The 128,865-nt window shown below is 32.4% G+C and overlaps 5 protein-coding genes and 1 long non-coding RNA gene across 36 annotated transcripts; 1 reads left to right on the top strand and 5 right to left on the bottom strand.

Annotated features, from left to right (window-relative positions):
- Positions 1-3,260: 3,260 nt before the first annotated feature.
- On the bottom strand, positions 3,261-17,933 carry LOC148597668 (uncharacterized). 8 transcript variants are annotated; one of them, XM_088561283.1, is made up of 12 exons: positions 17,825-17,933; positions 16,518-16,584; positions 16,211-16,270; positions 15,117-15,230; positions 14,206-14,397; positions 13,554-13,663; positions 12,784-12,880; positions 10,262-10,393; positions 9,403-9,587; positions 8,145-8,259; positions 6,355-6,432; positions 5,452-5,533 (listed from the first exon to the last, which is right to left on the bottom strand). In XM_088561283.1, exons 1-9 carry the CDS (start codon positions 17,915-17,917, stop codon positions 9,514-9,516), a joined length of 939 nt encoding a protein of 312 aa, XP_088417409.1. In that variant the 5' UTR covers positions 17,918-17,933; the 3' UTR covers positions 5,452-5,533; positions 6,355-6,432; positions 8,145-8,259; positions 9,403-9,513. The 8 variants fall into 8 exon arrangements, with proteins under 8 accessions (XP_088417415.1, XP_088417417.1, XP_088417409.1 ...); XM_088561286.1 differs by having other exon boundaries at positions 10,262-10,384; XM_088561287.1 differs by having other exon boundaries at positions 14,245-14,397.
- Positions 17,934-22,025: 4,092 nt separating this feature from the next.
- On the top strand, positions 22,026-28,847 carry LOC148597667 (uncharacterized). Its single transcript, XM_088562055.1, has 6 exons — positions 22,026-22,220; positions 24,692-24,742; positions 25,418-25,555; positions 26,577-26,755; positions 27,478-27,669; positions 28,316-28,847. The coding sequence occupies exons 1-6, from the start codon at positions 22,026-22,028 to the stop codon at positions 28,347-28,349; spliced, it is 789 nt and encodes a 262-aa protein (XP_088418181.1). The 3' UTR covers positions 28,350-28,847.
- Positions 28,848-34,868: 6,021 nt separating this feature from the next.
- Positions 34,869-46,209, bottom strand: LOC148597666 (uncharacterized). Of its 4 annotated transcripts, none has more exons than XM_088560126.1 (11): positions 46,085-46,209; positions 45,602-45,684; positions 44,800-44,994; positions 41,951-42,057; positions 41,313-41,397; positions 39,672-39,803; positions 39,006-39,185; positions 38,162-38,278; positions 37,007-37,075; positions 36,538-36,619; positions 34,869-35,681 (listed from the first exon to the last, which is right to left on the bottom strand). In XM_088560126.1, the coding sequence occupies exons 2-11, from the start codon at positions 45,654-45,656 to the stop codon at positions 35,051-35,053; spliced, it is 1,653 nt and encodes a 550-aa protein (XP_088416252.1). In that variant the 5' UTR covers positions 45,657-45,684; positions 46,085-46,209; the 3' UTR covers positions 34,869-35,050. The 4 variants fall into 4 exon arrangements, with proteins under 4 accessions (XP_088416252.1, XP_088416254.1, XP_088416253.1 ...); XM_088560128.1 differs by having other exon boundaries at positions 44,800-44,941; positions 46,085-46,145; XM_088560127.1 differs by lacking the exon at positions 45,602-45,684 and having other exon boundaries at positions 46,085-46,182.
- Positions 46,210-49,152: 2,943 nt separating this feature from the next.
- On the bottom strand, positions 49,153-67,403 carry LOC148597665 (uncharacterized). Of its 18 annotated transcripts, none has more exons than XM_088560112.1 (12): positions 67,301-67,382; positions 64,653-64,708; positions 63,198-63,286; positions 61,744-61,935; positions 60,660-60,772; positions 59,683-59,767; positions 57,234-57,362; positions 54,791-55,003; positions 52,347-52,460; positions 51,887-51,964; positions 51,045-51,126; positions 49,153-49,844 (listed from the first exon to the last, which is right to left on the bottom strand). In XM_088560112.1, exons 3-12 carry the CDS (start codon positions 63,274-63,276, stop codon positions 49,199-49,201), a joined length of 1,731 nt encoding a protein of 576 aa, XP_088416238.1. In that variant the 5' UTR covers positions 63,277-63,286; positions 64,653-64,708; positions 67,301-67,382; the 3' UTR covers positions 49,153-49,198. The 18 variants fall into 18 exon arrangements, with proteins under 18 accessions (XP_088416238.1, XP_088416240.1, XP_088416236.1 ...); XM_088560114.1 differs by having other exon boundaries at positions 61,744-61,932; XM_088560110.1 differs by having other exon boundaries at positions 64,637-64,708; positions 67,301-67,375.
- A 9,057-nt stretch (positions 67,404-76,460) lies between these two features.
- Positions 76,461-79,558, bottom strand: LOC148597664 (uncharacterized). The gene is made up of 3 exons (XR_015918508.1): positions 79,504-79,558; positions 77,900-77,981; positions 76,461-77,191 (listed from the first exon to the last, which is right to left on the bottom strand). It is a non-coding gene; the product is annotated as an uncharacterized LOC148597664 (long non-coding RNA).
- Positions 79,559-90,245: 10,687 nt separating this feature from the next.
- On the bottom strand, positions 90,246-108,100 carry LOC148597663 (uncharacterized). 4 transcript variants are annotated; one of them, XM_088560033.1, is made up of 11 exons: positions 107,991-108,100; positions 101,114-101,194; positions 98,565-98,756; positions 97,535-97,644; positions 96,912-96,996; positions 95,862-95,990; positions 94,843-95,019; positions 93,413-93,517; positions 92,628-92,702; positions 92,273-92,342; positions 90,246-91,923 (listed from the first exon to the last, which is right to left on the bottom strand). In XM_088560033.1, exons 1-11 carry the CDS (start codon positions 108,019-108,021, stop codon positions 91,278-91,280), a joined length of 1,701 nt encoding a protein of 566 aa, XP_088416159.1. In that variant the 5' UTR covers positions 108,022-108,100; the 3' UTR covers positions 90,246-91,277. The 4 variants fall into 4 exon arrangements, with proteins under 4 accessions (XP_088416159.1, XP_088416158.1, XP_088416160.1 ...); XM_088560032.1 differs by lacking the exon at positions 107,991-108,100 and adding an exon at positions 101,621-103,059; XM_088560034.1 differs by lacking the exon at positions 101,114-101,194 and having other exon boundaries at positions 107,991-108,065.
- Between the last annotated feature and the right edge of the window lie 20,765 nt (positions 108,101-128,865).

Genomic DNA, 128,865 nt, shown 5'->3' with positions numbered 1-128,865 from the left:
AATAAATACTTGCTTTTATGTGAACATTTTTAATGTCTTTTCATTGATTTGACACTTCATATGAATGTTATGAAACAGAAGATCACTGGTGTTGAACAAAATATTTATATACTTTAGATCATTAAATGTTGAAATTTGAAGCACTAGACTCATCGAGACTGTTAAATTCGAAAATCTAATTATCGAGAATGTAGTTTTACACAAAATGCGGCGCATGAATTGTGTTTCACTAAAACTAATGACCCTTTATCATCCTTCACAACATCCAAAGGGATGCACTCTTTGTGAATGACTACTTATTTTGATGACGATACATATAGCATTGTTAACTAATCACCTGCGATGAAGTTTCAATAAAGCAAAAACAAAGACAACGAAATATCAAAATGAAGTCTACATTAGTTAATACTAATATGTATAAAAACAGATATCATTTAAAAGGCGTCTCTATAGAACACATCGATGAAATAATGGTAAATTGAAAACTGAACGATGGGAACTCGGAAGTAAACCAAACGTGTAGGTATTTTAAGGTCTTTCTACAACCAATAAAATTTCAATAATAAACGGCCTGTTGTGTGTGAGTAGTAACCTGAGGATATATTTGTAAATTATTTGCATACGCACTAGACAAGCGTGAATTTTTGGATTACCAAGAATTGTTACAGCAGCGAATACTAGTAATTACGACTTCATATTTTATGACATGTATTGTATTTCTTGCATATAAGACGGCTTGTGGAGCAATTTCGTGGAGCTTGTTAAACATATGCAAGTGTTTGTTTCTTTCGAGTTAAAAAAGATTGCTCGCTTTGCATGCTGAAATTAGGAATTTATATCCGTCGAATATTGTAAATACATTTTAAATATATATAACACCGCTTTCAAATTCTGGTATAAAGTGGTAGGTGTGTCCGTTCTCCTGTACTTAATTGTACTTTTAATACTTTACTTATGTGTTTAGGCTTTGCCTACGATGGAAGGAGTTGACAACTTTGTTAAATGGATTAGGTATCTAGAAACAAAAATATTCGAGACTACACTGAACACTGGCACAAACTTTCCTGGATTATTTTGATATATCATTTTATGACTGAAATCATGTAAACGCTGTCTCTTTAAGGCAAAAATAGCATTGATTAATTAACTTCTGTCGTCATGAGCAATAGATTTGTTCAGAACTTGAGGTGAAGAATTAGTAATAAAGATACCGTTTGATTTTTTAAAGTATTTTTTTTTTTCAAAAATGTCTTTTCTAATATATTACGAAGAGCAAGGGTCAAAGGTAATAAAATACTTAAAGCTGCATTAGGTGTCAAATTTGCATTTTGTTCTGTTGAAATATACCATAACTTTGAATTATTTTTAATTTTTACTTTTCCTGTATAATTTCATTTGATATCCACACATAAAATGCATTAAATACATGAAATAGGTGGCTATATATTTATTGTCTTGCAAGACAAAAAATTGACATAGATAAATTCGTATGCATGTGACTTCTGGTGACCTTAATCCGCGCATGTGCTGTAATGGTCGTTTCTTAAATAACAAACTGATTTCAAAGCGAAAGTGGTTATTCAAAGGCAAGGAAGACCGAAGGACTCAAGCTATATAACGCAAGGATCCTTTTGAAATTTACGTATTGTGATATAACGTGGCTCAAATATCGTCAATATGCATTTGAAAACTAATCAAGGAATAGATTAAATGAAATGGAAACAAAACACGTGCTTACCTGAGTATCCGTTATTGTTATTTTTTTTTTTACCAAGGTTAAAGTATTTTTACCCACGTGTATGTCCTGTCGGCAATCTTCGGTAGTAGTGGCGAAAAATAATTAGATCAGAGCCATCGATCTTCTCTGATTAAAAAAACGTTATTTTCACAATATTCTGTAGGTATTATCGACATTGATTGCTTCAATTGCAATACTACAAACTTATTTCATTGAATCAACAAAATTCAGTCGAATCAAAACTGAACATATTTGACATAGATGTCACAGCGTTACGAGTTCGAGTCCTGCAGAGGGAACGACCAAAAATTTTCATCGCATTTGACAGTTCTAACATCGTTGGGAATTTTTCAGACCTTTCTATACGTTTAAATTATCTTCCCTGTATCAATTTAATCCGATGGAACAGTGTAGCGAATAGAGTCGTCACATTCTGAGACGTTTGTATAATATTGATTTGTTGTGACATGCATTATTAATTTGATCCTCTATCTTGCATAATAACATCTAAATGAGCATTCCCGTACTACCATACATCGTGTACTTAGTTACAGCCCTAGATTAATCCTACGAGGAGGAATGACCCAGCCAGCGAAAGCTATATTTTTTTATAGCCTAGCTGGCCGACAGATCTAGGGTGCAGGACTTTGTGCAGGCGGTGTTGCCATAGATGTCACAGCGGTACGAGTTCGAATCCCGCGGAGGGAACGACCAAAAATTTGCCTTGCAAATTTGACAGTTCTAACATCGTTGGGAATTTTTCAGACCTATATATATATATATAATTGATATTTATTTACTATCTCATAATTTTCTTTTTCTCTTTCTTTCTTCGGACGTGACATTTTCTAGAAAAGCAGAAGACGCTTCCCTACCGGTATACCTGGCCCATGCTACCAGTTTTTTAGTGACGTCGGCGTTGCTCATTTACCTCTGTCACATTATACGTGGCATGTTGTTTACTTTATGTTCTTTGTTGTGTGTGCATGATTTCCATGTGGGTCTTTATCCTTGGAATATATTCTTTGGAATATATCCGTTTAAACAAGGGACTTTTTGAACTGACTTTAAGGTATACATGTATTTAATTTTGTAATGTTTTTCCACAGTAGCCAGATTTGAAAGGCTGAAGGTTATGATCGCGCCAAAGTACTTTAAGTCCGCCGAATTTGTTTTTGCGCCTGACCCAAATCATGAATTTCTGGTTCCTGTATGTCTTGTTTCGTTTTCATCTTTAGTTTATTTAGTATGTTATTTGATAACATAGAGGCAACTCTTTCGCTGTACCTGTGTATAATGATGTTTTAGGGCCAGTCGCAGCCTGCCCTGTGATATGGTTAATTAAATACCAATGGGTGGCCTTTTGCTGACATTTTTTTTATATCCCGGTGTGGATCTTGGTTCCCTTGACTACTCACACACAGATGTGTGGTACGGAAATAGTTGTCAGAAGTTAAGCTTAAAATTTATACAAACATGCCACCTTACTTCATCCGCTTTGATAGTTTAATAAACACATGGAAACAGATATCTATATATTTTGAAATAAAACTTTGGAAATACATTTTGTAGAATAAAAAGTCGACCGTTTACTTTTGGAATTTCCTCAGAAAGATTTCAAATAGCACACGTTTCATTTCATTTAAAATTTTTAACGAAATATCCTAGAATAAGACCAAAAGTAAATATATGGATAGGTCAGAGTGGTCATTTCTACAATTGAATGTCATTGTTTTGGATCAAAATGATCATAATCATCGGTTGTACCACTTTTTAATTCTATCCGTGTCATCTGATAGTCGAATACTGAGTCAAATGTACAATTTGACGGTAGATGGTCATACTTGTCATCGTATTCGTAAACAATCTTACCGGAAACGTCATATGTAGGATCACTTCCAGTGTTAGTTGGTAGATGGTCATAGTTTGAATTTGAACACAAAGAAGAGTCTATTTTTCTCTCGACCGAACTTAGATGGGCATACGTTCCAACATTGTTTTTGTTTGGTAGATCTGTATGAGCGTATGTAGAGTTAAAAGGTTCTTCTGTATGTTTCAAGGCACTCTTAAGATGATCGTAGTCTGAATTATAAGCATATTCACTTTCTGGTTCGACTGGTTGAGCAAAACTATAGTTGTCACTTGTGTATGGAATTGGTTGGTCAGGACAGAAATTTGTTGATGACGTTCCCTTTTCATGGTTTTCTTTTCTGTTTGGAAGAGTAATCAAGGGAACTAAGATTATAGCGGTAATCAAAAGAATGTAATCCAGGGACAAAGAACATAAAGTAACTAAAATCATACATACAAAGTAACAAAAGCAAATGAGCAACTCGGACTCCACTAAAAACTGGGAGCATGGACTAGGTAGAAGTATGTTGTTTGATCCCTGCGGTTTTATATCTCCATTCAATGGAGTCGCTTGTGGATTCTGTTGGTCGTATGTTTTATTCGAAAGAGCCAATACGTTCCTAGATAAGTGAACAGTATTGTGCACAAAAGAATCCTTGCGTAATTTTTCATCTTTTCGCCTAAAATAAGCATAAATCTCTTTACACATACATACTAAATAAGCAATATCCATGATAAGATATGGATTCATTCTCAGAAGCGTCGTATCTTTTATCGGTATTGTAACAATTACTAAATTGTATTTTGTTTTGAAATATTGCAAAGTTGAAAAACAACGATAACAGTACAGGCCTCTGATTGGCGGTGTATTGTTAACAGTTTTACAAATGTTCTTTGTTGTCTGACCATATATCCGTTTTTTTCACAGTGCTTTCCTTTCATTTTTCGTCTACATTCGACTTGACAATTAAAGCAAGTCGGTGAATGTTTCACGAAAAAAAACAGAGGACACTTACCATACCGGGGCACATGAACCATGCTCCCAGATTTTTGTGGAGTGTAGTGACAATTTTCTGTCCGTATTATTCAGACAGATCCTTTGTGAGCACGTTTGCAATATCTCACATGACCATATATACATGATGTAGAAATTTCATGCATTTCATGCAATTTTTCAAGAAATAAGCAACCATTTCACAGATTTCTCTGCCAAGAAATGGAGATTGTGGAAATACAATCTGACTAGAGACAGACTAACTAGCTATATACGACTACCAATTGTTGTTCATCATCTGCATTTAGGGTATTAGACATTTTTTGCATTGAAATTCACAATTATGCAAGAGGTAATGTTATCTATTTAGATGGAATTGTTCAGTTGTAAAGTATAATTATAAGGATATCCCCTTGACCAGTTTTGTAAAGATCAATATCTTTAAACCAGATTAAGCTGCTAACAAATCAACAAACTTTGACGAAACCATTTAACTGAGTCGTTAGTGGACAAAAATCGATAGAGGAGGGTCTCAAGATATCGAAAGGTGATATAGACGATGGTAAAAAGAAAGAACTGTACTACGTATCGCCTTAAATCGAAAAATATAACATAATCAATATATGTTTGAGCTTCTTGTCTCAATGATGTATTTTCTTTAAACTACAATATAAGAAATTCAAGAAAAAAGGTCTTGCTAAAGGAATTACACGTTGACTTTTAATGAGGTGGTGTTTTGTATGTATTGTTTATTTGATTACCTTCGTTGCTTGATAATACATTTTTTATCTAAAATTTTGTTTTGTGATTTTATCGCTGTAACACTTCTTTTAAAAAGATTCATTGAATTTTCTTTTGATAACTATACCTTCGTTTTCTGAAGATAAACAATGCAATGACCACCACAACAACAATAACTACAGCCAAAATTGTTCCTATAGCTGCTCCAACTGTTAAAAATATAAAAAAGCTAAGGTCTTGCATAATTATTTTAATTTATCAAATGGATAAAAAATCACTTAATATAATGTCTTACATGACAAAGATTACATCGGTGCTACCCGAAACTTAATTCAACAAAATGAACACAAGTTGGCAGAGGTCCAGCTACCCATACAGAAATGAAGTTTTACCACTAAATAGTTCTCCTTTTTGTGTTTACCTGTATCTCATCTGTTACACAGAACTTGAAATTGAGAACACATAAGAACTCAGAAGTATGATTTGTCTTACATGTCATGTTCAAAGCAACACAATACATTAACATCCAATTGATTTTTCAAATACATGTATATATTTTTACATATTTAAGCAGTCTTTCCTATTCTAAGCATGTTGTCTGCAGTAGTATTTTGCTTGTTTCTATGGGTATTGTGTTATTTGTTCATCTTATTATGCGTTTTCCTTCTATTCGCTTCTTTGCTTTGCTGTTTTTTTCACTTCTGTATTTCTTTTTTGGTATTTATCATTAATTCAGTTTTTTTGGTGAAGACTGAAATTATTTACAGATATATTTATCATATAAGAAGTTATATTTTTTCTTGCTTATTTCCATGATTTTGTCATAGATGTGCCTCTTTATTAAGTTATTTGATTGCATTGAAGTTAAATTTTGATATGATTAATTAAAAAATCAATATCTTCATACAAGGAATGCGCAATATAGCATTCATATTCAATGTGTAACTAAACATTTTTGGTCCAATTGTAATTAGCAGCACACTGAAGTATTATAATTTATGCTAAACATGACATAATGTCCTTAAATTACCTTTATTGGTTTTGGCAGAGGGCTGTTGACTTCTTCCCTTTATGACAATAGCTTGTTCAACCTTATCTTCGTTGTTTACTAGTAAATTAAATGTTTTGTTACTCATTTCAATGTTAATATAAAATTGTGATAATTGAATTTACATAACAAATAAACACATTTGATTTCTAACTCTATATATATAATGTAATACTGAAGATACAAAGATAATACTGAAGATACAAAGATAAAATATATATTTAAGTTGTTATATAGATGTATAATTTTGGTGAATAGTTACAGACAAAAGTGCTACACATGATAGTCATATGATGATTTACATATAATAGTCGTATCATTATCATATAACTCTCACATTATGTTTACCATCATATAAATAAAATACGATCATTTTCTTGCTGTAACATAAATAAAGAAAAAACAAAAAACAAAAAACAAAAAACAAACAAAAAAACAAACAAAACAAAAACAAACAAAAACAAAAACAAAAAAAACAAAAACGAAAACAAAAAGAACAAAATTAAACATAACTCATTCAAGTTTTTCAAAGAAATTGTGCTAGTGATACATGTTAGTCTAGCTGAATATTACGTCAATGACTACTTGACGTACACAAGCGACTGTAATAATAAATATAATATGCTTTCTTATAACATTAAACATTGGGTGTTTTTTTTTTCATTTTTATTTAAAATATGGGTTTCATACCCTACGTAAAAAAAAACTAGAAATACATGAGTAAATACATACACATTTTGTACATGCGTTTTTTATACCATGCTTTTTTCATGTACATGCGTAGTACGTATGTACTTTCACATGTGTTTAACATGAAGGTGCTAAACATGGGTCTTACTCTGATTTGAATTGTACAATACACATGTTAATGAAAATGTGACATGCACTATCATGAAAAGAGACAACAAACGTCATAATGAGATTCAAAATAACAATGATGCACACTTTTATTTGTTTTTAGCTCAAATTTAAACAAACTAATGAACGTTATAGGTAAATAATTCAAACAACTTTTGAAACTAGGTTTGTAGCTTTGGTTTTTCTATATTGGTATTAAGACGTTTGGAAATGTGTTCCGTCTGTTTTTTTTTTTTTTTTGTAAAACTATACCAGAAATTATTAAGCGTAACGAAGCAGGAGGTTTTTACCTTGACATAGCCATTTAATATCTTGACTTTTCTTTTGACTATTGCTTAGAGTTTATTAGTTTGGTAATAATAATTTTTCCTTTCGTTATTGATAATCAATCTATAGCCCGTTCTAGAAATATATTCAGGTAAGGCACCAACATTAAATGTGCATCTACCGTTTTCACTGATGACGAATTGGTATTTCTTTGTCAATATTCTGTCAATAAATCTTGAAAAAAGATAATGTTTCACATGCATCGGCAGTCTATTTATGATAATAGTATTAATTGATTATTATATTATTCAATATCAATTATTCAAATTTTCTAGGCTTTATAACAGGCCAACGCCTGTTTAAACTATGCCAGCTGTAGTTATTACATCAGAAAAGTGAAAGAAACAAGGTTGCAAATTTAGTTTTCAAAGCTGTAATATACATGGCCATTTGTTTTAACTTTAATTACACAACCATTATATGTAAAGTTTGATAATTATCCTTATTATTAAACATTTGGCCGACATTGTTTACCGTTAGATACATTTGTACTGAAATTTTCAGTTCAATTTCTAATATTGAGGTCAGTATTTCATAGAATAAAGAAAAATGTAACTGCCTCCAATGTTGTTAGTAAAATTTGATACCTTTTCTACACAAAAATTATAGTGTTTCTTCGTACATTCCTCCACATTGTGCATAGAAATTGTATCATTTCTATTTTATAAAAACACTTCAACAGTTTTCGTTCTTCTATATTATCTAAAATTAATTGTGCGTACATATATAGAATATTACAGAAAACAAGAAATGTGAAAGACTCAACCAAAAGTGCCAAATATGATACCACATAGCTTGCAACATATGATTATCATATGAAACGAGCATGATATAGTAATCACATGTGTCAGTTTACATTTGAATATCATATGAAACGAGCATGATATGGTAATCATATGTGTCAGTTTACACATGATTATCGCATGGTTATCATATGATTATCATGTGTTTTAAGCCAAAATTAACATATGAGAATCAACAATTGCATATTTTAAATTTTGTGTAAAAACTTGAACTACCATTCAAGAATTTAAAAAAAAATCTTAAATTTACTTTTCCGTAATATCATTTTAAAGCATGTGTTACTGTAAAACGATCCAAACTATACTAAACTTTAAAAACGTTAATGAGTCGACAAAAATGACTTAAATTCCTACTTAAGATAAATATAGAAACAGACTTTCAATGTGGGTCTGTCTAAAATCAGGCAAAGGGTGATTAACCATAACTCAAGATATTCAGTGAAAATGTTCAAACACATTGCCATGTGATAAAACAACTTTTCCAGAGTTTATCTCCTGATTTTTATTTTATTTTTGTCTCCTACAGATATTTCACTATTTTTCAAGGTTCAATGTTTTTTAACATTTTTTGTAAGAAAACTTAAATGCTTTATACAACTCTATAAACTGAATATATTTAACATTGCTGTATTACGGAACACAAGTGTATCAGTACTAAGCCGAAATAATATTTTTTTTGATGAAATTTGCATTGCAACAACACTTTTATAGACAATAACAATATTGAACATCTTGACTGATTTTTTTGCCTAGTTTGATGCTTTTATTGGACTTGATTTGTGTTCTCCTCTACCTTATAACTGTTATAAGTTCATGTTCTATGCAAATGCCAGTGCTTTTTTAGATAGAAAGTTAACGTAAATGGAGTGCAATGTTTCGCTCCTTATTTGCATTGAAATTTCAATTATGATGAACGTCATGACATATTTTGTTTAAAATCAAATCAATGTTTAAAGTGGCCATTTTATTTCCAAGACATTCATTCATCTCAACAATAGTTTCTACAATAGTTTACAGTATTAACCAGTTCAACTGTACTTACTATATTTTTTAAGATCAAAAGTGTGTAAGTCTTGTCTACCACTCGTCCAGTGTGGGTTATTAGGTTCCAATGGACAATCTTTCCAAGTTAACCATTTGATGAATGACCCCCTCATCTTGCATGGATTTTCAGCACCTTCTTGTGTTTTTGAACCCGTCTCTGCATATTCCAATAGATCGCCTTGTCTTTAAGGAATATGACAGTGTATCTTTAATTTACCGTATTTGCAAAGGATTTATTGATAGCTTGATGAATTGACTTATATCTGTTTCTATTTTAAACTTGCTGTACAATAAATACACTTTTTGGTTTTATTTTCAACTATTACATGTGTTTAGTGAGTACGGAGAGCCAAAATTATTTGGGAACTCCTGCACATCATGATATTATTCACGAGTAATCAAGGGAACCAAGAGTCTAGCAAAAATCAAAAGTATGTAAACCAGGGACAGACTGGACATGCATGGAAACAGACACACAGAAGAAAAACACAAAATAATATCTACAAAGTACCAAAAGTAAAAGTAAACTCGGACTCCACTAAATAATTCTGCATATGGTTAATTTCATGTAGCCTGGCGTCTTAGCGATGCAATGGCATTATGAAATTTGTGGAGACATAAACGGTTTTAGTAACTCACATCATGACTCCGCCACAAAAATTATTGAAATTGACATCATGTTCTTTAATGTCACAACAATTGAGTATTTATACGTAAGTTAATTGTTCTCTTCGATATTTAATAAAATCATAATATATATTGTGATAGTTCGTTTGAAGATTTTCATAGATGCAATTTTAACGTTAGGTTTGCCAGTCTAAATCATTGTTGTATTATTCATGGTTTATAGTACTTACTACATATTATCAGATAGTTAGCAGTGCACTTGTCGTATTTCCTAATAATCATTTTTGAATCACATTTAGTAGCTACAATACATCGGTTATTCTCAACTTCGTTTCCATATTTTTGAAAGTCGCCTGAAATGTCTGTAAAATATTATGCTTAAACTTTTGGATAGGTCAGCTACATGATTGATTTGTAATTTTATGTAGTGATTAAGTGATCCTGTAGATCCGTTAAGCAAGATCTGAAAGAATTAGTCATTGAAGTTAAATATTCTTTTAATGTAACATAGGCATATATTGCCTATATTAACGAGCACTTTCAACCCGACGATCTGAAATGTGATTTTGACCGCCCGGAACACCTCCAGTCATTATAGTTTTACTAGATTCATCAACGTTTGATATGACATGGCTAGCGGACGCCGCAAATATTGTATATATACGTAACTTGTGATGTACAAAAATGCACATTATTGACAGCAACTGAATGCATAAACTTTTCCCGGAATTTTTAAATAAGTCATGTTGATTTCTTTTAATTAGAAAACAAATTGAATGACTCAAGTGTATCGGAAAAGCGTCAATTACTTAACACTCATTGAAACATTATCTTCGACTAAATATTTGGATTTGTTTAGACTGAGAAAATTTTCTTAGTAAAAGGGAAAGACAGTCCCTTTTTGTACAAATAATAACCGTTTCGTGGTGATTGCTATCACCTCTTTAACTTCAAATGATAAACTTCTTCTATTCCTTGCACCGGTAAAAATATTTCACATGATTTTCAACTAAATTAACAAATAATTTCTGTGACACCTTTCACGAGAAAATCGGTTGAATCAAACTTTAACGCAAAATTCACGTGAATCGTTCACTTGAGCTTTGTTAACTGAATTTCACGTGGAAATCTTGTTAATTTCGTGTGAAGTTCACGTGAATTTCATGTGACTCTCGATTAACATGAATTTTGCATGAAAAATATTGCCTTCTGTAGACACAAGAAAAATGCCAAACAAAAAAATAAAAAAAAAAAAAAAATAATAAAAGAAAAAAAATAACGCAAGTTTTGTTTTGTTTGTTTTTTAATTTAGAAATAAGAAATCGTGGACATGATTAACAGAATGTAAGGTTTATTTTCTTTTTTCAATTATTATTTAGCTTAAAATAAATTTTCCCGACCGATCTTTTCATATTTCTGTATTTTACTAGAAAAAAGTGAAGCAATTATGAATTTAAATACGATATGCTTTTTACATATGTCTAATTAAGGAGTTAAATATAGGAGGATTCGCATCTCGTAAATTATCGCAATATATCGCATGGCGAGATATCAGTATACTCCCCGCCTATACAGTCAAAATTAGGTCATATAAAACATTGACATCACAAAAGCAGGGGAAGCTACAGCTATAAACATCCTTATAAACAACGTCAGACCATTTCTATTAATAAAAAAAATTATGATGATCGTTTGGGTTTTAAAGATGGAGTTGGAAGGTTGATTTAGGAGAGAATGCCTCTCTCGAGGGCGTTTACTCCGGCCGCCATTTTTTATATCAACAGTTGGTCAAATAAAAACGTTGATATCACACAAGAATGGGAGACTGTAGCTACAAATTCCTTATTTACACCCTCGGACCATTTCTGATCAATTTGAAATAAATTTAATGATGATAGATCGGGTTTAGAAGAAGGAGTTTAAATTTTGAATGAGAATGGTAACCGCCTTCGAAGGCAGGGCTACGCAGTCAGGAGTCAAAACGGAGGCTCGTATAAACGTTGATATAACAAATGCAGACACATCTACAACTATAAAACTCCATGTATACCATCATACTAAGTCGGATCAATTTTCAACAAATTCAATGACGATTGATCGGGTTTGGAAAAAAGGAGCTTGAATTTTTAATGAGGAGGAAATTACGCCTTCGATAGTGGGACCAGGTTGAAAATTTGATAAGAGATTAAGGTCTCGAATATCGAGGTATTGATAAAAACAAAACATTGAAATTCTGGAGGCAAAACTTGAGGTGGGACAATTCAAATCGTTTTTGGATCAGAACACCTACATTTAACGAGATGAAATGTTGAAGCGATGGAAATCGTCCGCTATTACTAGGGCACGCTCAGTACAACAAAATGCATCATGTGTAATATCGCCGTAAATCAAGAAAATTAATGAATGTTCTAACACTAGTTAGGTTAAATATATGTTGTTTTGATCAAAGGACGTGTATTTATTTCGAAAGTTTATTTTATCTATTTTACGTGAAAATTGGCAAAACAAATTTTAAAATGTGACATCAACTTTCTAAAATTTCAAGATTATTCATCATGATGTTTTTGCGTTACGATTGATTTCAGTTGCCAAGATAGTTGGTGTGCCTACTTGTCATTTAAACTAAAAACTACTGGATTTGACCATATAACTAGCCTGATCATTTTGAAAATTAATTTATTAATTTTCAATTTATAAATTATTTTTTAATTAATTCATTATTTTTGTCTTGCTTAAAGTTATTGTAACTTACGTTCCCAAATAGTAATACAACTTTCTTCATTGCATTTGCATCTTGTGTGCATGGTAACGTCATTTAAACAGATACAAAAATACTTATGATCCTGAAACTAATTATATAAATGGTAATGATAGTAGATTATCATCGTAGGCATATAAACAATAAAACATTACGACCCCGTATTGGAGAAAACTGCGCTCCCCATTATCAAGTATTCACCATGTTTTTATTGTGTCATAACTAATGAGTTGCATTTTATTTGCTGTTTAAAGATTTTAACAAAATGTCGTTATAATCGTTTTGTAATTGTTTCACTAAACTTCAGTCAACATAAACTGCTGTAGTATAAGCTTTGTGCTTCATTTAAGACATTGACATCATTCGTTTTAGATTTCGCATCAATAGGTACGAACAAAAGCGGTTCTATTTTCTTTTCCTATTTACTTTTTGGATTATGGTTTGTCTTACAATCATGAATCTACATGATTTATATTATATCATTTCTATCTGACAACAACCGGATTTTACTACTGGACGAAAATTGTAACTTGACAGTTTAGTCTCTTAGTCCAAATTGCTCATTTACTTTTGTTACTTTGTATGTATTATTTTGATAATTTTAAGTTCTTTGTTGTGTGTGTCTATTTGTCATGTCTAGTCTTTGCCCCTGGATTACATTCCGCAAGGACTTTGGTTCCCTTGATTACTTTTTGACTTATTATTATTACAATAATACACTATTTGCAGGTTTAAATAAAACAGGTGTTGAAAATAGTGGTTACTTTGACGCCAAAAAATCTACGATCTCTGCAAACAGCCTGGCATAAAAACCTGTCTTCCACTTTTGTATCGTAAGCTTTAGACTTTGGGTCTATTTTTATATTATAACATCCTGAAAAGATAATTTTTTAATAGTTTTCATTCAATTATATATTATGTTGATTTCCGCGTTAATGATCGTATTCCGTAGCATTTAATTGTGGTGACTAGCTTACTATTGTTTATTTTGACATTTAACTGAGACTACAAAATTTAACCGCGATAAATGAAAATATTTCTTATTAATTGTATGATAAAACATATATATTTATTTCTATATATTTAAATTATGAAATTGAAACTAGACAATGATGCAAACACAGTTTTGTTTTAATTGGAAATGTGTCTCCCTTTTTTTCATACAACGTTTTTATACATTGAGGAAAAAATCTAAAGTTTGTAATATAAGACTTCGTATTTGAAGCAGAGAAATGAAAGACTATGTTACTTTGTAAATGTGTTTTCTAGAATGTTGTATGTGTATCGTAAATGTGTGGGGATTCTGATGTCTCTGAACTTTCTTCATGGTCGTTTTGATATTTCACTTTGCTGATACTAATATAAATCGTTTACATTCACTGTTTATGTTCACACTAGTCAACGATCAAACCATACCTTTTATGTAAGCCCAATCAGTATATTCTTCATATTTACCCAACCATACATTGCTTGATACATTGTGGATCTTCATCCATTTCCTTATTTTAGTCTCATTACTCTCCATAATTTGTCCTCTTTCTTTGCAAACCTGCGTTGCATTGATCCAAGGAAGTTTTTGATCCAGTGGGGTTTGAGTCTGACTTTGTCCTTTAGAAATGTGTTACTTAGTATTAAAAGATGCATCTCCATAAAATGACAGATAATTCTGAATATCAAATTTTTAGAAGATTTTTGTTTTGCAAGGGAAAGGTACACTCTACACTCAGAAATTTTCAATGGGTGAATAGCTTGTTATTGTCTTTTTTGTCCAGATTCCTGGATTACATTCTTTTAAATTTCGCTATAATCTTGGTTCCCTTGATTACTCATTATTAGTTGCTACCATTCTGGATACATTCTGGATGCATTTGCTTGGTTCATAAGGATTTGTCACAGATCTGAAGGCATGCAATAAATTTGTGATTAACCTTTTTCTTATGTTTATTTCCTCGATTATTCGTTGCTATTTTCAACATAAATTTCAAACTTTGTGAACGTCGTCTTGAATTCAAAATTGTGACGCTTTTGCGGGAGAAAGTGTGAGAGTGAAATTTCCGAATTCATTTCACAGTGTGAATTGTTGAAATTTATTTCACTGGGAACATTCGATAAAACACTGTTATCTATATAATAAATACATTTAATGAGTTCTTACAATGCAAAAGAACTATGTACCCTAGATAAATGTATCTATCGTGCTATGACGTTACGATCAGTCAATGCAGTCTTTCTATGGCCATTATTACAGACCTTAAATATGTAGTCGGTCCATTATGGAAAAACACAATCATTAATACAATATACAAAAATGTATATATACAACTCACTATTTTCAGTAGTTGTTAATTCTTCTATTATCGTGGTAGTCGTTACAGCTATTTTATTATCAGTTGTTGTAAAGTGGGTCGGCAGTTTTGATGTTATATCGTGACTAAAAGTACCTATTACCAAAGTTATTTGAAAAGAACTTGAACAAAATATTAGTACAAGCAAAATCAAAAGGTTTATTGACAAATTCCATAAAAATAGATAAAACTTACTTGATCGTACTTCATTTTAACATTTTTGAAAATTTTTAGAAGGTTCTTGTAGTTTGTGTGATTCAACCCAAAGTGGTATCAAAGAAACAAGGATTCGATGGTAATCAGAATAAAATACACAATCCAAGGTTAACAATTAGAAAAGGAGACAAGGAGGACTAACTAAAAATAATCAACATATTGCGCACATAGAAACAAAAGTGAACACGTAACTGACAAGGTACACTGGTAGGATAAGCGTACTCTGCTTGTTAACTAAGAACCACCTGCCGAGTTTATCATAAGCTGTCACGTCCGGGGTAGACGAAAAAGAAAAGATAACTATGACTTTGCTAAAAGATTTCATGGTGCGAATGGATACACCATAACGATCAATGAGTTCATGATGGCAACTTGAATTTTTTGTAGTGATGATTATAAGCAAGAGTTTCATTGATAAGTCCTTTGTCATAGCTGTCGTGAATCCAAAAAAAAAAAGGAAAATAAACCTAGCACTGATTTATTTATGTCATTTTAAGTATGTTTTTTAAGTATATTTTAAATGTTTCACCATCCCCCTTTAAAATAATTTCCGAAAAAAAACCCCAGAGATCTAGTGATTTAGGCACTGACAAGCTTTCTAAGACACGGGTAAGATCGGTCTTTATTACCATCTATTTGGTAACTATCACAGTTTCACTGAACAATATGAGGTTTCTATCTAACTGTTACAAGATATATACCGACCTTGACATCCGCCGGATATTTTGTAGGTATTTTTTTATAATGTTAACTGTCTATCCTGCTTTTTTATATATTTGCTTGATTTGTTTTGAATATCGACTGCATCAAATTGTAATGTCGTATATATGTTAAAGAATATTAAAATTATTTTTACATACTTGTTGTAGGTCTGAATGTTGTTGTTTTACGGCTGGGCGTTTTTCCTTTATTTGCTATCGCTATCGAGTAAAATAAAATCACCAATGAACTTAAAACATGCATATTGTACATGGAATCATCATCGTGTATCCGTTAATAATAAACATTACGTTTCATATTAGTATTTATGCAAAGTAACTAAATATAACAACATTATTATACCAATATATGAGTGTACAAATTTGAAACCAGCAATCTGGTGTTTTTTTTACATGGCTTAATCCAAGAAGAATAAATTTAGAATAAAACGATAGCTGATAGACTCACACAATTCACTGATATTGAAAATGATCATGATAGTAATAGCAGATACTCCCAGCTTCGAAGAGATCATCTTTAAAAAATAGCATTTAATTTTTTACCATTAAAGGGAAAGGTAAAAATAATGCAACAAGTGAAAAAATAGATAAATCCAACAAAACTATGCTTTTGAGTATGTTCTTTTTTATTTTCGTATAATTTTTAAGATTCAACAAGTGCCGAAAATTCTTTTGAATAAAAACACGCTAAAGGACTAGACCGTTGTGTGTTTGTATTTTGTTTGTATTAACGTCAAATCTAAAACAAGAAGTGTAGATCACCTTGCTATTCTTGACAAGATTTTTATGTATGTATCTAATACACATTTAAAATCTTCACATTAAGAGTATATATAAAAAACAATCCGATATACAACAGTCTTTCTGGTTGACAATTGATATAAGATATTTTCTTTTTTTTAATTTTTATTCCTGGGCATTGAAAAACAATTAAAATGGAATGCACTGTCTTTTGAGTATCTTAGTTTGGTTTGTGACCGAAATAATATTTTGATTCTGAAATAATTTGAGTTGTCTTTGTAAGAATCATGCAAAATCTGAAAAATGTGATACACCCCAAAAAAGGCTACATATTTTTTATTTTTGTAATTAAGTTGTTTTATGTTTAATGTGTAATTATTCATTCAAATCTTCCTACTCTTAGGAGATAATTGACATTGAAAATACCTGTTGTATTTGAGTGCCATTTACAGAGTTATCTCCTTTAATTTTGAAATCTACAGTGCATTCTATATAATTTTTATCTCCTAAGAGCACGGTTTATATGACAAACCACATGTTTATTTCTGTTTACTATGACAGTTCAAACAAAATATCAAAAATAAAAATATGTAGGCTCTTTACCCATGAATCACATTTTGCATGATCCTTAACTGGAGTGCTACTTAAAACTTATGATGTTGCTGTCCGGTTTCATGACGTTATAGTATTATTTTGACATAGGTGTAAAAAAGATACATAGTTAATTAAATACAGACAGACAGGCTCACACACAGACACACTGACAGACAGGCTCACAGACAGACAGGCTCACAGACAGACACACAGACAGAACTTCATAAAGGTTACAATGAATTTTGCTAAAGGTATAAAAGTAAGCAGAACAAAACGTAAGCAGACAAGAAAATAAATAATTATTCACTTATTAGCACTAAGATGAATAAACCAACCAGAACATCAAAACAGAATGGAAATCAAACAATACGAATGAAACAATTTTACTGAATAACATATATACGTGAATTTCATGCTTACCGTTATTGTATAAAACAGAATATCGACAAAAAAGGTAAAACACGTGTATGTGAATTCCCTACACAAGACGATGGAAACAAGGAAGTAAACCATAGAATAGATATTTAATTGTCATTTACATATTATAAAACATCAATAGTATTGCATACTTCGGTTAATATAAATGTTCCTCGTAACTCGTTCATAAGTGTTATATAATATATTATTAACTGATGACTTAAAATACAATGTAAATTGCCCCTTTAATACAGCAGCAGGTTTTAGCAACCATAATGTATACAGGGCAATTGCCCTGTATTAATTTAATACAGGGCACATGCCCTGTATTAATTCTGGCCCTGTATAAAAGTTAAACTTGTCCGCCATTTTGTTTGAAACAGACTACTTGGTATATTAATATAGATCTATATAGAAAAGAACAGTTGGGGTGAATAAATGCATCAAGAGATCTGGAGTGTTACAGTCTTCACTAGGAAATATGTCATACTGAGCTGTATTTAAAGGTTTGTACAGATAACTCCTGTTATTTTAAGTCATCAGTTAATAAAGGGATAATAAAATGGTTATTTTCATATTAATCCTGTATTATGTCCTCGTACAGTCGTATTGGGTTTCGACCACTTGTATTGGCCCGAGGGTCCTGAAATCAAATTTTGAAAAAAAAAACATTTAAAAAGTTATTCGACCGAAAAATGATATGTTAAATGGTATTGAACTACAATTTTTGATTTGTTTTCTGGACATATGACAGTAAAGACTAGATCATCATTTTTTTTGTTGTGGACAAAAAATTAATTTTTTAACAACATAAGTACTACTGAAGGAAGCTTTGTTTGTTATTACTATTATTTTGCATATTTTATACGTATGTGATTTTAAACATCTCGAAAATAAAGCATGCGTTTCTGGGATTTATCGCAGGAGTTTATTATTTTAAACGGTACGCCTTAACATTTTTAAACCATTTCATTCCACTGATTTCTTCTTTATATTTCTGTCAATCAGTAAACTGTGGCAAATATTAGTGAAAGATACAATTTTTTTGACCGTTTCTGTTCATTTAAGGAAACACCAAAATATTATTTACATACTATTAATCGTTGACATTTCGTATACTGTTTCTTTTCTGATGTAACGAGTAGTCTGATTAACTTCATTTGTTGTAGTGCTGTCTGTGAACTCTGTTGGTATCAAACAGTATGGATTGTTATATCAAGATAAAATATCAACAAAAGCTACATCAATTTTCAAAGACCCCGATGTAGCAAAAACATTGTCTACTGTACATGACAAATATGTTGTTGTTCCAGCAGACAAAGCCCAAAACAACATTTTTTGTGTTTGCAAAACGTTTTACATCAAATGTTTATTATCCGATGTAGACGTAGAAAATAACAGTAGTGATAAGACCTATACTGCCACCACAGTCTTCAAAAAAGAGATTGTGGGAAACCATAAATCTGTGCTATTCTACCAAGGACGATGATTTTGATTTACTAGATTCCTAAACTCCACAATAATCCATACAAACAACGTTTCATAGCTGGATCGGCAAAATGTACCACCAAACCTCTTTCAAAACTTTCAACTAATATACTCACAACTGTCAAAGAGGGTCTACAGTCCAAACACAACACTTGTTACTCCCGAAGTGGTATTAATTCAATGTGGATCCTGAAAAATTCGAAAGATCTTTTGGAGACAATCAGTTCAAGACTATTATCAGAATATAATAGCATTAAAAGCTATGACTTTTCAACACTGTATACTGCTATTCCCTATACCAGTTAAAATACCGACTTTATACATCGTAGTTTTTCCAAAAAAGATGGTACACCTAGATACACATATACAGTTCATGGTAGAGATTCCTCATACTTTGTAAGAAACAAGTCCAAATAATCTTCCAAATATGCAGAGGAAAATGCTGGATTTTTTATCGACAACATATTTATCCAGTGTTTTGGACGTGTTTTTCAACAAACGGTCGGCATTCCAATGGGAACAAATTGTGCTCCTTTACTTGCTGACCTATTCCTTCACTCTTATGAGGCTGACGTTAGAGCTGATTTGATCCGAAAGAAAGAATATCGTTTGGCTAGATCCTTTAATCTCAGTTTCCGCTATATAGATGACGTATTATCATTAAACAATTCTAATTTCGGGGATTTGATACATCGCATCTACTTCAAGGAACTTGAGATAAAGGATACTACAGACAGTGTAAGGTCAGCTTCATGTCTTGACCTACACTTAGAAATCGATGGTAAAGGAAAACTTTTGACCGAACTTTACGAAAAACGTGATGACTTTTCATTCAGAATTGTCAACTTTTCTTTCATCTGTGACAACATCCCTTCAGCACCTGCATGTGGAGTGTTCATATCACAACTCATACGTTATTCCAGAGCTTGCCGAAACTACTCAGACTTTTTGTATTAGTGTTAGAATTCTAACAAATAGGCTTCTGGAACAGGGTTATGTTGCTACAAGATTGAAGTAATCACTACAGAAGTTTTATGATCGTAAGAAAGAATATTGTTTGACTAGATTCTTTAATCTCAGTTTCCGCTATATAGATGACGTATTATTATCTTTAACCAGTTCTAATTTCGGGGATTTGATACATCGCATCCACACAAAAATAATTGAGATAAAGAATACTACAGACACTGTGAGGTCATCCTCAGACTTTGAAATCGATGATAAAGGAAAACTTTTGACCAAACTTTACGACAAATTTGGTGACTTTTCATTCAGAATTGTCAACTTTCCTTTCATCACTACAGAAGTTTTATGGTCATCATCATGAACTCGTGGATTGTTATGGTGTATCCATCTGCACCATGAAAACTGATTTATTGAACGGGTCATAGTTTTCCTTTCCTCGTTTGTCTACCCCGGACTTTTTTTGAGTAACTGGGCAGGTGTTTCTAGAAAAGCAGAGGACGCTTATCCTACCGATGCATCTGGTCCATGCTCCCAGTATTTAGTGGAGTTCGAGTCTGATTTGCTTTTGTTACTTTGTATGTATGATTTTAGTTGCTTTATGTTCTTTGTTGTGTATGTCTGTTTTCCATGTCTGGTCTTTGTCCCCAAATTAAATTCTTTTGACTACCGCTATAACCGTGGTTCCCTTGATTACTCTTTGATGAATGAATTGTTTTATCTTGGTAAACTGCCTGGTTCCATAAGTGATCATTTTGGCTTTTCCTAGAATATATATTTTATTCACAATTTCACAAAATAATGTAAATGTTGAGGTAATTCAGTCATTAATGGTAGACGATTAAATGCTTCTGAATACAATTGCCCTAAACCAAAATATCATTTTCCAAATAAACTAATTTGTGTGAACAGATTTTTTGTAAAAGAAATACGCTATGTTTTAAATAACAAACAAAATCATTACTATATCAAACAAAACTCAAATATCAAATGATACGTAAGGTAAGAAAATACGTGGAGCTGAAGTGTTATTTATTGTCGGTAATGTATATCACCAATTAATATATTGCGAATTATTGTGTTTGCTTAAATGTTTTAAAGAAGTAAATAGAAATCACAAAGCAAGTCTCGGACAAGCTTCAACTTCTCATCACTTGAAACCGGCAGTTTGTTTATTAAACGATTAATATTAACGGTTGTCAAGTCTAAGGTAACGAAAAACTTAAAAAAAGCCCAAGTATATCTATACTGAAATAAAAAAAAATGTACCCAGTAACAAAGAAGTTGTATTCTGTGAAACAAACACGATCATCGTAGATTTTTTTAATTATGAGTTCCAAGTTTCAGATGATTTCTATCAAAGCTTCTAAATTTTAGCTGACCAGATATTAATAGATATTTAGTAAATATCTCCAAAACATTAAGACACGGGCGTAAAAGTAACAAAAAGTATCCAAAATTAGGGCACTATATTAGCGTGATAAGATTATTTTCGATACGATTGAATACTACATACCTCACATTGAAATGTCTCACTGAACAAAGGCTGATAACAAACTAAGGTTCATATAATTGTTGAATATAGGTACAGAGTCTTATTATGGGACTTAACCTTGGGTGTCTGTGAACTCTCAGTCGTGTAAGAGTCTTAATTTCTTTCCACTTATAAAAAAAACTGTTAATTACAAAACAATAAATGTTATGCTTCAGGTAATTCTGCATGTGGTGTTTCGGTAACAACCGTTTGCTAACAATGATTCATGGCAACCAATTCAACAATAATGGAGACAATAAAATTACATTTGTCAACAAAACAGTAAGGAGCTACGGCAACAAAATCACCACTAATGGAGAAAATGGTATTACGTTTGTCGTCAAAACAGTAAATATCCATGGCAACCAAATGAACAATAAGGGAAGCAATGGTATAACACTTGTCAACAAAACAGTTAGTATCCATGACAACCAAATTAACAATAATGGAAACAATTGAACTACATTTGTAAACAAGCAAGTATCTTTGGCAACAAAAACCAACAACAAAATTAAACAAAATAAAAAAAAAACAATGAAGAGAATTGTATTACAACAATGAAAATAACATTAAGTATCAAGGGCAACCAAATTGAAAATAAGGGAGACAATGGAATAAAATTTGATAGCAAACAGTAAGTAACTATGGCAACATAGTCAACAGTGATAGAGATAATGGTATAACATTTGTGAATAAGACAGTAGGTATCCATGGCAACAAATACAACAATAAAAGATACAATGGTATTACTTTTGTCAACAAAACAGTAATTATCCGTGGCAACAAAATTAACAATAATGGAGGCAATGGTATTACATTGGTCAACAAAATAGTAAGTTTCAATGACAAAAAAACGTAATAACGGAGACAAGGGTATTTCATTTTGTAAACGAAACACAAAGTGTCCATGGCAAGCTATCGCTTGGAGAAATATAAGACAACATAATTGTCCAGTCTGTGGTAAAACAATAATAAAATCGAGTCTCCATGGTTTATTTGTGAATTTCTCTCTTACAGGTGTTTTCTTATATTGCTGTTTAAGCTCAAATGAGGAAATCAATGTCTTCAAAAGATGATCGGCATGACATTTTAACACCTTAGCTAGGGCTTAAGAAAGGAATGATAAGGAGAAAGCAAGGGACTAATATAACTGTGGATCTATTGAATTGCCTCAGTAGAAGGCTTTACGGTCGAAGCGTTTTACAAACAGAATATTGAAGATATATAAAACAACAAAATAGAAAAATAAATTATTAAGTATGATCAGTTATTTTTAGAGGTTTTTCTACTGCAAGACGGTTCACAGTCACCCCATTGTACCTAAGGCTATGCACTTTGTGTGTATTGTTTGTCTAAATCGTCATCGATGATCTTAAGATCCATCTTTTGAGTTGTACATCACTGCAAAATCTGACTGGGACGCTTGATGAGCTCGTTGAAACAGCTTCGTCGTTAATTGATCAACACGCTCCATTACAAACTAAAAGTATCGTACTTCGACCATATACAGATGATATACGAGAGAACTAAGTACCGTTAAACAAGATAGACGAAAAACCGAACGGAAAATGCAAAAATCTCAGTTACCTGTTGACAAGCAAATATGTCGTCAAAAGTATAACATTGTTAGTAAGCTTGTTCTTAAGATAAATAAATAAATAAATTAAAAAAGAAAAAAAAAATATTTCAATAACAAAATCGCCGAAATAGGAAACGATTCAAAATAATTGTTTAAGCTTACAAATCATAGGCAAAATAAGAGAAAGAATCTTGCCTTCGATCGAAGATCACTATTTACGTGTGAACCTTTTAGGTAAATATTTCATTGGTAAAATTGATGAACCTTGCCTTTCGGATATAAGCACATAGATGAAATCTAATATGCTATAATTAAATCAGGACAAGGCTAAATCAATAGTGTTCGGCCCTAAACATCGGCTTAAAGATCTCAAGCATTGTCACTTGCAGTTTGACAGAAGTACCGTTTCTAACTCACCTGTCGTTAAAAATCTTTGCTTTCACCTTGACGAAGGGTTTAACATTGAAAAACACGTCAGAAAGCTAGTGAAATCGTGTTATGCTCAATTACGATCTATTGGAAGAATACGACCATACTTCTCAGAAAACGCGTGTAAAACTCTTGTTGCAACACTAGTAAAACCACGAATGGACTATGGTAACAGTCTTCTACATGGTATAAACAACAACGTTATGTCAAAATTACGAAAAATTCAAAATAGCGCAGCACGCCTTGTCAAACGGAAAAGAAAGTATGATCACATCACACCTGACAAGCCCCTGTTTATCTTCAAAATTTGATAACTTTACATATTCCATGGTACTGTCAAAACCTAGAGTACGGACAAAAACATATGAAGATAGACAGTTCAATAAAGCAGCATCGACACTATGAGATACTTTACCATCGAGTATCCGTCATGCTAAATCAATGGATATTTAAAAAAAACAATTCAAGACCTACTTTTTCAGACGTGCTTTAGCTATTATATGTAATTCTATAGCGGTTATTTTTTAGGTGTTAGTTTGTATATATATGACATTTTATATCTCATTCTATGATCGTATTTATTTTTCTTATTGGTAGCAAATAGTTAATTTTTTATTGCTTATTTTTTCAGAGTAAATGATTTTATCATACTAAGTTATTATTTTGTATCCCTTACTTTTGACTCATAAAGTTCATTGCCTTTTTAGTCAATTAGTTTTTTTCTATATGTTGTTAATTTATATTTTTTGTATGTTTGTAATTCATATTTTATAATTTTTGCTAGTGAAGCGCCTATAGTAGTGCTAAATTATATATAGCACTATATAAATAGTGTATAATAATGTATAATAATCTGTCTGTTTCTTTCATTCCATAGGATCTGTCCCATGAAGGGGAAGCTATGAACATAGACATAGGAGAAATGACAGTCAGATAACCATGTAGATGTGGCAGATGTTTTCCTCCACCGAGAAGAATGTGTATCTGGGCTACAGTCGAGTATAACAGCATTTTTTTTTATAACAATGGTACATATATAACTTCTTTTGCTTTTAAGCTCACCTGGTCGTTGTTGTCGTTAATAATTTTTCAAATTTCTTCTCCCCTGAAATTACTGAACTAATCAGAACCAAACTTTGTATGAGTGTTTCATATAGTATTCTGCATAAAACTAAAGTGGGGAATTTTTTATCTGTCAAAAATATGGCCGAAGTTACTAAAAATCGAACATAGGGGTCATACAGAGTTTAACGTATATATCTCCAAATTCTAAATGTTCTTTGTAACCTGTTAGGCCACGTTGTAGTTACTGCCCTTTTTATGTGTTTTTTTTTTTCTCAATTTGTAATATTAATACTTTAAAAAATCTTCTACTCTGAAAATACTTAACAAATCAAAAACAAACTTTGTATGAATGTTTCTGCATAGAAGTTAGTCTTACTATTATAAACATGTTATGTGTTCTTTTAATTGACAGTTATTAAAATGTTAATGTTTTATGGTGCTATTATACTTAAAACTTATATTGGTTTATTTCTCCACCTCAAATGATAACCACGAATATCTGAGCTGAAGTGTCAGTTTTGTTTGTTACTATTATTAGATTGCTATAGAGGGTAATGGTATCTATGACAACCGAGACCATGGTGTAATTAGCCAGGGAGAAATTGTCATCGAAAACAATGACGTTGTTGGTAACCAGAGAAGTGCAATACAGTTAGACAGAAATTCATTTGTTAAGGTTATTTATTTTGTATAAATAAAAAAATATCAATCATATAAATATTGTCTCAGCATATACCAAATACTTATCAAGTTCAAATTTCAAAATAAATTGTATACAAGAAGTATTCAAAACCAAAAATATTTAAATTGAAAGTTGAGTCTATATATAAGCATTGACGAGTTTTTCCAAAGTATGTCAAAGGATCTTCATTATTGTAGCTAGCAGGTGAATGCTTGGAAATTGTAAACTTCTATAAATGTATTAGCTTTTGGCTTGTATAATTTTTTTTATTATATAGATAGCACTGTTTTATCGAATGTTCTCAGTGTAATAAATTTCGATAATTCAAACTGAAATAAAGTCGGTAATTTCACTCTCATGCATTCTCCCGCCAAAATGTTACAACTTTGATATCAATCTGCCAATCATAGAATTCAAAATTCATATTGAAAATATTGATAAATTATGAAGAAAATCTATATAAAAAATAAGATAATCAATTGTTTATCATGAATAACCAAAAGATTATCTTTTGTTCTGCACACTCGTTTAATCTAGGCATTCTTCAACACTTGTGATCATATTTTGTTATTCACTCTTCCCAATTAATTATCCTACTAAGAATACATTGTGTTTTTCAATGCTAGAAGATTGCATGATCATAGATTACTATGCTACAAATTACTGAAGGTTCTTACCATAATAATAAAGTCATTTATAAAAATGAAGTGGCAAAAACAAGACCTATTGGAAATAACTTTAATTTGAAAAATTGGCACTATCTTTTTGATATTGATTAATGTGACCACAGGCACTATAGAAAAAATTGAAATTCACATAAGTGTTTTTGTTTATCCCCAAAACACTCAAAGCATAAGAAGAAATATTTTGAATTAAAATATATTATATTTTTTCTATGATGGCACTTATTTCCACAAAAAAATGTACAAGATTCCCTGTATAACATGCTAGTCTAATAGAATCCAATACTTTCATCAATAGAAAGAAAATAAGATGAATACACATTTTATTCCAGGTTTGTAAAAACAGAGTTCATTCCCAGAATGATAAAGCCATTGTCATAGCTACGGTATCTGAAGGTCAAATCCATGACAACATACTTTACAAAGGTCACAGTGACCCACTTCATTGTGGCCCTGACTGTAAATGTAATGTGAAAAACAACGATGTTGTAGAAGTGGAACAGAATAATCTGTAAGTACATGTCACGCATTAGGTAATATTTATACTAAAGCAATTGTTCTATTTAAGCAACCAAATGCATTGACAATGTATTTATTGATGAGATACAATCACTGACAGTAAATAACGCTTTGGCTCTGCCTACTTTCTTACTCTTGCATGATTCACCTATAGATGGTAGGGTCACTATCTTGGCCAGCTGCGAAGGCATGTAATACATACATCAAACTGAAATCAAATTTGATTTAAAAATAATAAGGATTGCACTATACTGTAAAAGTGTTGATTTCAGTGGTGTACTAATTTTTTGCTATTTTTGCATAGAATATAAAAGTGTGAAAAATAGTACTCGGGAAATTGTTTTTTTTAACAGTATATAAGTCTTATCATTCTTTGAATCCGAAAAAATTGATGCCCACGAATATGTTTACATGGAAGTATCCGTGAAAATTAGTAGGTTTACAGTATGGACTAGAAATAAAAATTATGTACGAAGTAGAAAAACTTGGTGAAGCCTCGGTTACTGAATAATTTTATTGTTTACTGTCAACTCTAATAGATTTTTTTTTCTAATATTTTTTATTGAAAGTCAGATCTGTGGTATTCATGACACAAGCTGTGCAAAGAATTGGTGGTTATTTCATCAAAAGTCATGAATTTGAAATTATTTTGTTGACCAGCCTGTTCATTTATTTCTCCATCAGTAATTCTTATATGGATGGATATATTTACAGTGGCAAAGAACTTAGCACAAGTAAGCATGGTAAAGATTTCAGTCTATTGAAAGATCCTCCTGCCCGCCCACATATTGAAGCTCCGCCCACAATAATTAGAGCACCTGCCAATCAAATCACTACTGTTACCAGGGTAACCATACCATCTGACAACCAGTGTGAGGATGGAAGCAAGCTTTGTGTCATCTTATAGTAAATATTTATTAATGTTTTTGCCAATGTTATTAATTAAATAACAGTCATTATGAAAATCAGGTGGTGATTCATGCATGAAAAAAGACCATGGAATTCACTTTTCATTTCTAATTCAGAAACAATTACAGACCACATATATGGTCTAAGTTATTCATTCTGTTGTTGGACTTTTGAGTAAAAAATTTATTTAAATTGTGTATGACATCTGCACTTTGCAAGAGTTATCGTTCTTGACTTTGGTTGGGTTCAGTGGGAGATGAATGTATGATTTTCTTCAAAATAAGGAAAAGACTATTGTAACATAAAAATATAGCATATGTGGATTGAACAAGCATCTTTGATGTTTTTTTTTCTACACCATGAATCACCTTTATCTTAATTTGTATGGATTGGTACATAAGGGATTTTGTCTCAGAATTATTACTTAATACTAACAAAAATGTTTGTACTTACATGTAATTTAAGACATATATTTACCATATTGTCTTTTTTTCAGAGCCTTTTTCTTCTATTGAATGAGATGACACTTTTTGTCATAAAAATTTAGTGATGTTTAAATTTAATACTGAAATAGATGTAATGAGTTGAGGATGTTATATCAAAATTTATGGGCAACTTTATCATTTTTCCATCGTTCTTACAGCCTGATATTTTCTCTGGCTACCGATGTGGTATAGTGCATGCAATACAGATAAATAGAAATTAACTGATTTCAGGAATCTGTATCAATTATAAAAACTGAGAAAAGCTAACTAGATGCTCTCGTGGATAACAAGATTTCTCCACTCTCTATAGTTAAATTTTAGATTTAACAGTCTCCTGTGGAGAAATCTTGTGATCTCCTTGAGACTGAAGCAGAATCTATATGTAAACTGTGATTGAGTGTAAACTGTTAATGGAATTAATGGAAGCTATAGTTATTTTAACTGTAATTACATTAAATGTAAACTATATTTTAATCTAAGTTGTATTTACTTTAATGAAAACTTAAACTACTTTAATGTAAATTGTTTTTAATTTAATGTAAACTGTAATTACTTAAATGGAATCTGTAACTATTTTTATGTAAATTACAATTATTTTAATGTAAACTAATTACATTAATGTAAAACTGTAATTACTTTAAAGTGAACTGTTATTATGCACTTGTTATTTATTACATCACTTTAATCATTGACATATTTGTTTTACTGTTGACTAACCACTTGTTAAAAGTAGCATGTGTTTTTTTGTTAATCAATTCTGCTGTTATTTGAGTTCACTTCATAGTGATGATTTATTTAGTGATGTAAAAGTTAATGTTTTTTTATGTTGTTTTACTGGATCTGTATTATTACTCTTTTATGTTTACATTTTTAAGTGTCAGTTGCAGTAAGAATCAGGCAGTGTGTGAAACATGGTATGAAAATAAACCACCACTTTGGACCATCGAAATCAATAAAGAAATGATTTTTTTTATATTTTTATATCATTTTGATAAATGTAGTGTATAATTTTATTAAAGTGCCCAGGTAATTAACATTTCAGGGGTAGATAACTGTTGAAAACCTCTAATTTCTAATATGGTAATAAAAAACATGTGACTTATGTGAGGTAGAGTGTTTCCTTTGCATCAGAATTAAGTGGTGCTTACTTGTGGGCTGTTGAATCTTTCTCAATGTGCCAGACAAAGCACGATCTATTCAATGAATATATGATGAAACACTATCATTACATATAGGATGTTACTTATACAAGTAATGTATTATAATGTTAATGCTTTATGGTGCTATTATACTTAAAACTTTCAGTGGTTTATTTCTCCACCTCAAATGATAACCACGAATATCTGAGCTGAAGTGTCAGTTTTGTTTGTTACTATTATTAGATTGCTATAGAGGGTAATGGTATCTATGACAACCGAGACCATGATATCTATGAAATTTGAAATATATCTTTTCATAGGGAGCAGAGATAATTGCAAGAGTAATCAAGGGAACCAAGGTTATAGCGGTAATCAAAAGAATGCAATCCAGGGACAAAGACCAGACATGGAAAACAGACATACACAGCAAAGAACATAAAGTAACTGATGGATACATCTTAACGATCCACGAGTTCATGATAACGACCATAAAACGTCTGTAGTGATGACTTCAATCTTGTAGCAACATAACCCTGTTCCAGAAGCCTATTTGTTAGAGTTCTAGCGCGGTACAAAACGTCTGCGTAGGGATGTTGCCACAGATGAAAGGAAAGTTGACAATTCTGAATGAAAAGTCATCACGTTTATCGTAAAGTTTGGTCACTGACAGTATATAACACTTTGTCTTCTTTCCTACATTTAATTGTAGTGTCACTATTGGAGACCACCTGTGGTTCACTCAGAATGTTATTTTTTTAGATTTTCTTTACTGTTTTCATTCAGAGTCAATTCTCTAGTATTCATGACACAAGCTGTGCAAGGAATTGTCGATTTTTATATCAAAAGTCCTTTTGTGGACCACTCTTGCCATTTATTTTCCATCAGTTATTCTTATATGGATCAATAGATATACTGTTGTTTGTATTTACAGTGGCACAAGTAAGCATGGTAAAGATTTCAGTCTACTGAAAGATCTCCCTGCCCGCCCACATATAGAAGCTCCACCCACAATAATTAGAGCACCTGCCAATCAGATCTCAACTGTTACCAGGGTAACCATACCATCTGACAAACAATGCGAGGATGGAAGCAAACTTAGTATCATCTTAAAGTAAATATTTATTTATGTTTTGGCCAATGTTATTATTAAGAATCAGTCTTTATAAAAATTAGGTGGTGAGTGATGCATGTAAAAAGCCCATAGAATTCACTTTTATTTCCAATTTAGAAACAGTAACATGCCCCATTTACAGTCTAGGATATTCATTCTGTTGTTGGACGTTTGAGATAAAAAAAAAATATTTAAGTTGTGTATGACATCAGCTCTTTGCAAAAGTTATCGTTCTTGATTCTGGGAGGTTTCAGTGGGAGATGAATGTATGATTTTCTTAAAAATACATAACTCACTACAGAAAAGACTTTTGTGAAATAAAAAAAAATAGCATATGTAGATTGAACAAGCATCTTTGGTTAGGTGTTTTTTTTCTGCTGCATAAAACACTTCTATCTTTAGCATTCTCTAAATTTTATATGGATTGGTAAACAAGGGATTTTGTCTCAGAATGATTACCTAATACTAACAAAATGTTTTTGTAATTACATGTAATCTCAGACGTATGTTTGTTTTTTTCTTTTTGTTTTTTTGTTTTTTTGTTTTGTTTTTTTTTTGGTAAAAAAATTGACCAAACTATTTTTTTTCCAGAGCTCTCTTTTTCAATTCAATATGTTTTCGTTAGATTCGTTTGGTCACTTGACCTTTGTCATCTGTCAAAGTGGAAATTCTAGCAGTTATCCGTCTATGACATCACCAATGTTGTTGGAAGAACAACGTAAGAAACTTCATACCGTAGCTTTGGACCATTCAGGTTTTATTGGAAATTATACAAAATCATATATGGCAACCAAAACATAATCGCAACAGCATATTTTTCATATCACAAATATCTAGCTGTCCAAGAAGTAGATAAAATGACCAAATCATAGAGAAATATTTACTATTTAATTAGAACCATATATAAGGCTATTGTATATCTATATTCCCCGCAAAATCTATGGTGCATCGTTTTCATTCTGTCTGTCCATCTTTCCCAAAATACCATCTTAAGATCCTGTGAAACTGCTGAATGAAAGTCGATGAAACTTTATCACAATATTATTAATGGCTTGATGTCATCGTGAACCTTCTATTTTGTTTTTTCACACTTAGAAATCGATGGTAAAGGAAAACTATTGAACAAACTTTACGACAAACGTGATAACTTTTCATTCAAAATTGTCAACTTTCCTTTCATCTGTGGCAACATCCCTTCAGCACCTGTGTATGGACTGTTCATATCACAACTCATACGTTATGCTAAACCACCTGTCTGTTCTTGCAAAAACTTTCCATTCAAATATGGTCCATCTGGTAACGTCGTTACGGGAAATTTTACCATCATCGAAACCGAATCTCTGCGTAATAATATCCTTTCTAAAGGTCCCAAGTACCGTGAACCACGCTCTATAAATTGGAATTATAACTTTAAAGTTCTTATGGATGCCGTCGAGGACTATGCCAGAAAATGGATAAAACGAGAACAAGAAGACATTGATTCTCTGTCAAAGTGGTTAAAGGCCGTGAGGTCTTTAATTTTGAAACGGATGAAAGTAGTTTTAAGTAGGTCAATGAGTGCCAAAGCTACATCAGTTTTCAAAGACCCCGATATAGCAAAAACATTGTCTACTATACATGACAATTTTGTTGTCGTAACAGCATACAAAGCCCAATAAAACATTGTTTTTTCTGCAAACCATTTTATATCAAATGTTTATTATCAGAGGTAGACGTAGAAAATAATAACAGTTATAAGACCTATACTACTACCACACTTTCCAAAGAAGATATTGTGGAAAATCATAAATCTGTGATATCCTCCTTTGGTCTCTACCAAGGACGATGATTGTGATTTACTGGATTCATAAACTCCACAAGAATCCATACAAACAACGTTTCATGGCTGGATCTGCAAAATGTACCACCAAACCTCTTTCAAAACTTTTAACTTCTATACTCACAACTGTCAAAGAGGTCTGCAGTCCTACCACAACACTTGTACTCCCGAAGTGCTATTAATTCAATGTGGATTCTGAAAAATTCGAAAGATCTTTTGGAGACAATCAGTTCAAGACTATTATCAGAATATAATAGCATTAAAAGCTATGATTTTTCAACACTGTATACCTCTATTCCACATACTCAATTAAAATCCCGACTTAAAAACATTATACATCGTTGTTTTTCCAAAAAAGATGGTACACCTAGATACAAATATATAGTTCTTGGTAGAGATTCCTCATACTTTGTAAGAAATAATTCCAAATCATCTTCCAAATACACAGAGGAAGATGTTTACAAAATGCTGGAATTTTTAATCGACAACATATTTGTCCAGTGTGGTGGACGTGTTTTTCAACAAACGGTCGGCATTCCAATGGGAACAAATTGTGCTCCTTTACTTGCTGACATATTTCTTCACTCTTATGAGGCTGACTTTATAGCTAATTTGATCCGAAAGAAAGAATATCGTTTGCCTAGATCCTTCAATCTCAGTTCCCGCTATATAGATGATGTATTATCTTTAAACAATCCTAATTTCGGGGATTTGATACATCGCATCTACCCAAAATAACTTGAGATAAAGGATACTACAGATACTGTTAAGTCAGCCTCATATCTTGATCTACACTTAGCAATCGATGGTAAAGGAAAACAATTGACCAAACTTTACGACAAACGTGATGACTTTTCATTCAGAATTGTCAACTTTCCTTTCATCTGTGGCAACATCCCTTCGGCTCCTGCGTATGGAGTGTTCATATCACAACTTTTACGCTATGCCAGAGCTTGCCGAAACTACGCAGACGTTTTGTATCGCGCTAGAAGTCTAACAAATAGACTTCTGGAACAGGGTTATGTTGCTACAAGACTGAAGTCATCACTACAGAAGTTTTATGGTCGTCATCATGAACTCGTGGATCGTTATGATGTATCCATCAGCACCATGAAAACTGATTTATTCAACGGATCATAGTTTGCCTTTCCTCGTTTGTCTACCCCGGACTTGACCTTTCCTCGTTTGTCTACCCCGGACTTGACTTTTTATGAGCAACTGGGCGGGTGTTTCTAGAAAAACAGGACGCTTACCCTACCGGTGCACCTGCTCCATGCTCCCAGTTTTTAGTGGAGTCCGAGTTGCTCATTTACTTTTGTTACTTTGTATGTATGATTTTAGTTACTTTATGCTCTTTGTTGTGTGTGTCTGTTTTCCAGGTCTGGTCTTTGTCCCTGGATTATATTCTTTTGATTGCCGCTATAACCTTGTTTCCCTTGATTACTCTTCACCACCTGGGTATGGAGTATTCATATCAAAACTCATACGTTATGTTGGAGCTTGACGAAACTATGCAGACTTTTTGTATCGCGCTAGAATTATAACAAATAGGCTTCTGGAACAGTATTTTGTTGCTACAAGATTGAAGTCATTACTACAGAAGTTTTATGGTGTCATCATGAACTCATGGATCATTATGGTGTATCTATCGGCACCATGAAAACTGATTTATTCAACGGGTCATAGTTTTCCTTTCCTCGTTTGTCTATCCCGACTTGACTTTTTATTAGCAACTCGGCGGGTGTTTCTAGAAAAGCAGAGGACGCTTACCATACCGGTGCACGTGGTCCATGTCCCAGTTGTTAGTGGTGTCCGACTTGCTCATTTGCTTTTGTTACTTTGTGTATATTATTTTAGGTACTTCATGTTCTTCGTTGTGTACGTCTGTTTTCCATTTCTGGTCTTTGTCCCTGGATTACATTCTTTTGATTACCGCTACAACCTTGGTTCTTTCACGAGAAAGACATTTGGGGATTTCCTGTAATTTTTCTTGGAAAGACGTGGGTTGAGCAGGGGTTATCATCAAGTTAACTTTACTTTAACTTTTAGTTGATTCCTGCAATTAGTCTATGCCAAATAACCTGGACACTCCGTTTCACATCAGTAACCTGTGGTAGAATTTATCCAGCCGTAAAAACAATGGGAAAATGATAAAAATGCCCATAAATCTAATAACATTCCTGAACAATTCTTCCATGGATTGGATAGACATAGTTTCATGTTTGTTTTAAAATTGCACAACTATTTTTTGCGATATTCCCTGGAGAATATTATGTCTGTAACTTTATCATTTTCCGTTTTCTCCCTGATACTTCCCATTTCTCGGTCTACTGTCATCATACTGAAAATATTATCCAATAACAACCTAACATTTCGTCCACTGATAAGAAAAAACAACCCTTTATTTTTATGTCTTGACTTCAAAACATTCCGTTGTATGTTAGTTATCTCCTTTGTATATTGAAAAATGTTTTCTTTAAAATGTCAGCTACTACCGTACCTGAGTTCACGTGTTATCCACTAACAAATATATGTTTAGGCTAAATTATGGACAACCATGATTCAAGTGTCAAATAACAATGAAAGGCTAAGTAACGAAAACAGACACAACAAAACCTCCAGGAATTAACAGGAAACACATAGAAAGTTATAACATAAAATATAATCTTGAAATTCTTTTTTCTCAAAATGTTGAACAAATTAATTATTAACCTTGAAGTGAAAACAAAAGAATGTTCGAGAAAACGAGTTCTAGAGTCCAGAAGGGGTTCGATTTATACAGGTAAAAAAAAATATTTTAAAAAGTGAATATTATTGTTTCCGATTAAAAATTATCATAATTTTCAGTTGTGTCACCAGATTGATTAAACCTTGTAGACTGATAATCGTTATTTGTATCATTTTTAATGCTTTTTGGAAGATGATCGTATTTATCGTTATCATCATGAATCATTCTTCTCATTCTACCGGAAACGTCATACGTTGGATCACTTCCGGTGTTTGTGGGCAGATGCTCATAGTTTGAATTTGAAACTTCTAATAAGTCTGCTTTCCTTTCGATTGAACTGAGATGATAATAAGTTTCAACTTTGTCATTATTTACTGCACTTGTATTAGCAGATGTCGAGTAGTCTGATTCATTAGTGTGTTTTAAGGCATTATTGAGATGATCATACTTTGAGTTATACGCATAGTTATTCTCAGGATCAGTTAATGGTTGTGCAAATCTGTAGTTGACAGTCTCGTTGGCGGTCTCTATAGGCTTAGCAAGACTATAGTTGGAAGGCATATTTGTTTGACCGCCATCAGTATATGAAGGAAAGATATTGTTTGTTCTGTTCTGTCCCATTTGTGAATGAGCTTGCAGATTTTCCCTTACTCGTGTAGTGTTGTTAGATTTACTGAATAGTTGAAAGATCTTATCTCTAAAACATCTGCGTTTGTTAAGTTTTGACCTACAATCAAATCATATGTTATAAAGTTCATTATAAAAAAAATCAAATAGATATTTTTTTTAACATATTCATTTCACAATTGGTCTTTAATATTTATTTCCTTTTTTAAGCTACTCAAATATATATATGACAACAGCAAAACTCTCAATTTAAGGCTCTAAAGAGCCTGAATCGCTCACCTAGTTCGACAGGCAACATTCTTTTTGTAAAATTAAGTGGCCATGTTTTTTTTTCTTGCTTAAAAATCCAATAGGCTAATACCCAATAAACAATTACACCAACTTTCATTTTTCATTGAATTCTCTCCAGTTTCTGAAGAGAAGATATTTGAAAGAAATTACATTTAAAAGAGCGGAAAGCTTCTACATGGCATAACAGATTACCACGAAAATTAAACCGCAGAAAGATTACGTCATGCTGAAAAATCAAAATTTGGCTTAACCAAATGGTTTTGGAGATGTGCACAAATTTCTGTCTGGCCCATATGTTATGTTTTCAGTAACAACGTCAATTTGTTTCAACGAATCAAAAATTACGTTAAGTTTAATTGAAATATGTTCAGAGGAGAAGATTTTTAAATAAAATGTTGACAACGACGATAAACGTCAAATGATGGCAAAGTCAATTGAGCTAATAATGTATAAACTTCTAGTTAGTGTATATGCTATTCCATAAATATAATGATACTTCTATGAAATAACTTGATGAAAATAAGTAATTTATTGCCTAATTGAATGGCATTTCTATACATCGAAAAAATAATTCTTAATTATCGGGGACAATGAATAAGAAGTTTTTGGACGTTATATGCTAAAAGAGAGATATGCCTATCGGATAATATATGTTTTCGACATACCTTCGTTTAATGAAGATCACAGAACCAATTATCATCCCTGATACAACCACCACAGCTATAACAGTGCCGATTACTACACTAGCTGTAAAATATTTTTCATCTTATAATTTTCTTTTTTTACGTAATATTTATAAATTTTAAAATCTTAAACAATGGTGCAATACATACTAGTGACTTAACGAATGCAATGGTTAGATATGATATAAATATATACAAAAAAAAGATTTGGGTTAAGCTCTCTGTCATTTTAAATAATAAAAAAAAACTAATCACAATATTGACGTGCTTATTATATTTTACAATTTGCTGGAATCATCTTTTGTGTGTAATCATGACTTTTAGAACATATTATATAAACGTAAATCCAGTTTTCTTCACGAAAAAGTGGTGTTTTAAAGCAGCTTAGTACCTCATCTACGAATAGTTTCATCTGTTAAAGCATATTTTATATATGACGGAAATGGAATACCTGTAAATGATTTTTCTTGTTGACTATCAAAGAAAGGAAGCCCACGTGTAATCAGATCATCACTGTTCTCTAGAAAATAAAAAGTGTTTTTATAGGGTTAATGAAAATATTCTGGTTTCAATATAGACCCATATCGTGTTCAAGAACAATTTCAAACACATTTTACAAAAACAAATAATAATGAAAAAATAATTAAATAAATAAAATAAATTACTTACACACTGGTATAATATTTTTTTTTCATTTTTACCATTCACGTGTAGGATTTGATAATTAAGGTTCATCTGAATACTTATACAGTATAACACCAAATTAAAGTATGTGCTTAATGTAAAATGTAAACAAGTGGTCAACAAGAGGTTTAAATCGAAGACAAATTGAAATTCGTTGAAAATACTTGGCACAATTATTGTATTATTGGAACATCACAAACTTTTAGGCCCATCACTTCATTCAAACATCTTTTAATTTTTTACATGAACTTGTCGAATATTTTGGAAGAAAAATGAGTTTAAATGCCCAAAATATACATTCTACATAGTTACGGTATAGTAAGCTGTTAGTAAGTTCTTTTCATATATGGATTGAGGATACATTTATAAGTGTCTTTTGGTATGCTGTGACTATTTTTATATCGTGTCTACTTAATAAGGATAAGGTGCTATTTTTATTATTGTGAAAAATTTTCCACAGAAAAAAAGTTTTAATGGCGCCATTTATTACAAATTGACAGAACAAATAACCAGAAGACTTAAGCAACCCTTGAAGTTCAGTAAGTGAAGTACTAATTCTTAACAGAGACACATTATACTATAATGATTTTGATATGGATACTTTTCGATGGGCAATGGTACATATTTTTTTTACAACTTAAATAATTTAATACCATTAAGATGTAAGACTACCCGATGATGCCATTTTTTTTTATGCTGAACTTTAAAACTCGAATCAAAACTTTTCAATTATCATTTCAATGTCGATTGGGGCTTGGCTTGGAAGTGAAACCGAGGGAACTAGTATTCGAGCGGTAATTGAAAAGAACATATTTAAGGATAACGAATAGACAGGGCAAATAGACAAATTAATTAACTGTTGACAGAATATCTCTCACATTTACTTCACTCGTTAATAATGCCATGATTCTAGTACATTTACTTGGTCTGCATAGAAATGTTCGCCGTTCTGTAGTACATTTTGTCGTTTTACGTTTATGTATGTCTCCTGTCCTGTCTATGATATAACATTTCAGTAATCTTCTCAGGTCAATTTCATCTGCATAAAAAATCAAGCCTCTTGAGAAAACCATGTAAAACGTTACATACGGACAACAGGCTAGAAACAAACAACACCACAGTACTAAATACAAAAAAAAATATACCAAGGATATATACTATAAAGTTCGATAAGCACGAACAAAACCCTAAGTAACCCTTACTGTAAACTATAAAGAAAACACACATTCAAAATATAAAGTCACAATGGCACCATGAAAGGTTCAATGAAATCAGTTGAGGGTTTCAGAGGAGTCGTAGATTTGAAAATTACCTCCTCCCCTGGTCGACAAATTGTTCGTACTGTGCATCAGTATACAGCAAAAATCATTCAGATAAAAAATAAGAGGTGAATAATAGCAATTGATGCAGAATATGTGACACAATTCAGCGGTTTTAGAGAAGTTGCGAGTAGGGACTGAGGACAGATAGATTAATAGCATAATCACTCACTTCTTCCCTCTTTGCGGAATAACAAAAACGATACGGAGCTTAAAGGAAAGATAACGTTTGTCACAACTTAACATACAAATGTATATGTTTTTCCTTTGTAGATTTGTCCCATAGTAATGCATATTGTAAACACACAATTTTTAAATGACTAAGATATTTTTTAGAGCGATTGACCTCCCGCCAGTTCTAATTTCTTACTGAATGTGGACAATGGCGTTATCTTTTCAGTTTTATGTATATATTTCCTAGTGTAGAGTGTCATTCATAAAACTCACCATATGCATGAAGAAAAACTTTTTGTACTTTCCGCTTTCCGCTAGTCCAATGTTCGGGAAATCCATCTGATAGACAATCATTATTGTTGAACCATTTAAGAAATGATCCATTAAAATGACATGCAAGAGCCCCTTCCTGTTGATTTTCTGCCTTATCATTTGGAATTTGTTGTCCATTATCTAAAAAATTAAAAAGGAAAAAAACTTAAAGAAATGAAGCAGATAAAGTAGTCAGTATGGTGCTTAAAAGTGTTGAGAGATTACTCCTTGAAACACCTTTACATAATAACGAAACTTTCCAAAATATACATGTGTAATTTTGAACTTAAAGACTGCAAACTTCATACATCTTAAGGCCCAAAAAAATCGACTTTTTCCAGAAACTGAAATTAATAACGAATTAAATTGATAATTGATAAATTTGATCTACATTGTTCAGTACTGTAACTCTGCGTTACCACACGACTACGGTGGTTGAGTACTGTAACTCTGCGTTACCACACGACTACGGTGGTTGAGTACTGTAAGTCTGCGTTAGCACACGACTGTTTGTTTAGAAAGTATGAAAGGTTCTTTAGCATAACACTCTCGAGTCATTTCTTTTTAATACGACTCAATCTAAACAATGAAATGCAAATGTTCCTTGTTTATCTAAATATACATTACCACATGTGTTACGATAGGTCTTGCTACACTGAGCATATTCTCTCACCAAAATACCCATATCACATTCTTTAGCGACAATGCATAGTTTGTCCTTTTGTCCATAATTCTTTGAATCAAAGTCTTGTAGTTTATCTGTTTAAAGTATCAATCGAGTACTCAAGGGAACAACAATTTGGGAAATAATCGAAAGAGTATACTCCAAGAATACCGACTAGACAAAAACAAAAACAAACAAAAAAAACAAACAAACAAACAAAAATAACACAAATTAATGACCTAAACTCCGCTAAAAACTAGGAGTATGGACCAGGTGATCCGCATTGGTACTTTTCATAATTTTTGGTAAAAAAAGGTAATCGAAAACGCTGGTAACAAAATCACGGCCGATTTAACAATGTAAACATTGTAATGCTGGGTTTAATTGTCATCCGATGTTTCATCAATTCACATTTTGCAGCGAAGCCGTTGTGTGATTTAAATGGGCAATTTATAAACATAATTTACGAAGAGCTGCTCATGAAAAGTCAAGTCCGGGATAGACGAAAGAGGAAAGGAAAACTAAGATACATTGAATAAATATGTTTTCATGGTGCAGATGGGCACACTGTAATGATAAACGAGTTCATGATGACGACCATAAAACGTCTTTTGTATGACTTCGGTCTTGAAGAAACATAATCCTGTTCCAGAAACCTAATTGTTAGAAGTCTAGCGCGGTACAAAAAGTCAACTTAGTTATGGCAAGCTCTGGCATAATGTATGTTTATGATATGTGGCTGACTTTACAGTATCTATAGTATTCTTTATTCAAGTTATTACGTCATTTATATAGCGGAGATCAAACAATCAGGATAAACGGTATTCTTTCTTTTGGATTAGATCAGCTATACAGTCAGCCTCATAAGTGCGAAGGAATAGGTCAACGAGGGGAAAAGCACAATTTGTTTTCATTGGAATGCCGACCGTTTGTTGCAAAACGCGTTCACAAAACTGGAAAAATATGATGTCGATTAAAAATGCAAACATTCTGAAAACAACATCTTCGGTGTACTTGAAAAAATGATTTGGAATCGTTTTTTTCCCTCAAAGTATAAAGAAGTACTATATATCTGTATCTTGGTGTACCGTCTTGTTTGGAGTAACAACGACGTATAATGTTTTGGGGTGGGGATTTAACTGTGTATGGGGAATAGAAATATAAAGAGTTGAAAACCACAGGTTTAAATGCAATTGTATTTTGATTATTATCAGGGGTTAAACAATCACTTATAATGCATTTACATATAACCTATATTTTAGGGTTATACATTTTTGACAAAAAAAATAACCATAAAATTATTATAATCATACTATTTTTACTGTAGAAAGAGCAAATACATAGACTAAGTAATACGACGAAAACGATGCATACTATTACAAGGTGTTTTCCAAGAAATGATCAACTTAGTCACAAAATAGTAAAGATGAAACTAAGTATTTAAAATAACAGCTATCTTTTCCCATAATGTTTTCAGAAATATATCAAAATATATTTATATACTGCAAAGAAAAAAATATCCCAAAATAACGTTCATAATAAGTGTATACACTTAGTGCTACTGGCGCATGTTATGTACGAAAAAACATTTATGCAACACTTACGTTCGAAAACAACCATACAATCAGAACGGTTGCAATTACATTTGGCAAATATGTTGACGTTTTTAAGGCAGACACAAATGTTGTTCTGAAATATAAAATTGTTTTACACAGAATCAAGACAACAACGAGGTTACATAAACATAATGTTCCTATAATGTAAGTCTTAAATAGTTGTAATGTGATAAGATTTTTGTGTCTTGAACCAACAAAGGGATGAAATAGAAAATAAATGCCGTAAGCATTTATGGGACAACACTATCATATAATTATTTGATCCATAATTTCTTCGGAAAATTAAGTGTGCAAAGAAACTCGCAGAACATAATAAACAAATAAGAAGTCCCGTGACTGTTAATCATAATTCGTCGGTGACTCGAGACGATTTTCCAATGCGTTTTATAGCGTGTACTTAAATTGTCTTAGAGTATTATTGAACCCATGATATTAGTGAAATGTTTTCCGGTTTTCGTTTATGCAGTAAAATGCCAGAATAATATGTACAGGACCGATAAAACATGTTCTTAAGATAAATCTCTATCTTAAATTTATACATGTGATCTTACTACAATCGCAGTTTGTTCTATATTGGGCGAATGCACAATAAAGTGCTTTACTATCTTTAATTACTATAGATTTACCTTTACTCCAAAATAAATTTCGTCTTTGCATAATCTTTGGCACAAGAAACTATCTACTCCTTTAACTGGTGGTTTGATAGCTGAATTCGTTCTTACGTCAAAGCAACCTGGCAAACATTTAGATTTCTTAAAAAGCATCAAAGAAAGAGTATAGAAAAACAATAAGATTATTGAAGACAAAAATCTCAATATGACGATATGGAAACACAATTCAAACAACACAAACATGTTCCGAAACTCCAATGACCACTGTAAGCGGGCGATTTGGCTAGCTATAAAAACCCAAAATTTAACTTTGAACTGTTTGTACAAGGTCAGGAACATAGTTGCTGTTTTTATTTTTTCGATTTATTTTTGACTTTGGTAATTTATGTATCATTTAATTTGTCCCTCAAATTTCAATTTTGAATTCGGCATTTTTTACCTTTAAATTGAAAGAGTTATCAAGGGAACAAAGGTTCTAGCGGTAATCAAAAGAATGTAATCCAGGGACAAAGACCAAACATGGAAAACAAACATACACAACCAAGAATATAAAGTAAATAACATAATACATACAAAGTAACGAACGCAGATGAGTCACTCAAACTCGACTAAAAACTGGGAGCATGGAAGAGGTGCACAGTTAGGGTAAACGTCCTCTGCTTTTATAGAAACACCCGCCGAGCTGCTTATACAAAGTCAAGTCCGTGGTAGACGAAAGTGAAAAGGAAAATTATGACTCGTTGAACATATCAGTTTTCATGGCGCAGATGGATACACCGTAACGATCCACGAGTTCACGATTACGACCATAAAACTTCTCTAGTGATGCCTTCAATCTTGTAGCAACATAACCCTGTTCCAGAAACCTACCTGTTAGAAGTCGAGCACGATGCTGCGTAACGACGATCTACGAGTTTTTGATGACGACCATAAAATTTCTGTAGTGATGACTTAAATCTTGTTGCAACATAAACCTGTTCCAGAAGCCTATTTATTAGAAGTTTAGCGCGATACAAACATCTGTTGAAAAAAAGCGTCCACCACACTGGACAAATATATTGTCGATTAAAAATACCAGCATTTTTTAAACATCATCTGTATATTTGGTAGAATATTTTGAATCATTTCTTACAAAGTATGGGGAAATCTCTACCAAGAACTATATATTTGTGTCTAGGTGTACCATCTTTTTTTAAATGCAGAAGAGGATAAATTTGGGAAAGAGTACCTCTCTAGCTCAGGAATATATAAAGTATGTGTAAGGTTTTTTTTATTCTATCTTTATAGAAACATACATCTCTAGAAGAACTATTTCCAGATATTGACGACAACTTTTTAAACGGTGTCCATGGAAGATTTTAAGAAAACTGCATTCATACGATATTCACTAATGTTTTCTAAAGAAAAGGAATGTTGGCTTTCAGTAATACCGCTTAGGTAAGAACGATGTAAATTTCATAGAAATAATCTTCAAAATAAAGGAAAATTAATCTTTAATCTGTTTATAATTTAATTTATTTGTTAGGAAACCTTAGTCATTCACTTTTTTTTTACAAAATCATTTCAGTTCACTCTGACATTATATCATTAAATTGGAGAAGGTTTGTGGATACAATTCATCCTGTTTCGCCCATTTCAGAGGCTCTGCATGGTTTTTACACGGACAGACTCTTGATACAACAATTAAAATGATAAATGTAGCTAACAGAGGAAATATTTTGAATTCTCATGTGTCTATTTCTTTCCGTATTTGTACATGAAATGATATTTTGCATTGTATTCAATCAGGACGTGTTCCAGGCCAATGGTTAGTTGATAGTATCATTCCATATAATAAAAATGAAGTCAGCATTATTCAAAAGATTGGAGACCCACGAGTGCATGATCAATTTATATGTGTTCTTTGCATGCTTTTCAAATACAATTTCATTGTATTGAATTAAAATCAGTCTGATTTAAAAATATATATATTTTATAGTTAATAGCTTATTTGGTCTGTAAAAGGTATTTGAACTGGTCATTTATTGCAGATAAAAGCGAAGGCTTTCTAGAGAAAGATAAATTCTACTGTACTATAGTGGTGTAAAGTTAGAAAAAATCAAGATTTCCTATTTTCAAAAAATAATTACAGCAGTCATATAATCCACAAAAAAGTTCAAAAATCTTTCAATCGATGTTTGATTAATGTGATAACTACGATACAGATGTGCAATCTGAGGACATAGTGATTGTACTTCCATTGCAATTTTGCCAACTGATTTCAAATTAAAAAATAATCAACTTTTTGCGTTATGGTGTATGAGAATATTAATGTTTAAAATATCGGTGATGAATTTCCTTATATTCTGAATCGTCCTCATTTTCAGTCAATAAGACCAAAACAATGTAAACCTGTTGCACAAGCTACTGTTATAAAAGTCAGAGGAAGGAAGTGAATAGACTTTTATTTTTTTTAATTGTTAGTTGTCAATTAAATCAGGACTTTTCAGGACATGGCTTGCGGAAATGAATAATTATCTACGAGCATGTTTTACTTAGTAATAAGGTTTTTGTTTTAACAATGCTTTATCAAATCTGGTCGATGTTAAATAAAGATAAATATTGTTAAATTAATATATACGAATATTTATGTCAGTAATAGCTGCTTTTCAAAGAACACATTTAAGTCCGTTTCTATCAATAATAGCGCAAAATGATAATGTAACTTATTTTCAATTCCTTTTCTCGTCAGGTTACAAGAAGCCGCAATGCATTTTTCATTTTGAGGCACCAATGACATTTTGTTTTGGTAGAACATCAATACATTGACGTCAAATGAACGAAAAATTGATAAAGAATTAATAAAGAAAAGAACTATCTGTTACCTCTGATGTAGGTCCAGTCGGTGAGCTCTTCGTACATCCCGAACCATGTCTCGTTTATTCCGTATTGTATACTGTTATTTTGTAACCAAATCTTTATTTCAACTTGATTGCTTGCCATTATTAATCCATTTTCTCTACAATACTGCGTTGCATTAATCCATGAGAGTTTCTTGTTATAGTAAGTTAATTTCGTTGCTTTAAAATAAACGATTTAAAAAGGATTATATTCATTGTTTGAATATAATTATAATAATTTAAATGGAAAAAAGTTTGATTTATGAGGGAGTAATCCAGGGACAAAGACCAGACATATACAATAAAGAACATAAAGTAAGTAAAATCATACACACAAAGTAAAAAAAGCAAATGAGCAATTCGGACTCCACTAAAAACTGGGAGCATGGAACAGGTGCACATGTAGTGTAAGCGTCCTCTGCTTTTCTAGAAACACCCGTCGAGTTGCTCATAAAAAGTCAAATCCGGGGTAGACAAACGAGGAAAGGAAAACTATGACTCGTTGAATAAATCAGTTTTCATGGTGCAGATGGATACGATGGATACACCATAACGATCCACGAGTTCATGATGACGACCATAAAACTTCTGTAGTGATGACTTCAATCTTGTAGCAACATAACCCTGTTCCAAGTATACATATATATGGACAGGTCAAAGTGCAATATAATTTTTTTTACTATTACCGAAATCAAATAATCAGGTTAAGTATCTGTTTTATTTTGTGTATATAAAAAAAACGTATAAAGCATCTTTAATATATTTATATTATGTAACATAAGCTTACCAAATGTGGTTAAATGTATAATGAACAGGATGGAATTCAGATACTTCATTTCCATATTATTTTCCAGGCCAACTAAAACATCACTGTATTGTCAAGGCGTAAGTTGTTGATAAAGGAAGAAAGCAGGAAATAATTTATAAATAAATTCTATATAATATTATACATTGTATTGTGAAATGAAAACAGTGGAAGATAAAATATATCAAAACTAGCTGAAGACTATTGAAAACCTACACATAATTATAATATGATGGCATCAAACCCCTTTTTTTCGGAATTTCTTGATTGGTCACTAATCGTACACAAGCATACTAAAATGCTGGACACTAGTGAAAATAGTCTGCAATAGTTACGTATCTATCATTCTATTTCCTTAATGATACGGCTTTGGTGATCGCTCTTTTAGTCTATATATATATATATTGAATATCAGGACAATAAATTAACATCATGAGGAGAAAAGTCAAAATAGTTTCTACTTACCTTTCTAGATGATCACTACACTATCTAATCTTATTGTAAACCGGAAGCGAAAGTTCTTTCAAAGTTGTTCAACGAAATATTTAAACCTACAATAAAAGACACTTGATTTGACTAACACTAAATACTGTGTCAAGGTTGACATAAAACTAAAAAAAAACTTTGATTTGTTTACCGTACATTATTAACATCTCTTTACAATAAAAGTTTGTAGAGTGGGGAAATAGATTATTTGTATCACATGCACGGATAAAGAAAAAAACAGATAACAAGTTTTATTGAAATATTCGATATGTGTGGTTCTGAAGTAACCACTGACTGACAAATAATCTATGCTACGTATATATTGAGGCACATAAAACACTACTTTTGTAAAGTGTCAGACAATCATTTACACGAAAAAAGACCTTTTACGCTACATCGCTAATGGACCATCCACGACATATTGAGTCATGAGTCTTCGGTAGGATGAAAGAGTAATCAAGGGAACCAAGATTCTAGCGGACATCGAAAAAAAAATGTAATCCAGGGACAGAGACCAGACATAGAAGACAGACACACGCAACAAAGAGTATAAAATAACCAATATAATGAATACAAAGTAACAAAAGTAAGTGAGCAACTAGAACTCTACTAAAAAACTTATACGTTTTGCCAGTGTTGCCGTAACTACGCAACTAACTTTTTGTACTGCCCTAGACTTTTATCAGTTTGGCTTATTGAACAGGGATTGTTCAAAGTGTTATAGTTTTCCTTTCTTCTTTCGTCTTCCCTGGAATTGACTTTTCATGCGCAACGCGGTGGTTTTTTTATTTAGAAAAACAGAAGACGCGTAAGCTACCGGTGCACCTGGTCCATGCTCCCAGTTTTTAGTGCTGATATGAGTGTCGTAGTATTGCGAAGATAGAATGATCTGTTCATGTATAATTGGTACTTCAAGTCTAACTTGTAAAATACGATTTCATAAAATAAATGTTGGTGCTACGTGTTACTACATACATTTAGTTAGAAGTAATTGAGTGACTCGGTCTCATTAGACTTAATACCTTCATTTGACTTTTCATTCAGAATAATCAACTTTCCTTTCATCTGTGGCAACAGCTCTTCAGCACCTGCGTATGGAGTGTTCATATCACAACTCACACGTGATGCCAGAGCTTGTCGAAACTACGCAGACTATTTGTATCTCGCTAGAATTCTAAAAAAAATAGGCTTCTGGAACAGAGTTATGTTGCTAAAAGGTTGAAGTCATTACTACAGAAGTTTTATGGTCGTCAACATAAACTCGTTGAACCTTATGGTGTTACCATCTGCGCCATAAAAACTGATTTATTCAACGTGTCGTAGTTTTCCTTTCCTCTTTCGTCTACCCCGGACTTGACTTTTTATGAGCAAATCGTCGAGTGTTTCTAGAAAATCAGAGGACTTTTTTATGTTTTCAAGATAAAAATTGAATAACTGTTTTTTTTCTCACTTCACACAATGCCTTGAAAACTTTTCCACCAATTTTCATAATTTTAGTTAACTGCCGCTATCTATTGATTTGAGCAACCTTTCAAATATTAAAATTTTTATTTTTATGTTTTGTGAATGAATTGTCAGTCACATAATAAATTGATAGTGTTGTTCGTGTTGCAGGTGCATGTCCATGGACACTTAGTTTCGTGTGATAATTAACATATATATTAGTTGGTTTGAAATTAGTTTTTAATTCACACAATGAAGGTTGCTATTGAGTTTAGGAGATATAGCCTTAACCACTAAGGAATAAGGGTACCAAAAGATAGCATTTCATTGAAATTAACTCGAGCAAAAGCAAATGAATGTAAATAATATTCCATACTACTAATGCTAGACCGGTATTGATGGTTACGATTTAAACCCTTTAAGATTTTGACCATAAGTGCCAGAAACTATCTTTTTCCTGATTTCTGAAATATAAAAGTATAAAATGTACATGGGAATTTATTGCTTCTAGATTGTACTACAAGGTGTCTTACCGCTAAAGGAAGACTGATTAATTTCTTAAGGTTGTGACTTGAGTTGATTTAGAAAAAAACAAGCATTTTTGTGATGTCTGGTTGATAAGAACTGATCTCATTGAACTTTTACCGCAAGGTACTTTTTCCTCGAAGGAAACTTGAACTAATTAAGGCCAATAGAGGCTACATTGCTTCTGGTGAAATTCTGGTCTTGTGTCAATGTAATCAAACTTCAAAGCTATATCAACTTAGAATGGTGTGTCCATATTCGCCATAGCTTATTCAGTGATTCAGCTCGTCAGTGATATTAACACAATAGTTATTGATAAACTGACTGCCCTGGAAAAGTTTTCTGGATTTTTTGTTAATATCAATAAAGCCTTAATTGATTTTTTTTCGCATAAAATCTGATTTTTTCCCTATAAATTCTACCCCAATAAATTGTCTTTCCTCACTTTCCTCGGCCTTTTTACGCCTTCTGAAATCCTGGATTCGACCTTGAATATGATAATACCCTCTACAATTGTATTATAAAAGTGGCATCAATTGCAGTTAAAGACAAACAAATGTAATTTGAAAATACCAATCTGTGTCCATACTTGCCTTTTGTTCAATACCAATCTGTGTCTACACTTGTTTAGTACAACAAAGAAGTATTAAATGAGAAGTGTTTTAATATAACTACATAGCGTGTTTTATCAGTCTTATTTTTCATATTATAGTTGCATCAAATATATTTATTTGAATAAAAATTATCTGCTGTACACAATAAAACCGAACTCCAATCAGGATAACGTCTCCAATAGCATCATCAAATGTCGCTAGTATCAGCGTTGCAAGAAGATTTACTATAATGCATACAGGTGTTTTCGGTGATATAGGATGAGTTGCGCATAACCGAGAGTGACATCAGGTGATCTTGAAGTGAAAGCATGTCGTATGTTGCTAGTGGCATTCGTAATTTTATTCATTTCAAATTAGTATCATAATGTAAACGATGTAAATAAAATGGAAGTTGTGTGAAAATATCCGAAATAGACAGAAATCATCAAATAATAAATGAACAAGTAAAATAAAAGTACATTGTAATATTTGTTTGACTTACTTAATCTTTATTTTCAAACCGAATTTCATATCACAGATTCATGTTAAAACTGTTATAATCATCTGTTGTGTCATTTGCTAATTGAACCCTTGTCGACTGGTAGTCGGAATTTGGATCGGAGATAATATGAAACGGTACATGATCATACTTATCACCATCATCATGAGTCATTCTAACAGAAACGTCATATGTAGGATCACTTCCGGTGTTCGTAGGTAGATGGTCATAGTTTGAACACTCTAATAAATCTGTTTTCTTGTCGACTGAACTGAGATGGTCATAAGTTCCAATTTTGTCGTTGTTTAATACACTTATGTTTGTAGATACTGTGTAGTCAGATTCATTTGCGCGTTTCAATGCTCTGTTAAGGTGATCGTATTCTAAATTATATGCGTAGTCACTTTCTGGTTCGGTTGATTGAGCAAAACTGTAGGTGTCAGTCTGATTTTTGTTTCTAATCGGTTTGGCAAGACAGTAATTCGGTGGCGAGATTTCGTTTTCACTGTTTTCATTATTATTTGGAAATCTGTTGGAGTGTCTATCTGTTTTAGTAGTTCCATCTATTTGATTCTGTAAGGCGTGTGTTGAATAGGAAACATGCATCGATTTACTTGATAAAGAAATAGAATTATCACAATAACAACTCTTAGATTGGTTTTCACTGCTTTCTTTTCGCCTACAAATAAAAGACACGTTTTTGTCTCTCTTGAGATTATCATGGAGTAATTAACAGTTCATGTCAGGTGAGAAATGAAGTCACCTTCAAAAAACAAAAGGACTTCCTTTCTTTTATAGTATTTCTTGTTTTTAATTCTTTTCATATTACAACTAAAAATTCAAACTTAAACAATTAAAAAGACTGTGAAGATAAATGTTTTTGTTTGTTTGCTTTAAGTCTAAAATTGGAAGTTTGCGTGTGCTTGACGTAATTTCTTTAATATATAACAAATTTGTTATGGTGTACAAAGAATAATTCAACAATTTGCTGTATGCATAGTGGTACCCGGTGACCGGGGTAGTTTTATTGTCGTGTTATTCCTTTAATGTCAGCTAAAGTGGAAGAAATATCTATATACAAATACATTAATGCATTGGAGGGGAAGCAACCAAAAACTAGAAACTTTACAATTTGAAGCTGCTACAATAATAACTAGAATAATAAACTAGACAGAGCATTAAGAGAGATACAGGCACCCCAAAAATTAAATCGTGTGTCCTGAACACCAGTGATAAATTAACCATTCCTAAACATTTTTGCTACGGTGATTTGAAAAAATGGTACCTCAACTTAGTAATTCTTCGGCCTTTTTAAACTTTGATATTTGAAGAGTTAATACTATACAAAGTCCGTTATGCCAATGTGGACATACGTATGAGACTGTTCATCATTATTTTTTTTTAGTATGACCACTTTATAACAATGCAAGAACCAAGCTAATAAGCGACATACAGTGATTTTGTGTAATAAATATCTACATCTACTTGTTGGTCTTGCAGAAAATTTATCAGAAAAAAACAATATCAGGCTGTGTTGGACTTTGTATATTCCTGTGGTAAATGCACAAAAAGTTTCTTATTGGTACACCTCATACCTTGACCTACACTTAGAAATCGATGGTAAAGGATAACTATTGACATAACTATACGAAAAACGCAATAACTTTTTATTTTTTATGTCACATAAAATTAACTTTAAAAGCGACCTTTTGATTTTGTCGATTCAATCGAAGAAAAATGTCAATACATATAATTCTTGAATCCAATGAAAATTGCATTATTCCTGTTATTTTCTATTTCAGACATTAAAAACAGGTAACAATGTGCTAAATTGTTTCCTACTTTGTTTCATCATTAAACATAAACAAGTAGATCATACCTTCTTTTAAGAAAAATGAGGACAACCAGAATCCCCACAATCACAGCCACAACTGCTACTACTGTACCTAGTGCCACTGAAACTGTAACAATATTTAGACTATTGTATCATCCATTTCATTGCATAGAATAACATTTTCGATCAGTAAATAAAAACAAATTAATGAAAATTCCTTTAGTTTGCAAGACATGGACGTATTATAACTATAAACAATTTAACAATAAATTGTTACATACATTAAACCATGAATAAGTTTATTCCTTCCTGTTACAAGGAAAGTATTCTGAAATGTAACTAAAAATTGTAATAAATTACATGTATACGTTTTTACACAAATGTTTTAACTAAGTCAGCAATGCGTTTAAACACTTATAAAAACAAGGACTTGTATACGTTAAGGCTTGTGCAATAGATTATATGTTGATGTTTACGGTGGTTTAACGTTTTACCTTTTGGTTTTCGTTTCTTTATACATGCGTGTATCATAAAATATCAGCAGACATGTAGACAGTTGAATTAAGTTTCGATTTTTATCCTCGTAATTACCAGTTCGGTTTTCTATTTTTATTTATATTATTTAAGACCATTTTTCTTCTAACGGTCTAAATCAGAATGTATGGTAATTTTACTCAAGCTTTGCTTTAAATTGTTTCAATTTGATTTCTTTAGAGCAAAGTGAAATTGTTTACAAAACATTAATAGAGACAATTCTTTTGTGATAGACAAGTAAATAGGCGATTTATTTACTGTTGTTTTAAAGTAAACTGTTTGATAATTTGATTAACTGTATATAGTAAATACTTTGCTACTCAATAAAACAATAACCCTGAAAACCAATCTACCTTTAGAGGCCCCGTCATTAGGTTTATTTGAATATCCATGCTGTATAACAGCGGAATGTAACAAGTCATTGCTATTTTCTAAAAACAAAAAAGAAAAATAAGATTTTTATCTACTTTAATCTTTCTATCTTAACAATCACAAACTATTTACTTGTTTAGCGTACAGAAATCCTTTATCTTTATTTGAATTTTTGTTAATTGTATTTTCATAATCACAAGATGTTGTAAGTTATAACAAATCGATGTTACTGAGAATTTTATTTTGTAAAGCGAATGCATTTTGCATATAAAGTATTTATTTGAAAAGAAGATATGTTATTTCACCCCTAAATTAAATTTAAAAACATGACAGTTGCTGCATGTATTTTCCTTTTAGATAATGTATTTTACATATCATTTTTTGAAAACATTTAAAAATCGAAATGTATACTGTTTTTCAGTTGAAAGAAACGCAATATACCTTTTCTGCATGAAAACCGAAACATGTTATTCCTGCAATTCTCTCTTTTGTAGGAACGTATGTTACCATCTTCTATGTAAAAACATTTTAATAGCCGTCTTTCGTCGATTACATCTAAAAATATTACGTACATAGGTTAGGTTGAAACTCGAAATAATTCATTATATATATATATATATATATATATATATATACAAATTCTCCTTCAGTAATGAGTGTATTTATCCAGACGGTAAAATTAATTAAAATAATTAAACAAATTAAACATAGTTTAAAACAAGATCTGAAGGAGAATTGGTTTCTTCCATGAAATCTGTAGAAAACTCGGTTATTTAAAATGGCGGGAAGACTCGCTATAATTGAATCAACGCCGGTGGTTGAAAGTCACATGCATTTTTAAACACCGGCTTAGAATGGGAGAAAATATATCGTTATTATTTCATTGAACCAACTACAAAAGAAATCAAATGTATTTTTTTCATACAAAACCCACTTTTACACAATTATATTTTGCATGTACCTTGATTGATATTGTCTCAAACAGACATAATATTGGATGAGCTTTTCAAACAATAAAAAGGCCTTTTTTTATCATATATGATTAAATAATATGTTAAAATTTATATTAGTACAATAAACCAAATTTTTATGCGTTCCAACATTTCTAAAATATCAAAACGGTATGGATTTATTAAAACTGTATACTTTGTCAGTGATGTCAGTAGCATAGTCGTATGAACAGAATTACATTTAACGTCTATGTTTTAAACCAAACACTGCAGTGTTATGTAGAGAGAATATTACATAGCAAATAGACCTCAGTGTCTTGAGACATCTTGAGATGTCTTGAGACATGTAAAACTTAAATGTCTTGAGACACTCTAAAGACATGTCTTGAGACATCTTGAGACATTATTTAATATCTTGAAGTCATATTTTAAGACTTGAGACGTGAATTTCATGTCTAAAGACATCTTCAGATCATATTCTCTTGCCTTTTAAGACATATTGAAACACATCTGGTGACCAAAATTTCATGTTTGAACAAGTCCATATATACATGTGCAAGCACATGATTTAAAAATTTTAACACACTGTATCTGTAAGCAAGCCACAATATATACATGTACATAGTCAGCTGTTATAGGATACATAGCACCTTATTCATAAAAAGAATATCGTTTGGCTAGATCCTTTAATCTCAGTTTCCGCAATATAGATGACGTATTATCTTTAAACAATCCTAATTTCGGGATTTGATAAACAATTTGTCCGTGCACATTAACTGGTGCCGGACGTATTTTGGAAACCTGTCTAGTACCAACTACTAGTTTGTTCCAAGAAAGGTCCGCCCCTTTTTTTTAAGTCCGTACCAATTTCAAATTCATATAAATAATTTATCCTTTATAAATGTCTATTAAAATTTAATTTTTTTAATAATTATTTCTCCACAATAATTTAGATGGAGTAAATGAACCGTGATATAAACTGGCCTGAAAATGTATCGTTCTGAGTGGACGATTTAAGAGTAAAATCAAATTTTGTTGAAGTCTTTCTAAAATATAAACTGCATACTTTTGAATTTTAGTGACCAGTGTTTTTCAAAGATTGATGTTTGAAGTTACACGATTTAAATTCATTTTTCAATAGTTTCACCAAGTGGCCAGTTAATTTTACATGGTTCAAGTTTGAATAACCCACTAGCGGATCATATGAGCATACAGTCCATAGACCAAATGGAAATAATAAACAATCATGAAAAGTTATGCTGTTAAGATTGCTTTCCATTTTCTTTGTTTTTGTTTTGTTTTGTTTTGTTTTTTGATTTGTTTTGTTTTTTGTTTTGTTTTTTGTTTTTTGTTTTTTTTTTTTGTTTTTTTTTTTTTTGGGGGGGGGGTTATTGTTCTTTCTGTTCCTGGCATGATTTCTCGGAGGTTATTGTATAGTATCTTGAGAACACGTGAAATCTTTTTCCTGTTTTACTTCCGAACTGTGTGAAAATCAAGCCTACTTCTATAAGACGGCTTTAAATAGAAATGGATTATTTTATTCTTCTAATGCATCTTAACGACATGTCTTCAAGACATACTTGACTTGTCTTCAAGACGTGTTTCTACAAGACACGTCTTCAAGTCATGGCATAGTCCAATTCGCTGAAATAAGTTTAAAATCCAATTTGGAGGCTGATCATTTTTTGACATCATGTCTTCAAGGCACGAAACAAAATTTTTTCGTGTATCTCGAAGACATTTGTGATTCCAGGGATGTCTTCAAGACACAAAAGAATCGGAACCATGTCTCAAGACGTTCCACTTATGTCTCAAGACATGTGTGTTTATGTGTCAAGACGTCTCAAGATGTCTCAAAGACACTGAGGTCTATTTGCTATGTAGCTTATGTTTAGGTAAATTGATATTACTTTCTTATTTTCCTGGTAACATTACCTTTTGAATTACAACAAAATGTACTGAACTTACTGTTTTTACGAAGAACATTTTTGAAGGCATCACGTCTGCCACTTGTCCAATGTGGATTGTTCTTATATAAGGGACAATCACTCTGTGTGTGCCATTTCAAAAACGATCCTCTGGCAAAGCAGTAGTTTGAAGCGTCCTCTTGATTGTAAAATTCAGTGGTCTCCATTTTGTAGTCACCATCTGTTAGTTAAAAAATATACATCATGATACAAACACATATCTGAATAAACTGAGAAGATTTAAAATCGTATCAACATATGAATTTAGAAGTATTTCAAAAAGCTCTGTCATTTCTTGGCAGTACAAAATATACATCTGTGTTGACAATTGATTTCGTTCTTGCAAATCTTCAAAACTGAACCGTTTAAGTGTCATGCTATTTTTTATGATATCTCCCTGTAAGTACAAAAAAATGCACAAATAGTTTTCACTTGAAGTGAGAACTGTTTCTCATTAATCCAGTGATGTATAATTAAGATAGATTATACGTGGGAGTGGTAAAGGGTGGCATCTTAACGGATGTACGCGCAAAAATAACCTGAATGAATATTTAAAAAATAAAATATCAATATAAGATAATAATAGAAATGAATAAAGAATAATTGTTCGAAGAACTTCATAGCTACCAATAGGTATTAAGATAACTCTGTTCAATGAAAACGTGTTTACTAATAAAGGAAGAAACTGGAAAAAATAATACTTATGAGCTATTCTCAGAGGATAAAAACATTGAAGGAAATAATTTGAAATCACAAGTGTCCTATACGTTATTCTGGCATGTTAACATGGAAAATAAACAATAACAGTTTTCATTTTTTTTTTAAAATCTCGTTGCCATGGTAATTTTCACTCCAGTGCTCGGAAGGTCATTCCTTGCCATTTTCTATGTTTTATTTATGGGTATAAAGTGTGGTCCTTTACTTGCTGACCTTTTCCTTCACTCTTTTGAGGCTGACTTTATAATTGATCTGATCCGAAATAAAGAATATCGTTTAGCTAGATTCTTTAATCTCAGTTTCCGCCATACAGATGACGTATTATCTTTAAACAATCCAAATTTCTGGGATTTGATACATCGCATCTAAAGAGCTTGAGATAAAGGATACTACAGACACTGTGAAGTAAGCTTCATATCTTGACCTACACTTAGAAATCAATGGTAAGGGAAAACTATTGACCAAACTTGACAAACGTGATGACTATTTATTCAAAATTGTCAACTTTCCTTTCATCTGTGGCAACATCAATTCAGCACCTGCGTATGGAGTGTTCATATCACAACTCATTTGTTAAGCCAGAGCTTGCCGAAACTACGCACACGTTTTGTGTCGCGCTAGAACTCTAACAAATAGTCTTCTTGAACAGGGTTATGTTGGTACAAGATTGAAATCATCACTACAGAAGTTTTATGGTCGTCATCATAAACTCGTGGATCGTTGTGGTGTATCAATCTGCACCATTAAAACTGATTTAATTTAACGGGTCATAGTTTTCCTTTCCTCGTTTGTCTACCCCGGACTTGACTTTTTATGCGCAACTCAGCGGGTGTTTCTATAAAAGCAGAGGACGCTTACCCTACCGGTGCACCTGGTCCATGTTCCCAGTTTTTAGTGGAGTCCGAGTTGCTCATTTGCTTTTGTTACTTTGTATGTATGAATTTTGTTATTTTATGTTCTTTGTTGTGTATGTCTGTTTTCCATTTCTAGTCTATGTCCCTGGATTATATTCTTTTGATTACCGCTATAACCGTAGTTTCCTTGATTACTCTTACAAAACATGGCACAGATAAATAATTGATTTTTAAATGTTACAAATGAACTTTGAAAGTTGATATACTAGCTTTTTTATATTTATTTGAATTCTTTTTTTCCAGAAAGTGTTGTAGCCTATTTAAAATGGTTGAAAGTATGAATGAATTGCCCTGTAAAAATATAAATAAATAAAATTACTATGTTCTCTTCGAAAATATTTTCTCAAGAAAAAAATTTACAACTCTTTAGCTTTCTCTTAATTTTGTACTATTAAGTATTTAAATATACATGAATCAGAATTTTGAAAAATGAATGTTTCGTTGTTCTCTTCGAAAATATTTTCTCAAGAAAAAAATTTACAACTCTTTAGCTTTCTCTTAATTTTGTACTATTAAGTATTTAAATATACATGAATCAGAATTTTGAAAAATGAATGTTTCGTTCTGTGACATTTTGTTTATTTGACATTAGACATTGGGCCCTCGAGTTAACATTATGTATCCATTGACACTCAGGGGAGGTAAAATCCGATATGCCCAATAAGGAGGTGAATGTTTTTTTTTTTTGTTTTACTTGTTGTTTGTTTGTTTCAGTTATTAATTTATCAGGATTTTCCCCAAATTCATTTTACTATATAAACCAACTTAAATAAATTATACCACAGGTTTTACGATAGTTTTCCGTGCAACTCTTATACATCCTGACCAAGCCACTACTACATTTGTATGCGACAATACAATTTGAATCCTTCTTTCGATAATTCTTGGGGTCATAATCCTTTAATTTATCTGAAAAATTACACAATGTTGATGACAAACACTTTGCTGTATTTTGTATTTAAAATGTCTGTTGTAATTTTACCATCGAGTTTTTCTTGACACCGACAATTAACCATTTACCTCCAAATTAACCATTCGCCAATAATTCATTTTCAATTGTACCAGGCTTTCTGATTGGATAAAGAATTTGTCCATCACCTTATAGACCATAGTTTGCAATGGGACTGTGAGGTTAACGACATTTTTACTGATTTATTCCTGAAATGTTGACACTAAAATTAAATTATAAGGAATGACTGTTATATGTTTTAGGCCAGTTTAAAATAACATCAATGCCCGCGGTGCACACTTGAAAATAATCTGTTACGCAGGTTATTTACTGTTCACCGCGTGATTGAGGTTATTCCCCATATACCAAAAAAAAAACCAGCTATCCTTTATATAATACGTGATATTCAAATATGTAAAATGAAGAAGAAGAAACTGTGATGACGTATACATTAAAACGCTAAAACTTTAAATTTGTTCATTTTTGTTTTTGGTTTGTTTTAAATCGAGGCTTTAGCGATTAATCAATTACACCCACCGACTGGATAACATTAAACAACTGTCACCTATGTTTCTGTTCTCAAACAATTTTAAGAAGTCCCATGTCACAATTAATAAACTGTTAATATTGATTCATATATCGGACAAATAACGATTCGTCATAAAAAAGGGACAATTCAAAGATATAAGAATTTAGAAACATTTAAAAAAAAGTTACAAGAAACATAGGTGATTCAGATACCCATTGTAAACAACATAATAAAATAAACGTATAAAATTTAGATAAGGAAAAAAAGACAGAACATACAATTAAAGCACTGGCAAAGTGAAACTCCGGTCAAGTTTGGAGGGTTGTCATTCCGATAAGAAATCTAACAAAAACATATGCCTCATTTATGAGATAGAAACTTTAATCAAATTTTGATGATGACCTTAAAACTGTTGTTGTGATTATTTAAGCTTAAGTATTCTGAACATACCACTGACAATATTATAGCTTTAATAAGAACACATGGCACGCAGTAACGGATCAATTGTAAAACATATATTCAATAGGCAGAAAATGTAGGTATATAACTCAAAAGAACGGGGATATTTACAATTGGGAAAGTGAAAAATACGTTATGTCAAAAGTCCTTTCATTTATGTAAAGGTATAAAAAAACATGTATCAGTTGTCTATTTGTCTCTCTTATTACTAGTCATTTGTGTCGATCAAATGTAAGTTATTCTGGAAATTTATATAATTACCGAACTGAAATTGAAGAACAGTCGCTTTTCTTTTTTTTCCATGATAGTGCTTTTACATCATAGCCTCATATAAATAAGGAAAACAGTTTGTCTCTATACATGTTTCTGTGTTATGTTGGACTCAATAGACAAATGATGTCAACCAAAAAATCTCAGATGATTTCTTGTTTGTTCACAAGTAATTCCAAAGAACATTAGATTAGACTCCAGATTGATACTTATGTCCTCCTAATTCATAATGCTGAATGATAAAATAAGAAAATTGACCGAAAAATGACAAGGGAGTATACCATACTGGGTATAAAAAAACTGAATGTCTAAAAGGCAGTGTAGTTCTTCTACATATAGCAATGTTTTCTTTAAGAGACAGCATGGCCTACAAATCTTTTGTGATATCCAACGTGGTACGCATGTATGCTGATTTTTTTTTAATTACAGAGAATCGAAGACTTAGATCTCTTTCTTTATGAAACATGATAAAAAGTAGGTAGCTTAAAAAATAAGTGGAAACTTTTATTACACCACCTCTGAAAAAATAAGCCAATCTCCGCTCCGCATTACCGTCACGTGAAGACCGTGTCTTTCTAATACTCGGTGCCTTATTTAGAGATACACAATCACGTTCTTACCGTTTATATTTAAGAAATATGGCCACCAAACTGTCCGCAAACTTGTCAGCAGATACATAATATACTTATACGTAAGTCATCGATGGGGTACATTCAGTACATAGTTATATAGTGCTGGTCAGTTAATTTTATACCTGGCGAGGCGCATAATTCTGCGATATGAAATTAACTATAAAATGGTACTTTGTGAAACATAATTCTTACCCAACAACAAATATACTGAAAACGGAATTTTTACCATCATATGTTTTATATACACAATACATTTGTCCATTTAGATCATTAGTTTTAAGACTGGCAATGTGCACCTTGATAAAAGACCACGGAATTTGAGTTGAGAAAATGATAATGTTTTCTTACAAACCCGCTTTAGTTAAAAGATAAGGTCAATTTTGCACTTACGTTCCCAAATAGTCACACATCCGTCCTTATTACATTCGCATCCCGTGTATATGGCAATGTCTTCCAAACAAATGCAATACTTGTCCTGAAAAAGAAACATATACTTAAAAGAATAAATCTAAGAATTAAAATAAATAATAAATTTAAAACAAATCTAAGTTTGTCACTAAGATAAGTGTATTTACATAAACGTGATCTTGACACTCGTGTTTCTGAACCTACCTCATCAATATACTGACTTGTTGGCATCATTTTGGATATTGGTTTCCACAAACTCTTTAAACTAGTTTGTGTAAAAGGTCAAGATGAAGAAAAACGATTACTTCATCCACTAGTATAGATGCTACAGACACTGTAAAGTCAGTCTCATATCTTGACCTACACTTAGAGATCGATGGTAATGGAAAACTATTAACCAAACTTTACGACAAACGTGATGACTTTTCATTCAGAATTGTCAACTTTCCTTTCATTTGTCATCACTACAGATATCTTATAGTTGTCATCATGAACTTGTGGATCGTTATGGTGTATCCATTTGCACCATAAAAACCGATTTGTTCAATGAGCAACTCGGCAGGTGTTTCTAGAAAAGAAGATGACGCTTACCCTACCGGTGCACCAGGTCCATGCTCCCAGTTTTTATTGGAGTTGTAGTTGCTCATTTACTTTTGTTACTTTGTATGTATGATTTTTGTTACTTTATGTTCTTTGTTGTGTTTTCTGTTTTCTATGTCTGTTCTTTGTCCCTGGATTACATTCTTTTGTTTTTTCCTGGAATCTGGGTTCCCTTGATTACACTATTTAATAAGCAATAAAACTCAATGATAATGTAACCATATAACATCAATTAAAAACGCGAATGACCCTTTCAATAACATTCCTAAGTAAGAATACAATGTAAGAACAAGAAAAAAGACCTACAAGTAACAAAAATTGGATTTTGCTTTAAGCCCATCAATTTACGATAAAATTACCTTTATGCCAAAATATTTTTGATCTTTGCATACCGACTGACAAAGGTATTTTTCACTACCATGTCTTACATCCATAGGTATTGAGCTTGGATCTACGTCTATCTTATAACAACCTGAAGTACAGTTTATTACAACATGTCAAATAGCTTGATACTTGCTAATTTATTTCGAGGAAAAAATTGTGTTAAATAAAGTATTTATACTCGACGTCACATACAGCACATCTTCGATTTGAAGCTCTATTTTTTAAACTGTCGGGACTTACCGCTAGAGTTGTCTCTCTTTTATTTAATCTGAAGATAGTTCGCATATATGCATGACGTGATAGTTCCAACGAGTCATTTATTGGCTGAAATCGTGCGTAACAAATCCTTACGGGAAAATCCTATACTAATATCCGCCATGTTGGTTTCTACGGGACGTTTTCTTTACAAACGAAGTTCGTAAGTTCCCGTCGAACTCCGGTGACAATCGTCTGCTTGATCAACTTCTCGGTGTTGTACGATGTTTGCGTAGAATAAATCCGAGATATCCGAATCAGCGCCGAAATGCATTCTGGGTTCTTCGGTTTTTGGACAAACCATTTAAACTTAAACATTATCTCCTAGCAACCCGATCATTGTAAACATGGCCGGCTTTTGACAATGTAAATATTGGGACCGAGCATTAAAATCTCACCGGAATTTAACGATTCAATATTTAGGGTGAAGCCGTTTGGCTAAACGAATGAGCAAGTCATTTAAGACAATTTAAAGGAAGGTAGGTATCAATAAAGTCGTAGAAAATATTTTTATTCAAATTTTAACAGTATCTTATTTATGTGACGCCGAGTATAGTAACTTTCGGTCAAAACGCATTCACATTCTTCAAAACTGCTTTCATTTTAAGATATGTTATTTCTAAACATCAGAACGCTGAGATCATGGCAGTTGAAACATGTAAAGTGGATGAGTAAACACATATTTATGAAATTGAGATTGCAGGTTTCTTTAAGTTGTTTTTTTATTGATATAAATATATACATATTGATATAAATTGATATAAAAATTATACGTCTATTTGCAATATCTGAACTTGTTTTTACCTTTAATGTAAGCCCAATCAGTAAACTCTTCATATTTTCCCAACCATATTCCAGTGTCCATTCCATTGTCGTATAATAGGTTTTTAATCACACTAACGTTGCTCTCCATTATAAGTCCTTTTTGTCTGCAGTATGTTGTGGCATTGATCCAAGAAAGGCTGGAATCTTCTAATGTAGCATTTTTGTGTGCTGCTTAAAAATGGTAATATTGTAATTCTTAAAATGTTTAAGTGCATTAAACGCATTAAAATGTATTAATGAAGTGACATAAGTATATACATATCATGCAATATATACTTAAGAGATGATTGATTGATTTTTATTTTTTTTTCTGTCTTTTCATCGCTGCTGTTGTTTTTATTTGTACATGTATTAAATATCCTTGACTTAATGTCTGATTTAAATTCATTCCTTGAAATAAACTACATTTAGTTGATATTGATACGAAGTGCGAATATAATAAAATACAGATAGTAACTCCTCCATGAATTAAGAGGCAAAGAAAGTATCTAAAAAAGTAATGGTAAAAAATTCAACCAGTTCCACTCAAATTTAAGAGCAAACAAAGTTTTTCCTTTGTTTTATCGAGAAAGGTACTTGTGATTGGTTACATTATTGATTTGTAAGGTACAATTTGGCATTTATCGGCGAATATTTACCAAAAATGATTTTGCCATTATTTCATCCATGACCATGAACATTTTACAATGTTTGTGCTAAACTACCAGGTTTACTTTTTACTTCAAATATCAAAAGAATGTTATAATCACTCTTATTTATCTAACTTTCATCTTCCTTGACGAACTATTGATTACACTAAAAGCAATAATGATGTGCAAGAGAAACATCGTGATTTTGTAGATCTTCTTCAACTGATTGCGAATTGTGTGAAAGTAGTTTTTATGTAGAAATTATACAAACGGCGATGCATTAGACCAGAAGTTCACCATATGGCCATGATTTTTTGTGTCTTTTCATGTTTTGTCTTTAACATGCACTGTGTATAAATTCTTTCAAAATATTTAAATATGTGAACACATTTTCGGGTAGGACGGATCTCAGTCCCTGATCCCAGTGAAAGGAAACCTTGTCCTTTCGATCCCAAGAACTTTAGCAAAACTTAACCTGGCATTTGCCAGTCTTGAACATCAAGACCCGATCACTTGACACTTTCGAGCCGAAACGCATATCAATTCACCCTCCTGTTACACTGTAAATACAAATGAGTCAATTCAGTGATTTTGTTAAAAATTAAGCTATCCATCTGTTTCCTATACACGTGAAATTTCCAGCTGACCAATTGACTTTGACAGTCAGAGGTCTTGGTCGTTGTGATTTTCATATGACAATTAACGTTTGAATGTTTTATATGACATCTTATTTACAAAATCAGGCGAGATTGCATTATCATACTCTAATGTACCTTAATGAAACTAATTTCAAATTCACCTTACCTAAAGCCACGAAAATAAAACTAAACAGTACTATTATTGTTGGAAACATCATCTTCAAAACGGTTGAAAAATACGTCATTAGATACAATCTTAAAAAAAAACAAATGAATGATCATTACTTAGATACAAGAAATTTATATATTGAAGTTGTTTGTTTGTTGGGGTTAGCGTCCGAGCAGCAATATTTCAGCTATATTCAGACAATGAACATGAAATGGATGATAAAATGAACATGAAATGAAAAAAAAGAATGGGTCACAAGGATAATAGGGTCGACAAATTTTGACTGCCACTGGAAAAAGGGGGGATGAGTTAGGTCGGGCAATTTAGCCTCCTGTGGCGGAGTGCAAAGGTTCCTACTACTATCGAATACCACAGCAGGGTTCTTTAACGTGCGAGGAACGTGGCATCTTTCCCAACACGGTGCACCACTATGGTTTGCGGTCAGGTTTTCCGTATTATAGCCTGACAACCCCAGCATGCAACACGCCAGGGGTACCCCATTCCACGTCCTGGGGCACACATCCCAGTTGCTCTGTGGGCAGAGCGCCTAACCCCTGGCTAGGGTTCTGAGCACTATTTAGTCGCCTTATACGACAAGCTTAGCGCTGCTGCAGGCCTATTCTGTTAACACCCGGACCTGCACGGGATCATATATATTGAAGTAAATTAAATACAAAATAAATAAATTTCATGATATGAAGTATGAGATTAATTCGTTGTCAAATGTTATCGCCATGATACATGAAGTGACATAACGTAAGTATAGTATGACCATTTTTTTTTATTTTGTTAAAGTGTGCTTTGGTTGATATTTAATCATTATACTCAAGTTGAACGAAAATATGCTTAAAGTGTTATGTTATATGCATGTAAAAATAAATTACTACTCTTTTAGTTTTAATAGTTTTCCTTCCCTCGCCCATATTCCTCGGACTTGACTTTTTATGAGCAATTCGGCGGGAGTTTCTAGAAAAGCAGAGGACGCTTACCGTACTGGTGCACCTGGTCCATGCTCCCAGTTTTTAGTCCGAGTTGCTCATTTGCTTTGTATGTATAATTTTAGTTACTTCCTGACCTTTGTTGTATATGCCTGCTTTCCATGTCTAGTCTTTGTCCCTGGATTGCATTCTTTTGGTTGCCGCTTTAACCTTGGTTCCCTTGGTTATTCTTGTATATAATTCAATCTAAATGTAAATACACCACTGGTCAGCAGTAGAGTATAATTGTTAATTGTTTACAGTAAGATAAGGCAATTAATGTTTTCGCTCTATACTGGCAGTATACTTACATTTTTCCAATACAATAATTGACTTAATGAAATTAGTTATTGAAAGCCATAATTAGCATCATTCATGCCATACCATTTCGAAAATGCGTACTGATTGCTGATCAAGTCGATTGACCCAGGAATAAATGCAAACTTCGGATAATGATACCTGAGAGGAAACATACCAGGAAGGATGTTGTTGTGACACTAATGACCCGTTTATTCACTGTCTTCTTCTGGCCTACAGACAAAGACATATGAAATAATTATATAAATATAATTGCTGTTTGATAGTAATATTTCCAAGTTATAGTGTTCTTTCAGATAATTAAATTATGCTCGAGGTTATGTCACAATTATTTAATACAATTTATACATTAATCACAACGGATTGATAAAAAACAGTAGTTAATAAAGTATTTAATAACTAAAAACTAAGAGTACGAATGCACTTTTCTTGTAAAACACTTACCTGTGTAGTATTAAAATGTATGTCGATGTAATAAGGTAAACTTTATGGATATAAACACGGAAATAAACCATAGGTAGAGATATTTATTGTTCTGTTTAATAATAAAAACGTCTCTTGAATACTTTTATTAGGCTGAATTCTTACGATATAGGTGAAATAACGCAGTGACCACCTCATTAAAGGTTTATTCATAAAAAATTAATTGTCAATCATTTACAGGAAAGTCTACTGCCGTTTTGGAGCCGGTCGCCAAATTTACAAATAGTATATATTCCTTTTTTAAGCTCACGTCTATGTATAATTATAAGGTAAAACCTTCTGTATTAATAATATATAGTTCTCTTAACTCGTTTTGAAAGGAGAATTAAAGTTTTTAATCTAATGTATCATCGCAACATAAATTTAGTCACAAATTCATAGTATGTTGGCTGCGATAACCAAACTCATCAACCAAAATATGATTTTCAGGTACCCTTATATTTTCCAATTCTAGAATCAATTTGTCTCCAAAAAGTAGTCTGAAGCATTTTTGTATTTTATGGTCATTTTAATACCTCGTTAAGGTAATTATCAAATTTTTTTTTATAACTTCTACTTTCTACAAAATGAAGAAAATTGACATACTAGTAAATAGGTATCATTAAGCAGCCATATCTCTCAACTTAATAGTAACAAGAAACTTGCATAAACACTTGTATATGTACCCCTACCCCACCGGTAGATTGCTTCAAGTGCGGTATTTAAAAAAGAAATGCAAATTACATGTAAAAGCAGTATTGAATACATCGGGTTTTGAAACAATAATACGCAACATGTCATTCTTATGTCGTTTTAACGTTTTGATTCATGTTGAAGTATTTTGTTGCAATTTTTCACCTAATTGGACTTTTTACATGGGCTTATTTGAAAGCGAAGATACTGTACAATTGTAATGCATCATATAGAATATAACGAGAAAAGGTATGGTGTATATGTCAAAGAGACAACAGCCCACTGGGATGAAAATGTCAGAAGCTTATTTGAACTATGGTTTTTGAATAAAATATGTAAGTTTTGATATGATGTACATGTGTTACAAGGATGAAATAAACGCACAACTGAATGGTTTTAATTACAAGAATACATTCCTGACTGAATTATAAAAAATCTAAGTCACAAATAAATATTACTAAAAGAAAAACATGAAATACAAACTCCAAAACATATACACAGTAGTCATCGCCTGAATGAGAGCACAGCATTACTCGTTGAACAGTATGCGTATATATATCGAAGAGTTTCACGTCAACTAGCAGGAGATTAGTCAGAGCAGGACGTTGAATATTCATTTTCGTTGAAATACACATCATTCTTAGAACTTACATATATATTTTCAGGTATTTCATTAAAAGGAATTTCTCTGTGTCGCTATTTACCTTTTTGTAACTTTGTTGCTGTTAAATTTTGGGAACATTAAGGAAAAGTGTTACATTTGTAATGATTGTACAGTTCATGACGATTTGAGGATCCTGCTATTCGGAAAGATATTGTTGGTTACAAGCAGCAAAAAAAAGTAATAAAGTGTGTTAAAAATTATTGTTTACAAATATCTTATGAAAAAGATATCTTTATTTATCGGTAATCTGTAATTCTCTCCTCTTATATTGTTTCCATATATTGTCTGGCTCTCGTACTTGAAAAGGTATTCAAAAATATCCGTCGAAGAGTAATGGTTTGTAGACGAACAACTAGATGTTTCATGACAAAAGAAGTACAAAGTCAAAATGTACATCATAAAATGATTAAAAATGCATCATTGATAAATAAAATAATAGTTCCTTTTCTATTCCAATACTGACAATATCTTGTGGAATATCAGAACTTGCGCACTCGTCAAGGTATACAAGGTGATAATATTAGTATCAAATTATAACTTGTGATGAGTTAACGAACCTTAATTGTTATTAAGCATTGCTAATTTTTAATAAAAGATATTTTTTATTCCTCCAAAGTCAATATATTAGATGAAACAAAAGTGAATCAACATTACTGATACAAAGAAACTAAGTGGAAGTTTAGAAATACACGCTTTTCCCATTTTCTTCGTTTATTCATGAAGTATTCTCATAAGATAATAAAAGTTTCAATGCTAGTTTATGTATTAATAAACAAATATTTCTAATTATAACAGATAAAGAAAGAATTGAATTAAGATTACACTTCGGATGAATAAATGGTAAAAGGGAAACAGAAAAGAATACAAGTAGACAGGGAAATCAATATTTTTTATACCTACTAGTAATAAGAGTATCAAATAGAATTATAAATAAGGTACACATGTTAATGTTGATCAAGAATATAAACATTAACTTTATGGCTTACCTTTATAGTATAAAACATAATACAATGAAGTAAGGTAAACAACATGTATGTAAATTTCCCACTCAAAAACCATGGGAACAAGGAAGTCAACTATACCTGAATGTTTTAAAGGTCTTATAAACTATAAAAAGTTAACTGTATCGTATATTTAAGTTAAGTTGTTACGATCAGTGTACTGTGAGACTATTAATGTTACTCGTAAATTATTCATAAGTGTTTTAAAGACCGTCAATATCTGTATACAAGAACTTTTCTATCTATTCATATACAATTGCTCGCAATTTTATTTTTAAATGTTTTAATTGAGCAATTCTGTCTGAGTTCCAAACAGTATGGGAAAGTTATTGGCAGACAATATAAATGACGTGATTAGATGTATCTTAAGTACTATACGTATTTTTGTTATAATTACTGCATCTTTTCATAAATAACACAAATGATACAATGAACCGCAGTCGCATTTCAATCGATTAATGAACAAATATATTTCAGTTTTAAGTACAAAATTAAACAATGTATAGAATGCATTGTAGAATTCAAAGTTAAGGGAGATGACCCTGTAAATGACACTAAAATACAATTAAAACTGTTGGATTTTCAATGTGGATTATCTCCTACGAGCAGACAGATTTGAATGATTAATTATACATTTCATCATATAGACATAAAACGAAAAATGTGTAGCCTTTTTTGGGTGTATCACGTAATACAGAATTTGCATGATTCTTACAAAGACTACTAATTTACGGCTATATAAATACTATCAGTACTTGTACAGTACTTTAAATGCCACAAAAATAGACCGATCATAACAACTTGAATCAAGTCAGGTATTATGTTCTTAATTTCTTCATGTTCTATGTTTTGGACAGTCACCCTTTCACAAATATTTAACAAAACCCTATATAATAACATCCTAATGGTATGTGTTAGACATGTTCACAAGGAATGTGTTCTATTAAGTTCTACTATTTCTCCTATCGGTAGTGACCGATCTGACTCGCATATCTTTACAGAAGTGAAATATGCGATTTGTATACAATACAATACGTTTTTAGATTTAGGTCTTCCTGTTAGTATATAATTTATTCTAATGTTACTGACGAGAGGATATTCCCTGAAACACATATACATCATGTCGAAATTTGCGATATTAATATATTGGCACTTTTGTATTTTAAACATGTTTTTCGGGTGTTTTGAACATATGTTGCAATTTTTCCTTGAAATCTGCATTTAAGAAGAGTAATCAAGAGAATCAATGTTGTAGCGGTAATCAAAAGAATGTAATCCAGGGACAAAGACCAGACATGGAAAACAGACATACACAACAAAGAACACAAAGTAATTAAAATCATACATACAAAGTAACAAAAGCAAATGAACAACTCTGACTCCACTAAAAACTGGGAGCATGGACCAGGTGCATCGGTAGGGTAAATTGAACTTAACTTTATTGTATTAAAGGACCGCGCGAAATTTTAGAAACTCTGGGAACAAACTAACGGACGGACACATAACTTTTCAGAGGTAAGCAAAACTATGACAATGTGAAGAAATCCCTTCTTAAGGCGCAGAACGATATATCATAACGACCCAAAAGTTTTAACGACGACAATAAAACTTTTGAAGTGATGACTTTAAGTTTGTAGTAACATAAACTTGTTCCACGAGAACCGAATTGTTCACCTTGTCATAGTTTCAATTTTTCTTTTGTCTACCCTGACTTGACATTTTGTGAGCAACTGGGCGAGAGTTTCTAGAAAAGCAGAGAACCCTTACTCTACCGGTTCACCTGCTCCATGGTCCCAAATTTTTGTGGAGTTCGTGTTGCTCATTTGATTTTTTTTCTTTGTACAGGTAATTGTGTTGGTTATTCCATGTTCCTTGTTGTGTGCGTTGTTTTCCCTGTTTATCCTTTGATTATTATCTTTTAATTTTTTCTAGAATCTTGGTTTCGGTGATTACTCTTCCAGAAGCCTACTAGTAAGCTCTGGTATAACGTTCTTGAAAATTATGAGCTATATAAATCTTATGATTTTTTACATGATAAGTGTTGTAGCCTTAGAAAGGGATATAAACATTGGTGATCTTTTGGCAAAGATGAACTTTACTTGCAAACTTTTAAACGTTTAATTTTAATTATCAAATTAACTTTTGATGAAACATTGTAGTTGTTGTTCTTCGAAAAGACATATAATTTTATCAGTTCTTTATTTTCCTTGTCTCTTTTACCGACTGCATAGCAAAATAGTTATTACTGATATTATGTCAGTTGCATACCCTTGTTGACTGAGTCGTTAACATTATTTGACGGCAGGTGATTATACTTATCACCGTCATCATGAACAATACTACCGGAAACGTCATATGTAGGATCACTTCTGGTGATAGTTTGCAGCTGGTCATAGTTTAGATACGCTGTCAAATCTGTTTTCCTTTTAACTGAACAAAGACGAAAGTTTGTGCCAATTGTCTGAGCAGACGTTGATTATTCATAATCTCCAGTATGGTTTACAGCACTATTAAGATTTTCATAGTTTGATATATAAACATCGTTATTCTTTTTGTCGATTTGCTGAACAAAACAATAGCTGTCAGTTTGATGATAATTCTCACTTGGTTTGACATAGAATGTTACAATTCTGACAGAAAAAAACTGTTACTGTTTTATTACTTACGTAAAATCGACATTTCACTGAATTTTTGAATTACCGTTAAACTTATAGATAGCCAGAATGGAATGCTTCTTAAGCTAACAAGTATTCAATGCATATAGAATCAAAAGAGTTTTTATAGGATAAATATCACAACGGATGATATAGTCATTTTAAAGCAATTGAAATTTATTGTTAAAATAATCAAATTGAAAATCGATGAATTCGACTTACCTGTGTCTTCTGAAAATTAATGTAACAATTATCACCGCCGTCAACACAGCAAACGCAACAGAAGTAGTACGTGGGCTGAGATAACCTCTGCGCACCCCTCCATTTATCAACCAAAATATGATTTTCAGTTACCCTTATACCTCCATTTACCAATTTGTTGTCGCCAAATAAACTGAATCATTTTTGTATTTTTTCGGCTACTTTTTATACCTCATTGAGGCAAAAATCTACTTTTTGAGTTTTTTTATCCTACGAACTTCATCTTTCTACAAAATCATGTAAACTGACATATGTATATATCATTTCATAATTGAATTTCTGAGCTTTACAATGGTTACAACACGGTTGAGGTAACATTTAGGGTTGTGAGGAAAAAGGAAAAAAAATATACCCCTACCTATCTGAACAATCGCTTAAATTGACATATTTTTCAAAATAGAAACCCCATAGAGTATTAATGGTTCAGTAACAAAATGGCGTATTTGGTATTTTCTGTTTGATATTATCACACTTTATACTTCTGGGGTTCTTTTGATGAATTTTGGCGATTTTCGTATTCGGAGTTTATCAACAAATGCTAAAATAAACGGGATTTTTCGGTCAAAAGTCACAATTCGACTCTACGTTATTGCTCAACTAAAACGTCCCAAATTTGATATCGTTCGGTAGATATTTCAATGTTCTACAAAAATAAACCACGAAAGACTAATTTACAAAAAATGGCAAAAATATTACCTATACCCATCGGAAACTGATCTCAGTATTCCCCTTATAAATGATCCTTTATTGCAGTTGCAGAATTTTCTGCATTACCTCAGTAAATCCAATGACGCCTGAATTATCTTAAACATTAGCATTAGATTCGGTTTTATTGATGTTTACGAATGATAAAATCGACACTACTGAAGCAATGTAAAACAAATAATGATTATCCTTTCTTAAATGAAGGACTGTAACTGAATGATGAAGTACTGCAGTACATCATGTATACTCAGTGCTGTGTTTGAAGTTTTCTTTTTCCCATTTCGTTTCACTAGAAATTATACTAATGGTCACCGATGCTAATATTTTGGTTATACGCCTTTTTCTGTGTTGTGTATTTTTTTGTCCGTTCGTCATCCCAGTGTTTTGTTCCTTTTGCTCACCCTTCGAATCCTGGTTCCCTACGTCATTTTCAAAGACTCCAGTTTTGAATGTTAACAATCGTAGTGACGTCAATTAAAATTTTGCTCGGAGAAAAAACTTTCTGTTATTAATTACTTTAGATGCTCATTGATGTGTGTGTATATGCAAAAGCTTGTTTGAAGTAGCGTACTTGAAAAAATGCCAATTACTGTTGAACTGGAAGGAAATATGAAAATATGAAAAATTCCGTTTTTTATGAAAGACTCATTATTGTCACTTTGAAACTGCAAAATATATGCCTGTCATGTTAAATACATCGATAATTAAAACACAATTACCAAACTTGTATTTTTTGCATCGGATATATGCTAAAAGTAAACATTTCGATTGATGTTGATGTGTTTTCTCACGGGATGACAATATTTTACCTATTGGACTTGGATAACACAAATATTTATTACTTGGGCTCATTAGAAAGCTAAGACACTATGTAATTGTATTTTAATATACAAAAGCTGTGAAATGAACACTCCATACGCAGGTGCTGAAGGGATGTTGCCACAGATGAAAGGAAAGTTGACTATTCTAAATGAAAAGTCATTACGTTTGTCGTAAAGTTTGGTCAATAGTTTTCTTTTACCATCGATTTCTGAATGAATTTTAATACAATAGAAATTATTGGATGTTCGATGTTAATCATCTCCTAAGTAGAGACAGATTTGAATGAATAAGCATTTTATCATATAGACACATAAAGTCATTTTTTTTCTGTATCAGATATCACAGAATTTGCATGATTCTTAATGTTACTTAAGATCTTAACTTAACATTAAAAACAGTACAGTAATGCGACGAAATAAGGTAAACTGCATATATATAAGTTTTCCACACGAAAAGATGTGAACAGGTAATTAATCAAACTCACAAGGTTAAAAAATGATACTTAAGGGGGGGTACACAAAACCTAAGGAAAACTAACTCTGAAAAAAGCCGCAAAATGTTTTTTTTTGTGACATTCTGATATCAAACTTAAACCATCTTTGTGATCAAACGTTTTGTTGAAGCTTGTATACTTTTATTGATTGATATGGATGATAAAATGGACATGAAGTGATGATGACTAAATAAAAATAGGATGGGACACAATTATATTAGGGACGACAAATTTCGATTGCCACTAGAAAAAGGGAGGGATGGGTAGGGTCGGGCAATTCAGCCTCCTGTGTCGGAGCGCAAAGGTTCCTACTCCTATCGAATACCACAGCAGAGTTCTTTAATGTGCGAGGAACGTGACATCTTTCCCAACACTACGGTTTGCAGTCAGGTTTTCCGTATTATAGCCTGACAACCCCAGCATGTAACACGCAAGGGGTACCCAATTCCACCAACTTGGGCACACAACCCTGTTGCTCTGTGTGCAGAGCACCCTATCCCCCGGCTAGGGTTCTGAGTACTATTTAATCCCCTTTTTCGACAAGCTTAGCCTGCTGCGAGCCTATTCCTAGATACCCGGATCCGCACGGGGGTACGTTAATTGAAATGATTCTTATGAAACATGGGATTAAAATATATATATATATATATATATATATATATATATATATATATATATATATTGCTTCTTTTATCAATGTAAGTCACTGAATAAAATTTCAAAAATTTAAAACGAGCCAATTGAATTATAGAGAAGATGCTAGGTACCCCCTTAAATCGTTTGCCATAGTTATTCAATAATAACGTGTACATTGCATGTCTTGTAGTTCAATGCAAGAGGTTGCCGCGTAAATCATTTAAGGTTTTTTTAATGAATGATCTTACAAAAAGAATTCGAATGTGTATGCACATTACTTATATGGGGTAAACTTCCAATGCGATATGGTATATCGGGGGATAAAATGGGAAATTTTGATATGAGAGAATAGGGAAATTTGGTTTCAAATATTTATTTCACTTAATTTGAATAAATGTTGAAGAATCAAAATATCTAATTTGATAATGTAATAATTTGATAAAGATGGAGAATGGTGAATGATATATGGGTGAATGGAATGTTTTTTTTTCAAGACCTGTACCATATCCTGATTCTACCGGAAATCAAAGGAATGTGATCCACGGACAAAGACAAGAAATGAAGAACAGACACACACAACAAAGAACAGAAGACTTCATTCTTTTGATTTCCGCTAGAATTTTGGTTTTTCTTTCAATTTCATTTACTTGCACAATGTTTACTGTTTTGTTTCTGTTAAGATCAATGATTGATTGATTGATTGATTGATTGATTGATTGATTGTTGGGGTTGATCGGCCGAGCAGCAATATGTCAGCTATATTCAGGCGATAACAATGAACGGGATGATAAAATGAACATGAAATGATGATGATGAAATGAAAAATGGGATGGGACACAAGGATAATAAGGGTCGACAAATTTTGATTGCCACAAGAAAAAGGAAGGGATGGGTAGGGTCGGGAAATTAAGCCTCCTGTGGCGGAGCGCAAAGGTTCCTAGTCCTATCGAATACCACAGCAGGGTTCTTAAATGTGCGAAAAAAGTGACATTTTTCCCAACACGCTGCACCAGTATGCTTTGCAGTCAGGTTTTTCAGTATTATAGTCTGACAAGCCCAGCATGTAACACGCCAGGGGTACCCCATTCAACCACCTGGGGCACACATCCCAGTTGCTCTGTGGGCAGAGCGCCCTAGCCCCCGGCTATTTTTATGAGCACTATTTAGTCGCCTTTTACGACAAGCTTAGTGCTGCTGCAGGCCTATTCTGTTAACACCTGAACCAGAAATCAATTTCTGTTAAATCTTAATTTTCATTTATTAAAGATTTTATTATCTCTTCCTTGTGTTCTTCATTTTTGTGCTCATTCCTATTTATATAGCAAACATTAGAGCAGATTATGGGCCTTGTCCAATGTAGAACTATACATTGCATTATTATCCAGTTCATTACAATATATATACTATGCTTTAATTTGCTAAGGATTCCATTTAGGTTACCCTGCTCGTTATATCATTACAAAAACAGATCATGTTGCAGTGTCATAGGTAAACAAGGACAGTTGCAAGTATTTGGATGTCAATTTTAATTTCATTTCTGGTTAACAAATGTATTGAAAGATGTTTTTTTTTCAAAATAGAATCTATCGTTACATACAAAATACGATAGGAAGTCTGTAATAGTCCTGTGTAATGCAATATATGTTTTGACCATCAATATGACAAAATCGGAGAAAAATAAATTTCCATACCATTTGATATACTTGATTTATATATACAAAACATCAAACTAAAGCTTATACAAAATCAACGATGTCTTGCATCGTTGTCAATTATATATTTTAATGTACCCTACTTGGTCCTAAAATATTATAAAATTGACACACTTACCTAATGCACAACAAAGGTGTAATATGTGCTGTAGGCAACATCATATTCAATTAAGACATATATTTTAAGTTGTCAACACTCATTTTACATAACATATGAATGGTCTATGATTGTAAATAAGGCCAACAAGAATAAGTATATAATTAGTTGAAATTGCTCTCAAAGTTTTAGAGTAAACCACTCGGAGCTTTCTTTAAAATTCCATATTGTTCATATTTTTTTGGCGTGTGATGTGAAGTAAAACGTGGAATAGATGAATTATGGTTGTTTTCCTTTTTCAGTTCTTTCAGATGACAAGTTAAATCAGTAGTTATATACAAGTTAATGTAAATGATTTAAGTAATAATAGAAACAAATATGATCAAATAACACTTTAACAGTTAGGTTGAAAAAAGATAGTACTTTCCGTACATCCATTACTCATTGACACCTTTGCCTGTTTCAGTGCAAACATTTAAAAAAGTGGTGTTTTGAATGACTTAAAGCACTTTATCGATCTCGATCTCCTCATACCTTTTTTAATGAAACCACTGATACATTTACGCAGTTTGTAAAAACATCCCATGAAATAAAGACTTGACGCTACAACTCGATCTGATAATAAAATCCATTGATATTTATACGTACTACATAGTGTTATACAAAGCAGGTAATAGGATTGTGAAGAAACTTCTATGTTGATTTTGTTTTTATTTATGATGCAATAGCTTAGTCAACATTGTTATAGAATAAATCATGCCTGTACTTTTTTTATGCTAGACCTTAACATATCAGTAGAAAAATTGAAAAAAAATATAAATGAAAGATTGGTATCCAGCGGTCTCTCCGTTTCGCAAGGTAGAGCAGTAAACACAGACCAAATATTCCAACCAGATATTTTGCAAGTAAAAGGGGTATGAACGCGGGTCATCAGCTGGTGGATATGAGTCCAATATTTTTTTTATTTGAGATTCAATAGCTTATTTGACATTGTTTTTAATGGCGAGTAGTTTGTCTTAAAATTAGTCGAAACGTTTAAGTGTTATACATGCCCTAATTCCTATATTTGTCACAATTGTTCTATTAAATGAAAGGTAAGTACCCCGCAGTATCCCCTCTCTTTACCAATAGGAAGAGTTTAAAACAATTCTACATTGTTTATGACAGTTTACACTCTGTGTTAATTTCTTCAAAGAAAGTTTAGTATCTATATAAATAATTTCTTTTTGTTATATAGAAAAACATATTTGCTTATTCATGTCAAAAATAATCCATAGCATACGACCGTTAGATATATTAGAACGTGTGCTGAGATAACCCCATGCAACCACTCATCAACCAAAATATGATTTTCAGGTACTGTTATACCTTCCATTCATGAATCATTTGTCGACAAAGCATAAGCTGAAGCTTTTTAATTTTTTTGTCACTTTTTATACCTTATGTTTTAATTTCCGAGTATGTTTTTTTTCGGTTTTTACGACGGTCGATATAAAATTGTTTGACAATGTTGAAATATTCGGTAATGAGTACATTTGGTATGGTTTGATAGCGCATTACAAGACAAAATATATGACATTCAAAACGCCCATTCAAAAATCTACCGTCAAATAATTCGTCATTTTTCAAAACAACTTTTCTTATTCGAATTTAGTAAACTTAAAGATACCGCACTTATTGTAGAAGAGACAAAAGAGACGTATTCATTTTGGAATGAGTAGGTCAATGGTTAAGTTCGCCTGATTTACAAACAATAAAAAAATGGTTTAAAAAATTGTAGATGATTTTTCATCAAAAGACATATTATTTCATAAATAATTCTGAATATGAAATGTTTTCTTAATGTTATTGTTTCATAACAATTTGCTATTTGTGTCACTCGTAAATGCAATACTCGTTGTTTGGTAGTCGGATGTAAAGTCACTTCTAATGTTTGATGGTAGATGATCATACTTATCACCATCATCATGAACCATCCTACCGGAAACGTCATATGTAGGATCACTTCCGGTGTTTGTGGGCAGATGGTTTGAACACACACACACACACACACACACACACACACATATCTGTTTTCCTTTCGAATGAACTAAGATGGTCATAAGTACCAAATCTCTTATTGGTTGTGACATTTGTTTGAGCTGATGTCGTGTAGTCAGAATGTCCAATATATTTCAAGGTGCTATTAAGATGGTCATAATATGAATTATATATATAAAGTCACTTTCTGTTTCGTTAGGTTGAGCATAACTATAGTTGGCAGTTGTCTCACTCGTATGTTTTATTGGTTTCGCAAGACTGTAGTTAGATGAGTTTCCCTTTTGTTTGACATCGTTTCTACTTGGAAATGTTTTGTTTTATCCCTTTGTTTTAATATTTTCATTCAGTACAGTCGCTTGTAGATTCTTCAGGTCGTATGTAGCAGTCAACACGTCACTAGATGAAGGAATGGTATTATTCACATAAGAATTCTTGGTTGAAATTTCATCATTTCGCCTACAATACAAATCACTCAATATAAAATTAAAGAATCAGAAATGGCCATTTATGATGAGAGATAATCATAATAAGTCAGTCTCAGGAGATTAATTTCTTATCAAAATTTATTTCACAGTTACTGAAATTCTGCTTTTAAACTTTAGAAAAAATCATTATAAATCATTTTACGTTGGTCTTGGTCATCAACAGGAAAGCAGGACGGAGACAAGGCAGGAATAATTCCGGTCTGTACTTAAGTTACACTAGTACGTTCATCAAAAAGATGTGAAGAAATAAAAGAAATCGGTTGCCTTAATCAGGCGAAAACAACTTATGAAAAACTAACATACACGTTGACCAGTGGAAAAAAAACAATCACTTCAATTTATTGTGTTAGGTATTAATTCGATGACGATGGCCCTCAACTTATCGAAAAGTGGACTTAACCAAGATAGATTGTGAAACCTGTAATGCGTTCGCTCTTATACTGGTGTTTTTTTTTATCCAGTAAATTATATTCTTTACATTACATTGGAATAAGTTACAAAAAGTCTGATTGAAGGAGTTTTTAATTGACTGCTGTTGATGATTTTTTAATGTCTTATTTATTTTGACCACCTTCGATTTGTGTTTTCTGTGCGATTTGTACACAATTTTAGTGGTGTTTTAATGTCGTCAGAATTTCTTTAGAACGATTTTTTGATGATTTTGTCTAATGAACTATACCTTCTTTTTTTGAATATAACCAAGCCATTTACCATTGCAACAACAGCAACCACTGCAATAAATGCACCTACGGCTGCTCCAACTGTTAAAATAAATAAAAGGATAATGAATATACTTTTTTTATTTATCCAATGGATGAAGAATTGCTGAATATCATGGCTTACATAACTCATACTTCATCAGCACTTCCCATAACTTAAATTAACAAAACGAACTAAGGTTGGTCAAGCTTTAAATATGATACTGTTGTTTTTATCCATAAGTAGTATATTTGATGTCTATTTTTATCTCATCTATTCAACAGAGCTTGAAATCGAGGACATATATGAAACAAACAGTTTAACTCTTACTTTGTATTGAAATTGATGACACACAAGAAAAACAGACGATTGCCTCTTACATTGCATCCATCAATTGACAAAAACCATAAAGTAATTCAACATTTTGTATATAAAACTTACTTTTAAGTTTTATTGAAGTGTATTATTAACCAGATAAGACATATTCATATCCAATTAATGTTTCAAAGGAAACCACGATTTGAGCTAAAATCAATAGAATAAGGGAAACACACAACAAAGAACATGAAGTAACTAAAATAACGCATACAAAGACACAAACGTAAATGAGCAACTCAGACTCCACTAAAAAAAACAGGAAAATGGGCATGTGGTACCGATGGGGTAAGCACCCTCTGATTTTCTAGGAACATCCGCCGAGTTGCTTATAAAATGTTGACAAAAGAAAAACTTTGACAATGAATGCATCGGTTCTCAAATAAAGTTTTTTAAGTCGTCATTTCGACGTTTTACAGTCGACTTCATGACCTGATTCTGAGTTTCCGTCTTCAGTATGAAATGCAACCGCTCTCTTGCTTAATATTGAAGGGACAAAAATCATTACATCTTACTCTTTCTTTTGAGCACCTTGTTGCAAGTGGCACTTGTTTTGGTTGTTTCTGTACCTGTTTAAGTTTCATTGTTTTGTGTAACATGTCATTCGATCTTTTATTTTCTTGGTGTTCGCGGCTTTGCTTTGTTTTTTCAAATGTTTTACCTTATGAGTTGCTTACTTCGTCAATTGCTTAAGTGATTACCATGTTAGGCTTATAGGGATGGACACACTTCTTATGTTTTGAAATTCTGTGTAAAAAATGCTTCATACATTTTTTAAAGCTTTGCTATTAAATTAGTCTGATCGATGAATATTCATAATATCCAAAGGACATTAAAGTCAAATAAACTACTGCTTTCTTTTTACAGTTGCCTCTATATAAACCAAAAAAAATATCATTTTACCAAATTGATAATGCACACATACATTTGAAGAAGACGTAAGCGCCTGAACTGAGCAATTATCACGTACGCATTGTCTTCTTACACAGCACAACTTTCCGGATTGAATGCATGTTTGGCAACCTCAAAATTAATGTAGATGCTTATTCGTTTCATTCGTAGAATATACAAATATGAAAATTTGAAATGTGAAAAAAAACGAGCATGGGGCTCAACCAAGGATTTAAATTAAATGATAATGCTTCAGTTAGTAGTTTCAGTTCATTTCAGTACTAAATGGAAATAACGAATATATATATATATATTTACCTGAACACATAGACTTGCTACAAGTCTCTCTATAATAATATATATATAGATTTACCTAAAATACCTAGACTTGTTACATGTTATTTGATTTGATATCATTACTATCAAATATTAATCTACTATCCAGCTGCAGTTTGATAGTGAATCAATATTTGATAGTAATGGTATTTAATCAAATAGCATATATATTACAGAGAGACTTGTCTACTAAAAACCTAATTGGGGTTATGGATGCACATGTATTAACTACATCAAGTATTAAGATTTTTGCACTCTTTGAGTTAGATAATTGATTGTACATACAGAAAGATATTTGCCACACATTGTAAGATAGTGTGTGTTGCAACTTTCTTGGGGATGTTCCAGTTCATCTTCTCCACGTAGTAGAATGTGGAATAAGTTATCTGTAAAATGAAATGCTTAATGACTGATTAGCTGAAAGATGAAAGATGAATAACCAGTTAATGTAATGTCGACCATTTTATTCGTCCCTGTATGACTTTTGAGACGAAATTAAATTCAAATTTAAATTTAAATTTGGTTCCATTTTTGCTTGAAATTATAAATTAAATCTACTCCTCAGATACAAGTTTAATCAAGCGAAAGAAGAACTTGTAAATTTCATGACACACATAAGGTTTTTTTAATCAGTAAGCTAGTAACGTTGTTGATGATGAGTACAATTTCAAATAGTTACAAAAGTATTTTTTTTCTAGAAATTTCTATTTAAATAAATATACATTTTAAAATTAATTTAAGATGATTGTGTTTCACAGGATAAGTTATCGAAATTATCAGTATGAATAACATCTGCTTTCAAATATATTTTATTCATAAAAGTATGAAATGCTAAATTATATTCAAAGCCAAAGAATTAATCAAATCGAATCCTACAGCGATCAAATCCATTCCCCTTACATTAGACCTGCAATTTTCTATACAATTTTATAGCTATAAGGAGGTAGTGACTTACTTTCCCAAATGGTCATACAATTTTCTTTGTTGCATTTACATATGGTGTGCATTGTAACGTCATTTAAACTGATACAAAAACTTATGATCCTGAAACTAATTATATTATTATATTAATAATAAGCGTTTCTCTTACTATGTATACAGATTTGAATACTTTCCAGCACCTAATGTGAGAAACAGCCATCCCCTCATTAAGTAACAATTATGATTTCTATTGTAATGTATCGCGCTTGACTTCTTAAAATCAGGCTACTGGGAGCAGGTATTGTTGGTACAAGATCAAAGATCACTACTTCGTTTTATGGTTATTATCATAAAAATGTCAATCGTTATGGTTTATCCATCTACACCATGAGAACTGTTTTATTAACAGCGCAGTAGTCTTATATTCCTCTTTTATTGCATGACCACGGATGTAACATCCTAATGGCAACTCGGCAGTTGCAAAGGACGTTATCCTGGTCTATGTTCATTTGAGTCCAGGTTCTGTTTGTTTATTTTCTTTTGTTTCTTTGTGCTTGTTATTTTGATTACTTTATGGTTGTTGTTGTTTTATTGGTAGCAAGTAACCATCGATATTTTGTTGGATATACTATCTGCACGGAAAAGTGACAAGAAAGATCACAAATTTAATACCACACTTTTGACTCATCAACTTAAACAAATACAGTTATATGACATATGCAGATTTACATTATTTTATAAGTTTATGAGTATCACAGGAGTTATACTTTTTCCCCTACTTTAATACCAAAAGATATTTGACCTCTGCAAACAGCCTGGCATGTTAATCTGTCCCCAATTTCATCTTCTAAATCTTAGACTGTTGATCTATTTTTATATCATAACATCCTACAAAGATTATTGTTCTGTCGTTTGCATTTAATAAAATATTGCATTCATTTCCCCGTGTTTTGACTATTAAATAGTCAGTTCAAGTGTATTTCTAAACCACATGACTATGACAACATCAAACAATAAAGGGCATTTAGTTTCAACTCTAATAAAGGTTTTTCATTTAGGTAGATACGCATAATTTGTAGCATTTGTATGTGGTGAATAACCTGCATTTATTTAACCTGAACTTTCGTTGAGATCAAAATTATCCATTTTCGGTGAGATAAAAATTCATCACTTCAGTGAGATATCAACAGTCAACTTTCGGAGAAAACAAGATAGTACAATAAATAGTGAACTTTCAGTGAGACAAAAATAGCCAAAAAAATAGTCCCGATACAAACAAATAATCAAAACAATGTTCCACCTTTTTATCATTTCTTTTTTGATTAACCAAAATTTGGCTTAAATGCAAATGTCTATGATAAAACATTGAGTTTCGCATCTATCTAAGCTACCATTCGAGAATAAATGAGGAGGGAGCATATCATTTACAGGCACTAGTAACATACAAATACTTGAAAATAAGTTTTTTGAAAGTATGGTATTGTGATACCACAAGTAAACACATCCTCATGAACTGATGAAGACATGACTTTGATCGTTTAATTTGGTTCCATGTCAAGCTTTTAAATTGTCAGCTTAAATAGTTTTTAATGTTTATATACTTTCGTACACATTTCAATTTTCCTTGAAAGAGGTTGTCAGCGAAACAAAACTTGCAATATTAATTTTCTAGATTTGCAGATATCTGGGTAACATGAAATATGATTGAAGTTTATATATAAACATAATTGAATATTTCGGATAACTGATATCCTTCTTCAGCATAAAACTCGTAAAACTTTATGAGCATAAAACTCATACAACTTTATGAGCATGAAACTCATTAAGTTCAAGATCAAAACAGATTCAGAAGCTGAATCACGTACGTTGTGGTTGGGTGATTGTACCTTTATCAAAGGCGCATATAAGCAAATAATAAGGAGCCTGAATGAAAATAACAAAGAGGTCTTTTTATCATAATTAAAAACAAAAAAATAACTGTGGAAAACAATAAAAAAGAAAGTCAAAATATAGTTGCACGGAGTATTGATGTATAGCATGTGGTGCTGTACCAGCATTAGACCAAGACCTAAAGATGATTATGTTTTCTCGTTTATTCCATCTGGAGAAGTTGTTTGTAATTTCTTCATCCATAAGCTTTCCCGAGGCACTCTTTTACATTTTGACCATTTTTTATTATGTTCTATGATCGTTACAACAATGTTGTGGAGATCCTCCTGGGTGTGTCCGGCGGATCTAAGATGGCGACTTAGAGGGAGGTCTGGTTTGCATTTGTAGTCACTGCGATGACCATTCATACGCCTGTTGAAAGGTTGTTCTGTTTCGCCCGAGTACTGCATACAACATCGGCACTGGAGAAGGTGTATGGTATTTTCGGTTTTGCAAGTCACGTTGCAAAAAAATTGCAAATTCCTTTCCAGGATTTGGTGTACAGTATCTCGGTACAGGTCTTACGCATTTTATCTCCACATGGTCGACACTGGCCCATTGTATTCTGTTTGGGCTGAAATGAAATCTCTGCTCTTACTTGGGCATCTCTTAAGCTCCTAGGTCTACGGAATGCAAGGACCGGGGCCCCTGGAAAGAGCTTGGAGAGCGTAAGAGCTTTTGAATGTCTTCCCAATTTGAATGCAGTAGCTGCGAGAGTTTTCCAAAGACTGGATGGTATGTAAACACAAATAGAACCTTTTGTTATTTTGCAAAAATGATTATGAGACGTACGGTATACGGTAACAAACGATAATTAAATGGACAATGTGCATCCTTAAAGTTAATTGGTGCCCTGTTTAATTACATATCAGAAATGGCAATTCAAAAACGTAAGCAGAACCGTCGAACTACAAGACACAGATTAAGGACCGAAAGTACGGATAAACATTTTCTCTTCGAATTTGAATATTATACCAAAAATTCGCGATTTCCGTAGAAAAAAAGTTTGTTTCAGACAAATTTAGGAAGTACACAACACTACATTTATATCTCAGTACAAATATATTCGACCTTATATGGTTTCAGAGGTTGCGGCTCATAGAAATTGGTCTCTTCTTTCAGTAGTATGAATAAGATATTCATCTATTTAAAACTACTGTTTGATTGATTCCAGGATCTGACATCTTTTAAATATGAACGATTATATGTTATACTAAAATGCGTTTCTATAAATGGATATTCATATCTTAATTTCAATTTCCCTGATTGAGAGTCATATAACAATGTTCATGGTTAATAAGTTTCCTTTATGAGTAATCTTTGAGGTCACTTACAATTTCTGATTTTTTCGGGATTCGCATATGTCCTTTTACCCTCATGGATGTTGTGTTCTTATTACAATGTGCTCCATCAGAGTTGTAATACTAAACTTAAGGAGCAACTTTTTGCTTAGAAGTAGCAGGATGTGATTCATGCATGTCAATCTCTCCTATCGCACTTCATTTGGTTTGATTTTCCTGAATTAAGTGGGAGATAAAAAAATGATTTCCTTGACAATACGGATCTGAATAGATATATAAAAATGATTCTCTTTTCATAAAAATGAAGCATATATAGACTTAAAAAAGCATCGCTTCTTCAGTAGTTTTTTTTCTATACTATTAATGGACTATATCTAAGGCAATGACTGAATTATTATATACACTTTATTGAATATCAAAAAAAATATAATAAAAAAATTTCATGATCAGCAGATTGTTTTTACTTCTCTTCTTGGTAAAAAAACATCATATCTATACATGCATGCATGGCCTTTCTAATATTGCCTTTGTGTTCAGTCCTAGACCTTGATAATGGTCCGCGGGACGAAATCGAACGAGGTCTGATAAGGAAGACATTATCCAAAAGGCCACATATCAATATGAATTATTATGTAGCAATTTTCATACCACGTGACTTATCATCCAGGGGTTTTGTTATAAGCCCCGAGAGCCGTTAGAATCGAGAGATGATTACATGAACGAGGGCTGAATACACATATGATGTGATAAACACTATGTAATAATTGATATGTTTATCATATTCTCGAAAAGACGAAGACGCATGTAAAAAAAATAATGGAAGTGCACCATTATAGGCCCACTGTGACTATGCATTAGAAAACAATTTTGTTTCAAGTTTTATGGAGGGACAAAATTTTGCCTTTATTTTCTAATGGGTATATGATAAATCTGTTAATTACATATTTACCCATTTTTCTTTTTAAGGAAAAATAGACTTAGCGGAAAAAGTGTATGACATATCCACATATCGATGTGTTCGATAATGTTTGTTTTTGTAGTATTTGACTTTGCTCACTGTTGATAGCAGCATCGGTCTCAATTATGACAGGCTATGATTGTTTTCCAATTGTTCTTACCGCCTGATATTTTTAATCCCGAACCACTGCACTGATACTAAAATAAAAATCCACAATTCAACTGAAGTTACGTCAAATCGACTGTGACGTCTCCAATCAACTGGATAATGTATTGAACAGTTAGTTGCACGGACGTTACGCCATTAAAGCTGACAACGGGGCTGTTATCATGCAATCTTCCCTCCAGAAACTTAATTTTCCAGGGGAAGGTGAAATACAGGAAACAATGTTTTTATTACATATGCAAGATCGATGTTATTCCAATAAACTCCCAATTATCAACTGTGATGATATATATTAGATTTCGGGAACGTTCATGATTTCAAAATCTACTTCAGAATAGAGTGGATCATTTCCTTGAAAAACTAAAATCTACTATAAATTTGATATTAAGAACTATCTGTCATTTTATGTAGATGCATCTTTTAATACTACGTAACACATTTCTAACGGACAAATTATGGAGAGTAATGAGACTAAAATAAAGAAATGGATGATGAAGATCCACAATGTATCGAGCAATAATTGGTTGGGAAAATATGAAGAATATACTGATTGGGCTCACATTAAATGTTAATATACTAGTACCGTGGTACGATATGATTGTTTCATGCTGTTGAATCCACATACATAATTAACAATTGTTCACCATAATGTGTCTCATGGTCTGTTAATTGTTTACGAGTTCGAGTCCCGCGGAGGGAGCGACCAAAAATTTGCTTCGCAAATTTGACAGTTCTAACATCGTTGGGAATTTTTCAGATCCTTCTATAAGTTTACGTTATCTTCCCTGTATCAATTTGATCCGATGGAGCAGTGTAGCAGAGTCGTCACATTCTGAGACGTTTGTATTTATATTTATATAAAGATCTCCTCGAATACAAACCTAAGACAAAGAACTGTATTTACCAACACCGAGTGCACATTTACATCCAGCACTTTTGTATGATTCTGCATTGCTTAAAATCTTAATCAGGTAATGATTAGTTTGATTTGTTTATTTTTTTTTTGTGCTAGATAGGTAATTTTCCATATACTATCTTGGTTCTGTGACATCATTTACGTCGCTCGGTCCGTTGTCCACAATGATGGGGAAAATCTGAATTTTGAATGCTTTCAATTTTTGACGAAGTTATGGTTGTATATTAATTTAAGGACGGTTTACGTTTGTCTATAAACCCTAGTTCAAGTTGGTGATTTCGCATATCTTGGTCAAAAACTATAAACATTCCTTTATTGAATGAAAGAGTAATCAAGGGAACCAAGGTTATAGCGGTAATCAAAAGAATGTAATCCAGGGACAAAGACCAGACATGGAAAACAGACATACACAACAAAGAACATAAAGTAACTAAAAATATACATACACAGTAACAAAAGTAAATGAGCAACTCGGACTCCAGTAAAAAACTGGGAGCATGGACCAGGTTCACCGGTAGGTAAAAATAAACCGGTAGGTAGTAAAATATGAGCATTTTATAATTTTTAAATTGAATGATATGTAATGGACTTACCAAATTCACTGATATGGATGATAACCAGGATAGTAATTGCTGATAATCTCGTCTCTAAAGATTATATCTTAAAGCAAACAACTAATTATCAGTAAAGAAAAAGTTCATAGCAGAAAGTAGTTAAATAGATAAACACAACAAAACCATGCTTTATATGACAGCGTAGTTATTTTTACAAAAATGTAAATAAATAAATACTACAAACATATACAGATAGACAGACTGCTGGCTATTACTAAGGGGTAAAACAAAACAGGAAATAGGAAGACAAGTAAATAAAATAAAATTCATTTACTACATGTAACATGACGATAAATAAAACAATCAGAACAGAAACAACAGACAGAAATATGGATAAAGTTTTACTGTTTAATATAAACATAAACTTCATGCCTACCGCAATAGTATAAAATAGGAAACGACAACATTTATGTCAATTTCCTGCATACAATGATGGGAACACGGAAGTTAATTGTACGTTTAAATTTTTAAAGTCGATACTAATTCGAGTAGATTGTTTAAAACGTACAAGAATGATTTACGAGAAGCAGTTAATGTGCGATATTACACAAATCGTTCTGATTCAACTGAACGATATGATTATAATAAGAACGATTTCTGTAATATGACACATTAACTGCTGCTCGTAAATCATTCTTGTACGTTTTAAACAATCTACTAGAATTTGTGCAAGATTTTTTTCATATTATCATTCTAAGGCTCGAAATGTGAATTTTGTTATATGTCCATGCTTCTTTTATTTTTTGTCTTGTGCTTTGTTGTGTCTGTCTGAGTTCCAACCTGTATAGGAAAAGAAGAGGCATACTTTCGTTTCTTTTTTTTTTACTTTTCCAACAACATGGATGTTTTAAACAGATGCATTTCAATACTCTACGTCTTTGCACTATACGTTAATTTATAAGTTTTGTTTAATTTAAGTCACTTCACAACAAATATTATTTTTATTTATATTCACTGCAATTTTACAAAAACAAAACAAATACAAATGCAAAAAACAATATACGCCAAGTCGCTATTGGTAACAAGCAACATAAGTCGTTATTAAGTGCAGGAAAAATATAAAATAAAAAAAATCAAATAAATGTGTGGTTGTTATAGAATTGAAACAGTAATCAAGGGAACCAAGATTCTAGCGGAAATCAAAAGAATGTAATCAAGGGACAAAGACCTGACAGGGAAAACAGACACACACGACAAAGAACATAAAATAATACGTACAGAGGACAAAAGTAAATGAGCAATTCGGACTCCACTAAAATTGGGAGCATGGACAAGGTAAACCGGTCGGGAAAGCGTCCGCAAATAATGCTTGAAAGAAAGGAACTTTATAATCACCCTTAGTTAGAGTTCAATGTTTATATGTTGTCCTACAAACTATTTAAAATGTGGTTTAACGGATTGATAAATGTTGAAATTATAAAATATTTCTGCGGTATTACAAATAGATACATCATCGTAGAACGGGTATTTACAAAACATATCGTTATTTAAGTAATATATTAGATCAATTTGCTTACATCGTTTTCATGTAAACATTAGGCCAAACAGGATCAACAATATCCCTGTAATAAACACTGATGCTTCATGCATTGCATTAAACATTGAGCTACAATAAAGTATCTATTTTGACATACTAAGTTTTGTTCTCATACCGTCATTTATGTTAACTCAGATATTTAAAAAATACATGTAATATAACCGATAGTTTAACCGATCTGACACGCATATCTTTACATGAGTGGCATATGAGGTTCGTTTTTCTTATAGAATATGTATTGAGAGAACTACATTTCGTTCTAATTTACCTTTGAAGAAAACATTACTTTGATAATTACATAAAATCGATAATTGCTTTTTACGATTTAATAATTTAATTTTGCTGTAGCTTGTAAAGTTCGAAATGTTTTACACCACCCGCATTGAGTAAATTACCCATTTAAATGGTTATTGGGTAATGGTGAATGAGGTATGGAACGTAGGACGAACAACTTGTATTTGACCCAAATTGTTAATAAAAGATTTGTTTTTTTATATATATAAATAGAAAATACTAAATTAAATAACTTTTAACAATGTTATTTTAGCTACAAATATATGCCATGTTTATTGCGTACTAGGCAAATTAGAATATGAATGAGATATGCATATGAGGTAATAGGAATGGAAATGCGATACAGTCTTTATGAAGGGTGTGAACTTTAAGTCTTGGAAGAGCTGTTCAGATCAAATTTTTAACCATCGGTATTGTATTTTTGAGTTCTCAAAGTAGATACGTAGATATAAAGGATCTATATATGCCAGAAATAAGCATTTTCTTCATTTTTATATGAATTGATTATTTCTCATTTTTAATAACAAATTTCAAAGTTCTTTGACAACTGTCATTCTTGTCATAATCATTAATGCTTTGTCAAACATCTATTCACAACAGAAATTGTAATGTTTCAGACCTGAATCAAGTTTAAGAATGTTTGACAATACTTATTGTTGACTTCACACTGTGAAACATATTATGTTCGATTTTTAGCACGTTAAGTGACATTGTAGGTCATTATTATTATATATAGATGTAATATAGGTCATTATTAGTTATTACAAGTTATGATTACTTATTTTGCCTGAAACTTTATTGTTCCTTTTTTTCCTATAAAACATTATCATATCTTTTATAATACACAAATTTTGGAAGAAAGTCAAGATGTGCTTTCATTGTTTGTTTTTGTTTTTAACTTAATTCCTGTGAGTGTTTACACAGGAACTTAAACACAAGGCAGCCCTTTGTTATGAAGCATGACTTAATAAAGATTCATTGTGAGGGTAAATTTTTAATAATCTTTGCTTATTTATACAGTGATATGTTCTGATGAACAGCAGGGAAGCAGATATTGAGTAAAGTAAAAAATTCCATATGATAAAACCTGGAGTCGTAAAAGCAAAAATCCATGAATTGATGGGCAAATCATATTCCTGTTTATATTATAAATTATAAATTATATATATGTATATAATAAAAACTTGGAGCATGGTGCACCGGTAGGGTAAGCGTCCTCTGCTTTTCTAGAAACAACCGCCGATTTTTCCATAAAAAATTCATATCCGGGGTAGACGAAAGAGGAAAGGAAAACTATGACACATACGTTTTCATGGCGGAGATGGATACACCGTAGCGATCCAAGAGTTCATGATGACGACCATAAAACTTCTGTAATAATGACTTCAATCTTGTAGCAACATAACCCTGTTCCAGAAACTTATTTGTTAGAAGTCTGGCGCGATACGAAAAAGTCTGCGTAGTTTAGGCAAACTCTGGCATAACGTATAAATTGTGATTTGAACACTCCATACGCAGGAGCCGAAGGGATGTTGTCACAGATGAAAGGAAAGTGGACAATTCTGAATTAAAAGTCATCACCTTTGTCGTAAAGTTTGGTCAAAAGTTTTCTTTTACCATCGATTTTTAAGTGTAGGTCAAAATATGAGACTGACTTCACAATGTCTGTAGTATGTCTGTAGTATCCTTTATCTCAAATTCTTTGCGGTAGATGCGATGTATAAAATCCCCGAAATTAGGATTGTTTAAAGATAATACGTCATCTATATAGCGGAAACTGATATTAAAGGATCTAGCTAAGCGATATTTTTCTTTCGGATCAGATCAGCCTCATAAGAGTGAAGGAATAGGTCAGCAAGTAGAGGAGCACAATTTGTTCCCATTGGAATGCCGACCGTTTGTTGAAAAACGCATCTACCACACTGGACAAATATGTTGTCGATTAAAAATTCTATCGTTTTATAAACATCTTCTTAAAAATATTTGGAGGATTATTTGGAATCATTTTTCACAAAGTATGAGGAATCTCTACCAAGAATTATAAATTTGTATCTAGGTGTATCATCTTTTTGGAAAAACAACGATTTACAATGTTTTTGAGTCGATATTTTAACAGAGTATGGGTAATAGAAGTATACAATGTTGAAAAATCATGTTTTAATGCTATTATATTCTGATAATAGTCTTGAACTGATTGTCTTCAAAAGATCTTTCGAATTTTTCTCGATCCACATTGAATTAATACCACTACGGTAGGACTGCAGACCCTCTTTGACAGCTGGGAGTATAGAAGTTAAACGTTTTGAAAGAGGTTTCGTGGTACATTTTGCAGATCAAGTTATATAACGATGTTTGCATAGATTCTTGTGGCGTTTTTGAATCCAGTTCATAGACGGAAAATCAATCATCGTCCTTGGTAGAGAGACCACAAGAGGATAGCACAGATTTATGGTTTTCCACAATCTCTTCTTTGGAGAGTGTTGCAGCAGTATAGGTCTTATCACTGCTTTTATTTTCTACGTCTACCTCTGGTAATAACAAGGATTTAAAACGTTTTGCCGACAATTTTGTTTTGGGCTTTGTCTGCTAGTACGTCAACATATTTTGTCATGTATAGTAGACAATGTTTTTGCTACATCGGGGCCTTTGAAAAATGATGTTGCATTGACACTCATTGACCTACTTAAAACTTTCATTCGTTTCAAAAATCAAAGACCTCACAGCCTTTAACCACTCTGGCAGAGGATCAATGTCTTCGTGTTCTTATTTTATCCATTTTCTTGCGTAGTCCTCTACGGCTTCCATAAGAACTTTAAAGTTATAATTCCATTTTATGGAGCGTGGAACCTTTAGAAAGATGATGGTTAAATTTCCCGTTACGACGTGACCGGAAGGATCATATTTGAATGGAAAGTTTTTGCAAGAACAGTCAGGTGGTTTAGCCTTGAAGTCCTCAATATCGAGGTTCTTCTGCAATGGCCTTTTATAATTGAAAATTTTGGATGCAATGGGTGATGTATAGGAATATGAAATAATTGGTATGGATATATTTTCAAAATATTGTAGTTTAAAAAACACAAACACACACATGAAACGCCATGGATAATTCTTATTCTAAACGTTAAGTCATCGTTTCCCCAACAAAATGATCATAATTGTAATTATTATCAATCGTAAATCCGTTACTCGTTGATTGATAATCAGAAGTAGGGTCGCTTCTAATGTTTGATGGTAGGTGATCATATTTACCACCGTCATCATGAATCATTCTACCGGAAACATCATAAGTAGGATCACTTCCGGTGTTTGTAGGCAGATGGTCATAGTTTGAAATTGATTCATCGGATAAACCTTCTTTCCTTTTTAGTGAATCAAGATGATCATAGGCTCCTATTTTGTCGTTGTTTGTGACTTTTGTCTCAGTGGATGTTAAGTAGTCTGAGTCTCCAGTAGTGAGTTTTAAAGTACTATTCAAATGGTCGTATTCTGAATTATACACGTATTTGTCATCGGGTTCGAATGGCTGAGCAAAGCTATAATTCCCAGGTTGATTGATATTCTCAGTAGGCTTTGCAAGACTGTAGTTTGATGCCCTGTTTCCATTTTGACAAGCAGGAAAACTTTTATTGTTTTTATGAAGTTGAATATTCTCAATAGAAGGCTTCTGTTTGTTGTTTATTAAATTTGAAACTGTAGAAGATTCACTGGATAATTGTTTTTCATCATTCGTAGTTTGGGCTGATGAATTATTTCTCAGTTTTTGCCAGCTACAAAATCGAATACTCATATCATTCAATTTAGATTTGGTAAGCTTTTATTGTATCAAACTTATGAAATTCGGAATTTACAGTCAATCAATTCTTTACTGAATAAAAAACAAAACATGCTTCTTAACTCACTTGCATATGAAATTATGCTTTAATACATTAAAGAATCACAAAAATACAACGATTAACAGGTTTTATTGGGAAAGAGTATTCAAAGGAACCAAGGGTATAGCGGTAATAAAAAGAATGTAATCCAGGGACAAAGACCAGACATAGAAAATTGACACACACAACAAAGAACACAAACTTAAAATTAACATCAAACTGAAAATCAATGAAATCAACTTACCTTTGTCTTCTGAAGGTAATCACCGCTATAACTGTCAACATAGCACATACAACTCCAATTGCAATAGGAACTGTGAAAGAATTGTGTGTCATTATTATTATTATGATTATTAATATTTTATCATAAGGCAGTAAGGAATCGGAATGTTTGCCAAATGCAATCATCGTATTTTTGTCAGAATTATTATTGCAAGTGTTTTAGTTATAAATATGGTGTCCTGTTTTTGTTATCATCAGTTTTTTATACGTTTTTGTTTTTTTTCTGTTATTTAAATTGTGTGGTTATTCTATTTTCTGTTTTCTATTTTCACCGTTTGACCACGTTCTTGAATTTTGAGGTTTCTAGATGTCCATACTTGCAGACGAAATATTCTGCTCTCTAGCTTTTGGTTTTGTTGTAGTTGCCGGTTCTATTATGTCGTCAGCAGTCTCTGAAAACAAAGAAACAAAAAAAGCTCTAGGTATCGTTCCTTATCAAATATTTGACTCGAAGTAAAATTTGATAGTTTTCGGTTTCGCCCCTATTTTGAGTAATCATGATCAGAATGTGTATGTTGTAGTTTAACCTTTAACTAAAGACATTTGACATTTTAAAATAGTCCCTTGAAATTCTTTGCTTCCTTTAATATTCATGATTCTACATTATTATTTGAAGACAACTTAAGTATCAATCTGTGTAAAATTCAGGCAATGGGTGGCCCCATCTTAATTATTAATTTGCCTCAAATACATTCAATAATCTAGAAAACAACCAAAAACGCTATTTTGGTTCGTTCTGAAGCATCTGTGACGAAAATATTTTTGACTGCTTATATATGGAAAAGTGTGGGAAAATTTTTCCGCCAATTTCCCACTGTGCATATCAACTAAATTTGATCTATCATTTTCTTCAAAAGCAAATTTTACAATCACTTTAGTTGTTATTTCTGGGGGTTATTAGGTATTAATACTTGGTTAATGCAAAGAAATCTCTGTGTTTTTTTTCGTGTGCCACACCTTGTACAAATTATGTTCGATTCTTAGACATAGAAGTACTGGCAAAGATGTAAAACAAGCTTCAGCTCTCGTACAGTACCATGGACATTAAATATTAGTTGACAAGCTTTGATAATTTTACCAGTAAAATTAATATTTCAAATACCTTTTCTACAAAAAAATTCATATTCTTTTTCACAGTTCTCCATCTGAAAGTTGTTTTCATTCTTCGCATAGTAACACTTAAGTAATCTCTTTTGTTCTATTACATCTAAAAATTACAAAAATAAAATATCGTGATATGGATATGCATGAAGATCTTACAATATATAGATATTTACCAGTGCCTAAATTTGATATGAAAAAAAAACCCGAAATGTTAGATGCAGCAAAACCTCCCCTGGAAATACCGAACTGCGTACACCAGACATCTTTCAAAGTCTCTACATATAAGTTTCAATACGTTTTGAACCTGTTTAAACTATTAAGTCCAAAAAGGTTCGGTTAAGAGAGTCATATATTATTGGAGTATATCTAATACAGCTTAAAACTATCTTTTAAAGTATAAAAATACTCTTTCTTTTTAGATGACAATGTTTATTTGGCCTGAGACAGAAACTAAATAGGCAACATTTTTAAATGGGGTTCATAAGTCTTGTTCTTGTTTCGTTCTTGTTGCTGGATACCGATCTCCGTATAATTGTTTACTTCCAGGATCACAAAACACTGTTCTAAAATCTTCTATTGATTGTTTTTTTTCTTTTTTTAACAATTTCATTATGTATAAATATAAATGCCATTTTTATCAGTATTTTTACATGGAGAAATGTTTTACTTTTGATAATGAACCAAACGCTCTGCAAATGACAAAGTTTCCATGATTTGAATGTTAGATAAGATCACCATTCCAGTGAAAGCACGGAGTCAGGTGCTGAAACTTACATATCCTGTACTGGCATTAATTCAGTATCATTCTCGTGGTTTTCGGTTTTTACCGTGATAATGCCATTTTTTGTACGGCCTTTCCTTTTTTACTATTGCAGTGTATCATTTTGGTACTTGTTTATTACTCTTCATTTCCATGAGCAGAACTACTGCATTTTTCACCGATTAAAATGTTTTGTTTTTTTATACGGAGATTTAAATGTTTGGCTTCATCAACAATAGATCATAGAGAGAAAGGCAGTCATATTGAACAATATTTCTTTTGATTTTTAATGATTAATAACGTTTGCAATTAGTTTTTTTTTAATATTCTAAGGTCATATTTTTCAATGTTTTATTTGTTATAAACATCATAACGAAAAACAGGCAAGTCATAATTAAAAAAAACATGCCAAAATTGGTATGTCTATTTTTATTGGTAGTATTTGTATTATAATGGGACATTTCAGATTCATCGACAACCCAAGTGATTAGCCTGAACGTGAAAACAGTAAAAACGGAAATGTACAATATCTACTCCCATAAAAACAAGGGAGTGACGGCATATGCTCCGGAATGCTAATCTAGTTCTGCGCAGCCAGTAGTACCTAAAACATTACACGCAAGGACACTCCTGTTTGTAGCATCATTCTAATCAACTAAATAACTTACTATATTTGTGAAGAATAACGGCATGTCTTTCCCTTATACCGCTGGTCCATATTTGAGATTGTTGGTCTGATGGACAGTCGTTTCTGGTGAACCACTTAATAAATGATCCTCTTTTGTAACATTCATTCGCAGCATTTTTATGCCCTACCTTAGAAAATCCAATGACGTCTTCATTGTCTTAAATATCAACATAAGATTCTTATTTACTGATGTTCCCTGATAATAAAATTTAAATTGCTGAAACACTTAAAAACCAATGGCGATTATACTTTATTATCAGTTATCTTTTGTTTTGTCGTCTTTATTTACTCTTTTTTACTAATATACCTTTGTTTCTATATGCATGGTATTTTGTTCTTTCTTATGTGTGTATATTTTCTTTGCCGTTATTCTTGGGTTATATTTAGCCCGATTACCAGTCGAGTCATCGTTTCGTTGATCTCCCGTTAACTTGTTTTTAACGATACAGTTTGTAAGTGTGAAAAATCGTGGTAACTTCAAATTAAGTTTTGTTTACAGAGTATAAATCTGATTTTGTAGTAATGAATTACTTTAAGTAATTATTAAATGAATGTTTTAGCTACTGAATGTAACTAATGTACTAAACAAATTTCAAGTGTCGATATACAATTTGTTTTCTAACATCGGTATCTAATTAATTTGCAAAATGTGAGCTATAGTCGAAAATCAACAGATAATATTTATCAGATAGGACATGTTCGTCACATGATTAAAATTTCAATGTTGCCTGTGATACAGATATATAGGCGGCCTATCCTCCAAGAGAAACTGACCCAGTACTGCCATATCTTTTTCTTATGTAAAATTTTGTTTTTTTGTTTGTTTGTTTGTTTGTTTGTTTTTTTTTTCTTATAATGTGTAAAATAATGAGTAACCTTGAACCAATTTACAAATGTATTTTGAACCTGAATAAACTAAACACCTGCCTACACCAAACAGTCCACAAGATATCCTGTTTACTCAGATTTCACCGTATTTAAAATAATCAATAATTTTACCACAAACAACGTAGTAGTTCTTGCCACAATTTCCGTACTTCCTTTCAAATAGAGTTGTTTTACAACTTTGAATACTTAGACATTGGCATGTTTGATTTACACATTCATAGGCGTATAGGTCCAACAAATCTGTAAACATAAAGCACCTCAATTATTCATTTTGTAAGTAAAATTCGACTTAAAGAAGAAAATTTCACACATTATCATACATACTTTCCTGCATTCATCACTTTCGTACTGAGTGAAAATGGCTAAATAGCGTTTTTCATTTATACGAACAAAACATTCAAAAAATACAAAACAAGTTTAAACCTAAAGAGTTCAACCTAGTTTAAGGGGTATAAATCACCGGTACGTTTGTGTAGATTAATTTCATTCTGTTTCAAATGATTGCATGAGAGAGCAGTCAAGGGAACTATGATTCTAGACGAAATCAAAAGAATATAATCCAGGCACAAAGACCAGACATGGAAAACATATAACACAAAAAAGAACATACAATTACAAAAATGATACATACAAATAACAAAAGTAAATGAGCAACTCGGACTCCTCTAAAAATTGCAGCATGGACCAAGTGCACCGGTAGGGTAAGCGCTCTATGCTTTTTTGGAAACAGGTGCCGATAAGCTTTGATAAAATTGTATATTATACAAAAAAATCACTGATTTCAATAGTTTTGTCTCTTTGCCTAGGTATAATACTTCACCCTAAAATAATCCAATACATACAGCAAGTTTTGATATCGTTAATTATATCACAAAGACACTTAATTACGAAATATATGTTGTATATCGGTATACAATCCAAGAATTACCATTTATCACCACCATAAAAACAAAATCGATAACATTTTTTGTTGCAATGAAACCGACTGACGGGCTAGTATGTTCAAATTTAACGCAACAATATTATATATTTGATGAAGCCTTCTACGTGATTGTTTCTACTGGACATGTTCTGCATATCAAATGTATATCATTAACATGATAAAAGTGAAAAAAAATAAGTATAATACGATGCTTATTACAAAAATATATTGTTACTTACGTTCCCATATAGTCACACAATTAGGGTTGTTGCATTGACACTTAGGATATTCTGAAACGTCTTGTAAACAGATACACGCATTGCCCTGAAAATATAGATTGAAATCGAGGCTTAACAAAATTAAAGAATCAATAAATCTTGAATAAGAACTCGGGCTTTTTTTTAATGTTAAACTTCTATAGAATAAAATGAACATTTATCTACGTCTTTCTTTGCTTTCGTTGTTTTTACATTCTCCAGTGAAATAAAACGTGATGTTTTGATTTCAGTTTTGCTTTAATTACATACAATACAACAAAATGTATATCATTCATACCAGTGGTATTCAATCGATATAATTTATTTATGTTTCAAATAATACGAGACAAGTTTAACCTGTCAGAGTGCGCGTTTATACTAGAGTGGCCGATGACAAGCTAAGTTCTAGTAGACTTGGAACTCATTGTCTGTCAGTCGATTTGATGAATATATCCAGATACGAAAGTAACTTATATTTTCTTATTCAGAACTATTGGATCAGACTGAAATCTGGCTCTTGGGACTTTAATGTTATATTTTAAATTCGTTTTATTAACTTGTAGGGGAATCTATAAATTGTGTATGATAGATTAAATCATTAATACCTTTACACCAAAATATCGTTTGTCTTTACATGCAGTCTGACACAACCATTGATTTTGTAGTTGTACATTTGACTTCTGATCACTTGAGTATATTGTAACATCATAACAACCTGTATATAGAATATATATTTAGAATGTTGGTATGAGAAGGAAATCAAGGGAACCAAGATTTGGACGATTTTCAAAAAAATATACAGCAAGACACACACAACAAATGATATGAAATAACAAAACATGTGTAAAGAATCAAAATTAAAAGGGCTTAAATATTGACGCATGAACAAAATGAACCAAGACTGAGTAAACAAAGGTTTACTACATCTTTTCTAATGATTGAAAGAAATCATTTTTTTTTAAATTGTAAGAAAGATATCAAGTTCGGATGATTAAATAGTGTTGATACTTTTTAAGTATGGTCTTCGTGGATAAAATATGTTTCGTTGTATCTTTGAATATAAAATTCAAGTCGGAGAAAGGCTCTTAAAAGCATAAAAGGTGCGCGTAGAAATGATTTAGCGTTTTGTTAAAAAAAACTTTGGTTCCTAGAAATTGCTGCTATTTGAATGTACATGTGAGTTTTTTACATAAATAGTTCTTTTTCACATTCCCGACTTAACCTTGTTTTTTTTTAATTTTAAGCAAGGCAAGGGAAGCAACTCTCCTATCCTACAGACTTGGTTACTGTCCTATTGGTACTATGAACAATAGAAGATTTCACATTCAAATTTATTATTTCAAACAGTTTAGATACTTACGAATTGGAAATAATTAAAGTTTCAAAGAAAAAAGTTTCCTCTTATTCCCATCAAAGAGACCGCCAACCAGGTTTTCGTATTTGGTGGGTAACGCCCGTTAAAAAAAAACTTCCTGAAATGGCTTGCATTCCGTAAATATGAAAAAAGGACTATTGAAAAATAGACCAAAATGTCGGAACATTTCGAGTTTGTTGGACATTTGATAAATACAACTAAGACTAGTACAATTAAGAAATAACAAGAGCACTTTTATTTTAAAAATGTTATTATTATACCTTTGATATAAGCCCATTCGGTAAATTCTTCGTACTTTCCAAGCCATACATTGTTTTTCATGTTTTTCTCTTTTAACCACGTTTTTATTTCACTTTCATTACTCGCCATTACTAATCCATTATCTCTGCAATATTGTGTTGCATTGATCCAAGGGAGAGTTTTGTTTTCAAACGTAAGATTATTGCTGACAACTGCGATACATACAAATAGATACCAAAATGATACAGTAAATAAATAGATACCAGAATGATACAGTAAATAAATAGACATCAAAATGATACAGTAAACAAATAGATATAAAATGATATTGAATACAAATACTATTAAGAGTAATCAATGGAACCAAGGTTATAGCGGTTATCAAAAGAATGTAATCCAGTGACAAAGCCCAGACACGGAAAACAGACACACACAACAAAGAACATAGAGTAACTAAAATCATACATACAAAGTAACAAAAGGAAATAAGCAACTCGGACTCCACTAAAACTGGGAGCATGGACCAGGTGCACCGGTAGGGTTATAGATAAGAAATGATATTAAATACAAATAGATATAAAAATGATATGTAATACAAACAAATATGTAAAAACACGGAAATGCGCTTGGACGCGGATATTCGATTGTTGCGCAGAAGAGCAATCGTACTACGCTGAAGTACGTTTTAAATCATGCTGAACTACGATGTTTAGAAATGCTTGTTGACTTCCAAAAGCACTGCGGAAATGCATTGGTCACTGTGCGTAAGTCCTTTTTTGTTGGTGTTTGGCTGAAATGTATACCTTCTCATGTAGATTTTTTCCCTATAGTACCGTACATATACGAAAACCATGGAATATTTTAATTCAACAAAATAATCGAACAGGTATGAGACCAGTCTATATGCAATCAAACAGAACATTTCCTTCGTTCCGTTTCTGCATCAGACTACTGACGAAATTAAAAAAGAAGACTAAATTGATATGAGACAGATGAAACCTTAAGTGCTCCCGAAGAAACAGAAATTCATGCCGCCTTTTCTTTGTGAGCCCTGTTTAATCGTTCTAATAACATTCCAAAATGTTCCTCATATAGGTTTGAATTATCCAAATACACGCTCCGACCCCAAAAAATGTCTTTGTGCCGAATTATCTGGCATTGGTAAGCATATGGTAAACATAAGACATATAACCTTTCTTACATTTATATAGTTTCTTTTCATTTTGTTAAGATTTGCTTCGTTTTATGTCACTTTTATTTCGGTTTTATTCATTTTGTTTCGAATTGATACCATTCCCTTTATATCGATTATTTTCGTTTCGTTTTGTTTCGCAATTTTTCTTGAAGTACCTAAGAATACTGGGTAATAATCATTATGTCATTTTCCTAAACATCTGGAGGCCATGCTATAGACTGTTGTTGCCGTCCCTATCTGGAAAAAGCTATGATTTAATTGTATTTAATCAGATAGCAGAGAATATTTTCCGAGACTGGTTTGGTTCTCAATCGCATTTAAAATTATACTGAAATAAAGCTGCCACTTTGCTACTTTAAAGCCCCTGATACTGAAGTGACTATCCGGATATTGATGTTTCTTTCTGTCTATAAATATTCAGAACCCAATTTACAATGCTACCATTAAGGCTCCCTTCGGGAGCGTAATAATTTTGCTTCCCCTTTTTATATACCCAGCGGCAAATTATGTTTAACTGTTAGACACTATAAGAAGGATGAGTAGACCCTTTTACATGAAAAATGTCTTGATTAGCTTTTGCTATAGAATGACCGTGAATAACTCTTTTTTATATTAGCGTATAAACTACATTATTCACATCTATAGTAGAGTATATACAATTAACAAACACAAATGCCATGTAGAATTAGACGGTGCTGTTCTCTGCGTGTCACGGTATACACTGGTTTTTTTTTCTAGGTAATCGACCTACAACCACATATATAATTTCATGTTCTGATGAATCATTCGGGAAAAATAATCGTACGTAAAAATGCTATTCATGCGGAAAGAAGATCGCTCCAAATAAAATCTTCTATTAATACGAGCATATAAAGCATCACTTTGGCCAATAGATCCAACGCACTTCCGCTCATCAACGTTACACACCAACGTACTTCAGCATTGAACATCACAGACCATCTCATCAACAACAACAGTTTATTAATAATTTCGAAATACTATGAATAAAATTGTCCTTAAACTTTACATGTGCATTCTGAGTACATTTGTCGTATTGTATGTAACAACAAATTGCGCATTATTTTTCGTAACCTTTTTGTACATGTTGATTAAATTACGAAAAATACATTTTGATTAAGTAATTCATAAATGTATAAGGAAGGGTTTTCCTCTCAATGATGTGCCATTGACAAGAAATATTGGTCCTCTGGAGACTAAAATAGTCGGTTTTGCCTCGTGCTATCACAATCTTCCTTGGTTTATTATATTCCTGGATATATAACTGGACTATTATGACAAAACACAAGTGTATTGATAATATATCAACACGAAAATGTTTTAACCATCAGCCCATAGTTAATTACGGAAACTTACCCAAGTTGTGACAAAATAAAATAAATGGGAAGTTAATTGCGAAGGTCTTCATCTTGAAGGAGAGTTGGTCGAGAAAGTAACCTACAAAAAATGTACATAACAACCACTACGGTTCATCTGATAAATTGTTTGTACAGTCAAGCCTGTCCTAAGTGATTTTAGCATGATACTTACAATCATGGTTACAAAAAACAAGTGTTCTTTACATACAGATAAATTTTACACTATTCAGAAGCACTAGATATGAATATTTTAACTTGGTCTCTCATGAAATGTCAAACATTCAGGTTCTGTTAAGACGGATTAGACTGTAATTATAATCTTGTTATCTATAACAGAAAGATGACAAAGGGACATGTCTTAAGTATTTTTATCCGTTTACAAGTTTATATCAAACATTAGAGTTATATGTTGTTTCATTTATTTTGCGCATATAAAGCATCTCTGACAAAAATAATAAAAGAGAGTCTATAAAATAATAGTAAATTAAGTAAATAAAAAGGTTACCTTTGAATAGTTTACATTCACTATGGTGTAAATTCACCTTAAAATATCCGGGTTCATGACGATGTTTATCTAAGAAACTTAACTGAACAAATAAATCAATTGTAAACATAAACAACATTATAAACCAGTGATGTGAATCACATGTTTATACATTTTCCAGATGAAAAGATGTGAACACGAAATAAGCCATACTCACAAGTATAAAATATTTTATTCCAATATTTTATTACTTAAATCGCTTGACTTTATCCAATTGAGTGATTTATGTATTGTGCAGCAACTTAAAAAGTTTTCCCGTGAATTGTAATGCTTAACAAAACAGCATAGAAAAGTAACACGAAAGTGTATGCTATAATACTTCTGTATGAAGTACCCATTCTATGGTAAATAAAGGAACGGGAACGGGCGATGTGGGGATTAAGGTATAGGGGTAAGGATCGGGAACGGGCAATGTTGGGGTTAAGATATGGGGGTAGGGATCGGGAACGGGCAATGTGAGGTTAGGGTATAGTGGAAGGGATTGGGAACGGACGATGTTGGGGTTAGGGTATAGGGGTAGGGATTGGGAACGGGCGATCTGGGGCGCTATGGTATCGGGGTAAAGATTTTAAATGTGAGATTAATATAATTCATTTTGAAAAAATATATTTGTGTGAAAATAGTATTAAGTTGAATTTAAAATTACAGTTTTAATGTTTAAGAATCAAACATAGAATATTTACTTTGGTAATGTAATAATTTAAAAAAGAAATATACGATGGTGATTATATATGGAATGGTTAATGCTATCAATGAGAAGTGTATTCAAAACTTGAACCATATATTCTTATGGGTGCACACAGCATTGTTACTTCACTTTAGTTCCGTATTCACCACTGGCTTTATGCACTGACCACTAAAGTATCCTTATTTACTCATATTTTACAGTATTTAATCGCAATCGTTCACTTGCACTCCAGGAATTTCTTTGCATGGTGAATCACAGAAAATCATACCACGTCAACAAATCTTTACTTCATTTTGATACCTATTCCTTGTAGTGGGTTGGGAAGTTATGAATTTTTAACAAAGACAAAACAAAAAAACAAAAAAAATCTGCTTGATCATGCAATGTGATGTAGTCAGCATATACAGGTTATCATGATTTTCCCCGCAATAGCATTCACTTGCAATCAAGTGAACGCGAAATCTGAAAACCAACATTTATATTGCAATAACTTATTAAAATTCAATAATAGTCTGTGCGAATTTTGCTAATTTACAATATGACATGTACCATCTAACCCAGAAATTATTATCGTGACAACATGAAATTATTCACGTCTTTACTTTTACATCCCAAAAGCCAGGGTCGTGCAATTTTCAATTTTCGAGAAAAGATTTGTTAATTATATGAGACAAACAAAAATGTTTTCTACATGAAATTTATTATCTTAAAGAAAATCTTTTCAGCATTGTGATATATGTTTAAAACTATAATATGCAGTGAACTATATGCATGTATAACTATTTTATATATAGTATAACAATATTATAAACGATTATATTTTAAACCAATTGTAGTATTGGTGTACTCCAATTAATGGTGGAAGTTATAAAGAAAAGAAGAAGATATAAATTAAGACGAATTTTAGATTCATTTCGTATCAAATTACCTTCTCTTTGTCCTCCACGATACAAATAAATATGATTCCACCGGAGGCACTCAAAGTACTATTGATAGAGACGGACGGCCCAATAAACAACTGTGTCAACTTGTGTTAATTAACATCCGGTGAGTGTGAAAGTGCATATTTAGCGTCTTGTATGTAGCTTGTCTTTAAGAAGAGAGTATTAACATACGCCAATATTTACTGGGTAGGAATGTTTTATCATCTTTATTACCTCCAAAACTACAGATTCAATATACATGAAATATGATACCTCTAATGCAAAGACGCGAAGACACCTGAATATATATACGTACAAAAACTTAAAACACAAACGCCTAATTCAAAATAACTACCATCAAAAACAAATAAAAGTTATACTAGTGAAACTTTTCAACAATGCTATACATTTAATTTTGCCTTATATAAGTGATACAAAAGTTCACACCGCTGCCTACTTTTTTTCATTGGCCTAAAATACCTGAAGACTGCCTTTCCGTTGCTACGTTGCATTACTCTTCATGTTTCCTTTATAGGATTGATGGGTTGTAGCCAATAAAAAATTAGAAGGTAATATCGATATTTTTCGTGATGCATATCTTACCTGAGGGTAAGATTTTATTTCCTATGTCGTCGAAATCCACGGTAACAGAACAATGACAATTCTTCAAAATCACACTAAAAGTGATATAACAATCTCCTGACTGTTGACAGGCACATGATATCTGTGGCAGAAGGTCCATAGCCAGATTTTGTTTTAAATGGAGCTCGGAGGGGGTTTTTGGATAAAACTTATTAAGACTTTTATAGTGCTTAACCAATTTTAGCCTTGCTTAGATAGGTTTTTACATGTTTGGTATGCTTAATTCCAAGTTGGTGCCTATTGGCATAGGTAAGGTTAAACTGGTTTTATAAGGTCCCAACAATGAGTGTATATTTTCATCACTACTTTGTCATAATCAATTTGTTAGTTTCTTATCTTATAAAAGTCAAATCCTGGAGTCAAAAATCAAGTGCATAAATCAAATATATAAACTTTATAGTTTTTAAGTTTTCCCAGTATAAACACCGGAGAATCACAGTCATTTTTGTACATTATAAAGACTTTAGGAGTGACTAGTTCCTTTTATATTAGTCCATTGGCCTTAAAAACCTACCCTTTAATATAAAGTCAAAATGATCTAAAACAATAAACAAACCCACTATCAAGTTCAAGGGTACATACAAACTCTCCAAGATATAGGTCAACATACACCCTAAAGACAAAATTAGATATCCACGCTCGATCTAGGTACCTAGGGTTAGAACGAAATGGTAAACATGATATGTATTAGTATAATGGAAACCACGTACACCGTATCATTCAATTAGCACTTGTTAAATAAATTTCGAAGGAAGACACATTGTTCATCTAGGAATAGTTCAACGAAATTTAATATTTTATTTTTTGTTAGCAAGGCAATCAAACACACACAACGACCATATATAAAATGAAAGATTACATTCGTATTAACATTGAAAATGTCATTAAATATCATACAATAAAACAACTCCTCTTTGTTAACCACGCTGCAGTAATAAAGGAAACAAAGATTTTACCGGAAATCGAAAGAATGTAGGGACAAAGACCAGAAACTGAAATTAGACAAACACAGCAAGGAACATTAAGTAACTAAAATAATACATACAAAGTAATGAAAGTAAATAAGCAACTTGGACTTCACTACAAAAACGGGGAGAGTGCACCGGTAGGGGGGGCGTCCTCGGCTTTTCTACCAAAAGAACCGCCGAGTTGCTAATAAAAAGTCATGACCGGGGTAGACGAAAAAGGAAAGGAAAACGATGACAAGTTGAACAAATCAGTTTTCATAGTGCAGATGGATACAAGTTTGGATTTTAGATCAGGAGGGGAAACTGGCCTCGAGGGAGTGACTCCGGCTGCCATTTTAAAAAAGTCAAAAGAAGGTCAAATAAAAGCGTTGAAATCATGAAGGTAGATGGAGCGTCGGCTATAAAACTCCTTATATACTCCCTCGGACCATTACCATTTCTGATCAATTTGAAACAAATTCCATGAGGATATTTCGGGTTTTATTAGAAGGAGTTATTGACGAGGGAAACCGCCCTGGAAGACGGGGTTATGCAATCAGGAATCAAAACCGTGGCATATAAAAACTGTGATATCACAAATGCACGGAAAGCTTCAACTATAAAACTCCTTTTATACACAATTATGTCATTTCTGATCACTTTCAACTAAGTTTTAATTTTTTTTTGACGATTGGTCGGGTTCGAATTTTAAATAAGGAGTGAAGATTACATTCAAATGTGGGATCAGATCGAAAATTAGATAACAGATTAAGGTCTCGAATCGAGGTATTGATCAAAACAAAACATTGAAAAAATCTGGAGCCAACTTGAGGTGGGATTTTATTTTTAAACAATGAGTCAGAATGCCTACATTTATCGTGATAAAATGTTGAAGTGATGGAAATTGTCCGCCATTAACAGGACAGGCTCAACATCAACGAAATGCATCATGGGTAATCTCACTGTATATCGCCCCGCACAACATATTAATCATCGTACTATGTAAAAGAGTAACCAAGGCAACCAAGGTTATAGCGGTAATCCAAAGAATGCAATCCGGGAGAAAAGACCAGACATGGAAAGAAGACATAAACAACAAAGAACATAATGTAACTAAAATCATACATACAAAGTAAGAAAAGTAGATGAGCAACTCAGACTCCACTTAAAACTGGGAGAATGGACCAGGTGCACCGGTAGGGTAAGCGTCCTCTGCTTTTCTAGAAACACCCGCCCAGTTACTCATAAATAGTAAAGTCCGGGGCAGACAAACTAGGAAAGGTAAACTATGACCCGTTGAATAAATCAGTTTTCATGGTGCAGACGGATACACCATAACGATCCTCGATTTCATGATGCCGACCATTAAACTTCTGTAGTGATGACTTCAAACTTGCAGCAACATAACCTTGATCCAGAAGCCTATTCGTTAGGGTTCTAGTGCGATACAAAAAGTATGCATAGTTTCGACAAGCCCTTGCATAACTTATAAGTTGTGATATGAATACTCCATGCGCAGGTGCTGAAGGGGTGTTGCAACAGATGAAAGGAAAGTTGACAATTTTGAATGAAAAGTCATCACGTTTGTCGTAAAGTTTGGTCAATAGTTTTCCTTTACCATCGATTTCTAAGTGTAGGTCAATATATAAGGCTATCTTCACAGTATCTGTAGTATTCTTTATCTCAAGTTCTTTGGGGTAGATACGATGTATCAAATCCCCGAAATTAGGATTGTTTAAAGATAATACGTCATTTATATAGCAGAAACTGAGATTAAAGGATCTAGCCAAACGATATTCTTTCTTTCGCATCAGATCAGCTATAAAATCAGCCTCATAACAGTGAAGGAATAAGTCAGCAAGTAAGAGCATAATTTGTTCCCATTGGAATGCCGACCGTTTGTTGAAAAAGACGCCCACCTCACTGGACAAATATGTTGTCGATTAAAAATTCCAGCATTTTGTAAAGATTTTCCTCTGTATATTTGGAAGATGATTTTGAATTATTTCTTTCAAAGTATGAGGAATCTCTACCAAGAGCTATATATTTGTATCTAAGTGTACCATCTTTTTTGGAAAAACAACGATGTATAATGTTTTTAAGTCGGGGTTTTAATTGAGTATGGGGAATAGAAGTATACAGTTTTGAAGAATCATAGGTTTTAACGCTATTATATTCAGATAATACTCTTGAACTGATTGTCTCCAAGAAGATCTTCCGAATTATTCAGGATCCACATTGAATTAATACCACTACGGGATTAACAAGTGTTGTGGTAGGACTGTAGACCCTCTTTGACAGTTGAGAGTATAGAAGTTAAAAGCTTGGAAAGAGGTTTGGTGGTACATCCAGATATAAAATGTTGTTTGTATGGATTCTTGTGGAGTCTAGGAATCCAGTACATAGACGGTAAATCACAATTATCGTTCTTGGTAGAGAGACAAGACGAGGATAGCACAGGTTTATGGTTTTCCACAATCTCTTCTATGGAAAGTGTGGTAGCAGTATAGGTTTTAGCACTGCTATTATTTTCTACATCTACCTCTGATAATAAACATTGAATGTAAAACGATTTGCAGACAAAAACAATGTTGTTTTGGGCTTTGTCTGCTGGTACAACAGCATATTTGTCATGTATAGTAGACAATGTTTTTGCTATATCGGGGTCTTGAAAACTAATGTAGCCTTTTCACTCATTGACCTACTTAAAACTTTCATTCGTTTCAAAATTAAAGACCTCAAGGCCTTTAACCACTCTGATAGAGAATCAATGTCTTCTTGTTCTCGTTTTATCCATTTTCTTGCATAGTCCTCCAGGGCATCCATAAGAACTTTAAAGTCATAATTCCAATATTTGGAGCGTGATTCACAGTATTTGGGACCTTTAGAAAGGATATTTCACAAAGATTCGTTTTCGATGATGGTTAAATCTTCCGTAACGACGTGACCAGCAGGACCATAAATTGCGCGAGATTCCAACCCTTGCTATATACGAATCCTTGAAAGTAATAATAATGAATAAATACTGAATGCATACATTGAAATAAATGAAATGATGGTTCGGTTTTGAAAATAAATACATGTACATATTAATAAAAGCCTTTTTCATGTATGACATAAGCTAAACTTACCTACTAACTTCCTTGTTTTACTTTGGTTCATATTACATTTTGAATTACCGGTAAACAGCGTTTTAATTGTAATATACGGGTTGACGCGTCGGCAGTGATTATCGGTTCTAACAGCCCAGGTGTTACGTAATTTTGTTCAGTGACACATGTAGCTGTACCTATTCACCTCTCCACTCGATTACTTGGAAGTTTTCAAATGATGATTTTTTTTCAAGCAGCAAATTTCTTTCAGTAAGTATCATGTAGTGTATTTAGTAAATAGCGCGTTTTAATTTTACACGTTTCAGTTAAATATTTTATAGGTTTTTATTGACAGGAGTCTTTATATACGCCCCGGTATTTCGAGACCAGGTGACCTAAAAAAGAAAAATAAATTAATAAGGTATATGTGATGAGGTCATTGGAACTACTTTAAGCAAAGATTTAGAAAGTAGAAAAAAATAACCATTGAGAGATAAATAATAAAAAGGGGGAAATGTAACATTGAACAAATGATTTGTTGTACACCAAATAATACTAAAATACATGTTTTTATCCGTTATACCTTTCTTTTGGTGCCAATAAAAACTATTTCAAATCCTTGAAAGTGAAATCTATTAGAAACTTATAAAATCGGCGCAAATGCTAAATCTTATCTTTAAAAATATGCCTAAATATTTACATTAAAATTTTTAACGGGGTATGCCAATGGGTATTTTCTCTAACGTGTGTGAGATAATTGCAGGTTTTGCAAATCTGTAGGCTCTGTTGGCAACGGCGATTTACGATGTAAATTGATAAAAAAAAAACAAGGTTGATAGAACAAGACCCTGACCAATGCTCTGATTAATACGAAATTCCTTTTGTTGTACCACTTTATAAAACATGAGCTGTTTCTGTTTAATATGCAATGTAGATTAACATAAATCTTTGCATTGTTTAATATTGTGATAATCCATCTTGTCAAACGCTTAAAAATGCGTCGATACTTAACATCTGTAGTAAAGGATTGTTGTACACAACGTTTAGAATCAAGACAATAAAATGTATAAGTACGTGCCATATTTATGATTTTATAGTTAAGATTAAGACTAAAGATTGAAGTCATCACTACAAAAGTGTTATGGTCGTCATCATGAACTCGTGGATCATTACGGTGTATCCATCTGCACCATAAATCTTGGAGCAACATCTCCCTGTTCCAGAAGCATAATTGTAAGAAGTCTAGGGTGGTAGTTGCAGCAAGCCTTGGTAGATTGTATGAGATGTAATATAAAAACTCCATATACAGGAGCTGAAAAATACTAAATTATGAAAACAAATCAATCAATAAATAAAAGTATCACATTTGTTTGTTTGTTTGTTGAGTTACATTCTTTTGATCTTCGCTAGAATTGTGGTTTCCTTGATAACACTTTATGACGTATTCAAGAGAATTTGCAAAATTCCAGCAAAAATCATATTGATCTTCAACTTATTCTACAATATAGAAACAATCTAAATGCAAGTCGATGATGTCTTGTATTCGACGTCAACTTAATTGCATATATCTGTTGAATATATGCTAAGTAATTCTCAGTCATTCTAAAATAGTCCAGAGGACGGCTAGGAATTTTTAGAACTTTAATGGGCCTAGAGGTTATACGACTATATCTTATGTCAATGGAAAGATAAATCGATGTAGATTTTGTACTAATCAAAGAGAAAAACGTTAAAGTTTTCTGCTATTATAAGAGGAGGGATCAAAGATCAATCGACCCTACTATACTTTGATAAGTAATTTATGTGAAACGTGTATTTTAGGTATCGAGAAACACGTAACATGTAAAGATCACATGCATAGAAGTTCAAAAGATGTAAAAAGAACTTTATCTGACAAAAGTTGACTATTAATCACTGAACAAAAAATGTCCCGAAAATTGGATTGCATTTTAGTGCATTTTCAATGATTAAGAGATAAGACACCGTAGAATATTATAATATATATATCTAAATAAAAGATAGAGTTAACACAAAGTTTTCAATTCGATCTGCAACATGAGGATGGTATATTTAGGAATCGTTTCCCGATAATTTGTTTAGTTACCGGGCTGTTGATAAACTGACACACAAGTAAAGTTCCGAGTTTACCTTACATTTTGGCGAAGGTTTAAGGATTTTTGTTTAAACTTACAAAAATCATACCATGATTTTTTGCATTTGACTTTATATGGATGGATTTCAAATAAAAAATTAAAGATTCAACCATGAATCAGGGATTCTTAAACAGAAAATACGACTCGAGGGTTCATAACAAGGCTGAATTTCGTGATAAATTCCACCATCCACAAACTGAATTTTGAAGAATGTGCTTACATACATGTACATACATATTGTCACAATGTTGATTTTTTATGATATTTTCCGGCATTATTACAACTGAGTGCCAGGCTAATGGTTGTAATGCAACATCCACTGAACCGATTATACTCGACGAATTGATAAACACAAACCAAATTTCTTGTATAAACTCCAACGCACAAAACTGTGGTTAGTTCAGACGCAATATGGGATTCTAAGATATTTTTCTTCTAAAAAAAAAAAAGTCCATTTTTATTAGCCATCGGACACAATGCTATTATAACAGTTCATAATATATCATTTCAAAGGAGACCTTCCATGTCAGGAATGGATCAAGAATATTAGAAAAGAGGGGCTCTGATCTATCATTTGCTATTTATTGTCTATTATTCTAGAGTAGACGAAATATAAAAGATAACTATAACACAATGAACAAATCGGTTTTCTTGGCGCATATTGATACACATTGATGATCTACAAGTTCGTGATGACGACCATAAACTTCTGTAGTGATAACTTTTATATTGTAGCAACATAATCTTGTTTCCGAATCATAATTGAAAGAAGTTTCGCGCAATATAAAAAGTCTTTGTAAATACGACAAGCTCTGATATAACGTATGAGTTGTCATATAAATACTCCATATAAGCAGGTGCTGAAGGGATGTTGCTACAGATGAAATTAAGGAAAGTTGGCAATACGGCATGAAAAGTTGTATAGTTCAAATTTACAATGTTATAATTTTAATTTTCGGGCAGCCATTAACATCTGTCTGCTTCACACAAAGAATGCATAAGGGACATCATTTATATAAAAGCAGATCGGCGGGCGCTTAAGGGAAAACAAGAATAAATTCTTTGTATTTAAATATGTTATTTTTATGAATATGTGTGTATTAATGCTGTCTTGTCTTGATTATGGACATGTAAGTCATATATTATGTAGTTGACTAGACGATACAGATCATTCAACTTTTTGAAAATATATATCATCCAATTCATTGATAAAAAACAACACAGTACAACAGATCGTCCTTGATGAGTTTTGTACAAATTGTTTCATAGAAGAACATACGTAACTAGATTTTGCATGTTTTTTTTTTATTTCAAAGATAAGTTTTGCAATAAACAAGAGGTTCCCAGGAGCCTGAATGGCTCCCCTGGTTAAATCTTGCCTTTGAAGGCCAATAAATTTAACAAGAAGTTGTCCAACAGTTTTGACTCAAGAAGTCTTTGGTAGGATTGATCTTCATAAGGATCATTTAAGCAATTGTGAGTTTCTTTCTATCTTAGTTTTCAAGATATTGGCTGAAAACTGTAACAAAAACGTCATTTTCCCCCTTTCATGGGCAATAACTCTTACAAGGAAGCGTCTGATAACTTTATCCCTAAATATTTCCCAATTGGTCAAGTAGTGTCAGAAGAGAACATTTTTGAAAGAAATAACCTTGAAAATAGAAAAAAAACGACAAAAAAGGACAATTACTCCATGGCTTAAAACGAAATTTGACTACAGATAGATCTAATCACGCTGAACACTTTTACCCCATCCATGTCAGAATTTGGCTAAAATTAACAGTTTTTGCGAAAAAAATACTGTCTGACCTCCATGTTCTATTTTAGTAAAGGTGACAATAACTCCAACATAGCTAAATGGATTAAAACCAAAATTTGACCACAGTTAGGTCTTATCATGCTGAACACTTTTCCCCGTAAGTCAGAATTTGGCTAAACCTAACAGTTTTGGAGATGTGAGAAATTACTGTCCTTCCTCTATGTTCTATTAACAGCGGCCGTGTTTTTCGACGAATCAAAAATCCTCATACAAATTCTATGCAGGATACCCTAAGAAACAGTCATACTAAGATTAGTTCTAATCGGTCAAGTAGTGTCAGTGCAGAAGAGTTTTAAAAAATTTTAACGACGGATGACAATAACGGACGCCAAGTGATGGCAATAGCTAACCTGACTTTCGGACAGGTGAACTAAAAAAATCAATATGAAAAATTATTTTTTTTTCTGCCGGTAAAACAATACTTAAGATAAATTTGTTCATTCATGAATGTGCCCCAATTAATTATTTTATGCATAACTTGGATCTCTCGTAACAGATAATCTAGACATTGGAGCTTCATATGAAATTTGTAATTCCTATCGTTACACAATGTCTAAAATTTTTTCATTATATTGTTTCATTTAAAATTTCTTTGTAATTATCAATTCAAGTTTCTGTTCCCTTAGCCCCGATCTTGCGTCTGTTGATCCGAGTTGATCTAGAAATAAATGAAGAACGAACGTGAATATGAAAGTCGTCTATTGACAAATTTGAAATAAGATTTCTTTCACTCCAGTAATTTATTCGTCCAGAAAGTCCGAAGCAGCTGTCATGCTTTGACGTAAATATCGCCATATCATTCGTACTTTATTGTAATGAGCTGGTGCCGAAATCTACGATTGTTTTCAATCTATGTGAGATACATCTTAAATGTTTGAAACGGAGACTTCAAACATAATTGACGTTGAAGTTGAGCTGACAGTCGAAAACTAGAGAACATTAAACTAGCTTTTATATGAGGCGTACAAGGAGAACATATGTCTTTGTCAGTAGATCTGATTTTTGCTGAAAGATATTTGTCAGCAGTTTTTTGTCTTACTTTTTGTCACACAGATTACTGCTAATTTCCTTGGATGGTAACAACAAATATTTTTTGAAAGCTATGGGCTAAAAATACCGCATATTTTCTTTCAATATAATTTCACGACAAAAAGATTGTCACTAATTTGCAATTTGTTGCAAAATTGTGCAAAATTTGTCAGTTGAGTTGTTAGATTATTAAACTTTGCAATAATGGTTGGTCTCAAATACAAAAAAATAATTATTCGTATCCGACTAAAAATAACAAACCGTCCCTAAGATATAGTATCGATTATATGATGATAATGGGTAGAAGGAAGTAAGGTACGACAGCATGTCCATCTTCCTTTGTTTACTTGCGAGACAACCTAATATCCCGCGAGAAAGAAATCTTAAGGTCATACATAATACTTCCATTAAAATTTATTTACGACATTCTAATTTGCTGATGACGGAGCAGGATATGCTGTACTTTCTTGGGTTCCTGTTGTCTCTCTTAGAGGATTTTAATACTTTTAAGCGCTCAAGGTTTTTAAAGCTATTTTGTTTTCCTTATCATTAGTTTATGAAATTAATATTCATTTGCCTGTAGTTTGTTTGTAGATAATCTCTGTTTCGTGTTTTGGGCATGTTCTTTGGTTTCGATTTCTTTATATCGTTTCATTTTGATGCTTAGGTATGGTTTGGTTATATCTAAAAAAAAAATACTAGTGGGTAGTCAACACACCTCCACCTGATGACATAAGCTAAAATAATAACTGTTCCGCCCAAAAAACAAAACACCGACTACAGTACCAACGATAACTGGTGTGTCTTCTGGAAAGAGAAATTGAAAATAAGTTCAAAATATTTGTCGTAGTGTCTTTATACAGAAACATAATTGTAATGTTTTTTTTAAATACCACATAGAGTTATATATTCTTTTATTCAATATCAAATATATAACACGGAGTAGTTATGTAAGATCCATGTTCTGTAGAAAAAAACATAAGTGAATAATTTCTTGCTTATTCTATTTTATTGACATATTTAAGGAATGACTGCTTTATTTTTTATTTATTTTTTTTTTTTTGGTCTATGAAGAAATAACCTTTATCACGTAGTGCACACTAAATGACCTGCGTCGTATATTAAATTCATTTGCACACAACAGGCATTGAGGTTATTACAAATAGACAAAAAATGTAACAGTATTTCCTCGTGAAGACAAAATTGGTTTATCTTATCAGAAAGCGTGTTATATCTGAATTAAATTACATTGGTATGGTACATAGCAATGATATTGGTAAGAGCATTAGTCGCTCTGTTGTGTTTTGGGTGTCGTATCTCAACGTATTTCAACACGGCTGTATACTTAGCAAAAGGTATCTCTATTATAACCAATGAACCGTTTTCGTCTAATACGTATGAAAACGTAGACAGAACGCTGTAATATATTTAAAGCGTACTTTATGCTGAACAAAACTTGTAATACAAAACGTGTTCCATTCAATAATTTAATATGCCGTCATCGCTAACTGTGCGGTTGAGTAAGTTAAATGCAAGGTTTATGTACCTTTTATTACGTAAAATCTCCGAAACAGAGGTCCTTGTATCTACTATGTCTACAGACAGAGACGAAGGAGCTAAACTTAGTTTGTTTCGGAGATTTAGCCTTTGAATTACCAATCGATTCCCAGACGTTATTACATTAACATTTCTACGAATTGGACTAGGTTTAAGTATTTTTTATTATTATTTTGCAAGGAATAAGTGATAAGTAAATGATTTTTGTAAACATGAACATTTCCGAGATGTTCTAATTTTCGCGTTGAACAGAAGAGTGAAAAAAAACAGTGCCTACTTAATAGATTTTAACGTTACGTAGCGCTAATCGTTTTTTGAAACAGCGATATTTGATAACTGCGAATATGTTCACATCACAGAATCCGCCAAAATATAATAAACACGGAAAGTAATTTGCTTACACTACATGTAAGTAAACAATTATAACTTTATATAGGGATAAACAATGTTAGTTCTGAACCAATGACACTGTCATCACATTTCAAAAGAAAAGACTAAAGGACAGTTTGAAACATCTTGAAGAAATAAAGCAAAACAAAACCTACGACATAATAAGATAAACTCAGAAAGTACATTACAATAACATACATACATAACCCTGTTTGGGGAAATGTGACGTTCTATCGAAAATATTTCATGAACATAAAAAAACATACATTCCAGTATGATTCCAAAATTGTCTTTAGGTTACATTAAAATATTTCTTTTCTATAATAAACAGTCCGCGGTGCAGTGGGACAGGTTTAATGTAGAAATAAGATCCACTTCTTTATATACCAAAATTCCGATTTATCATTCTTTTGTCAATCTAATATAAATAACCAAAAAAAAAAATGAAAAATAAAAAAATTATCAAGAATTTGATTATGATCATATACGTAATCAAGTTATTTATAATATTTTCCACACACACGAAACTTGCTAATCCTTCTCATGTCGTATTTCTTACACAGGCAAATGGGCCACATATGAGAATCATATAATTTGCATAATATTATTTTCATATAAATCGAGCACCATATGATAATCACATGAATAGGCTTACATATGATAATCACATGGTTATCATATGATAATCGTATGTTTTTCCAAATCTACAGAGGAAGATCTTTACAAAATGCTGGAATTTTTTATCGACAACATATTTGTCCAGTGTGGTGGACGTGTTTTTCAACAAACGGTCGGCATTCCAATGGGAACAAATTGTGCTCCTTTACTTGCTGACCTATTCCTTCACTCTTATGAGGCTGACTTTATAGCTGATCTGATCCGAAATAAAGAATATCGTTTGGCTATATCCTTTAATCTCAGTTTCCGCTATATACATGACGCATTATCTTTAAACAATCCTAATTTCGGGAATTTGATACATTGCATCTACCCCAAAGAATTTGAGATAAAGAATACTACAGACACTGTAAAGTCAGCCTCATGTCTTGACCTACACTAAGAAATCGATGGTAAAGGAAAACTATTGACCAAACTTTACTCCAAACGTGATGACTTTTCATTCAAAATTGTCAACTGTCCTTTCATCTGTGGCAACATCCCTTCAGCACCTGCCTATGGAGTGTTCATATCACAACTCATACGTTATGCCAGAGCTTGCCGAAAAGCCACAGACTTTTTGTATCGCGCTAGAACTCTAACAAATAGGCTTCTGGCACAGGGTTATGTTGCTACAAGATTGAAGTCATCACTACAGAAGTTTTATGGTCGTCATCATGAACTCGTGGATCGTTATGGTGTATAAATATGCACCACGAGAACTGATTTATTCAACGGGTCATAGTTTTCCTTTCTTCGTTTGTCTACCCCGGACTTGACTTTTTATGAGCAACTCGGCGGGTGGTTCTAGAAAAGCAGAGGACGCTTACCCTACCGGTGCACCTGGTCCATGCTCCCAGTTTTTAGTGGAGTCTGAGTTGCTCATTTGCTTTTGTTACTTTGTATGTATGATTTTAGTTGCTTTATGTCTGTTTTCCATTTCTGGTCTTTGTCCCTGGATTGCATTCTTTTGATTACCGCTATAACCTTGGTTCCCTTGCTTACTCTTTCACAAGCATATAATTGTCATATGTTTTCAAGCCAAAATTAACATATGAAAATCATATGATAATCATATGACTATCAAATGTTAAATATCGCATGACTGTCGTATGATTACCATATGATTATCATATGAATCGAGCAGTATATGATTATCATATGTGGCGCAATTGCCTGTATACAGTAACATAGTATTATTCAATAGGTGAAACAAAGACAAAAAGTAATATGTTATGTAATGTTCTATATTGACCAGGTATACAAAACATAGCTATCGTGACATGACAGTTTGACTAGAGCATGTAAGAACTTGCAAGACAGAAAAATTCTAGATACACACGTGAAATATTTCAAATTCTGTGACGAGAACATAGTAATCTTACCTACATTTCATTTTGATAATTGATTTTGTGACTAGTACGCCAATTTAAAATGCACTGCTTGTCGAAATTACTTTCTATTTATAAATAAGGGTTATACAATATAAAATCATACATACAAAGTAACGAAAGCAAATAAGCAACTCAGACTCCACTAAAAACTGCGAATTGGACCAGGTGCACTGGTAGGGTAAGGGTCCCCTGCTGTTCAAGAAACACCCGTCCGTGGTAGACAAACGAGAAAAAGAAAACTATGACACGTTGAATAAATCAGTTTTCAAGGTACAGATCCAAGAGTTCATGATGACGACAATAAAACTTCTGTAGTGATGACTTCAATCTTGTAGCAATATAGCCTTGGTTCAGAAGCCAACTTTTTAGAGTTCTAGAGCGATACAAAAAGTCTGCATAGTTAGGGCAAGCTCCGGCATAACGTATGAGTTGTGATATGAACATTCCATGTTGCCACAGATGCAAGGAAAGTTCACAATTTTGAAAATTCATCACGTTTGTCGTGAAGTTTGGTCAATAGTTTTCCTTTATCATCGACTTCTAAATGTAGGTCAAGATATGAAATTGACTTCACAGTGTCTGAAGTATCCTTTATCTCAATTTTTTTGGGGTACATGCCAATCTTAAATGAACATTTCAAATTTTGTAAATGAAGCGATAAAAGACTTATACCTGTTGCTTGAGCAGGAGTTATAGTTGTTGTTGCTGTGATTCCGTTCGACCGGTACCAGATACAGATATATCAGTTACAAACAGTATGTACAGTTCACCTGCAGAACTTTCCATAGATCCAAAGACCCAGCCGTGTCCATTACAGCATGACTGCACAAGTTGAATACTAGTATTGTCAGGTCCTGTAGAGGAATAAATCATTCGAAAAACTTATTTTAGTCTTCCAATTTGTCTTAATTAACAATTACTCTTGCTTCTACTTCCATGAATAAGCACACAATATCTACTCTTACTTGTTTCTTCTAAATTGTTAAAAAAAAAACGCGCCTTTTCTCTATTACTCGTAGATCAGGCTTATGGTCGTTGAAATAAAAGGGATATCATATTTTTTTCGATAATTTTTCAACTTTCTATACAATGTAAAAATCTTTCTGCAAGACAAATTTATAATAAAATGCCAATTATTGTAGTAGAGAGAAAGTAATGCAGTGAGTCACAATTCTATTGATTTTGTTTTTCTTTACAGATCATTACAAAACTATTTTCGAACTTCCTTCATTACTTTTTCTTGTTTCTAAAATTACACGTAACATCCTGAATTCATTTGCACTATAATGAAACATGACAAAAAATATGTTCATGCTCTGCATGGTTCTTAGGTAGACTTGTACTTAAAGTTGATTTTATGTTGTTAATTTTCCACGTTAAAAAGTAATTATCGCGCAACTCCTGATAACTATGACACGAGTAAAACTTTAGTGTCGTGAATGAAATGCTTAATTGAAAGCGGGTAATAATATTGAATTTTAGCCAAGTATTATTTCACAGTACTAACCATCATACACGTACAACATGTCATGAAGGCAAACTCCCTTAGAATTTTCTATATGACACGATTTTATTTGAATCTGTATGGTGTGATTAATACAATTGGTTTTAATGTACCAGTCTTTATGGTATCTGTAAATTGAATATACAAAAATCACTTACAAAAGCCACATTCATATTTATGAATATATGTTTCTAATGTCCAAATTGCATTAGGTCAGTTAGATACTGGGTCATTTTTTTTAAAGATTTAAAATAAATTGACTAGATTTTAAAAGTGAAATAACATCAAAATAAGATCTCAATGATAAAGATTATGGAAGAAATTAAATATCTGTAAATGCACAGAAAACAACAGACAAAAAGACTTTAAGTGTAGAAATGCAACAAGAAGATGTAAATATTAAAACAAAGCAAGCTAATTCACTTTTTCAATGGGTAAAAACCTTGATTGGGAACACTTGATATGATGAATGTATTTTTAAAAAAATGAAAAATAAACATGCATAAAAATTTCACCACTTTTAATGAATAATTTATATCTATGAATAAAATGAAATCAGCAAGGAAGATTAGCTGTTTAACAAAATAATGAAAATTTACATGCTGTATAATAATTGTTATTGCATTTCGTATTTTATAATTTCCATTTAAACAATGTACTTCTGATACACCCATATTTTGTGATATTACACGCGTGGTGTTTCAAAAAGAAGTGATCCTGCATGGCTGACATCGGTTGTTCATCTTTACTATAAAGTTGGTTTCTGTGGCAAAATAATCAGAACCAATACTTATTGGTTGTATTTGCCTAAATTGGTAAATTAAAAAACAAATACTTCAAAAATGACTTCACAGTGTCTGTAGTATCCTTTATCTTAAATTCTTTGGGGTAGATGCGATGTATCAAATCCCCGAAATTAGGATTGTTTAATGATAATATGTCATCTTTATAGGGGAAATTTAGACTGAAGGATCTAGTTAAACGATGTTCTTTCTTTCGGATCAGATCAGCTATAAAGTTAGCCTCATAAGAGTGAAGGAAAAGATCAGCAAGTATAGGAGCATAATTTGTTCCCTTTGAAATGCCGACCGTTTGTTTCAAAACACTGGATAATGTTGTCGATCAAAAATTCAAGCATTTTGTTAATATATTCTTCTGTATATTTGAAAGATATTTTGAATTATTTCTTACAAAGTATGGGAAATCTTTACAAAGAGCTATATATTTGTATCTAGATGTACCATCTTCTTTGGAAAAACAACGATGTATAATGTTTTAAGTCGGGATTTAACTGAGTATGGGAAATAGAAGTATACATTGTTGAAAAATCACAGATTTTAATGTATTAGTTTTGATCATATTCTTGAACTGAAGGTCTCCAGAAGATCTCCCAAATTTTTCAAGATCTACATTCAAGTAATACCACTACGGAAGTAACAAGTGTTGTGGTAGGACTGCAGACCCTCTTTGGCAGCTGTGAATATAGAAATTAAAACCGGTTTTACTTGACCACATCTCATGACTAACAAAATATTTGTTTTTGAAAGATGCATGGCTTCAAATAACGCCTAGTGTAATGCTTTTGATAGAGAGAAACGAAATATTACCAAATGTTGAAAGAAGAATTGTTTTTCAGATCCGCGGATTTCTGGATTTAATTTCTACTTACGAAGCAGTGCCTCATCAGTTTCTAATGATTTGTAGTGATACTTAACGGTATAATACATGTGTTTGGAAAAAAACACTTCTATTGTAAACATACGACATTAACTGCTCATCAACCTATTGATTCATGATTGAAAAAAATGTCAGGGTTTGCAATTTTTTCCTAACTTTATACATGCGGTATAACATCCATGTGGTATAACATACATGCGGTATAACATCCATGCGGTATAACATCCATGTGGTATAACATCCATGCGGTATGACGTCCATGCGGTATAACATCCATGGATTAACAGTGATTTTGGTTATTTAATAATGGTTACTGAACAATAATCCGATCCATAATCAAGTCCAAACAAATCTGAAATATTACACCACCCAAACAGATGGTACTGCAATTGCCATGACTTGATACAGGTATTTCAAATGGGTTAAATCTAGGTTTGACAGCCCGTTAGACCTTACATTAAAGGAAGTGCATGGTTAAAGCATTACACAAAATGATTATTTTCATTAATGTGTCTTTGACTCGTTATACTTTTTACTTTTACTTTTGGATGATATTCGAAAGTTTAAAAGTTTTGGATAAAGGTAATACGCTGTTGTATTTGTTGCGTTTTACCATCTGTTTAATTTTTCCATGATGAATGTTTTGAGGATAAGACTGAAAAAAGTCATATTATAGCAAAAATTATAATTAGTGTTTTGTTTTTAGAGTTTTGCTCGAATTTTTATTTGATTTTTGTTAAAGTAATACACTTGTCAAATGTATTAGTTAAGGATAACTTATTTCACAGAGATTAAGAACAGAGAGAACGAATTTAATACATACCCATTAGGATAATGTGTTATACCATTGTATCCTGTGTGTGAGTAGAGTGTCTGTATCAGTGGTGTGGCTATAAGACTTTCGGAACAACAGCAACATTTTTTATACACGAAAATTCACGGAACAAGTTAAATGAGAGTTTTCTTAAAGTATTCTGAAAGACATCGGAAACATGGTTTTCTTAATACGGGCATTGATACTGATATGCTTAACATTAATAATGATCGACAGAAAAAATACTTCAGCTTCTATCACATAAGAATTAATTTAGACGCGCGACAATTCAAGCCCTAAAAGTAGAATGAGGAAACAGAACGAACTAATTACATCGTGCATAAATCGGAATGATGAGGAAATACTTATAATACTGAAGATGAGGGGAAAAAAAACAAAATATCGTTGACACACATTTATCTAATATCAATATAACTATGTTACCTAAAGTTGTATAGAAAAATACACCAATGAAAAAGACTGTAATTAACTTCATACTGAGGAAATCTGAAATACAAATTGACTTTAAGTTATTATAATATAAATATGACGTGTTTTTTTTAAACGTGGTAGAACGGTGTTATCTATATGACAAACGTCAATGACATACCAAAGTCGTAAATCCGATGCCATACTCAATTTTACTGACATCACAGTAGTAGTTTTCTCTACAATTTCGTACCACAAATAGCCTGCATTTATTTCATTAGCATTAAGAATCGAAATACTTCACTGAGTGATCAGTTTACCATTGTGATATCATTGAGGTACAAATAGGGCGATATAAATGGCCAGGTCGTAGTAAAACTATGATAAATATAATTATGTTACCTAAAGCCACCTAAAGTTGTCTAGAAAAATACAGCAAGGAAAAAGACTGTAATAAACTTTATTCTGGGCTTCATTTTCTATACAACTTATAAAATGGATTTTCCGAGAATTATGTCTTAAAAAATGAACAACAATGCAAAATCTTCAGTGTTAAAAATCACAACGTCAATACAAAATACCGTGAAATTCAATTTTTTTATGATGAATGATTATTCTTTGAAACACATGTTTAGGTTACAGACCACCAATTCAACCAATGAGCATTTGGAACGTACGCAAAAATAGTCCTACGCAGAAATTACCCCTGTTCCTCATAGTGCTGTGAAAAAAGTTCTCGTCTTATTTAAAAAATTTAAACAGTGTCTGAAAGGAAAAACATTTCTGTACATTTTACAGGTGCATTTTGCTTCTTGTGATGTGAAGCCTAATCTCCATAATGATTTTTAAATATACCCCTATCTTGTGAAAACACTGGGATTTCCCATGCTATTTATAGACCCTTCACTTCCGGTGACCAGTACTGCACTGCAAGTCTGCTAACCCCACATGCCATTCTGAGGATTGTGAGCTGACATATGTAGAATCATGCTGATATATAGTCCTCTGCAGGTTAAAGTTAAGGTAAAGTCCAGAGAAGCCATTGAATATTGTGAAATTAGCATAGAAGCCTATGGAAAGTGGAATTAGTGGTTTTTAGCCTGAAGTTGAAGCCATGGCAAAATGAAAAGTTTCTTGAAATAGCTTTAAACTACTTGAAGATCTTGTTAACTTTGCCATGAGAGGAATACACTACAAAAATCCTTCAAAATATGCATTTTTTTAAGTTATGGGTCCAAATTATGGAAAATTGGTCTTCTTGGCTGATTTTTATGTCCTATCTTGTTAAAAGTGTAGAAAATTTAGTAAAAATATCAAATATTAAACTTTGAGGGCTGTCTTTACCTAAATATAGTAGTAATAAGCACTTGAAATCAAGTTTTGTGTAGATTTGAGCAAAAATTAGGTTAGAAATGAGGAAAAACTCACTTTCATTACTGCGGTTAAGGCCATATCAGCATTCCCCTATGGCAACATGGAAAATCCATTATTGAGTACTTTTTTTGCTTTAGGTGCCCTTTACTGGTCATGTTTTAATGTGAAAACACTGTATTTACAAATTTAAAGCCAAATATATCACCTTTTGTGAAAATTTAAAGATTAAGGATTTTTGACATGTGATCAAGAAAAAGGGGGAGGCATGTCAGAAATAATTTTTTAAAAATAGACCAATTTCTCAGAAAATGATTACTTTTAAAACTATTTCTTCATTAATATTGTTAAAAAACAAGTTGTGATTGATATTTTTTATTTGAAAAGTCAGAAAAAGTTCTTTGCAAATATTTAATGCATTTAAGTATGGTAGAATATTGTCACTTTTTTGCTCGCACAACTTGGTTACCCTATATTTAAAAATCAAATATTTAAAAAAGTGCTTGTCACATTTCACTGAAACTTTGCAAATGCATTCAGTATGTGTGTAGGAAGATACCTGTATAGTTATTTATTTTTTCTAAGACAAAAAGTGACTCTTTAGGTTACAGACCACCAATTCAACCAATGAGCATTTGGAACGTACGCAAAAATAGTCCTACGCAGAAATTACCCCTGTTCCTCATAGTGCTGTGAAAAAAGTTCTCGTCTTATTTAAAAAATTTAAGCAGTTTCTGAAAGGAAAAACATTTCTGTACATTTTACAGGTGCATTTTGCGATGTGAAGCCTAATCTCCATAATGATTTTTAAATATACCCCTATCTTGTGAAAACACTGGGATTTCCCATGCTATTTATAGACCCTTCACTTCCGGTGACCAGTACTGCACTGCAAGTCTGCTAACCCCACATGCCATTCTGAGGATTGTGAGCTGACATATGTAGAATCATGCTGATACATAGTCCTCTGCAGGTTAAAGTTAAGGTAAAGTCCAGAGAAGCCATTGAATATTGTGAAATTAGCATAGAAGCCTATGGAAAGTGGAATTAGTGGTTTTTAGCCTACAGCATACTACTATTACCATAATTCGCTTAATGAATATAAGTGTTTTTACGCAACAACTTAGACCAATAACGCTGCTGAAGGCCAAAATGTTTAACGATAGTGTGCATCGTCTCTAGCTTGACTTTTTTTTCCAGATTTACAGTATTATGAATTTTAATTAAATTCAAAAGCCCTAAAAACACTGATCATTCCTGGCATTGCATTTGGTACTTGATTCGGCTTCCCAATCGATATTTGTTTGTTTTGAGAACTTTACTTCTCGTATTAATCATATTTCTAATTTAAATCTTCCTATGTATTTGAAACCAAAGCTAATGATGTGAGAGTACACTTGGAAGCATGCGTCCACATACAAAAATTCGCAATATATATGAGAGGTATTGTATTAATTCTTAGTCAATCACCAACATACAATATGGTTCAATGTAAAAGTGACCAATTATCCTAACATATTCAATAATGAACGTTTGTAATCAATAACAATACATTTGAAGACAAACCAGAATTGCTAGAATCTACCAACAAAGTCTAACAGTTCACTAAATAAAGGAGGGATAAACCATGAAAGAAAATGACAAAGAAAATACCCATGACATTGGTTGTGTCAGTAGTATAGTATGAGCTCTAGCCTTATTATTTTTCGGGTGGAGCACCCCAATGTGCATGTCGTCACATCCTGTAACCTTGGACAGGAAGTGACTGGTAGTGGAGGGGATCGGAAGTGGACCTGCATATTACCAGAAGTGGACATTTGGTGAAGGGATGTGGATTTTTACACATTTACATGACTTCTGGTCTTGGTCTAGGTATTCATTGTTTATTCCATATAACTCCTCCTATTTTTTGCTGAACTATCCTCTCATTATCTAAGGTCCTGGTATCGTAGATCAATATGATTCAGCTAGTTGCACTTTTGTAACTTTTTGATTTATTAAGGTCGTTGATTCTTATGCAAGGATGCACGATGCTCCGCTTTGGTTTCCACTTTAATTTGATATTATGACGTTGTACCACTTTTTTAACGTTCTTAATACACCTGCACGATCTTTCTTTCGAAATCCTCTATATAAAGTATTTATAGGTGTCACATCTGTTTTCTGGTCGACTTTTTTCTTTCCTCCAGCTGGTCTACCACGAGGTCTTTTTGGGGCCTCTCTTTCTTATGTCAGTTCATTCTTTGGTTTGCATTGTGCACTTTCTTTCGTCCATTGCACGTGTATGGCATCACCACCGGTGGCCTCTTCTAAATGAATCCCTCGAGAGGGCATTATCTTGTAAATCTTTATTGCTCCGAGTTCGTCAATCTCCTTTGCTTCTCAATCTCAATGTGTCGGGAGTGCCCCGTTCCACGTCGATCAGTAAATATCCGTGGAGTTTGGCGGTTGCGGTAGCATACTCGTGCGATTTCATAAAGTAGTTTGTCTTTTTGGGGAACATTTGTTGGGCCATGGTCATATCCTGTGTTACGTCACTGGGATTTTAACAGAACCAAGTACATGTAATGACCATTGCGATTGATGGTCCTGTTATACTTGTTTTTGTTTAACAGATTATGAACCGACAACATGACACTTATATTTTTTATGGTGATAATATTTCGTGAGGAAATGAGAGATAGATATATCTACTTCATCCATAATCTATCACAAGCAAGTGTCTCTCTCTGGAATCCAAGGTGTCAAGGTCAAGGAGTCCTTGTACAAAGTCGACATCCTCCATGGTTCCATAATGGTCTGGTACAGGTCGTAGCACCACGTTATCCGATCGGATCTATGCATCATCATGTGTTTCACGTTTTGAAGGAATCGGCGCACAAGCATAGTTTTTCCACTTCTGATGGGTCTACTTTGACGCTGGGTGGGATCGTCTGTCGGATGAGGGGAAAGTTTTCGTTACCTGGGTCCTTGGGTAAGTTTTCATGAGTTTCATCTTGGATCGATTTGCGTAGCCCTTTCATCGAAATATAAGGGTCTTGGCGTAGTTCATTCATCATTATATTTTTTTTTCTTTTCTCAAAGCCTGTTGGTGTAGTTCTGTAATTAAAGTATCGTAGTCCGATAAATTAGTTTGCATCGATTCTGTCTTTTTAAGAGTAATCAAGGGAACCAAGGTTATAGCGGTAATCAAAAGAATGTAATCCAGGGACAAATACCAGACATGGAAAACAGACATACACAACAAAGAACATAAAGTAACTAAAATCATACATACAAAGTAACAAAAGTAAATGAGCAACTCGGACTCCACTAAAAACTGGTTTTCCAAGACCTGGTGAAACATATCAAAAATAGAAATATGTAGTATATCTTTGTCCAGACCATAACTTTTTTTGTCCTTTAACCTAGACTTCTAATACTTGGTATGTTGGTAGATCCTCTCGGGGCAGAGTGTCGCGTACCAGATTGGGTGACCGTTGACCTTGACCTTTAACCTCAAAGTCAAATTACATACAAATTTTGGCAAAATACGATTCGCAATTTTGTCTGTGCCATTACTTTTTGATATTTTACTTAGATATCTGACCTGTTTGACATTTAAGTAAATCACATCAAGTTAGAATGAAATGTTTTAGATTGGATGACTTTTGACCTTGGTGTTTGACTCCAAGGTCAAATGACATACACATTTTGTCCCAGTCATAATTTTCTTTTGTCTTTTTACTTAGACATCTGATATTTGGTATGGGATTATGTTTTCTCAAGGCAAGGCGCCTCGTACTAGATTGGTTGATATTTGAACTTGACCTTTGACCTCATGGTCAAATAATATATCAACTTTTGACTTGATGAGTGTTAATGAGGACAGATGTCATATGACTGATACTTAATTGTTTTTATTATCAATTTAGATCGAAGATCAGAATTGATATAGCAGTCGCCAGCGCCTTTAGATTTGTAAAGCCTGGAAGCATCTGTAATTTTCTTACTCTACCACAAGAAAATAGTCCCATTGGCATACCCCATTAAGGTTCACATGCAGATAGTTAGGTCCACTTTGTAGGTATTTCTAATATGTTCATTTCAATTCTATGTTGTTGACAACAATAAACAAACCCAATAAACAACTTTTACTGCGAACTTAATATGCTGATTAATTTAGTTTGTAATTAAAAATAGATGAACTCTTATCAGTACCTGTTTATTTCTATGCATTTACTCGAATAAACAAGTCGTTCATGTCGATATATTCAAGTTGCCTATTTATTTTTAAGCGCGTAATAAACCATTTCATGTTTAGCTAGAAGTAAAAATCCTGCAAGTGTATAATTATTAATCTTCAATCATAGAATTCGAATATGAAGAGGAATGCTGAGTACCTATTGGAGGAATTGGTTTCAGATATCTCATACAGGCCCTGACGGATAAAATGGGCAGTTGTTCCGATCAAGAAACTTATATAAAGAAAGGGATTTCAGGCTTTTATTTGCCGCTCATCTTTTGGCCATTTTTGTTACAAAAGGGTAGGACAACACCTGAAACCATCCTGATGTAACATTCACTGTATCGTGTATTTTATTTCACTCTTATTAGGCTGACTTTATAGCTGATCTGATCAGAAAGAAAGAATATCGTTTGGCTAGATCCTTCAATCTCAGTTTCCGCTATATACATGACGTATTATCTTTAAACAATTCTAATTTTGGGGATTTGATACATCGCATCTACCCAAAAGAACTTGAGATAAAGGATACTACAGACACTGTGAAGTCAGCCTCATATCTTGACCTACACTTAGAAATCGATGGTAAAGAAAAACTACTGACCAAACTTTACGACAAACGTGATGACTTTTCATTCAGAATTGTCAATTTTCCTTTCATCTGTGGCAACATCCCTTCAGCACCTGCGTATGGAGTGTTCATATCACAAGTCTACCTTGGACTTGACTTTTTACGAGCAACTGGGCGGGTGTTTCTAGAAAAGCAGAGGACGCTTACCCTACCGGTGCACCTGGTCCATGCTCCCAGTTTTTAGTGGAGTCCGAGTTGCTCATTTTTTGTTACTTTGTATGTATGATTTTAGTTACTTTATGTTCTTTGTTGTGTATGTCTGTTTTTCATGTCTGGTCTTTGTCCCTGGACTGCATTCTTTTGATTACCGCTATAACCTTGATTCCCTTGATTACTTTTTTATTAGTTGGAAAATTAGTTGAAGCGAGTTACTCCCAAATCTAAGATCCCCCTTTTCGTGTTATATACTAGTCGGGCTGTATATTTGATATTGGGAGCAAGCCCCTGTGATTATATCGTTTATGTTAATGCACGTGTCTCTGGATAGGGTGCCCAGAAACTCAGCGCTTTTACATGACACATAGGTGTCTATGACTAGTAGCATTTGAGCTATAAAGCTTATCAACTGAGAAATATATCTAGTTGAGAGGAATATGTTTTTTAAAGATCAGAAATAAACTTTAATACAGTCAATGAAATGTAAAATATAGGTTGCAGACTTCGTTTGGATGCTGATTCAATATCCTTGATGAATTAGAGTGTTAAATCAGGTATAGAAAATATTGCAACAAAAATGAAATTTAAAAGATTTTTTAAAATGAATTTATAGGCATTAGAAAAGATTGTAACAAAATAAAATTTAAAAAAGATTTTTGAAAAAGTCAACAATGACAACAGACAACTACAACGAACACAAAGTGACGGCAATAGATCACACTGACCTTCGTCCTAGATGTGCTTAAATATGCGATGAGAAAACCAATCTCTTCTCACTAAATTCTGTTACTCCAAATGTTTAAAACGCCAGACTGATTAATTGAAGTTTTAATTAATGTATAAATTGAGCGACATTGTCTTTTCAGCGACTTTCTTTTGAGCAACGCTTTTTGAGTAATTGCGTATATCATTTGAGCGACATCAAATCAATACAAAATATAAAAACGGCATATAAATTCAGCGACATATTTTTTAATTGATTAAATACAGATGTACATAAAATTCACATAAACGGTCCACCAGTTCGCACTGGTCAAAACTAGCCCTTTCTCGAATGTATTAGTTCAACTTCAGTGAATCGACCAGTACTTTTTCCCTTCTGAATATC

The sequence above is a fragment of the Perna viridis genome, chromosome 14, assembly GCF_037379345.1.
Source record: "Perna viridis isolate PV_CMFRI_1.1 ecotype Kerala chromosome 14, ASM3737934v1, whole genome shotgun sequence".
In the NCBI taxonomy this organism is placed as follows: Eukaryota; Metazoa; Mollusca; class Bivalvia; order Mytilida; family Mytilidae; genus Perna; species Perna viridis.
The sequence above is the reverse complement of the archived record's forward strand: the minus strand, read 5'-3'. Positions and strand labels throughout refer to the sequence as shown.

Excerpts from the sequence above, each read along its gene's own strand:
- LOC148597668 (XM_088561283.1), bottom strand. The coding sequence starts at position 17,917 with ATGGTTTACTTCCTTGTTTCCATCGTCTTGTGTAGGGAATTCACATAC. Across the intron at positions 10,394-12,783 it reads TTGTATTACTATTTGGGAAC|ACATTTCAGGCGACTTTCAA; the intron begins GTAAGTTACAAT and ends AATATTTTACAG. Across the intron at positions 9,588-10,261 it reads TAACTATCTGATAATATGTA|ACAAGGCGATCTATTGGAAT; the intron begins GTAAGTACTATA and ends TATTCCTTAAAG.
- LOC148597667 (XM_088562055.1), top strand. The coding sequence starts at position 22,026 with ATGATTCATGGCAACCAATTCAACAATAATGGAGACAATAAAATTACA. Across the intron at positions 26,756-27,477 it reads GAAGTGGAACAGAATAATCT|TGGCAAAGAACTTAGCACAA; the intron begins GTAAGTACATGT and ends ATATATTTACAG. Across the intron at positions 27,670-28,315 it reads AAGCTTTGTGTCATCTTATA|CCTGATATTTTCTCTGGCTA; the intron begins GTAAATATTTAT and ends TCGTTCTTACAG.
- LOC148597666 (XM_088560126.1), bottom strand. The coding sequence starts at position 45,656 with ATGGAAATGAAGTATCTGAATTCCATCCTGTTCATTATACATTTAACC. Across the intron at positions 42,058-44,799 it reads CGACTGGACCTACATCAGAG|GTTGCTTTGACGTAAGAACG; the intron begins GTAACAGATAGT and ends AATGTTTGCCAG. Across the intron at positions 35,682-36,537 it reads GTGATCTTCATTAAACGAAG|GTCAAAACTTAACAAACGCA; the intron begins GTATGTCGAAAA and ends ATTTGATTGTAG.
- LOC148597665 (XM_088560107.1), bottom strand. The coding sequence starts at position 67,373 with ATGGTTTTTGAGTGGGAAATTTACATACATGTTGTTTACCTTACTTCA. Across the intron at positions 57,363-59,682 it reads ATGTGTGACTATTTGGGAAC|ATAAATTAAAGGATTATGAC; the intron begins GTAAGTGCAAAA and ends GTAATTTTTCAG. Across the intron at positions 51,965-52,346 it reads TCGGTTTTCATGCAGAAAAG|AAAATAGCAATGACTTGTTA; the intron begins GTATATTGCGTT and ends TTTTGTTTTTAG.
- LOC148597663 (XM_088560032.1), bottom strand. The coding sequence starts at position 101,738 with ATGTTGTTTATGTTTACAATTGATTTATTTGTTCAGTTAAGTTTCTTA. Across the intron at positions 95,991-96,911 it reads TTGTGTGACTATATGGGAAC|ATTTGTTGGACCTATACGCC; the intron begins GTAAGTAACAAT and ends TTATGTTTACAG. Across the intron at positions 95,020-95,861 it reads GAACTACTACGTTGTTTGTG|ACAATGAAGACGTCATTGGA; the intron begins GTAAAATTATTG and ends TTGATATTTAAG.